The sequence below is a fragment of the Crassostrea angulata genome, chromosome 1 (genome assembly GCF_025612915.1).
Source record: "Crassostrea angulata isolate pt1a10 chromosome 1, ASM2561291v2, whole genome shotgun sequence".
In the NCBI taxonomy this organism is placed as follows: Eukaryota; Metazoa; Mollusca; class Bivalvia; order Ostreida; family Ostreidae; genus Magallana; species Magallana angulata.
Window position 1 is genome coordinate 56,599,483 of NC_069111.1, and position 119,539 is coordinate 56,719,021.

General features: G+C 34.8%; 8 protein-coding genes across 10 annotated transcripts; 4 read left to right on the forward strand and 4 right to left on the reverse strand.

Moving 5' to 3' along the window:
* Positions 1 to 8,164: 8,164 nt before the first annotated feature.
* LOC128189881 (uncharacterized) lies at positions 8,165 to 9,827 on the reverse strand. The gene is made up of 2 exons (XM_052861707.1): positions 9,799 to 9,827; positions 8,165 to 9,645 (listed from the first exon to the last, which is right to left on the reverse strand). The coding sequence occupies exons 1-2, from the start codon at positions 9,825 to 9,827 to the stop codon at positions 9,366 to 9,368; spliced, it is 309 nt and encodes a 102-aa protein (XP_052717667.1). The 3' UTR covers positions 8,165 to 9,365.
* Positions 9,828 to 43,705: 33,878 nt separating this feature from the next.
* Positions 43,706 to 45,086, forward strand: LOC128189793 (wnt inhibitory factor 1-like). The gene is made up of 4 exons (XM_052861591.1): positions 43,706 to 43,951; positions 44,430 to 44,552; positions 44,632 to 44,727; positions 44,914 to 45,086. The coding sequence occupies exons 1-4, from the start codon at positions 43,750 to 43,752 to the stop codon at positions 45,024 to 45,026; spliced, it is 534 nt and encodes a 177-aa protein (XP_052717551.1). The 5' UTR covers positions 43,706 to 43,749; the 3' UTR covers positions 45,027 to 45,086.
* A 12,195-nt stretch (positions 45,087 to 57,281) lies between these two features.
* Positions 57,282 to 64,621, reverse strand: LOC128163470 (zinc finger protein 99-like). Its single transcript, XM_052827079.1, has 6 exons — positions 64,527 to 64,621; positions 63,930 to 64,162; positions 62,079 to 63,724; positions 61,439 to 61,572; positions 61,169 to 61,353; positions 57,282 to 60,597 (listed from the first exon to the last, which is right to left on the reverse strand). The coding sequence occupies exons 2-6, from the start codon at positions 64,138 to 64,140 to the stop codon at positions 59,732 to 59,734; spliced, it is 3,042 nt and encodes a 1,013-aa protein (XP_052683039.1). The 5' UTR covers positions 64,141 to 64,162; positions 64,527 to 64,621; the 3' UTR covers positions 57,282 to 59,731.
* A 4-nt stretch (positions 64,622 to 64,625) lies between these two features.
* LOC128163498 (60S ribosomal export protein NMD3-like) lies at positions 64,626 to 71,104 on the forward strand. The gene is made up of 15 exons (XM_052827115.1): positions 64,626 to 64,761; positions 64,909 to 65,043; positions 66,251 to 66,344; positions 66,436 to 66,516; positions 67,160 to 67,288; positions 67,676 to 67,766; positions 67,849 to 67,927; positions 68,141 to 68,237; positions 68,647 to 68,764; positions 68,890 to 69,032; positions 69,163 to 69,278; positions 69,449 to 69,521; positions 69,993 to 70,102; positions 70,294 to 70,364; positions 70,742 to 71,104. Exons 1-15 carry the CDS (start codon positions 64,718 to 64,720, stop codon positions 70,861 to 70,863), a joined length of 1,503 nt encoding a protein of 500 aa, XP_052683075.1. The 5' UTR covers positions 64,626 to 64,717; the 3' UTR covers positions 70,864 to 71,104.
* Positions 71,105 to 72,950: 1,846 nt separating this feature from the next.
* On the reverse strand, positions 72,951 to 74,954 carry LOC128163508 (60S ribosomal protein L19-like). Its single transcript, XM_052827126.1, has 5 exons — positions 74,905 to 74,954; positions 74,242 to 74,348; positions 73,894 to 74,137; positions 73,464 to 73,574; positions 72,951 to 73,141 (listed from the first exon to the last, which is right to left on the reverse strand). The coding sequence occupies exons 1-5, from the start codon at positions 74,907 to 74,909 to the stop codon at positions 73,012 to 73,014; spliced, it is 597 nt and encodes a 198-aa protein (XP_052683086.1). The 5' UTR covers positions 74,910 to 74,954; the 3' UTR covers positions 72,951 to 73,011.
* A 407-nt stretch (positions 74,955 to 75,361) lies between these two features.
* On the forward strand, positions 75,362 to 100,805 carry LOC128163475 (ATP-dependent 6-phosphofructokinase-like). Of its 3 annotated transcripts, XM_052827092.1 has the most exons (22): positions 75,362 to 75,627; positions 76,384 to 76,457; positions 77,126 to 77,203; positions 78,789 to 78,978; positions 80,798 to 80,963; positions 81,438 to 81,482; positions 83,279 to 83,387; positions 86,404 to 86,499; positions 86,855 to 86,947; positions 87,431 to 87,556; positions 88,988 to 89,052; positions 89,535 to 89,625; positions 91,208 to 91,354; positions 92,163 to 92,183; positions 95,617 to 95,687; positions 95,949 to 96,039; positions 96,622 to 96,774; positions 97,164 to 97,328; positions 98,256 to 98,320; positions 98,410 to 98,621; positions 99,172 to 99,280; positions 100,076 to 100,805. In XM_052827092.1, exons 1-22 carry the CDS (start codon positions 75,435 to 75,437, stop codon positions 100,212 to 100,214), a joined length of 2,499 nt encoding a protein of 832 aa, XP_052683052.1. In that variant the 5' UTR covers positions 75,362 to 75,434; the 3' UTR covers positions 100,215 to 100,805. The 3 variants fall into 3 exon arrangements, with proteins under 3 accessions (XP_052683052.1, XP_052683059.1, XP_052683067.1); XM_052827099.1 differs by lacking the exon at positions 92,163 to 92,183; XM_052827107.1 differs by lacking the exons at positions 75,362 to 75,627; positions 76,384 to 76,457; positions 77,126 to 77,203; positions 78,789 to 78,978 and adding an exon at positions 79,032 to 79,164.
* A 4,661-nt stretch (positions 100,806 to 105,466) lies between these two features.
* On the reverse strand, positions 105,467 to 107,511 carry LOC128164573 (BAG family molecular chaperone regulator 3-like). The gene is made up of 2 exons (XM_052828494.1): positions 107,276 to 107,511; positions 105,467 to 106,871 (listed from the first exon to the last, which is right to left on the reverse strand). The coding sequence occupies exons 1-2, from the start codon at positions 107,432 to 107,434 to the stop codon at positions 105,681 to 105,683; spliced, it is 1,350 nt and encodes a 449-aa protein (XP_052684454.1). The 5' UTR covers positions 107,435 to 107,511; the 3' UTR covers positions 105,467 to 105,680.
* A 2,930-nt stretch (positions 107,512 to 110,441) lies between these two features.
* LOC128159736 (methionine-R-sulfoxide reductase B2, mitochondrial-like) lies at positions 110,442 to 116,100 on the forward strand. The gene is made up of 5 exons (XM_052822924.1): positions 110,442 to 110,943; positions 111,181 to 111,293; positions 111,709 to 111,785; positions 112,423 to 112,570; positions 112,753 to 116,100. The coding sequence occupies exons 1-5, from the start codon at positions 110,802 to 110,804 to the stop codon at positions 112,855 to 112,857; spliced, it is 585 nt and encodes a 194-aa protein (XP_052678884.1). The 5' UTR covers positions 110,442 to 110,801; the 3' UTR covers positions 112,858 to 116,100.
* The last annotated feature ends 3,439 nt before the right edge of the window (positions 116,101 to 119,539 follow it).

Genomic DNA, 119,539 nt, shown 5'->3' on the forward strand with positions numbered 1-119,539 from the left:
GTCTCTGGCACTATATTTTTAGCTGCGGAAGCGTACTAAATAACGCGAATATATGGCTGTTCCATGTATGCTTCATATCCCTGACTGAGATGGCTTTACAGCAACGATACACATATATTTCTTACAAAAAACATGAATATTAATATATTAGCACTGGATGACCAGGCTGAAGCTAGCAGCCACTAACAACAGCCACTAAGCCCATAGAAGCTAGCAGCCACTAACAGCAGCCACTAAGCCCATAGAAGCTAGCAGCCACTAACAGCAGCCACTAAGCCCATAGAAGCTAGCAGCCAACAAGGAAATTCATCAAAGTACTGCGAGTACTCAAACAGAAAATTATATTTACTTAATTATCGACATATTTTAATTAATATCAAAATGATTAATGCTCAATAATTTGTACGAGCATTGACGACTTCTGAAGCAGTTAAGCTCGCCTGGATAAAAGTTATAAATGCGTCTTTATTGGATAGAAATCAAATACGTCTATACGGGTTATAAGTTATGAAAATAATGCTATCCTAAGTGAATTCTTATTGATACAAAAAGAAAAACTATATGCATTGTATAAAGTGATATGCAAACGTATTATGATATAAAAGACATGATAAATTAAAGAAAATTAAAAGGCATAAAACGATACAAATACAATAAAAACCCCAAGCCAATCCAGTGTGGCAAGATAATTTGTTTACATCGAAGCTGAACATGTGCGTATTTAAAGATTCATTCTCTGGCCTTTTCACTCCCCCAGAAACAACATCGATCGAAAATTAAAAAGACATCGTACCTTCGAAGAATACAACAATGACAATGAAAAAGGTTGGGTTAGCTCACCCGAACTTTGTCATATTTTAGCATTTCACAATGATATAGGGGTGAAAGGCGGGCCATTATCTCTCTTATCTTTGAAGTGTGCATCAAACGGATACCAGGGCTGCGTAGGGGACCTATGGGGCTATTGTTTCTCGGTCTCAAATTTGGGCTGTAGGGATACCACCAAGTGGCTCCCAGGGGTTCTGGCTCAATTTCAGGGGTTTATATCTCACTTGAGATTGGCCACAAGAACTTGGTAAGACTAGGATTAGGTCGAGGACCTCAAGAGGTATTCATAACAAGTCCCCTACACTGCCCTGTTTGATGCACACTTTGAAGATAAGGTAGATAATGAACCACTTTTCACCCCTATATCATTGTGAAATGCTAAAAACTGCAAAGTCCGGGTGAGCTAGACCGACCCTTTTCATTGTCATTGTTGTATTCTTCGAAGGTTCACGTCAAAACATGGCTTAGACAAAATAATCACTATTTCACCCGATGATTTTCGCCGTTTTTGACTGCTACATATGAAAAAAATATCGATGATTAAGTAAAATATAATTTTTTGTTCCAGTACTCTCAGTACTTTGATGAATTTCCTTATTGGCTGCTAGCTTCTACGGTTCTTAGTGGCTGCTGTTAGTGGTTGCTAGCACTGGATGCCGTCGGTCCTATGACACACAAATGCAGTGCAGACAAATTATCATAACGCGCGTTACGTACATATATAAATAACCCACAAGGCAATGATGCGGGTACACAGCAGAAAGCGCTGATCATGAAAGGTCTAAGCCGTCACTTGGTTTTCTTTTCAATATGTTTCAGTTTAATTGGAGAAACGAGATCAGGCAATGGCGATGAATGTGACATAGATTCCGACTGTGGCCCTAATGCCTTTTGTAATAATGACGACCATTGTGAGTGCGAGACCGGGTTCTACAACTTTTCTGACAACTGGAGAAAGATAAAGTTTTACTGAAGTCTTCTCTTGATAAATATGCATCCCTTGCAGATTTTGTTAAAGTTAAAAGAATCATAAAAACATTCAATACTACCCTATCAAATGACCTCAAAACTACTTAGAAAAGGAAGTCCCTCGGTATGGTATTCCAGTAGAAACAGAACTAGCCCTAATGTGTTGTTACCAAAACCTCGTCCCCTAAAACTCGGCACTCTAGACGCTTCAAGCGCAAAAAGTCAAAAGATGAAGACGAGTCCTAGACGAATCCTACAACTTTCCCAGAATGCATCTGAGGTTTCTATCACAGACGTTGAGACGTCACTATCATCTTCAGGTGGCAGGTGAGAGTTTCGAAGGAAAGACCCGTCAAAATTTTGAAATAAAGGGAGAACCTGGGGTTTTGCTGGTTATTTGAGGGGTATAAATTGCTAGAATATTTATTGCATTCATTTTGTGGATAGAGGAGCTCATGTCAATTCCATTGATCTATGACACTTTAATACTGGTAGCACTTTTCATCAGATATGGAATGAAAATGCGAAACTGTGGCCAAAATTTTCACTTTCGGTTTTGTGCTTGAAAAGTAGGTTGGGTTCAGAACACGAAATGTCACTCGAAAAGAAGGTCATTGACCCCCCATCAATTGGTGATTATTTGCATGGGTATACATTAAGCTACCAATCCTATGGTAGTTTATGGCAGTTGCTCGGGACTGGAGCGTGGCTCTGGACCCCTGAAAATGTGAAAAAAGGGCAAATTTTCAGAAAATTTTGAGACCGTCCCTGGCTATTCTTTATAGTGCTATATGTAAGTTGTACTTGTTTTATTCTGAAATGTTTCAAAATTCTCGAGAGTCGGGACCATGTGTCCCCTGCATGCAAACCAATTTTAGCAAATTTAAAAAATCCACTGAAAAATTAAATCTCAAATATGAGCACTATCTGCCTCACATTCCCTCGACCAAAAAAGTATCCCCTGCCACCTCAGGTCTTAAGACCACGGAACATTAACTGGCAAGATTGGAAATATACAGCGTACGCCAATTTCACTATTTGAAATGGGCGGAACAAATTGACACGGACGTCTGAGAAAACATTGGATTGAAATTGTACATTTAGTTATAGGAAATGTATTTTCAATCCACCTCGGCATTTCTAACTTGCTATATACATGTTAATTAAAGCGATCGAAAAACATTATATTTAGTATCAGCAAAGTGAATGAAAAAAAATATTTTACCAATAAGTATATAATCAGCAAATATGAGAAGATCTCAATTCGGGAGAGATAATACGCAAGGCAAGGCATTGTCCGATGACTTCAGAGAATCAGTCGTCACAAGTCTGATATCAAGTGGGGTTTATTCACAGAGAAGAACAATCAAAGTTCCCATTAATAAGATTAAAATTATATCCAATAATATAATATATAAAATGTTTCATATAAGAAGTCATCGGACAATGCTTTGCCCTGCGTATGATATCTCCGAATTGGTATTTTTCACATTTGCTGATTATATACTTATTTATGAAATAAAATGTTTTTCAACCGCTTTTCTGATACTAATTAAAATGTTTTCGATCGCTTAACAGTAGTATGCAAGTTAGAAATGCTGAGGTGGATTCAAAATACATTTCCCATAACTACAGGTTCAATCCAATGTTTTCTCAGACGTCCGTGTCAATTTCTTCCCGCCCATTTCAAATGTTTTCACTGTAACAAGTGAAACTGACGTAAGCTGTATATTTCCAATCTTGCCAGTTAATGTTCTGCGGTCTTTATTTCTGCCCAACACTGCATGAAGTCGATGACGAAAAGGTTAGCGAGACTAACAGAGCGTTTTCCGAAGGCTGTGATGATAGAAACACTTTCTGCAAAAAGACTTCAGCTAACAACATGCAGATGAACCTCCTCCGCATGTGCACAACTTAGAGGACATAAGTTGTACTGACACAAAATTACTTGGGGACAGGTGTAACGACGAAAAGTGACCCCCGTAGAATATTGACCGAGGGTCATTATTCTACGTAGAAAAATAACCGACTCAGTTGTAGAATATTTGGATTACATCGTACAGATTATGGCCTTAGGGTCATTTTTCTCCATGTAGGTTGTAGAAAAATAACCCCGTAGAATATTGACTAAATTGTATTACATATTATTCTATGTTTACTTGTGCAGTTCCATTCTTTTATCTTAGGGTGGATACAGGGATGGTGGTGAGAGAGGGGGATTAAATTGCCTGCTTGGTACTTAGATTTTTTTATCGTATAACCTTGTACGAATAACCAGCTTGAATTAGCTTTCTAATCATTTATCATTGCCTATTATCATTATTTCAGTCAGTTTTTTTAATTCTTCAAATTAAAAAAGATAAGATATATATTTCTTTTATTAAAGTACATTGTTCAACCATGACTGAATAGGAACGATATCAATCTAAATAAACAAAAAAACTCGTACAAATTGTAAACAGAAATTGATACCAGTAAATTTAAATGAGGAATAAAAAATTATTTATCATGGTCTCTACCACAATGAGAAATGAATTATTACATGTAACCATTGGTCTGAAATAGGCATATCTCATCACATGCGCGAATTTAAAATATTTTATCCGGGATTTAGGGGGAGTGGATATTTTTGGGATGGGAGTCGATGCCTATTATAGATAAATTTAATAAGTGACCTTAATAAGTTTGATTTTCCCACCCCTTAGATACGCCATCGATTGCATGCGTTATCTCATTTGGATATTTTTCACAATCAATTCTTTATTGTTACAACAGGCTTAAAAAGAATGCATTTTTTTTTTAATACAATGCTTGATTTTAAAACCATCAAAGCACCACAAATCCCTAAACTTAGAATTTAGAATTAAACATTAAAAAAAGAATACATTACAAATGATTTTGCATGAATTTAAAATCAATATTTGTTGTTAACAGATTGACATTAAGAATGTACTTGCAAACTTCGGTATATAACAGTGAAAACAAATTGCAAAGACACAATGACACTCAAAAAGGGCTTGGGCGTTGACTTTGACTCAATTTTAATGTAACTCCGGCATTTAATAATTAAAAACGACATTTGAATCTCGTAAATAATACGGGCATATTCTTAGACTAACATATTTTTAAACATTACTTTTATTTCCCATATAAGTGTCCAAGGCAATCATACTCATTTTTAACAGTTTCTACAAGTAGAAAAAGGCTGCTTTTTGTCACCGTTCTCGAAAAAGTGATCTCTGTTTCACTACAATTATCACGATAAAACACTAAAAGCCATTTAGTGTGATGATTTATGTGTATTGCACTAAAATCAGTAAAACTTAATAAATAATGTAGAGGCCAAATTTGAGGCCAGGCCAAAATTTGGGACCAAGTCAAATTAAGACCATAAAGAATTTGGTTTTTATATTTGTTTCCAAGCTATTAACTAGATGCTGTCATTAGACAGTAATACCCGCACCATGTGTTTGCCCCTAAATAACACTGTTTTAAAAATGAAGGCCACATGCAAGCACCGGTAATACAATTAAAATTTATAATTTTCATAACTGAAGGATGAGATCCCTTCCCATATGATAATACACATCGTGACATGAGCAGCACTTTATGTGCAATTTGGGGTAGAACTGTTTGCAGTGAATTTTCAGTTAATCAATAATCTTAACATTTTATGTCATAAAAAGTATAATGGTCTATATAATTATTACAAACAAAATTAAAAATTAAATTATACCCCCCTCCCCGTGGCGGTTGCCGGTGTAACGAAGAATATTGACCCGGGTTGAAAATTGACCCGGGGGTCATTTTTTAACGTTGAATATTGACCCGGGGGGTCATTTTTCAACATTGAAAATTGAGACAAAAATCGTGAAATTTATACCCGGGGTCATTTTTCAACGTTATAAGAAAGATTTTTCTAAACTCTGATGACCACGACACGTTGAAAATTGATCCTGTTGAGAATTGACCCCAACCTCAGAGTTTTGATCTGAACTGTAACTTACTCTACACGGTTTAAATGTACAATCTTGCACATATTTGAAAGTTTCAGTTTTAAAATTTTCATACACTCCGATACGTATGCGGACATGGCTGATTTCTGTTTAGGTTGATATGTCCGATTAATCATTCAATTTTGAGACTGAAAATACGATATCCATTTATTATTACAATAGTATACTATGTAACTAAAGTGAAGAAGATGACCGTTTGCTTCGGAATGAAACAGGCGAGTCGGGGAAGAATACTTTTTAACATTCTCTGCAAGTGTAGTGATTTTTTGTAACGTATTATTGTAGAATCATTAAATATGACTTCAAAAATATTTACATTTATTACACTACCTTAAGTTTATCAAATTATTGTTTTAATATACTTTTAGACATTTTATAAACCAAATTTTGATGAAAAAAAATGAATCAATACTTTCAATTAGATACATGTACATCATGATCATTAAAATGATATTTGAATATATGTTTACATGTACATCAACATTCAAATGATAATAAATGTATTCATGATGTAGTCATTGAATCAAACATGTTTGAATATAAGATGAACAATATCAAATTGTGAGGTTGACATTAAATTTGTTTTACATTCCATCAGTAAAAGTATAACAATTTGTTTTATAACTGGTCATATATTTTTTTGTTTTGTAATCAATTAAAAAAAACTGATTTATTATTTTTATTTTTAGATAATAATGTATTTTATATTGTGCCCTTGCAGAAAAAAAATATTTACCTACCTACCTACCCAACTCCAAAATTTAGGGTCGGGTTAGGGGAAACACAGATATTTTTAATGATGGCCTTATCGCTACTTTTCAGGCAATTCAACAGAGCTCTATTCTACAGGCACCTGACGTGGTAAATTTTTCTAATAATTGAAAATCGTTAACCTCTATACTGTTTTATTGGGTAAAGGGTATATAGTATTTATATTAAGATATAACTTCAGGTTCATGTGTTTATATATATATATATATATATATATATATATATATATATATATATATATATATATATATATATATATATATACATTTGGATTCCAATTTTACAAATGAAAATATTTAATTATTTACAAAAAATGAAATGTTATGATATATGGTTTTTAAATTACTTATATGCAACATACTGTAAACCAACTTTTATTCCCGTGCTAGAAATTTTTGCGAGGTTTGAAAGAGCCTCGTCGTCGCGAATATTTCTCGCCGCGAACCAGTCTTTAATGTATGGTTGTAATAACAAAATACGGGTTTGGATAAGGCTTGGTCGCGAACATTAGTCGTCGCCAACCAATTTATTGGAAGTAAATCGCACCGCAAATAAATTTTTACAGTATTGCCGACTCCTTCAAATTTTTTATACTTTGGCCCCTGGACGATTCTTGGGCCTTACATGGTTTTCAGAGTTTGATGTAGGTTATATCCTTTATATAAACAATTGTATAGGATCTCTTTGAGAACTTCAATGTCAACAGGTGAGACATGTATGACTATAAAATCATCCTTTTAGAAAAGGGACTTGATTATAAACATAAGAATATCCAGGGGGAAAATGGAATCGTACTTATACAGGATCTACATGTCATATTCTACATTGCCAAGATAGTTTGAATTATGACTCTTTTAAGCTGATTTTATCATGCCTATTGTTACTCAGGTGAGCGATGTGGCCCGTGGGCCTCTTGTTTACTATCTACCAATATATCGGACTACTTATTACAATAGCTTTGTTTCGTCTACATGTAAATTATTGAATAATCTTCATGCAGAAAAGAAAATTTCATCAACTTTATCTATCTTTAAGTCAAAACTTAAAAAAAAAAATATACCCAGAGCTTACAAACACTTCAGTTAAGGAAATAGGAAATATTATTCTACGTCAATTACGGAATAAAGCTAGTAAAGCCTACTTATCTAGGTTTTTTTTTAATTAATTAATTAATTAACAAATAATTGCCCTTGGTTAAAATATAAAGAAATTGTAAGTAGTGGTTGTTTGAAATTTCATTTTTTTTATCACTAAGCTTAGCTGATTAGAAACAATGAACATGTTTAATTCCATATATTCCCTCATATCATCATATTTCCTACCGGTATATCATAACCAAATTATTATATGTACCAAATGATTTAAAGTTCAGAAACGACAAAAAATAAATGTTATATAACTACAAGTAAGTTGTATTATAGCATACATTTCATTAAAAACAGCCAATGAATTTTCACCCTAGCACTGTTTCTTCATTTCGTCGAGCGGAATAGAAAGTATGCCAGACAATAAGAACTACTACATTTCATAAAAGAGCATATGAATTTTCACCCTAGCATTGGTTTTTTGTTAGGTAATGAGTTGTCTTTGCATTCCTGACTCTTTTTACTTGGCCCAGGTTTTTTTGGCAATTCTTGATGTTGAGGGAATAGTGAGGAAACCATCTGTCGAAGCAAGGTACTTTGTGGATGGAATTTGAAAAATTTGAGAGTCCATTTTTTCCCTTGTTCTTCATTCATTCCTACCCATGCCTCATGTGGGACAAATAAATGCTTTGCCTGAATCGCCAATTCATAATTTCCTCGTCCATGGAGTGCCCTTCTGGTGTCCAACAACTGACTTTCTTTAATTTCTTGGAGGCGTCCAATTAGTTGTGGTAATTTAGATACTTTCCAATTGCCTATCCATTTGATTTTGCTATTCACAGCCTCACAAAAGTTAATTTTCCACAGAAGGGGGATTTTCTGATTTCGAAGTCTGGGGGTGAAAACTTTTTCTTTTATTGTTGGAAAGAGTTTCTCTGTCAAACACTTGAAAGCAGGACTGTCTTCAAATGATTCTAAAATATCTTATTCTCTTTCCAGGAACATCACAAGGTTGTTAGAAGAAAGGAGACCAGAGGGGGAGAAAATTGAATTTATCAATTTGATTTTTGCTGCTTAAGGGATGTTGTGTTTGTTTAGGTTTCTGACAGCATTTTCCTGAAGATGACGAGTGCAAAGGATATGACCTGCCTTAGGAAATGTGGTTTTAATTGCATTTACCAATGCCATTTCCTCATCTGTGCCATATGTGAATTTTTCATCCGGCAGATCATATAATAAACTTGACCGGATTTTGGCTAAGAAATCACAATATGTGGAATATGCCCCATCCCAATGCAGGAAAACAGGACCCAACATTACAGGTGAGGTTGTTTTTCCTCTCCTCAGCAAATTTGGATTGGTGTATACCAGTGTTGTCACATATCAAGCTTCCAAATTAAACGTTCTATCAATGCCTATCACAGATCCATGTGTATCACATTCTCTCATTTCTAAAAGTTTTTGATCGTTGTTTGCATGAATTGCCTTGATAAAATTTGAGATTGAAGTTGGTTTATGAGAATTTGAAAATCATCTGCAGTGTTGTTTTGACTGGCAAATTTTGGTTTCTGCTCTTTTTGATACCTGTACTTTTCGTCTTGAACGACTTTAATATTGATGGGATTTTCAGGATCTAACGAATTGACATTTTTCAGGATCTGTATTGGGAACTTGCCATGCTTCACGCCATCCCTTATCACTGATTGTTATTCAGGGTGGTTCTTTTGTAAGGTTGGGTTGTTCTTTTAGCATTCCCATGAGGTGCTGAACCTTGCCACTCACCGAGGCCTAATGTTTCTGATTTGGGGTCTAATGGAACTTGTGTCCTTTTAACACTTCGACAATAAATTCCTTTCTTTTTGTACAATGTTTCTAAAAATCCTTGATTTGCCAGGTATTCAATTGTCTTCATAGAGATTCCCCTCCATGATCCACAGTCATCTACAAACTTTCGCTTCCCTTCCTTTTCCAAAGACCTATTTAAAACAAAGAAAACATGTTCCTTTAAACCAGGTGGAACCTTCTCATGCTTTTCAATAATTTCATTCTTTATGACTTCCAAGACCTCTTCATTTGTCATAAATCTGCCATTCAAGGAATTAATCTCAGGGTTGCTAAATGGGGCTTACCATATCACCGTCACTTTCATCATTGGCATTATCCGTAGAAGGGGAGCTGGTGTTTGTCAAGGGGACAAGTCTTGCATTTGTGACCCAGTATCTTCGGGACTTTCAAGGGAAGCATCTTGGTTTTCATCATAGGGACAATTTATTTGTGTTGAACTTTTTTGTGGGGACTCGGAGTTGTTGATACTTGGCAGAGAGTTGTCTTCATAGATGGACAAGTTTTTGTCAGTAGCACTTTGTCTTGGGGACTCTGTATTATTCACACTTAGAAGAGAGTCATATGTGCTGCAGTACTCAATGTTTTGTGCATAGCAATGGTCCACCGCTGTGGAAAACTGTATGAGAGATAGAGGGGATGCTAGTGTTGATTCCATGCTCTGTCTTCTAGGAGATGTGATAGGTGACAGGGGTGAAAATTCTGTTTCATCACTTATGTCAATTAACGGTATGTCTTGTACTGGTTTCAGCAAAGGAACAAGTGGTTTGTTTCCCAATAACCTTTGCGGAATGTCATGCTTGACCACAAAATATGCACTGTGTGTTTTGTTTTTAGTTTTCTCGGTTCAAAAAAGCAATTAAGAATTTCTACAGATGGATCCAAGTAACCATTTACTGCTGGATACACCGACTTGATTGCTCCAGATATGACAGATGGTGCAGCATCCAGAAGAGAAATAATAATTTAGACAGCATTCCATCAGAGCTTCATCAAAATGGGGGCTGACCAAAGACAATCTATCTATTTCATGAATGTTTTGTTAGAAGTCCTTGTTATCTTGCATCTCAATGCAAGTCCGGACTCTAATTTCTGATGCTAAGGACTCATTTCCCTGGATAGCCATGGAAAGGGAGTTAAAAAGGCAGTTTCCATTTCCACTGACTCTTGTAGGGATGAGATAAGATTTTCCAAGAACTTTTGTGGCAACTTTATCTCTTTTCATGGTACTGACAAACTGGAATGGTTTGCCAGTTTTCATGCGTTTTGGAAGAAAGCGCATGAAAATGGCTTCAAGCTTTAGAGCTTTTTCTACGTCCCCTGATCTATAGGCGATTCCCAACCTTTCTAGTGACTTGTCAAAATCAAAGTCTCCACCTGCTGTTTTACAACATTTTGTACAAATGTAAGACAAAGGACACTTTTGAAGGTAGTTGAAATCCTTGTTTGACAGTCCCTCGCACGCACTTATGATGGAACCACTTGTCACAAGTGTCGCAAGCTGTATTATTGTTCCCATTGCAATTCTTATAACAAGTATCGCATGGATATTCAACTGTGTCCGGCATTGTTGTAAAGATTGGTTTTTACTGGTAGTTGTAATGTTAAAACTCAAAATGGTCAAATGATTACGTAACAAAATAAATGAACAAGAAGTCTAAATTTTCAAAAATAGATATGTGTAGTGATAATAAATAGAATTTGAAATAATTAAATGAACAGAGGAAAGAAAAACAAAAAATTAAAAGCGACAATTGGTTTAAATAATAATTTTGAGGTTAAACTAATAATTATCTATAGAATTAAATTGTTATACAAAAGAAAACAATGAATAAAACAAACTATGAAAATAATGATAGTTTTGAAGCAAGAATTGGTTTTACTGAATACTTTATTGTGTTTCAGCTTTATATTTTTGTTTAATTAACAAAAAGACAAAAAATAAAAAGAATATATTATAGAGAATATAATAATAAATGTATTTTGTTATAATTCAAACAGATGAAAGTAACAGCAAAAATAAAAAAAGAGGCTTTTTAAATAGTTTTAATGTTTTAAACAATAAATTATCAAAATAAGTTTATGAAAATATGCTTTGCAAAACAGAAAAAAACTAATGAAATAATTTATTTAGTAAGAAAATAATTATGTAAAACTTTAAAGCGACTATTGGTTTTACTGACTAATTTAATGTATTTCAGTAAGAATAAGAAAAACGCAAATATAAATGAAGAGAATATAAAAAAAAATTGCAGCGACTATTATAAATGGCTTCTACTGAACTTGACCAGCTACAAGTTAACAACTATTTAAACAAGCTACTGATTTTTAAAAAATGAAAAATCTCTAGAACTATTTAAAATCTCTAAGTATTGAAATATTATACAAAGCAGTTATTCAATGCAATTAAAAAATAATATATAAGGAAAAGGAGGAAAAAATGAAAAAAAAAGTGTTATGAAACTATAGGTTTACAAATTATTTATCGACTGCTTAAGCTTTTAGCAAATAAAATGAGGATTGCCTAGTAAATATGTCTACTTTATACAAGCTTTAAATTATATCTTTAATTTAGGAAATAAGGGGGGGAAACAAAAGTAGCAATAAGAGAGAAAGAAACGGTTTATTTCAAAATGCGTTTATACCAAGCTATACTATTTGAAGAAACATCTAACAAAAACCCTGTCTGTGTTGTACTAATGCCTGAAAAATTAAAAGAATAAAAATTATTAGTACACTTTCATTTTTGAAAAAATCCCTGTGAAGATTCTCCTGTCAGGCCACACCAACATAGTTTCTTGTTCGTCGGACAGTGAAAAAGGGTACGTTATTTTTGGTAGTAAAAATTTCTTCTTTCTGATTTATAAATCAAAACTATTAAAAATGCAAGAATAGAGCTGAAAAGGAACAGAAAACATGACAGAATTGCCGGGATGCGGGAAATTAATAGTAAATTATTCATATAGTTTTATTTAAATATGAGCGCACGGGGTCCGACGAACAAGTAATAAGTTGGCGTGGCCTGATTTCTTAATAAAAATGAATATATAGACCGGAGAAAATCTATATAATTCTCACATGAATTCCTACGCTAGCTATACATCATGTCATCTAAGAAATGTGATCTGTCTTGGGTTGTTCACATTTCTCTAGATGTCCTAACAGAGTCGTCTACCAGCCTGTGTGCAACACACAGACACCCGAGGTTTTGTCTTTCCAGGGTAGTACGATCTCTAGATATTATATTAGTTATAACAAACAGTTTCTAAGGGGGCTATTCTTACATTAAGTACATCGATGCATTGCGATCTGTCTTAGGTTGTACACAGTGCATCCGATGTCCTATTCTAAACCATCATATAAATGTACAAGCGATCTGTCTAAGGTTGTACGCTTTGAACACATGTGGTAACCAACACAGGCCGGGAAACTTACCTGACCTAAAAACCGAGTAAATTTCTGTCATTTATCTAGACTTACAGACTCTTGAAACAATTTACAAGCTCAAAAAAATAAAAATAATACAATGAAAAGTTAGCTCCCCGGGGCCCTAACATGTTAGTCTCCTTTCTTTGTATTACCTGGCTGGGAGTTAGGACGTGCAATGAGTGAATACTTCATATAACATATACAGTTGTATTGCAGTTTTCCCCGATGTCCAGCATTATCTCTTCCCAGGAGCCCCCGAAGGAACTCAGACACAGATATAAAAGAAGGTGAAAATAAACAAAGACATGTACTTGGTTGTCACCGTTAGGTATCCTTACATGTTATGCTATAACTGTGCAATTGATTGCAGAATTGGATTTTAAACTAGAGCCGAGCTCGTTGCAAAGCAACGAGTAGGTCTTCCGTCGCAACTTCGTGTCGCGAAAGGATTGTCCATCAGTCTCATTAAAATACCTCCTTCTCCTGACACTTGTCAGAGCCTGACAGACCCTGTCATGATTGATAAAAGGTCATCTTTACATGACAATTTCTTCTTACGAATTAGAGCTTTAGAAAATTGATTGGAACTCTTCAAATGGAGACAAAAAAAATTAATTCATACCTGTTTTCTATGTAACCTCTAGATTGAGTACTGCACTACTCATTAAACAGATAAAGGCATATCTTTGCTAAGTAGGTGTTTATTTAATTTGTATGCAAATGTGGAGGTCAAGTGGGTATAGTCTGTTATTGATACAGGTCTATCAGAACCTGGCGAGTGTAAGGAGAAGGGAAATGGTTTTTAATTATACTGGATTATCAATATGATAATAGTAAGTTCAAGAAATCGAAAACGAGACTCAATTTCAAAGTATTATTTTCATACCAGGCAAGTTCTTCGTTTAACTTACTTCAAGTTTAGGATAACTTTAAAAAGTACATCATTTATGTACATGTATATAATTAATTTAATTATAATAAAAGTGTGGATGTGGCGGTGGGGGAAATGACCCAAAAATCAATTTTCTAAGCGTTAACTTAATGGAAATTTTGGTTGAGAGAAAGGGGGCATTGCTCCCACTGGACCATCTAAAAGGTACTGTTAGCAAGCTCACAAATGATATCCCCGCTAAGAAAGAAGTCATTACTCACGTATTTCTCTATTAGAGAATAATGGATGGTTCGTTTTCTTTAATAAGTGAGTCAGACAAGGCAGGGTATATTTACAGGTCACAAGTAATCTTTATGACAAACTCTAGCTTTTACTCATTTCCATTAATACAAGATATGACGTATGTTTAATATGACTTTGAACTTGCGCAACTGACCCTGGGTCAAGTTCATGACACATCATCCGTCATCAGGAATCTTTACATGAAATAGAAACTCCCAATGTTTCTCCTTAAATGACTTAGGAACAAATCATTACACACCCTCAGGTCATAAGCAATCTTTGTGTGAAGTAAGAAATTCCAAAGTGGACCGGAAACAAATTTTGCACTTTTCCTGCCAGTGACCTTTACTTTGTCCAAATGACCTTGGGTTTAGGTCATGAAGCTTCGTCAGTTAATGAGTATTATTTGTATGAAGTAAGAACACTTCCAATGTTTCTCCATCAGAAAGATATAGACCGGACACGACGTACGGCCGGACAAGGTGATTTTCATTTAACCCCCCCCCCCCCCTCAATTTTTTTTCGTGGGGTTTAAAAATCTTTTTCGCCCGTTTTGTGCGGCACAAAAAAGACCTATATTTTTCAATTATTTCTATTATATCACATATAAATATACATGTAAATGTATGATTTGTATGCACATTTGAGTTCTTCTCATCATCGTCGGAAAGGATAAGAAACCCTTTGGGTCCAATAATGTCTTTTCATGGGCATTTGTCAATTTGCATCACTAAATGATTTCCAAGCGGTAATAAGCTATCAAAGCTATTGAGATGTTACATGTAGATATTGAATTTCTATAGATTTAAATTTAAGGTTAGGAAAAACAACACTTTTTTATACAGTAAAAAAAAAATCTAAAATAGCTTTATGTACGCGTACACATAAATAAGATGTAGCGAAAGCTATAAAGACTTTATTTCTTCTGTTCTAGACTTTTTCAGAGTTAACAAGCTACAAGTTAACAATCTCCCATTTTGACAAGCTAGATTAAAAATAAAATATTCAGCTGAGTTTTAATCTGCATTACAACCTCATATTACACAACTTCAATGATTTTTTTTATCAATGTGCATATAACAATAAGTAAAATCCCCAAGAACAAATATCTATCGCAATTAAATGCATACATTTTTGGGAGGCAGAAAAGTCGCTATATTATAGTCTGCAAGTCAATTGAACTACTACAATTATTTCAAAGAAATAAGAAACTGTCGACACTTGCAGTACTCTGATGATTTAATGACGATCGACAGACTTTATTGCTTAATGTAGTCGTATATCATTACTTCTAATCCTGAGAACAAATTTTATTTAATATTTGACTTAAAACTGTTAACTTATAAAACCATAGACATAAATAACTTATTAAGTTATTTAAGTCTCTGATAATATATATTTTATTCTGTTCATAACTATAGAAGTTTAGCGTGTTCAACAGGTTAATTTTTTAGCCACATTCTCAGATTACGATATCGCACCTTTAATGTGAGGTTGATTGACATCGAATATTTAAACACTTATTGTTTAACAATTGACCGCTGCATTGAAAGCATCCTTCCAAATGTTACTCAATTATTTATCAATTGCTGATCTGCAGCCCAGGGGCAATATTCTAGGCTGTGTGCGCTGACGCGACACGAGATTTTCGGTCGCACGTGGAGCGGATTCATTTGACTTAGCATTGACTGACCAAATAAACACACGGGTGGGAAGGTGACATACATTGAGGAGAAAAATGTACACATGTTAAGCAGTCGCCAAAAATGGGTCTTCGCCACATTTTGAAAAAAAAAAATCCCTTGCACTGTGATCATGAAACCGATAAAATCTTAACAAATCTTGTTTAAAAACTCATGTGATCATTCTAAAAATAACTAGAGCAAAGCTCGTTGCAAAGCAACGAGTGGGTTTTCCGCTAATGTCGAAAGCAACGCTAGAAGTACGTCTAAGAAGCAGAGTTCTTAATCTAGTAACAAAGAAACCTAAGTACAAAAAGATGAAAAAAAATCGAATGATTCTTGGTACAACTTAACATGATCCGAATGTTTTTAAGTACGACTTAACCAAAAACCCTTAACCATTTCAAGAACGACTTAACAAAAAAAAATGTGTTTAAGTACGACTTAACAAATTTGACTTCATTTTAGGTACAAGTTTACTTTACCTTAAACTAACATCTTTTTTCTTAACCCATAATGCAAAATTAAAATTTATGTAAAAAATCAATTTTGTTTAAAACATAATTTTGAGCAACTTTTCCTCTTCACTGCTTTTCAAAAGGTTGACCTTTCGTACTGTGTGCTCGTTGCGTCATTAATTGTCAGAAACTTATCGATGTAAAGTTTACTGTACTTCTGTGAATATTTTCTATGTAAAATTACTATGAACCAGACAACATTGAAATGGTGAACATTTCAAAGGGCCCCGCTTATGTTATTTCAGAGAATTCTGCTTTGACCTTGACCTATAACTTGAAATTTTTCCAGCTGGCATAGAACTTTTAATTCAATTTCATTCCCCCTAACATACATGCATTTTTGTTCAATCTGACCAAGATTAAGCATATTTGGAAAATAATCTACTATTTAAAACTAATCTTAAAAAGATCTGCTATGACCTTCACATTGACAGACTTGGTTCAAGATCACTGCATGCCATATTAACCAATAAACTCTGTAAAGGTAAAATATTAGCCAAATAGGGGCTAAAAGGAGAGTATATCTATGCTCTTAAAATATGGATTTTTGTGTGATCTGATATGACCTTGACTCTTCATCTACAAATATCATTCGAGGTCATTGCATATATTTTGAACAAAGGCATCATGTGGGTGAAGTATGAGGCTGAATGGAGCAAAGGGAGAGAAGATATACTCCGGACAAGGATTTTTAAAAATATAATTCTGGTATGACCTTCACAGTTTCTTTTCACTGAAAATAGGTTCAAGGTCACTACACACCCTTTCACCCTTTACTCAAAAGCTCTGCTTATGTGAAGTCTGAGCCAAATAGGGGTTAGTAGAAATTATATATGCTCTCAAAAAAGGATTTTTGCATGATCCGATATGATCTTCACCCGTTACCTAGAAATTTCATGCAAGGTCACTGCACATCGTTTAACCATAGAGACACTCTGTGGGTATTAGCCAGATTGGACCAAAGGGAAAAAAGATATGCCCCAGACAAGGATTTTATATATATAATTCTGCTATGACCTTAACCTTATACCTAAAAACATGGTTCAAGGTCACTGCACATCCTTCAACCAAAGCAACCCTGTGGTTGAGGTATGAGCCAGATTGGGCCAAGGGGAGAGAAGCTATGCTCCTGTCAAGCCATCTCGGATTTTACAGACGGACAAATTGATCACTAGAAGGCGCCCGCATAAACATGCCTTTTTATCTAATTTAAAATAGTATCCATGCTATCTGCCCATGGTGAATAGTCATCAAAACCATTCATCAGCAGAATTTGATTTCCCTCCTTTTTAAGGTGGTATGGGACATCTGTCGATATTAATGTGGATTAAAGTCTTATATAATTGAAAACTTTTCACCGGTTTAGAATTTTCAAATTTTACAATATTTAACCAAAAAATAGCTTTTAAAAATATTTGAAAAGGTAAATATTGTAAAAACCCCAGCGGGATTCGAACTCATGACTTACAGGTTCCTAGTAAACCCTCTAACCCACTGTGCTAAGGAGTTAGGTGACCATTTTTTAAAAGAAACTACATGTACTTATATAATTACACTTTATTTTATTGTTTATTTCGATAAACAATACGTCACAACATGGAAGTGTCCCATATCACCTTAAACTCGGAACACCTCTGACCTAATAAGATCGCCGCATTAAATACAAAGTTTGATTTAACTCTAATTTGTTTATCATCAAGAAATTCTGCATCGCTGACAAATAAAGTTTTCTTCTGTATAATGAAATACCAATCAACTGACTATTCGGACAATAGCAAGTTTATTGTCCCACTCCACAGCAACTATTTCCCTTGGCTTTGCCTCATTAAATAGTTGCTGTCTTGGGGGACAATAAACTTGCTATTGTCCTCATACCCAGTAAATACTAAATAGGCATATAATATCCCATCCACCTACATTTCATGTTATATAACCTCCCGTTTGTAACCTTCAATTTCACTGTAAAGTCAACATATCTGTCATAGCCGCAAGTTTCATAATTTATTTCTGCTTCTCATGTACTTAAAATTAGGGGCCTTAATATTGCTTACCAATTCCAACAAGAGACATCCCTCTAACTATTGATAATCATTAAAATTCATTTCATGAATCTACACAACAATGATAAACCTTCAAATACAGTCACTCTCAATTTTACAAAGATATTGACGGTACTTTATCCGAAACTGTTCCTTGTACCTTTAACTTAGTACACTAACATTTTTATGAAAAGACGGTTTGTCTTAGAATAAGAAAGCTAATGCAATTCTGAGAAAAAGAATACCACATATTGCCAATTCCATTGAGGTTTAATAAAAATATGGCCATTTAAGTGAACCCACCATTTCCAATTTCCTTTAGTAAACACAGATTTACAGGGTTCTCCATAGTAAAACATCTTTACCTGACCTTTTAGAGGTCAACTTTTGTTCAACCACCTTTAAAAAGAAACCTTATTCAATACAACATATTCCTACATGATATAATCATGATAAAAGCTTCACATCACTTAGAAATACCCTTACATGTATACCCCCCACCCCCCAATCTTTTGATTTTCATAAAAAGTCATGGTTTGAAATGTTTTACCTAATTTTATGAAATGTGTGGCAATTTCCTTGAGTCATTTCTCACACATATTTGAAAACAATCATCAATGATTCTAAAATTTGATCTTTATTTGTTTATTGTATGATTTGTACCATTTTAATTAACAAATAGACAGCTGTCCTGCTTGTGATTTCTTGTTTTCATGAAAAAAGTAAGCTAACAAGCATATTTAGTGAATATCTAATCTATTCTGATTTCTAGTCTTCTTCTAACCATGCTAAAACAGTAAGTTACAACCTACAAGTTAGACATCTGCCTTAAATTAAAATTAAATTCAAACACACCCAGGTAGCTGGAGACAGAGTTGATTTCAAAGAAAAATGTTCAAATTTGACATGTTTTTCTACTTTTTTATGCATATATACCTTAGAAAGGTAGAAATAGGTTGTTTCTTGTTCATTTCAAAAGTAATTATCATAGCAGATGTTATTTAAAAGTCAAATGTACATTTACATATCCTACATGTAATCTTAATGCAGACAATTAAATAGAGGGGGGGGGGGGGGTTAAATTATGTAAACACATCTAAATATCTTTATGAAATAAAACACACCCATGTAGCTGGAGACAGAGTTGATTTCAAAGAAAAATGTTCAAATTTGACATGTTTTTCTACTTTTTTATGCATATATACCTTAGAAAGGTAGAAATAGGTTGTTTCTTGTTCATTTCAAAAGTAATTATCATAGCAGATGTTATTTCAAAGTCAAATGTACATTTACATATCCTACATGTAATCTTAATGCAGACAATTAAATAGAGGGGGGGGGGGGGGTTCAATTATGTAAACACATCTAAATATCTTTATGAAATAAAAAATAAAGGAAACATAATTGTATACTTTTATTGAAAAACAAATTTTCACAGCAATTATGAATTTCTTTAAACAGCCTTAATTTTGCTTTCATAATTTCTTATCAAACACAAACCACAACATGGCATGATGCTTTCTTCAAGTTCCATTATTGTTCATGCATTATCGGATTTAATTTGAATTACCGGTAAATAGTCTGTAGAACACAAGGAATATGCATGTGGATAGAGGTGACATGTTAATCTCAGGAGCTGACCCACAAGAATCAACAGGTACCGGTAAAAGCCATGTGGTAACAAGAGTCTGTTTTGAGCTGAAATAAATAAAAAAAATAATTAGCTGTGTTTACATACATGTACTAGTAATAGCTGTGTTTACATTAACATATGCACAGTATTTCTGTAAAAAATACACTGACCATGCAGTGTAATAAGTATGACATATCCCAATACATGGCATAACATTTAGGCAGTACAAGATCAAAAATTTGCATATCAAGTCATAATATAATATTAAAAAATTTTCATAGGTATAAACACTTATCAAATTGAGAAAGAGAGAGTTTTTGAGAGAGAGAGAGAGTTTATTACCGTACTTGTAGTGCAACAGTCAATATTTCAAATCGTAAATTACAAACGAATATTACCCACCGAACAGCGTCAAAGTACATGTACTGGTATTAGCTTCTGGTATACCATTTTTTATCAATTCTACTGTGGTTTTTTTTTTTGCAAATAAATTTAGCGAGGGTTTTTGTTTATTTTCTTATAAATTACATGTTTTAAAAACAATACTACATGTAATAAGCATAAAACATGTATGAGTAAACTTAATGAAGAATTTTTAATGGATTATTTTTCAAAGAATGTGGTACATTACATGTATGTCAATCTTTATAAAACTAGCGTATATTTCGTGCGCCATAAATTGCAAGTTTTTTGTAAATATCATTTACTTGCATGATAGGTATATATGGTCTAACCAAAATTTTCTTCAGAAAGCTACAGCTGTATGTACCACATATATGTTTTGTCACAAGTATACATTTTAAAAAAAACTAGAGCCGAGCTCGTTGCAAAGCAACGAGTAGGTCTTCCGTCGCAACTTCGTGCCGCGAAAGGATTGTCCATCAGTCTCATTAAAATACCTCCTTCTCCTGACACTTGTCAGAGCCTGACAGACCCTGTATTGATAAAAGGTCATCTTTACATGACAATTTCTTCTTACGAATTAGAGCTTTAGAAAATTGATTGGAACTCTTCAAATGGAGACAAAAAAAATTAATTCATACCTGTTTTCTATGTAACCTCTAGATTGAGTATTGCACTACTCATTAAACAGATAAAGGCATATCTTTGCTAAGTAGGTGTTTATTTAATTTGTATGCAAATGTGGAGGTCAAGTGGGTATAGTCTGTTATTGATACAGGTCTATCAGAACCTGGCGAGTGTAAGGAGAAGGGAAATGGTTTTTAATTATACTGGATTATCAATATGATAATAGTAAGTTCAAGAAATCGAAAACGAGACTCAATTTCAAAGTATTATTTTCATACCAGGCAAGTTCTTCGTTTAACTTACTTCAAGTTTAGGATAACTTTAAAAAGTACATCATTTATGTACATGTATATAATCAATTTAATTATAATAAAAGTGTGGATTTGGCGGTGGGGGTAATGACCCAAAAATCAATTTTCTAAGCGTTAACTTAAGGGAAATTTTGGTTGAGAGAAAGGGGGCATTGCTCCCACTGGACCATCTAAAAGGTACTGTTAGCAAGCTCACAAATGATATCCCCGCTAGGAAAGAAGTCATTACTCACGTATTTCTCTCTTAGAGAATAATGGATGGTTCGTTTTCTTTAATAAGTGAGTCAGACAAGGCAGGGTATATTTACAGGTCACAAGTAATCTTTATGACAAACTCTAGCTTTTACTCATTTCCATTAATACAAGATATGACACATGTTTAATATGACTTTGAACTTGCGCAACTGACCCTGGGTCAAGTTCATGACACATCATCGGTCATCAGGAATCTTTACATGAAATAGAAAATCCCAATGTTTCTCCTTAAATGACTTAGGAACAAATCATTACACACCCTCAGGTCATAAGCAATCTTTGTGTGAAGTAAGAAATTCCAAAGTGGACCGGAAACAAATTTTGCACTTTTCCTGCCAGTGACCTTTACTTTGTCGAAATGACCTTGGGTTTAGGTCATGACGCTTTGTCAGTTAATGAGTATTATTTGTATGAAGTAAGAACACTTCCAATGTTTCTCCATCAGAAAGATATAGACCGGACACAACGTACGGACGGACAAGGTGATTTTTATTTAACCCCCCCCCCCTCAATTTATTTTCGTGGGGTTTAAAAATCTTTTTCGCCCGTTTTGTGCGGCACAAAAAAGACCTATATTTTTCAATTATTTCTATCATATCACATATAAATATACATGTAAATGTATGATTTGTATGCACATTTGAGTTCTTCTCATCATCGTCGGAAAGGATAAGAAACCCTTGGGGTCCAATAATGTCTTTTCATGGGCATTTGTCAATTTGCATCACTAAATGATTTCCAAGCGGTAATAAGCTATCAAAGCTATTGAGATGTTACATGTAGATATTGAATTTCTATAGATTTAAATTTAAGGTTAGGAAAAACAACACTTTTTTATACAGTTAAAAAAAAAAATCTAAAATAGCTTTATGTACGCGTACACATAAATAAGAAGATGTAGCGAAAGCTATAAAGACTTTATTTCTTCTGTTCTAGACTTTTTCAGAGTTAACAAGCTACAAGTTAACAATCTCCCATTTTGACAAGCTAGATTAAAAATAAAATATTCAGCTGAGTTTTAATCTGCATTACAACCTCATATTACACAACTTCAATGATTTTTTTTATCAATGTGCATATAACAATAAGTAAAATCCCCAAGAACAAATATCTATCGCAATTAAATGCATACATTTTTGGGAGGCAGAAAAGTCGCTATATTATAGTCTGCAAGTCAATTGAACTACTACAATTATTTCAAAGAAATAAGAAACTGTCGACACTTGCAGTACTCTGATGATTTAATGACGATCGACCGACTTTATTGCTTAATGTAGTCGTATATCATTACTTCTAATCCTGAGAACAAATTTTATTTAATATTTGACTTAAAACTGTTAACTTATAAAACCAGAGACATAAATAACTTATTAAGTTTTTTAAGTCTCTGATAATATATATTTTATTCTGTTCATAACTATAGAAGTTTAGCGTGTTCAACAGGTTAATTTTTTAGCCACATTCTCAGATTACGATATCGCACCTTTAATGTGAGGTTGATTGACATCGAATATTTAAACACTTATTGTTTAACAATTGACCGCTGCATTGAAAGCATCCTTCCAAATGTTACTCAATTGTTTATCAATTGCTGATCTGCAGCCCAGGGGCAATATTCTAGGCTATGTGCGCTGACGCGACACGAGATTTTCGGTCGCACGTGGAGCGGATTCATTTGACTTAGCATAGACTGACCGAATAAACACACGGGTGGGAAGGTGACATACATTGAGGAGAAAAATGTACACATGTTAAGCAGTCGCCAAAAATGGGTCTTCGCCACATTTTGAAAAAAAAAATCCCTTGCACTGTGATCATGAAACCGATAAAATCTTAACAAATCTTGTTTAAAAACTCATGTGAACATTCTAAAAATAATCACTAAATCCCTCAATTCTATCGTGTCAGCCTCTACCACCAATCGCAACTTCTCGGGCCTTTCTGGCAAGCTCGGAAAAACACTTCGAATGTATTACCTAGGCGTCCATGACGACCCCCCTTTTTTAAAACTTGATATAATTACAACACATTTTATGATCTGTTGAGATGTGAGCTATATTTCATTAAAGGTATCAATATACACTAAAATATAACACAGAAACGACATACAAAACTTCTTGCCGATACGTATTTTAATGGGAAGCGACTCCATTTTGTATAATATTCTAACATCCGGTGATGTTAATACATTCGAGGTGTTTTTCCAAACTTGCCAGAAAGGCCAGAGAAGTTGCAATTGCCTCTACCGCATGCGTTAATTTGATATTTGATTTTTGTTATCCTGCCTTGAACGCTTGGAGACTGTTTCATTTTCTTAATTCGGCTAAATAATGCTTCCAATTTTGAGCGCGCTCTCTCTCTCTCCCTCTCTCTCATTTTATGTGCAACCTTATGAAGACGTCAACTACTTTCTACGATATCTATAAAACCTCTCAGCAGTATTTAGCGGAAATATTCGTGGGTAAATAAAAAAAATCTAAAATTGAAACACAAGTCAATCTTACATGTACCGGTCAAAATCTCGAATAAACAAATAGTTGGAATCGTACAAAATATCAATAAACATGCACGTGTCATCAAGTACATGCAGAAGAACACGAGCTACCGCGGATCACTTGTCCACTCGCGCGGGATCTCCTTGGCTATGTTCTAGGGGTGATCATTTGAAGGTTTAATCTTTGTGGTTTTTCGTTGTTTATCTATAACATTATTAGTACATGTATAGTTTTTAGAACATTTTAGAATTACAAATTCACTATTGATTTATGTCTGATGATGTTTCTGATTTGGAACAATATCGCTTTTATCAATTTTTAGAGGGGCTTCTCAATTCACATTCTAATGTTTCATTCAATAAATTGAAGGTGAACAAAAAGAACATAAAATTGAAACAGTTCTTGTATATATATCTTGTTTTTAGATAACCGCTGACCTCTAGGTAGTGCAGCCGCGACCGATTTCCTCCGCCGCGGATGAGGGATCGGATAACTTACGTAAAGTTAAAACACACATAAAAAGCTCAGAACCCAGGAAGATTTACAATGTTTGCAGTATGATGAATAAACTCTAATTAATATAAGTTTTTTTCCCCTTTAATCCCACAGTTGATCTATCTGTCTGATACTGCTTCAGTTTGAGTTTATGATTAAACAGAACGATTTCTTATTCTATCGTTTAATTCAAATTAAGAGGAGTAAGCTTTAATGTCATTGTGTACGATTCTTGTGTTTGCTGCTAAGTAAAATCACATATGACAGACGCGATTCTTGTGTATTAGATAACCGCTGACCGCTAGGTAGTCCAGCCGCGACCTTGGCGATCGATTTTCTCGGCCGCGGGCGAGATGGGTTATGTAATGACGCACACAACTAAGAATTTAGGTCGATTTGAAATGCTTGCAGTAAAATGACTCAAATCTATTTCATGGAAGTTATTTTTTTTTTAAATCTAGTTTATGTATCTCACTAGATAAGAAAAAGAACGCTTATATTTTCTCGTTTTTGTTTTTCTTAACGGTTGTCCACTTTAGGACCTAAACAGAGGTTACTCCAAAAAAAAAAGGCTGTAAGAAAAACATGTACACGTATACTTTTTAGACACTTTTTCAAATGAATCAAAACATCCCGTATATGCTGGAACACTTTTAGCTGTTAATATATGTACGTTATTCGCACGAAGACGATTCGCTTACTTGCCAAATGAATACAGGTACATGTTAACAAGACAAGCTTTTTACACTCATAATACGCATTACCGGTACAAAATCGTTTTGTAACGACATTGATAACACAATAATGAACAACTTTTCTATCGACAGCTGTAGCGAAATATTAACCATTTTTGAGTTATAAAGCGAAGACTTTTAAGTGCTCTAGACCCCTAATTTAAGGGGCCAGCCCTTTTTCAATGGTGTCAAGTGAAAGCCCTTGACATTTTGCACATATTTTGTTCTATATGTGTTTAGAGAAAATTTTAAACTAAAGAGCTACATAACAAAAACACAACAAAAAATCAGCATTTTTTGAAACACAAATTCAAATTAATTTTTTGAAACTTTAAAGGAGGAAAATTGTAAAAACAAAACTCGGAGGACAGCGTTCAAACTCTCTATTTTGAAGATTTGTGACTTTGTAACACAGGCTGTGAGCGGTTTCAGAGCCTTTGCGTGCACAAGAATGCCTATATTTTGGGGAAAAAGGGAAATAACTCGGTACCGGAAGTGTCAATATCAACGATTTTCCATAGATATTGAGAAATAGTAACTATCAATAAGCTCTGCAAATTTGAACTTTATAGGACAACAAACAAGCAAGATATTTGAGTTTTAAAAAACGTCTAGAAGAAAAAAAAGAATAAAAAGAATTACCAACAGAATCAGTACAAGGTCTTCCGTTGAAAACGGAAGACCTTAAATACCCAAATTCCAACAGTTTAAATAAACTCAACTCATTCTCTGATAAGTTCATTGTGTTTTGTGCATGCATATCTTATTTGTCTGCTGCAACAGCAGCCAATCAGCGGTAAGCTGAATCCACAAAAAGAAAGTTTGTGTTTTAGGAGCGGGTAAATTGTTTATGCGACACTGTCAAGAAAACCACACCAAATAATAACAAGAAACATAAATATTCACTTAAATGTATTCTGTTGTAAAGTAAAGGTTTTTAACACTTATTGCATCTTGCAAAACATGTGATGACCTTAATCATCTGTCATATATCTGATATACATGTATATGTAAAAGATGGGAGAAATAACGACGGAACAAAGTGGGATTCGAACCTGGCCCTCTGAATCTCTAGTCAAGTGCTCTACCAACTGAGCTACATGTACCTGGCACCGGTATTCAAACCAGTCTGACCGTCACGTTCCTCCCCATTAAATGATCTTCACCCTCGAAGATCATCCCTGGCAGGATTGAGTTAACCTGTTAGTTCCAGGGGTTGGTCACAACACCAATATTGTTACAGGATGGGAGAAATAATGAAGGACCAAACCGGGATTTGAACCTGGGCCCCCTGAAGCTCAAGTCAGGTGCTCTACCAACTGAGCTATCTGGCACTCAAACCGGTCTGATCGTCACATATATAAAGAATTATTTTAAACAATGTTGTTCAATAAAAAATAACACTCGCAACCTTCAGTTTTTGTCTGTAATTAATCAATATTGGCGTGCGATCAGTTCTCGCCGAGTACCATTTCTCACCAGTGCATTGTTACGTCATTTTATCAACACATAAAATTATATACGAAAATATGATGTAACAGTGCACCAGCGAGAAATGGTCCTCGGCGAGAACTGCTCGCACGCCAGTACTGCCAGTAGTCAGATTAAAAAAAGAGAATAAAAAATTACATTTAAAACATTAACAAGGACAATTTAAGTATACACATCATAACTGCTAAACAAGAAAAATTATGTGAACTGGTAGAATGGTAGGCATAGTTCTAACTTGTAACCTACATGTACAAGTACATGTACCGGGTACCCGTTGGTCTGCTAAACCTCTTTAATGATACAATGATCGGAATCATAAAAATATTAAAGTCATGTTTTAACTCTGAAGTCTGAAGTATACAATTTTATTTACTTGAAGTTATGTCTACAGGGTATTCATGACTACATTTGGAGTCTTCTGCACAAGAATATATGATATGTTTCTAATTAGACCCTGCTTTGAATTTTGAGTTGAAAATTCACAATCTGTTATTTTTTTAAATAGATAAATTCAGTTATACCCTTTCCAGTCCCCCATGAACCTCGAGCGAGTCTAAACATCCATGAAACATGTAAAAATTACACGTTAGTAAACAAACACCCACACCATAACAAAAACATCTAACAGTGTGCACGTACTTACATGTACATCTATACTATATACTAAATTTTAACCAGTTAACAAGAAACTTTAAAAGAAGTAAAAGCCTCACCTTCTTCAGTAACATCCACATAAATCACACACTTTAATGTCCATCTTTTCTCCTTTATTACTCGTAGCTTATTAACGGCTGATCGTCGACAGAAATGTGGCTGTCAGAATTTCCTCGTAAACGATTCACACGAGAAAAATATCCTCCTTAAACAAATATGTAGTATTGTTCCCTGTGCATGTTCATATGTTTCACAGCAAATTGAAAATGCATGTGTACACCGAAAGAATACACAACTTCTCTTCTGCATTACGGCTCTCTCTTTTCTACAATGCCGTTCGTTACTGTTTACATTCGGCGCGCGCGCGGGGGTTACAAACAGGGGCGCCCCGACAAATAGTTGCACATAGAACGTTAAAATAATGTGTGTTCATTGAATTCATAAATGATATAGATGAAAAAAAAATGAAATTGAATCACAACAATATATCTAAGTCGCAACACAACGTAATGCAGTAAATGCCTGGGCCTTAATGTGGCATTTGTTCGCTTGTGTGTCTATGTAGACATATTAACTCGTTCATATACGATTCTCACATATTTGTTTTATGAAATTTGAAAAAAAAATATAGCACAGAACTTGTTTAATTTGATACCAAATGACATGATTTAATATATTAACAATAACTGAATTCATTTTTTTTCATAAAATGATAACGATTTTTGCTATCAGAAAAATACGTGTATGAGCTGCTGACCCCTAATTATAGGGGCCAGCCCTTTTTTCTTAATTTTAAATGAAAGCTCTCGTTATTCTAAACAACTTTTGTTCTATATGTATTAACAAAATATTTTTAGTTTAAAGGTTATAATACAAAAAGCAACAAAATTTCAGCCCCGAAAAAATCTTAAACTTTGGCGACAAATAGCTCAAAAACTAACAAAGAAATTACCAAATTTTTCATGCCAGCAAAACTATAAAATGTTACCGACAATTTCGCCAAATTTCATGCATCTATCATCTGTAGTTCCCGAGATCAACTCTGGACAAAAGACCCCCCAATTTCCAATTAAAGGGCAATAACTCATAACCGGAAGTGAATTTTAAAAATTTGAAAAAAACGTCTAGAGATATTAATATCATCTACATACCCTGAAAGTTTCATAGCAATCAGACAAAAAATCTTCGAGAAATCTCGTGCACAAAATTTGCGGGAAAAAAAAAAAAATAATAACTAGAGCAAAGCTCGTTGCAAAGCAACGAGTGGGTTTTCCGCTTATGTCGAAAGCAACGCTAGAAGAACGTCTAAGAAGCAGAGTTCTTAATCTAGAAACAAAAAAACCTAAGTACAAAATGATAAAAAAAATCGAATGATTCTTGGTACAACTTAACATGATCCGAATGTTTTTAAGTACGACTTAACCAAAAACCCTTAACCATTTCAAGAACGACTTAACAAAAAAAACAATGTGTTTTTAAGTACGACTTAACAAATTTGACTTCATTTTAGGTACAAGTTTACTTTACCTTGAACTAACATCTTTTTTCTTAACCCAGAATGCAAAATTAAAATCTATGTAAAAAATCAATTTTGTTTAAAACATAATTCTGAGCAACTTTTCCTCTTCACTGCTTTTCAAAAGGTTGACCTTTCGTACTGTGTGCTCGTTGCGTCATTAATTGTCAGAAACTTATCGATGTAAAGTTTACTTTACTGTACTTCTGTGAATATTTTCTATGTAAAATTACTATGAACCAGACAACATTGAAATGGTGAACATTTCAAAGGGCCCCGCTTATGTTATTTCAGAGAATTCTGCTTTGACCTTGACCTATAACTTGAAATTTTTCCAGCTGGCATAGAACTTTTAATTCAATTTCATTCCCCCTATTAACATACATGCATTTTTGTTCAATCTGACCAAGATTAAGCATATTTGGAAAACAATCTACTACTTAAAACTAATTTTAAAAAGATTTGCTATGACCTTCACATTGACAGACTTGGTTCAAGGTCACTGCACGCCATTGACCAATAAACTCTGTAAAGGTAAAATATTAGCCAAATAGAGGCTAAAAGGAGAGTATATCTATGCTCTTAAAATATGAATTTTTGTGTGATCTGATATGACCTTGACTCTTCATCTACAAATATCATTCGAGGTCATTGCATATATTTTGAACAAAGGCATCATGAGGGTGAAGTATGAGGCTGAATGGAGCAAAGGGAGAGAAGATATACTCCGGACAAGGATTTTTAAAAATATAATTCTGCTATGACCTTCACAGTTTCTTTTCACTGAAAATAGGTTCAAGGTCACTACACACCCTTTCACCCTTTACTCAAAAGCTCTGCTTATGTGAAGTCTGAGCCAAATAGGGGTTAGTAGAAATTATATATGCTCTCAAAAAAGGATTTTTGCATGATCCGATATGATCTTCACCCGTTACCTAGAAATTTCATGCAAGTTCACTGCACATCGTTTAACCATAGAGACACTCTGTGAGTATTAGCCAGATTGGACCAAAGGGAAAAAAGATATGCCCCAGACAAGGATTTTATATATATAATTCTGCTATGACCTTAACCTTATACCTAAAAACATGGTTCAAGGTCACTGCACATCCTTCAACCAAAGGAACCCTGTGGATGAGGTATGAGCCAGATTGGGCCAAGGGGAGAGAAGCTATGCTCCTGTCAAGCCATCTCGGATGGACAGACGGACAAATTGATCACTAGAAGGCGCCCGCATAAACATGCCTTTTTATCTAATTTAAAATAGTATCCATGCTATCTGCCCATGGTGAATAGTCATCAAAACCATTCATCAGCAGAATTTGATTTCCCTCCTTTTTAAGGTGGTATGGGACATCTGTCGATATTAATGTGGATTAAAGTACTATATAATTGAAAACTTTTCACCGGTTTAGAATTTTCAAATTTTACAATATTTAACCAAAAAATAGCTTTTAAAAATATTTGAAAAGGTAAAAATTGTAAAAACCCCAGCGGGATTCGAACTCATGACTTACAGGTTCCTAGTAAACCCTCTAACCCACTGTGCTAAGGAGTTAGGTGACCATTTTTGAAAAGAAACTACATGTACTTATATAATTACACTTTATTTTATTGTTTATTTCGATAAACAATACGTCACAACATGGAAGTGTCCCATATCACCTTAAACTCGGAACACCTCTGACCTAATAAGATCGCCGCATTAAATACAAAGTTTGATTTAACTCTACTTTGTTTATCATCAAGAAATTTTGCATCCCTGACAAATAAAGTTTTCTGTATAATGAAATACCAATTAACTGACTATTCGGACAAAAGCAAGTTTATTGTCCCATTCCACAGTAACTATTTCCCTTGGCTTTGCCTCATTAAATAGTTGCTGTCTTGGGGGGCAATAAACTTGCTATTGTCCTCATACCCAGTAAATACTAAATAGGCATATAATATCCCATCCACCTACATTTCATGTTATATAACCTCCCGTTTGTAACCTTCAATTTCACTGTAAAGTCAACATATCTGTCATAGCCGCAAGTTTCACAATTTATTTCTGCTTCTCATGTACTTAAAATTAGGGGCCTTAATATTGCTTACCAATTCCAACAAGAGACATCCCTCTAACTATTGATAATCATTAAAATTCATTTCATGAATCTACGCAACAATGATAAACCTTCAAGTACAGTCACTCTCAATTTTACAAAAATATTGACGGTACTTTATCCGAAACTGCTCCTTGTATCTTTAACTTAGTACACTAACATTTTTATGAAAAGACGGTTTGTCTTAGAATAAGAAAGCTAATGCAATTCTGAGAAAAAGAATACCACATATTGCCAATTCCATTGAGGTTTAATAAAAATATGGCCATTTAAGTGAACCCACCATTTCCAATTTCCTTTAATAAACACAGATTTACAGGGTTCTCCATAGTAAAACATCTTTACCTGACCTTATAGAGGTCAACTTTTGTTCAACCACCTTTAAAAAGAAACCTTATTCAATACAACATATGCCTACATGATATAATCATGATAAAAGCTTCACATCACTTAGAAATACCCTTACATGTATACCCCCCACCCCCCAATCTTTTGATTTTCATAAAAAGTCATGGTTTGAAATGTTTTACCTAATTTTTTGAAACGTGTGGCAATTTCCTTGAGTCATTTCTCTCACATATTTGAAAACAATCATCAATGATTCTAAAATTTGATCTTTATTTGTTTATTGTATGATTTGTACCATTTTAATTAACAAATAGACAGCTGTCCTGCTTGTGATTTCTTGTTTTCATGAAAAAAGTAAGCTACCAATCATATTTAGTGAATATCTAATCTATTCTGATTTCTAGTCTTCTTCTAACCATGCTAAAACAGTAAGTTACAACCTACAAGTTAGACATCTGCCTTAAATTAGAATTAAATTCAAACACACCCAGGTAGCTGGAGACAGAGTTGATTTCAATGAAAAATGTTCAAATTTGACTTGTTTTTCTACTTTTTTATGCATATATACCTTAGAGGTAGAAATAGGTTGTTTCTTGTTCATTTCAAAAGTAATTATCATAGCAGATGTTATTTCAAAGTCAAATGTACATTTACATATCCTACATGTAATCTTAATGCAGACAATTAAATAGGGGGGGGGGGGGGGTTTCAATTATGTAAACACATCTAAATATCTTTATGAAATAAAAAATAAAGGAAACATAATTGTATACTTTTATTGAAAAACAAATTTTCACAGCAATTATGAATTTCTTTAAACAGCCTTAATTTTGTTTTCATAATTTCTTATCAAACACAAACCACAACATGGCATGATGCTTTCTTCAAGTTCCATTATTGTTCATGCATTATCGGATTTAATTTGAATTACCGGTAAATAGTCTGTAGAACACAAGGAATATGCATGTGGATAGAGGTTACAGGTTAATCTCAGGAGCTGACCCACAAGAATCAATAGGTACCGGTAAAAGCCATGTGGTAACAAGAGTCTGTTTTGAGCTGAAATAAATAAAAAAAATAATTAGCTGTGTTTACATACATGTACTAGTAATAGCTGTGTTTACATTAACATATGCATAGTATTTCTGTAAAAAATACACTGACCATGCAGTGTAATAAGTATGACATATCCCAATACATGACATAACATTTAGGCAGTACAAGATCAAAAATTTGCATATCAAGTCATTATATAATATTAAAAAATTTTCATAGGTATAAACACTTATCAAATTGAGAGAGAAAGAGAGAGTTTGAGAGAGAGAGAGTTTATTACCGTACTTGTAGTGCAACAGTCAATATTTCAATTCATAAATTACAAACGAATATTACCCACCGAACAGCGTCAAAGTACATGTACTGGTATTAGCTTCTGGTATCCCATTTTTTATCAATTCTACTGTGTTTTTTTTTTTTGCAAATAAATTTAGCGAGGGTTTTTGTTTATTTTCTTATAAATTACATGTTTTAAAAACAATACTACGTGTAATAAGCATAAAACATGTAAGAGTAAACTTAATGAAGAATTTTTAATAGATTATTTTTCAAAGAATGTGGTACATTACATGTATGTCAATCTTTATAAAACTAGCATATATTTCGTGCGCCATAAATTGCAAGTTTTTTGTAAATATCATTTACTTGCACGATAGGTATATATGGTCTAACCAAAATTTTCTTCATAAAGCTACAGCTGTATGTACCACATATATGTTTTGTCACAAGTATACATTTTTAAAAAAAATACCCAAATTCCAACAGTTTAAATAAACTCAACTCATTCTCTGATAAGTTCATTGTGTTTTGTGCGTGCATATCTTATTTGTCTGCTGCAACAGCAGCCAATCAGCGGTAAGCTGAATCCACAAAAAGAAAGTTTGTGTTTTAGGAGCGGGTAAATTGTTTATGCGACACTGTCAAGAAAACCACACCAAATAATAACAAGAAACATAAATATTCACTTAAATGTATTCTGTTGTAAAGTAAAGGTTTTTAACACTTATTGCACCTTGCAAAACATGTGATGACCTTAATCATCTGTCATATATCTGATATACAGATGGGAGAAATAACGACGGAACAAAGTGGGATTCGAACCTGGCCCTCTGAATCTCTAGTCAAGTGCTCTACCAACTGAGCTACATGTATCTGGCACCGGTATTCAAACCAGTCTGACCGTCACATTCCTCCCCCTTAAATGATCTTCACCCTCGAAGACCATCCCTGGCAGGATCGAGTTAACCTGTTAGTTCCAGGGGTTGGTCACAACACCAATATTGTAACAGGATGGGAGAAATAATGAAGGACCAAACCGGGATTTGAACCTGGGCCCCCTGAATCTCTAGTCAGGTGCTCTACCAACTGAGCTATCTGGCACTGGTATTCAAACCGGTCTGATCGTCACATATATAAAGAATTATTTTAAACAATGTTGTTCAATTAAAAATAACACTCGCAACCTTCAGTTTTTGTCTGTAATTAATCAATATTGGCGTGCGATCAGTTCTCGCCGAGTACCATTTCTCACCAGTGCATTAATTGTTACGTCATTTTATCCACACATAAAATTATATACGAAAATATGATGTAACAGTGCACCAGCGAGAAATGGTCCTCGGCGAGAACTGCTCGCACGCCAGTACTGCCAGTAGTCAGATTAAAAAAAGAGAATAAAAAATTACATTTAAAACATTAACAAGGACAATTTAAGTACACATCATAACTGCTAAACAAGAAAAATTATGTGAACTGGTAGAATGGTAGGCATAGTTCTAACTTGTAATCTACATGTACAAGTACATGTACCGGGTACCCGTTGGTCTGCTATACCTCTTTAATGATACAATGATCGGCATCATAAAGATATTAAAGTCATGTTTTAACTCTGAAGTCTGAAGTATACAATTTTATTTACTTGAAGTTATGTCTACAGGGTATTCATGACTACATTTGGAGTCCTCTGCACAAGAATATATGATATGTTTCTAATTAGACCCTGCTTTGAATTTTGAGTTGAAAATTCACAATCTGTTATTTTTTTAAATAGATAAATTCAGTTACCCTTTCCAGTCCCCCATGAACCTCGAGCGAGTCTAAACACCCATGAAACATGTAAAAATTACACGTTAGTAAACAAACACCCACACCATAACAAAAACATCTAACAGTGTGCACGTACTTACCAGCTTACATGTACATCTATACTATATACTAAATTTTAACCAGTTAACAAGAAACTTTAAAAGGAGTAAAAGCCTCACCTTCTTCAGTAACATCCACATAAATCACACACTTTAATGTCCATCTTTTCTCCTTTATTACTCGTAGCTTATCAACGGCTGATCGTCGACAGAAATGTGGCTGTCAGAATTTCCTCGTAAACGATTCACACGAGAAAAATATCCTCCTTAAACAAATATGTAGTATTGTTCCCTGTGCATGTTCATATGTTTCACAGCAAATTGAAAATGCATGTGTAGCCTACACCGAAAGAATACACAACTTCTCTTCTGCATTACGGCTCTCTCTTTTCTACAATGCCGTTCGTTACTGTTTACATTCGGCGCGCGCGCGGGGGGGGGGGGGGGGGGGGGTCACAAACAGGGGCGCCCCGACAAATAGTTGCACATAGAACGTTTAAATAATGTGTGTTCATTGAATTCATAAATGATATAGATGAAAAAAATGAAATTGAATCACAACAATTTATCTAAGACGCAACACAACGTAATGCAGTAAATGCCTGGGCCTTAATGTGGCATTTGTTCGCTTGTGTGTCTATGTAGACATATTAACTCGTTCATGTACGATTCTCACATATTTGTTTTATGAAATTTGAAAAAAAATATAGCACAGAACTTGTTTAATTTGATACCAAATGACATTATTTAATATATTAACAATAACTAAATTAATTTTTTTTCATAAAATGATAACGATTTTTGCTATCAGAAAAATACGTGTATGAGCTGCTGACCCCTAATTATAGGGGCCAGCCCTTTTTTCTTAATTTTAAATGAAAGCTCTCGTTATTCTAAACAACTTTTGTTCTATATGTATTAACAAAATATTTTTATTTTCAAGGTTATAATACAAAAAGCAACAAAATTTCAGCCCCGGAAAAATCTTAAACTTTGGCGACAAATAGCTCAAAAACTAACAAAGAAATTACCAAAATTTTCATGCCAGCAAAATTATAAAATGTTACCGACAATTTCGCCAAATTTCATGCATCTATCATCTGTAGTTCCCGAGATCAACTCTGGACAAAAGACCCCCCAATTTTCAATTAAAGGGCAATAACTCATAACCGGAAGTAAATTTTAAAAATTTGAAAAAAACGTCTAGAGATATTAATATCATCTACGTACCCTGAAAGTTTCATAGCAATCAGACAAAAAATGTTCGAGAAATCTCGTGCACAAAATTTGCGGGAAAAAAAAAAAATAATAATAAGAAACAGTAGAATAACAGAAGGGTTTTCCGTTGAAAAACGGAAAACCCTAATAAGAAACAGTAGAATAACAGAAGGGTTTTCCGTTGAAAAACGGAAAACCCTAAATCACTAAATCCCTCAATTCTATCGTGTCAGCCTCTACCGCCAATCGCAACTTCTCGGGCCTTTCTGGCAAGCTCGGAAAACACTTCGAATGTATTACCTAGGCGTCCATGACGACCCCCCTTTTTTTAAAACTTGATATAATTACAACACATTTTATGATCTGTTGAGATGTGAGCTATATTTCATTAAAGGTATCAATATACACTAAAATATAACACAGAAACGACATACAAAACTTCTTGCCGATACTTATTTTAATGGGAAGCGACTCCATTTTGTATAATATTCTAACATCCGGTGATGTTAATACATTCGAGGTGTTTTTCCAAACTTGCCAGAAAGGCCAGAGAAGTTGCAATTGCCTCTACCGCATGTGTTAATTTGATATTTGATTTTTTTATCCTGCCTTGAACGCTTGGAGACTGTTTCATTTTCTTAATTCGGCTAAATAATGCTTCCAATTTTGAGCGCGCTCTCTCTCTCTCCTTCTCTCTCATTTTATGTGCAACCTTATGAAGACGTCAACTACTTTCTACGATATCTATAAAACCTCTCAGCAGTATCTAGCGGAAATTTTCGTGGGTAAATAAAAAAAATCTTAAATTGAAACACAAGTCAATCTTACATGTATCGGTCAAAATCTCGAATAAACAAATAGTTGGAATCGTACAAAATATCAATAAACATGCACGTGTGATCAAGTACATGCAGAAGAACACGAGCTACCGCGGATCACTTGTCCACTCGCGCGGGATCTCCTTGGCTATGTTCTAGGGGTGATCATTTGAAGGTTTAATCTTTGTGGTTTTTCGTTGTTTATAACATTATTAGTACATGTATAGTTTTTAGAACATTTTAGAATTACAAATTCACTATTGATTTATGTCTGATGATGTTTTCTGATTTGGAACAATATCGCTTTTATCAATTTTTAGAGGGGCTTCTCAATTCACATTCTAATGTTTCATTCAATAAATTGAAGGTGAACAAAAAGAACATAAAATTGAAACAGTTCTTGTATATATATCTTGTTATTAGATAACCGCTGACCTCTAGGTAGTGCAGCCGCGACCGATTTCCTCGGCCGCGGATGAGGGATCGGATAACTTACGTAAAGTTAAAACACACATAAAAAGCTCAGAACCCAGGAAGATTTACAATGTTTGCAGTATGATGAATAAACTCTAATTAATATAAGTTTTTTCCCCCTTTAATCCCACAGTTGATCTATCTGTCTGATACTGCTTCAGTTCGAGTTTATGATTAAACAGAACGATTTCTTATTCTATCGTTTAATTCAAATTAAGAAGAGTAAGCTTTAATGTCATTGTGTACGATTCTTGTGTTTGCTGCTAAGTAAAATCACATATGACAGACGCGATTCTTGTGTATTAGATAACCGCTGACCGCTAGGTAGTCCAGCCGCGACCTTGGCGATCGAATTTCTCGGCCGCGGGCGAGATGGGTTATCTAATGACGCACACAACTAAGAATTTAGGTCGATTTGAAATGCTTGCAGTAAAATGACTCAAATCCATTTCATGGAAGTTATTTTTTTTTTAAATCTAGTTTATGTATCTCACTAGATAAGAAAAAGAACGTTTACATTTTCTCGTTTTTGTTTTTCTTAACGGTTGTCCACTATAGGACCTAAACAGAGGTTACTCCAAAAAAAAAGGCTGTAAGAAAAACATGTACACGTATACTTTTTAGACACTTTTTCAAATGAATCAAAGCATCCCGTATATGCTGGAACACTTTCAGCTGTTAATATATGTACGTTATTCGCACGAAGACGATTCGCTTACTTGCCAAATGAATACAGGTACATGTTAACAAGACAAGCTTTTTACACTCATAATACGCATTACCGGTACAAAATAGTTTTGTAACGACATTGATAACACAATAATGAACAACTTTTCTATCGACAGCTATAGCGAAATATTAACCATTTTTGAGTTATAAAGCGAAGACTTTTAAGTGCTCTAGACCCCTAATTTAAGGGGCCAGCCCTTTTTCAATGGTGTCAAGTGAAAGCCCTTGACATTTTGCACATATTTTGTTCTATATGTGTTTAGAGAAAATTTTAAACTAAAGAGCTACAAAACAAAAACACAACAAAAAATCAGCATTTTTTGAAACACAAATTCAAATTAATTTTTTGAAACTTTAAAGGAGGAAAATTGTAAAAACAAAACTCGGAGGACAACGTTCAAACTCTCTATTTTGAAGATTTGTGACTTTGTAACACAGGCTGTGAGCGGTTTCAGAGCCTTTGCGTGCACAAGAATGCCTATATTTTGGGGAAAAAGGGGAATAACTCGGTACCGGAAGTGTCGATATCAACGATTTTCCATAGATATTGAGAAATAGTAACTACCAATAAGCTCTGCAAATTTGAACTTTATAGGACAACAAACAAGCAAGATATTTGAGTTTTAAAAAACGTCTAGAAGAAAAAAAAGAATAACTAGAGCAAAGCTCGTTGCAAAGCAACGAGTGGGTCTTCCGTTAATGTCGAAAGTAAAGCTTGAAGTTCCTGTAAGAAGCAGAGCTCTAAAACCAATAACAAGAGTAACAAAAATAAAAAGATGAAAAAAATCGAATATTCCTGGTACGACTTGACAAAATACGAATGATTTTAAGTACGACTTAACTAAAACCTTTCCGATTTCAAGAACGACTTAACAAAAAAATCCGAATATGTTGAAGTACGACTTAGCAATTATTTTTGGTACGAGTTAATTTTACTTTGAACATTACGCTATTTTTCAAACCAAGGACGCGGAATCAAAATTTCCGGAAAAATCAATTTTTAAACCCCGATATCTCTGTAATGCATCGTCCGATTCAAAAACGGATTTCAGTTTTGAACTCAGCATGAAAGTTACTGTAAGATACGTACGTAAAATTTTTAAAATTGAAAAATATGAAAATTCAAAAAAATTGGTTTTGCTTCCGGTTTCGACCGGAAGTGTCCGAATTGAATTTTCAGCCTTATGTCATAAGTAAAACGATAGTTCTACCTTCTCTGTAAATCTCATAGCTTTACCTTAAATCAAAAATGAGAAAAGCTCCGGACAAAATCACTTTTTAAAACGTGAAAAACGTAAATATCTGACGAAATTGATGACGTCATCAAATAATTTTTTCATATCATAGAGATCTTTTAGATACACATTACACCTGTAAATTTCAAAACAATCGATGCAAGCGTTTTTGAAATATTTGAGTTGGAAAAAAAATAAAAAGAATAATAATAATAAGAACTAGAGCAAAGCTCGTTGCAAAGCAACGAGTGGGTCTTCCGTTAATGTCTGAAGTAAAGCTGGAAGTTCCTGTAAGAAGCAGAGCTCTTAAAGCAACAACAAGAGTTACTAAAATAAAAAGATAAAAAAAATCGAATTATTCCTGGTACGACTTAACAAAATACGAATGATTTTAAGTACGAATTAACAAACACCTTTTTGATTTTAAGAACGACTTAACAAAAAAAATCCGAATGTGTTTAAGTACGACTTAACAATTTTTTTGGTACGAGTTAACTTTACGATAAACATTATGCTATTTTTTAAACCAAGGACGCGGAATCAAAATTTCCGGAAAAATCAATTTTTAAACCCCGATATTTCTGTAATGCATCGTCCGATTTTAAAACGGCTTTCAGTTTTAGATTCAGCTTAATAAGCTCTACAAAACACATATTCATTTTTGATTCGATCAGAAAATTCATTTTTTCGAAAAATTTGTTTCACTTCCGGTTTCGACTGGAAGTGACAAAATACATTTTTTTGGTCAAATGCCATAAGTAAATCCGCATATTTACAATCACAGAAAATTTCAAGTCTTTATAAACAACCGTTTACGAGAAAAGTCATGGACAAAATCACTTCTTGAAAATTTTTAATATGACGTAACTAAAAAACGGAAGTGATTTAATGACTGAAACTTTAAAAGCTTCAAGGGACAAAAATTTAACATTATCCCTGAAAATTTCTTGCAAATCGGTTGAATAGTTTTCGAGATATAAAGCAAAAAAGAAGTCAGAAGGAAAAACAAGAATAATAATAATAATAAAAAAAAACAATAGAATAACAAGAGGGTCTTCCGTTGAAAACGGAAGACCCTAATAAGAAAAAAAAGAAACCGTAGAAAAACAAAAGGGTCTTCCGTTGAAAACGGAAGACCCTAAAAAGAATTACCAACAGAATCAGTACAAGGTCTTCCGTTGAAAACGGAAGACCTTAAAAATTAAAATCAAATGATTACAAAAGTTAAATTATTTCACTTTTACCAAAATGTCAAATCTGACACCAAACAGCAATGCAATTGCGTTTCTCGAACAACATACACTGGAAATCTAAAAATTAAAATGAAAAATAAAAATAAGTTTATTACCTATTACACAACGTTAAACACAGGAGCGTGTGTATTAAAGACGCGAAAACCAGTAGTACTAAATGGTAAAAATGGTATCTTTTTATATCTGGTCACCTAATAATATGCCCATCCCCAAATTTTACAACTGACCAATGACATAGGGGGTCTTATTCAAAAACTAAAAACGACCTGTCAAAATTCTTATAACAACACAAAACTGCTAATTATTTAATTGTCAACTCGCGCATCCTAATTATGTCATCCAATCAGAATTTGTTTATTTAACGCCACGTAAAAACTAATATGATTATGGCTTCTTTACATGTAAAACCAACATTTAAAATTTAAAAAAAATAATACAGATTTGTTAATTTTTACAAAAAATTAAATTCAAGATCAAAGGAATCGTAGTCTGTTAAATTGATGGATGAGATATAGTTATAAAATACTAGTTCCATATCTTGCAGAAACGGGGAAATGTATTTTTTATTTGAATCATTTAATTTAATACAAATCATTCTATTGTTGCTATATTATTTTTAAGCATATGAGTTAAATTATATGAATTCCTTGTTTTAATGAAAAGGAGAAACGAAATGAAAGATCATATATATATATATATAGCGATTGATTTTAGATACACGTGTAGTTTGTTTGGTAGAATGCTGATTACTTTGTAATCTATATTGGTATAACATGTACATGTATTTTTTCTGTAATGGGTGCCTATTTTAAAGGGGCATGGTCACGATTTTTGTCAAATTTTTGTTTTCCTGTTTTTATTATTTGCAATGCTTTAGGAATGCATTTCTAATGATCAAATGAAATTTGGGTGCCAGTCGTTGAGTTTGGGGCAAGATACAGGGCTTACAATTCTTCGTCATGTAAACAAGGCTCGAGCCCTCTTTTTGTTTACATAGGTTCAATATACCAGTAAAAAATCTTTTTAAAGCTGGTTTGTAAATCTTATTATTCATTTTAAGCATTTATAAACAGTTCCTAACGATTAACACATTCATTTTAGGTCTAAAACTGGAATTGTCACTTCAACATTCAAAATGTAAACAAAAGCTTTGTTTACATAGCGAAGAATTGTAAGCTCTGTAACTAGATAATAACTCCCCGAATGACTCAAATTTTGGTTGCCTATTAAAAATGCCTTGCTGAAGCATTGTAAACATTAAAATCGAACAAATGATTTTTGACCAAAATCGTGACCATGCCCCTTTAATATGCCGAAAACACAAAACAGGTTTATTACAGGCATACCCATAATCTCTTTCAAAAATTTGGTACCATACTGTTAAAAAAAATATTATTCATTAGACAAGACTGTGTTATACTGAAATGGTATACTATTAGACAAGTAGAGATATGAAATTAAATTGTTCGTTTTAGACGTTTTATAACGAGTATATATGTTTCTAAAATATATGGACAACGTATCCAAGTTACATGTATATTAATATGAATGTGAATTGAAATGAATTGAACATATTTTATTGATTAAATCCAATGGATTAGACACAAGTTCTAAATAACTTGTATAGTCAGGGACGACATAGTTAATAAAAAGCGGACAAAGGATCCCCAGTGGTTATCCTAGACAAACAAGCGTATATAGCAGAAGCCAACAGACAACTGACGAAAATCGTGTCTACAAGGAACTGGACTCTGGTCTAACCGAAGAGTTTTCAGCTGACATCCTAAAGAAAATGTATCAAAATGATGAAATTGGTGTTAATGTTTACAAAACGTGCCCAACCAACTGTAGACCGGGTCAATTTTATCTGCTTCCAAAAATTCACAAGGAAGAAATGCACGAACACCCAGTACTTAGTGTCATTGGTCATCCCACGGAGAAAATATCTAAATTTATAGTACTGTATAGACTAGTTGTCCCGGTATTTGACAATATCAATTGTTCGTGTCGTTAGCCATTTTAGTGATTTATGTATTCAGTTTACTGGCTTGGTATATATATATATATATATATATATATATATATATATATATATATATATATATATATATATATATATATATATATATATATGAAAAATATGAAAAATTCCCAAGATTTCTCAGTTGAAACGCCCTTGTTAGTTTATCAGGTTTCAATACAATGCTAAAAAATATGATGTCTACAGAAATTTTGTATTGCATCAAGCCCGGATGATAGCGTTGAAATCATTGCGCGATGTATTCCGAGTGTATTCCAAATGGAGAAAAGATGTAAACATTCCCCATTATCAATCTCCGTAAGAAATCTGTTTTCGTTCCTGTGAATTTTCCGAGTAAAAGATGATAATGTGTCAATGAAATTATCTTGGAAATTATCCCTTTCATCTATTTCAATTGCACTTCTTTCACAGGTTTGTGTATTTTTATTAGAAAATTGTCCAAATGTGTTGCATAAATATCTTGGGACACTATATAATAAGTAATGAGAGAGAGAGAGAGAGAGAGAGAGAGAGAGAGAGAGAGAGAGAGAGTATTAGATTTTTAGATTTTAGATGACAATATGTAATATGACTACAGGATCTATTCTACTTCAATGTCCACATATATTGTAGGACTCCATAAAGGTGATTTTATTCTGGTGATTGTTGCTTAGGTAAACGATGTGGCCCATGGGTCTCTTGTTAAATACATTTGGGTGGTATGACATTTATTATAATGCACTTGTGTCTCTGGGCAGTACACCATTCTACCCATCCTTGTTGTAAATGTGCAGGGCTGTTTCTGCAATGATGATGGTTTTAATAAAGAACAAGACGCCCGTGGATCACAAAGATCACAAGAGTTTCAATGGTCATAACTCTCATCAAAGCAGTTTCATGAATTTAATAGAGCTATCTGGACAGTTTCAAAGAGAATATCTTTTTAAAATTCTTTTTCTTTTTAGAAATTCGTTTACATACCGTATTTATCTTTAACTTTTTTGGGTTTTTTTAGTTGCTGTATTGTTTCAAAAGTATAGTATCCAAACTATTTCAAAATGCTTTAATACAAATTACAGTTTAAAATTTTGTCATCTAAACACTTGTCATAAACACTTAAATCTATAGTTCAAGGTTACTACTTCCAAAAGATTATAGTTAGAGAAAAGAAAATCTGAAGCATCTGAAGAGAAACTTTGAGAAAAAGGACACATAAAAAAGAAATACTAATAACAAGGTGTGTAGGCCCAATTTATCTAGATGAATAATTATTGATCATGAATAATAAAGCCCAAGTTGTCTTATCCATTATCACATGCATTACGCCGTCGTGTATAATTAACCTTCAATGTAACGATACGGTACACAGCTAATAGCGCTGTCATGAAAGGCCTAAGTCGTTACCTGGTTTTCTTTTTAATATGTTTTAGTTTATTTAGAGAAACAGGATCAAGTGGCGATTCCTGTCGAAGAAATTCCGACTGTGGTGCGAACGCCTTTTGTAATGACCGTAGTGATTGTGATTGTGAGACCGGGTTTTACGACTTCTCCCCTCTTACTACAGCCCTGAGCGACGGGTGTCTCGGTGAGTTTTATCAGGAAAAAGGACTAACAGACAGACTGACGGATCAATGTACAGAAGGACAAACAAAACATAGATAGATAGATAGATAGATAGATAGATGGATGGATGGATGGATGGATGGATAGATAGATAGATAGATAGATAGATAGATAGATAGATAGATAGATAGATAGATAGATAGATAGATAGATAGATAGATAGATAGATATTGACAAGAGTGTAGAATAATGTCATTATAATGATTAACATGCTCGTAATCTGTTTATTGGTTTTTTTAAAAAGGTGTTGGTATCAATTAACATCGCATGATAAATAACTAATCATTAATTAGCGTTCTTTTTTGAAAAATACAAACATGACGCACGGGAAAAATGGGACCTCGATTGTCTTAGATAAGAAGCGGCGAAACAAGTTTAATTCCCCATAAGAGCTCGGGGCTTGACAAACGATTTATAACAGATAATCATTAATCTTACAGGCAACTGTGGTGAATTGGGAAGGACCAATCAGTGTGAGGGAAACACCCAGTGTATCCTCACACCACAGGGGTACGGAGAATGTACATGCCCAGAGAATACATTTGGACCACCAGAATGTCGTGGTAACGTAAAACAGAATATGTATTTGCAACGTATAATGTATAGCGTGTTGTCGAATCATTTGTGTCTTAATTTTAACAGGTGATTGCAAATCCAGCTTACAATGTAGTTTTAATGGCAACTGCGAAGGTGGCAAATGTGTGTGTTTTCCGGAATTTGAAGGAAAATATTGTGATGGTAATTTTTTTACGTTATAATTTACTTAATTCCTTTCCATTAACATTTTCTGTATTAATATTGGAAAGATCATTGAACTACCACTGATATATTTTGTTATATCCGCCTAATTATAAAAGTTGGAATGCTTAAAAATAATACGAAAGATGTCTCTCTCGCTTGACGTCACTTTGCCTAACTTTGCAGTTAAAACCTCAATGAAGCCTACAAGGAACTTGTACTTGTTGCTGGGAGCCGCCGCGCTTCCCCTGATACTCCTTGTTCCCGCAGCTTTTGTCAGCTCTGTGTCCTCGGGCTAATACGAAAGCGTGTATAGTGTGCTAGTATCATGCATGTAACTGTGAAATAAAATATTTAAAACGCTGTGTTTTGTTATATATGAATCTACAGTGTGAACTTTTCTATATTGAATTACAACATTGGTCGGGTTATTTATTTGTTTATTTATTTGTTTTCATTTTTTTCTACTGGGATCAGGGATGGATTACAATAAGGTCAGAGCATTATATAAAATAGAATCATTTTAAAATGTGTGAAACTGATAGAAAAGCAAACAAATGTATTTCAGTCAATGGAACCTAGACATTATTTGAGCTAAAATCATAAAACAGTCTTTAGAATATACTTGTAGTTGTTTTCAATGAATGCATACTTCATCAAAACTAAATGTTCTAATATCGAGTTACAATCGAGATCTGGTTATCTACAAGCTTTGTTTAAAAAATGAAAAACCTTGTTATTTGTTACATATATTTGTGGTTTCATTTTTAATCAAACCTTGGTTTCTTGTTTTCAATCGACTGTTAACTTCACGCCTGATTGAGTTAATTAGCTAATTAAAATTGACGTCTGAGTTTACAAATGTAAAATTTAACCCCCCAATTCCCTTACCCCACCCCCCCCCCCCCCACACACACACACACGTTGTTAAGCTGTAAGGCCCTTTGGTTTCGAATTATTTAAACAATTTAATGAATTTAGTTTACAATGAATCGGAGTTGAATGTAAAAGAAACAAATACAAAAATTAAGGAAAGGCTAATTAAAAGAAATTAAACTACCTTTCACTTTTAATTTTTTTTTTTTGGTATTTAGTAAAAAAATTTCCCTTACACTTCTTTTTTGGTTTTAATTGTTGAATCCCCCTTTGACCGATACTAAACTTTCCAAGTTCTGAATGCATCTAAGGTTCCTATCACAGTCGTTAAAGCGTCACTGTCATCATCTTCAGGTTTCAATCTCTGCCCAACACCGCATGAGGTTGATGACAAAAATGTTCGAGAGACCACAAGAGCGTTTTTCCGAAGGCTGGGATTAAGGTGCCTTACTACACCTTGAAATATTTTTTTCAAATCAGCAGAAAATTGCTTGATTATAATAGAAAACATGATGGATAAGAAGTATACATGTCAAATGTGCGAAAAAAAATGTGCACTTTTAGATAAAAAATGATATTTTGAAAAATTTCATTCAGTAAACATGAACAAAAGCCCCAGGTGGATTCGAACTCATGACCTGCGACTCACAAACCTGATACTTTAACCACTGAACTATGACGATATACATCTAAATCGATTAATACAAACAGTTTAATAGCACATTTAAATCGCCATCTTGTGACGTAGTGTCTTAAAAAGTATAAGTCTTGGTGTAGGGAAGTACCTTAAAGGAACACTTCCTGCGAAAAGAATCCAGCAAACATCATGCAGATGAACCTCCGTCGGCCGTGCACAACTTAGAGGACATAAGTTGTACAGACACAAAATTACTTGGGACCGGCACCAGGCAAATGTGGAGCATTTGAGTCTTACATTGATGCTGTTGAGGCAAACATTGAAAAGTTCCTTACCAAACAACATCACTGGCAATCTTACAAACGAGGAAATATTTGCTTTACAAAGGTTGAAAAACAGGGACGACATAGTTAATAAAAAGCGGACAAAGGATCCACAGTAGTTCTCCTAGACAAACAAGCGTATATAGCAGAGCCAACAGACAACTGACAGACGATCATTTTACAAGAAACTGGACTCTGGTCCAACCGAAGAGTTTTTAGCTCTCGTCACTGACGCCCAACCAACTGTAGACCGGGTCAATTTTATCTGCTTCCAAAAATCCACAAGGAAGATATGCATGGACACCCAATACTTAGTTAAATTGGTCATCCGTCGGAGAAAACATCTGGATTTATTAGCCATTTCAGTGCTTTATATATTCGGTTTACTGGCTTAGTATCTATATATATTAGATCCGACACCTTATAAAGATGCTAAGTGTTGTTTATTCTATTCAGTGGTATATATATATATATATAGAGAGAGAGAGAGAGAGAGAGAGAGAGAGAGAGAGAGAGATTGTTTTTAGATTTTAGATGACAATATGTGATATGACTATAACGTCATCCTGTTACAATGAGGGGCTCAAGAATATCTGAAGAATACTTTGAAGATCTTTTTTATACAGGATCTATTCTACTTTATTGTCCAGATATATTGTATGAATCCATAAAGCTGATTTTTTATGGCCATTGTTGCTTAGGTAAACGATGTGGCCCATGGGTGTCTTGCTTAATACATTTGGATGGTATGAAATTCATTATAATTCATTTGTATCTCTGGGCAGTACACCATTTTACCCATCCTTGTAAATGCTGTAAATGCACAGGACTGTTTCTGCAATGATGATGGCTTTAATAAAGATCAATACACCCATATATCGCAAAGATCACCTGAGTTACAATGGTCATAACTCTGATCAAAGCAGTTTCATGAAGTTTAATACAGAGTTATCTGGACAGTTTCGTAGAGGATGTCCTCTTTAAATTCTATTTAGTTTAGAAATTCGTCCACATACTGTATTCAATGTAACTTGTTTTGCTTCTTTTGAGTCGCTGTATTGTTTCAGCAGTTTAGTATCAAAACACTTAAATCATCAGTTAATAAGGTAACTACATGTACTTACAAAAGATCATGGTTGGAATATCTAAAGAAAATATGTGCATCTGAAGAGAAACTTTGAGAAAAAGGACACATAAAAAAGATTTTCTAATAAGAAGGTGTGCATGTCCAGTATATATATGGATGTATAGATACTGATTATGAATAATAAACCCAAGGATTTTTCCATCCTTTCATATTTACATTCAGTGTATATTTCCCCTTATGTTTGTATTAGAAATCTGCGACGTTCATTTTCGTATGAATGCACTTTACTAAAAAAAAAAAAGAAAGTTCGGGTATATTGTTGTTACCCTGTTCCGTCCGTCCGTCTGTCCCGTTTTACTTTCTCAAACTGCTCTTACATCTTATTAACCAGCAAACTGAACTCTTGGAGTTTGATTTGGGGTGTCATGTTGTTTTGTAAAAAGGTTTCAAAAATTCTCTGGTAATCCTGGCCGGGGGGGTCAAATAATTGGTAAAAAAAAATGACATTAAATCACAAAAAAATTCCTCTTCGAACTCCTCCTGCATTTTCAACAGTAGACAAATAATCTCTTAGAATATGTTTTAGGGTATCCTTTAGATGCGCAATAAGGTTTTAGAATTTTCATTTTTGTCCTGGGGGTCATTTAATGACTGAAAAAAGACGTGGTTTTTTTTTTTTTTTTTTTTTTTTTTTTTTTACAAAAAAACTGGTTTCAAAACGTCATTAATTTTTGACAGTAACCAATTGATCTTCTAGAATATGATTGGGGTGTCATATTGAAGTGTGATCAGGTTCCAGAATTTCTTTTTTATTAAGGGGATCAGTGGGCAACAAAAAAATGACGTTTTTTGCAAACAAGTATGGTTCCCAGAACTCCTCTTACAACTTTTGGTGTAGCTACGTCATCTCTTAAGATATAATTGGGGCTGTCCTATAGATATGCAATAAGATTTTAAAAATTTAAATTTCATCGAGGGAGTCAAAACGTTGCAGAAAATTGACGTTTATCACTAACAAAAAAACCCAGGGATCCAGGAACTCCTCTTATGATTTAATAGATAGACACATCATATCTTGGCACATGATAAGGACTGTTCTATAGATGTGTAGTAAGGTTTTAGAAATTTAAATTTCATCGAGGGGGGTCAAATAGTACCAGAAAATTGACGTTTATCACTACAAAAAAACATAGATCCTAGAACTCCTCTTATGACTTAATTGATAGACACATCATATCTTCGGATATGATAGGTACTGCTCTATAGATGTGCATTACGGTTTTGAAAAATTAAATTTAACCCTAAGGTCCATTACCTACATACCGCTTGATGCCCTTAAAGGATCAAGAATATATATGATTAAAGGTTGGGGATCTCAACCGTTTTCGAGATATTCGTGCACTTCCTGTTCAAGGGGTGTCATAACCACCCCCGGGGCCCATGACCTACATACCGTTCGATGCTCCTTGACACAAGGAACATGAATATATATGGTTTAAGGGTGGGATCTCAACTGCTTTGAAGATATTAAGGGATTTACTGTTCAAGGGGGGGGGGGGGGGTCAGGACCACCCACAGGGCCCATGACCTACATAACATTTGATGTCCTTGACATCAGAAACAAGAATAGATATGGTTTAAGGGTCATGATTATAACAGTTTTTGAGATATATGGTAATTTCCAATACCTGGGTGGTGGGGATGACCCCAAAGGTCAGATCTAATAAACCCCATATCTAGCCACTGCCCAGTAACAGTCAATATATGATTATGAAAACCCTATATTATTATCTTTGTCCGTGTTTAAGTTACCATTTACAACAGAGTTTACGATTCTTCCTACAAGGTTAAATGGTAGACCCCACACCTTTTTGACCCCCCCCCCCTCCTCTCCGAAAAGTGGTTGTCTAACCCCAAATGAGAAAAATCAAACTAGTGGGCACAACTAGATATGCAGGCCTATTGTATCCTAGAGTTCTGTACAATTCTGTTCAGCGATCTCTGAGAAACAAGTTCAGAGCGAGAAAGAAGAAAAAGAAGAAGATCTAGCTAGATCGTTCTCGTTGCGAGCAACGAGTGGGTCTTCTGTCCGATTTTTGAATAGATAAGATTAAATTCATCAATTCAAAGATAAAATCGTAAATCTAAGCGGAAAATGAATGAAACATTTTTGCGGCACTCGAGGCTTCAACCTGGGTAGTCTGAGCCATGTTCACGACTCTATCGACTGAGCTAATCGGACTTTGACCCTCAATATCTCGATAATGCGATGATCGATTTTAAAACAAATCACATACTGTGGTTTCATCAATATTCGTTGAATACCAATTTTCGTGGATTTCGTTGTTAAGTTGATCCACGAAATTAAATATTCATTGAATTGCAATTTCTATAACCATTTTGTATTGATTGGGTCATTGGCCACGAATTTACGTATCCTTGAAACTGTGATTTTCACTCTATTCACGAAAATTGATACCTTTGAATATTAATGAAATTACAGTATTCTGAATCAGTGAAAGGGTCACTATCAACTGTAAATATTTCAATGAAAAATAATAAAGGTACTTGGACACGATTTGACTTAAAATTTTCAAATTTTATTTTTCCATTTTCAATGTTTATATTGATTAATTTAGATGTTTAATGCTATGTCAAAATTTGAAAGCAAGACACAGAGTTCACGATTCTTTGTGTTGTGAACAAAGCTCAAATATTGTCATTTTTTAACAAATGTGTTGTATTGGTGTAAGTTTTAATCAAATGTATCTTTCTTTTGTTGATACTAGTACCGGTATTTAGTTAATTTAAATTGTTTTTACATGCCATTTTGTCTAAGAAATGGTAATTCTTTACATTACATATTTTGTAAACAACTATAAGACTCGAGCTTTGTTTACATAATAACCAATTCTTACCTTTGTATCTCGCTTGTAACTTGATTTTAACATTCAATATTTTAGTCAATCATTTAAAATGCACCAATAAACCATTTTATACATAAAAAATGAAAATAAAATTTTTGATCTCAAATCGTGTCAAAGTCCCTTTTAGAAATAAAAAAGTTGAAAAATTCAATTTTTCAAATTTCTTTTCGATGACGACTTGAAGTGACGGTGGACATTCTCTTGACCGAGGTGCACCAGAAAAACGGTAGATCTATCATCTCTGAAGATTTCAGTCCTATATCTTTACTCGTTGAGTAACGTCGCAGACAAAATTGACTTTAAAAATCGTTTAACGACGATAACTTCCGACCGCAAATGAATTTTAAAAAACTGTCACAGGGTAACAAACTTCAAATGACTAGGCATAAGCCCTGAAAATTTGAAGGAAATCAAACAAGTCATCTCCGAGAAATAGCCTGCACAAAATGTGTAAGGAAAAAAAGAATAATAATAGAATTGAAAAAGAAACAAAAGAATAATAGAAGGGTCTTCCGCTGAAGGCGGAAGACCCTAATAATAATACATGTAATAAGACCCGTACAAAACAATAAGTCTCCAAATTTCATTTGGGGGTCATGTATTTTATACCATTTGATGCATCATAATGACATTAGAAGATATTTTGTATTTTCCTGTTTCATGGGGTCAGAACAATCCCATAAGGTCATGGCCTACATTATATTTGATGCATTATAATACACTAAGAAAGAAAGACCCCTTCCTTCCTATTATAACTCATATAAAAATGATAAGTCTCTACACATACTTATACATGTGTATGTAATACACAAATTTAATACGAATTGTGTCAATATTGGGTCAACTCAATAGTGTAAGTCTGACAAATGAAAAAATAACTTTTGCAATTAAAATGACAGAAACTTTTCAAATGCGATAGGATAGGTAATGATGATAAGCTTATTTAAATATTAAAAAATGATGATACGGTTTGTAGCAAAGGCAGATCACTTAAGAAAGTGAAAGTAATACTTAATATGTGCATACCGGTGTCTCATAATATTGTGCTACTATACGCTGGCGATGGCTTGGTCATGTCCTGCGCATGCCCCCCAACTCATTGCCCAGGGTCGCCCTAAGATGGACACCCCAGGGAAAAAGAAATAGAGGCCGGCCAAAGGAGACCTGGAGAAGAACTGCCCTTAAAGATCTTAAAAGCAGAGGCCTGTCCATGGAGACAGCACCTAGAGTTGCTGCAGACCGAGCCAGGTGGAAATACCTTGTAGACGCCTCAAGCACCTGATGGCGCAGAGAGGATTGAGTGAGTGAGTGAGTGATACGTGTATTATGCTTACCTATATTGGTCAACATCATAATGATAATCCAATTAGAGCACAATATAAATCCCTTTAGCTGATCATTACAAACGAAACGTTTATGCATGTTAACTAATCCTTTTCTGCATATGAAAAACACATTTAAGTATGTATACACCACGTGAAATGAAACCCATCAAATCGAAGAGCTTGGTAAAAATAGTACCCTGTATATAATAGACATATAGAATATAAATAGACCTGTTGACCTGTGTTGCGTACGTACCTTCAGGCGGCAAAGATCAGTTATTTATAACATGCATGTATTTTTATATATGACCTATTCTTCAAAACCCACTGCACTATTTTATTATGTAAATAACAGCTTTAAGGTGGTGCAGGGTACCTGCTCATTGTTATGTATACTTCCTATTGAAATAAACAATAAAGTATAAATATAATATTTCCCCCAAAAATAATGTTACCTTACATTGAAGCGCAATGGGTTAGAGCAATTACTAGTACATGTCTGTAAGGAAATTGGAGTCCGAGGTGTATATTTGGTAATTTTACTATTACTATTAATATAAATGAGTTTTCATTGAGGGGGGGGGGGGGGGTCTGGACCCCTGACTCCCACCCCTGTGTTAAATCCGTGTACACGATTATGAACATGTAGGCAGACAGAAGCAAATCTAAAGCCGGTGTAACGTAGAATAATGACCCCCGTAGAATAACGACCGGGGGTAATTTTTCTACGTAAAATAATGACCCCCCCCCCGGTCATTATTCTACGAAGAAAATTGAACCTTTTGTCTGAAGAATAAGTGTCATTTTCATAAAAATGAGCACACTCTACATGAAGAAAAGTGACCCCTGTAGAATATTGACCCCCTTAGAGATTAAAGTTTTTCAGTATAATTTTTTGTTATTTGTGAAATAGTATTTACAATATTGTAATTTTTACTGCAGTTTACAGAAAGTAACAAAAATTATAAATCATGTTCAAATAAACTTAAAGTGAAAGAAGGGGTATATCTTTTGAAAAAATCCTTCCGTTATAACAAGATACTGACGTTGATAGGGGTATGGTTGTCATCTTAACGAGTTACATTTAAATGTATACATCTCATTATAACGAGTGACAATACATTAAAATTATTTTGAAATAAGACACGATAAAAAAAATCTGTTTATTGGCGATTAAAGAGTAGACTTGATATTGTTTATGAACTATACTTTTATTGACGATTTTCCCATACTACAAACTACTGGGTATACCAGTGCATCACCAAGAATTAATGATGAAACCAAAATTATGAAAAGTTTACTCCATTGTGAGGCATTATAACCATGGTGAAGTTAGCAGCCACTTACAGCAGCCATTCCGAGAGTACTCAAACAGAAAATATATTTAACTTTATCATCGGCATACTTTAATTAACATCAAGATGATTAATACATCAATAGGTTGTGGGAGCATTGACCACTTAGGAGGCAGTAAAGATCGTGTGATCAATATCAAGGGAGATATAAATCCCTCAGAATTACCCGGTGGTACCCGTACAGCCCAAATTTGGGACCAGGAAATAATAGCTCTATATGTCTCCTGCACTGTCCTGTAATTTGTTTGATGTACACTATAAATAAAAGATAAAGATAACGGCCCACCATTAACCACAATATCATTGTGAAGAGTTAAAAAAAGACAAAGTTCTAGTGAGCTAAATGGACACTTTTAGATATGATAGAAGCCCTCCGACCCTAATGTTATAAATATTTAAAAAAAAACTTCCTCTACTTAACGCATGTGTTTCTTAGTTCGTGTGATAAAAATCAAGGGGGATATAAACCTTCAAATGAGCCCTTTATCCCTTATCAACACTTTTAGAAATAATCACTTATTATACTCGATCAGTGTTTATTATCATCAATACAAAAATGAAGATCAATTCTGAATACTAATTTACGTGAAATATTGTTGGAATTAACATTGTCATTTGCTATAATTGTTATATTTTAATAATTTTACACTAGACTTTGGTATGTCTTTTTCTTGTAATTATAATAATGTCATGTACTTGTCTGTTCTGGACTCTGAATTAGAAATAAATGATCTGTATCTATGATTTAAAACAATATTGATATAATAATGTGGTATTGTGCATGTACTATGTCTAAATACATAAAAAAGTAATATATTGTCAGTGTTCGATACAACGATCGACCTGCCCAACCAACTCTCCGTGCAGTCCACGACGAGTGCTCTAACCATTGAAAGCATTGTTTTTGATTTGCCTGATGAGCATCGGCTTGTGCACATCGAAAGCAAGCGTTTGGCTTGCTTGATGGCAGAGTCGGTAGTGCGCAGGCCGTGAACTACAAGAAGGTTGCGTAGGTCAAGAGTTCAAACCCATGCCGGGATGGAACATTTCCAGGCACGTAGCATCAGCATCCCCCCCCCCCCCCCCTCACTTTTTCTCGCAGCAACAAATTTTTAAACCACTATTTTGGGAGTGTGTAAAAAATTGTTATAATAATAAGGATATGAGGAGTGAAATTGAAGTTATATACAACGCCAGCCCCCCCCCCCCCCCCCCCCGGATTAGGATTTTGAAGATTTGGGAAACTTTAAATTTTCCTTTTTTTTTTTTTTTTTTGCTTTTCTGGATAAGTCTCCCCCCCCTTCCCCCCACTTTCAAAAACGATGCTACATGCCTGATTTCTCTGTGCCTGATTCATATCTAATTTCTTCAGCAATGGAAGTTGTATGCTCATATGAGAGTCATTGCATGCAGTGGTTTTAAATATTTCGTACAAAAATGAAATGTATACTTACGCTCGAAAATGAGTAGACCAGTTGAAAGAGGAGAAAGCCATTCTTTAGTGATTGGCAAATAAACGTTCAGATGACTGTGATAAAACTATTGTCTTTCTTTGTAGATGCTTCAACAGTCCCAGTTGACACAAGTAACCGGTAATTAATGCTGTTTTATATAATAAAAAATTAATCTAATCCTATTTCATAGAGTGAAGGATTACCTTTATCCTCTTGAATGCTTTTTTAAAAATAAAATAAAATAAAGAATTACTCTGTCTGCTTATATTTTATATTATAAAATAAAGTACTATGTATCCTCTTGGATGCTGTTTAATAAAATAAAGGATTAATTTTATTCTTCCGTGAATGATCCCGTGGGAAGCAGTGTCGACTGTCACTAAGTCAATTTACAAGGAAATAAAGAGAGCTAAGGAGCTTAATTAGAATTATCAATAATCTCCAGGGCACACTGACATATATTGTTTTACCATCTGTTTTCCTAGAACAATTCATTTTTCACATCCAACCGCGCTATATGTAGAGAATTCCCATCCATACTAAACTCTACATAGTATAGCCAGTATCACTCGGTAGCCATTACGATAATCATATTATATTTACCATAGATTAATAGTTATTACAACCCAATTGATTTTCCATAACACGAGGAAACAACAGCACGTTCTGACAAAACTGTTGTTCATATTTAATTCAAAGAAACGAACTTTCCAATTTCAAATTTTTTTTATCGAATGTCTTTTGGTTTCTAAATGTTTTCGGTATGCGGTTTGAGCATTTAACAGTAGATTTTTTTCTATTGTAAAACATTGGGGGGGGGGGGGGGGGGTATACCTTTAACTTCAGTTTCAGTGTTTATTTCCTTATTTTCAATTCAGTTTTTTACATGGTCCCAAAAGGGGGGGGGGGGGGGGCAACTCCAACCTAATTCAACTTTTTGTATGTAAATTGAAGAAAAATCTTTGCTGCGCAAAAAAGTGGAGGAGGGAAGAAGCCCCCTCCCCCCTCCCCCGGCTCCCCTGATACTACGTGCCTGCATACTCTATGCATGGTACCATACCTATCTCTGATTTTTGTAGAGGTCTGCATTTGCTCTGCTTCTGATTTGTATTTTTCCTTTGAACTTTTGGTTTTGAACACTGTTCGCTATCACCATATTTCATGTATCACCTTTTGAACTTATACATACTTTCAATTTTACAATGATATTCGATAAAATGTTTAATTCGAATTAAAATTGTGAGTATGCAACTTGGCGGGATGTACGGTGAGCGCTCAAAAGAAGCTAGATAAATGCAGTATTTAGCATTTATTTGGGTCACGCTTGTACTTTTATATTTTTGTGAGATTTTTTAAAGCTTCCTTGTATTCCTTTAGTTTTTGTTTTAATACACAAAGTCTGAACTCACTTCTTGCAAATTTCGATGCCTTTTTAATGTGAATGGCCTAACAGTACAATATCAAAGTTTTGCATATAATTGTGTACATTAAGATATTGACAAAAATGCGTCCTAGTGATGATTTATGCTGTAGTAAAAAAATGAAGACGAATTTTTATTTGACAAAATTAAAATACGTTTTATTGAACAAATAAAAATTAATTTCTGGAATTTCTGACATCCATGTTTTTATTATTAACTTGATAACGCTTTCTGCTTCCTTGTCACCCCCCCCTCCCCCCCCCCCCCCCCCCCCCGGCAAAAAAAACCCCGACTTACCCCATCCAATTTTATATTGCACCAATCGCATGGAATCCAGGGCTACAATTTACAAAATAACTAAAAACTTACAACTAAATTAATACATGCATATAAATCATTAGCTTGATATGAACTGGTTTAACTTAATTCAGCAGAGACACGACTAAAGAGATTGGCAACTCCGCCATTAGCGTGTTTTGTTGTTGAAAATGTAACGGGACCAACCTTGCTTTGAGAACTACATATATTAGTAAAATTGAGATAATGATCTTAAACCGAAAGTATATTCAATTTGTTTTTATGAAAAATGTGCATAGATTTTAGACGTTTTGGAAACAAAAAATAAGATTAATATATAGAAAATATATTGGCCTGCTATAAAACATCGGCGAAATCGCGGACGACGGGTAGCCAACTGCCTCCGAAAACTCCTCTTTTAATATTGTTTATAAGACAAACTCATGAAAATATAATATTTTGAATGTTTTGGTAATCCGGTTTGGCTGTTTATGTTTCGATATAACTGTTTATTAGAAAGATATACTGATTTTAACTGGGAATACTTTACAATGAGGAACGCGAGAATTCTATCAGTTGCCAATCTCTGTTATTTATATCTCTGCTTACACGGATTAAAATTGTTTGATATGATTGGTCATTTATAACTTTTCCATGTTTAGAATCATTCCATGTGGCTGAAAAGATTTATAACTTTAAAAGTAAGTTATTTTGTAAAACACAGCCCTGATTAATGTCTGATCTGCAATCTTTCACCTTTAATTATGCTGTATTGTAGATGTATTATACTCAGGTGACCAATCAGACCCATAGGCCTCTTGTTCTTTGAACAAACAACTCAATGACATGGAAGAGGGATTTCATAACATTTTAATACATTGTAATGTTTTCTCTAACAGCATTTGATATTGTCAAATGATTCATCAATCATGCGGGTCTAGATTTCATAAAAAAAAAGAGGCCCATGGGCCACATCGCTCACCCGAGGAACAATAGGTATGATAAAATCAGCTTAATGGAGTCATAATACAAACTATCTGGACAATGTACAATAATACATGTAGATCCTGTATAAATAAAATCCATTTTCCCCCTGGGTATTCTTATGTTTATAATCATTAGTCCCTTTACTAACAGGATGATTTTATAGTCATAGCATATGTTGAGTATTGCAGTTCTCAAAAAGATCCTTAACAATAGTTAATATATGGGAAATAAACCTACATCAAACTCTGAACCTTCTTGTGAGGCTAAAGAATTGTCCTGGGGCCAAAGTTTTAACAATTATAAAGAATCATCTGGCTGATTAGTTTCTGAGAAGTAGATTTTTAAAAGATTTACTCTATATATTCATCTGTTAACTTTGACCCCCTATTGTGGCCCCACCCTACCCCTGGGGGTCATGATTTTCACAACTTTGAATCTACACTACCTGAGGATGCTTTCACACATGTTTTAGCTTTCCTGGTCTTATGGTTCATGAGAAGAAGATTTTTAAAAATTTCTCAAAATTTTTTATAAATTCCTAATTATCTCCCTTTGCAAAATGGCGTGGTCCTCAATTTTCACAACTTTGAATCACCTTAGGCTAAGAATGCTTTGTGCCAAGTTTGGTTGAAATTGGCCCAGTGGTTCTTGAGAAGATGTTGAAAATGTGAAAAGTTTACAGACAGATGGACAGACAGACGATGACAGACAAAATGTGATCAGAATAGCTCACTCAGCTGAGCAAAAAAACCTTTAACTGACAACAATATCATCCAAAATAATAAAGTGATAAAATAGTCACTAATTTTATGTTATACTTACAGCAGTTCATTAGTACCATAGTATTTTTATATTATCAAATCAAATACAGCATATAATTCTGAACAGATATATAACATTTCATGAGGCAGGTCCTAGAGTGGTATAAATACATGTACAATTAGTACATGCGTACTGAGAGATGGATAAAAGCTGAGCTACTGAAGCATCGCAACTTCTCCGGCCTTTGCAGCAGAGCTCGGAAAAACACCGTGGATGTATTTACATTACCGGATGTTAGAATCTTATACAAAATGGAGTCGCTTGCCATGAAAATAAATATTGGCTACACAGCTTTGTATGTGGTTTCTGTGGTATATTCGAGTGTATATCATTGACTTTAATTAAGGCTGGCCCAAATCTTCATCGACCGTAAAGTGTGTAGTATTTATGTTTTGTAAAAAGGGGGGGGGGGGGGGGTTTAATTTAATCTAATTTAAGTAATACATTCGAAGTGTTTTTCCCGAGCCTGCTGGAAAGGCCTAAGAAGTTGCAATTGCTATTGAAGTTTAACAAACAACTCTAAAAAAAATGGCACAAAAAATTATTAGCACAAAATAACATCCTTAACATCATCTCAATAAATTTATAAATCTACTGTCAACAAATATAATAAAATTGTTATAATGAACATAAAAATGATGAGAACATTTTGTTACCATTTTAAATAGATATCAAAGCATACTAATAATAAATCAGTACATGTATCTACCTTTATGATGTACCGGTACATGTACAGTGTACTAATAATATACAGGTACGTATGTCATGCATTCATGAAATGGGACATCAATATTACATGTATATCAGTAAAGGAGAGAGTCAAAAAACTACCATAAAACGAATCACAAAACAAATTCAATTAACAGAACTAAATAATTCCCCCAAAGGACTATATATGGTTTGAGCCTAAAATGACCCCCTTAAATGAACATTCTCATTTTACTGTAATTCTTTGTTTTATTTGTACAAATATACATTTGAAGTGTTTTCGTAAGTTTCATTTTGATTTTACTGCTTACAATTTAAAAATAGGACATCATAAAGTTTACCTTTTCCCACCATTTTCTCATTTTTAGCATAAAACGCTTTGTTTTGAGGCAGTTTTTTTTAAGGAAACATTGAGCGACTGCTTGAACAAACGAAATATTTTCACCAAAGATGTATCTCTCCAATACTTAAAGGTGACAAAAAAGTTTGTTCTTGTTCAAAGAGTCGCTCTATTTTTCCTATTCGAAAAACGATAAGAAAAATGTTAATTTTTGACTGATTTTGATTGAATTATAAAAATAGCGTCACCTCTGACAATATACTGCCAGTGAGTGAATATGAATCAAATAAATAGGTGAAAAACATATTTTATGTCAACTCTTTTATAAAATAACACAACAAATTAATGTACCTGAACCACTTAAAAAATAGCGAATTATGGGGGCCAAATTTGACTCATATCATATATAGTTCTTTAAGCAGAATCATTTCACAGAGCCAAACGTCTACAAGTGTTGGATTGACTGGTTGATGGCGTTTACAATGGCTGCTGAATACCCAACTGTGTCAGCCTCAGTCAGCTGATGAACGTTGCCCAAGGTGATGATGTTGCCATGGTTATGAACCACAATGCTCTCGTTACCGACCATGACCTCCTGAGACACAAGGTTCCCCTGGTGGGTGTGTGGATTGGGGTCGGTAATTGGGTCGGAGTGCACCGCTACATTAGTCAGGGTGTGGAGATTACTGACCTCCACCACAGAGGGCGCCGACCCTAGCTCCATTTGGTGGTTACCCTGGTGACCAGACTCTTGTTGCTGGGCAGCTAACTGGAATTCCTGAAGCTCGAACCCTGGCGGTGCGTCTGGAACCATGTCCTTCTGGACAGAAATATAATTAAGGGACATGGTGTTTCCGGATCTGCGGGCGAGGCGAGCCGCCTCCAGCAGACTATCGTCTCTGATATATCGCACCTCCATGTCCTTGTGCTTCTGCTTGATGTGTTTCCGGGTGTTGCCGCCTGTGGCACACGTAAAGGTACAATAGGGACACCTGTAGGGCTTGAAGCCCTTGAGCTGGTGCTGTATCCTGATGTGTTCGTTTAGTTTCTGGGACGTCTTCGTTTGATAACCACAGTGAGGACAGTCATATTTCTTTTCTGAATGCGTCCACTGTTTGTGGGCCCGCAAGGTGGAGCTGGAGATAAACTTCTTATCACACATGTTACAGGAATATTGCCGGATGTTTTTGTGTCCATTAAGATGGGTTTTGAACCTGTGTCCGAGCAAAGTGGTGAACTCACAGTGAGGGCAGCGAAACTCTTTACGTGTGTCTTCTTTTGCTTTCACTTTGTGGACCATGAATAAATGAGCTGTATAAAAAAAAAGTTCCATTCAGAGACTATACAGCTTTGTCTTAGAGGATTTCTTCAACTTATTCAAATTTCATATACATCATTCTGAACAAATTAGAATCTTTAAAGGGTTTACTTTGTTGGCAGAGTTGTTTGTGCAAAGTTTAACTGTATTTAACATTTACTGAGTAGAGTAGTTATGTTAAAATCATCTCAACTTGGGAAGGACTTTAATGTATTTAGAATTCACTGTAGGATGTAGCTTGTTGGCGGTACTTAATGGATGTGTGTGAGAGATTTAACTTCAGACTTGCTGTCAATTGTAACTTTTCAGGCATTTCCCGCAGAACATTAAAATACACCTTGAATGCATTTAGATCTGACACCAGAAGTTAAATTTTATACAAAATAAGTACTCCTCAGACAGCCTTGAATATATCTCCTGTAGTATATCTTTGCTTAGATTATTAAATTCTATGATGCTTAGCTCAAATCTCAACAGATTATTTATGAAAAAGGGGGGTTGTCAAAGATGCCAACGTTGGTTTTCTGCTTGTTGGAAAGTCCTGAGGAGTTATGATTGACTTACTGTAGAACGTAGCTTTGTTGGCAGTGGCGTAGGGACAGTGGTCACACTGAAACTCTTTGTCTGCAGAGTGACGGTTCTTGATATGGGATTGAAGCTCAGAATCCTCCCCAAACCGCTGACCGCACACCTGACACAGGTGAGGCCGGATCCAAAGGTGCATCTTGTTGATATGTTTTTTCAGTGTCCTGATATATAAAAAGAAAATGTCAATTGTAAGATACAAAGGTACTCCTACAGAATGGTAGGTTAGTGAGAATAGGTTTCACTTACACATCAGTCTTAAGTTTGAGGGAACAGTATGGACATTCGTAATTTTTGTCATTTGAGTGACGCCTCGTATGGGACTTGAGACTGGAGCTTGACATGCAGACTTTGTTACAGCCGCCATGTTCACAGCGGAACAACTAAAAGAAAAAACAGGAGACATCTTTATCATGATAATATAGAATAACAAAAACAACAGGCACACCTTGTTACAGCAGAACAACTGAGGGAGAAAACAGTGAAACAGCTGAAGGAGGGGGAAATGGGGACGGGGGAAACAAACCCAAACATTGAAGTAACTGTTATACAGAGCAAATTAACAGTTTAATGTATATTAAATTCCAAAAAAAACATTTACCAGACAAAGAACCTTTTAAATAACAATTAGTGTATACAGGGAAATATTCACCCCCGTTTTATTTTCCCCTCATTGTCAGGAGGCAAATTTAAATTATCTCTCTTTATACACAACTTTGGGTGAATTCAAGACAGGGCAAAAAAGTTTCCAAGAGAAGAATGGCAAATATAACATAGGCCGAAAATAACCTTGTACACAGTATTACAATGAATAAACCAGAGACTGATTTCAACTAAACATACGAAATACATAAAAACAATCATTTTTTATTCTATGAGGGTTCTGTACCTTCATGTCCTTGTGATAAATGCCATGTTTGATAAACTGGTGCACGTGAAGCTGGGAGTTCTTGCTGAATCTCCGTCCACACTGCTCACATTGCTTCTTCAGGTGCTCGGAGCGTCGGAGATGTTTGACGATCATGTGACGATTGAGCGTCTTCTTCACGTGGAAGGTGAAGTTACACTCAGTGCACCTGTACTTGATTTCTGGATGTTCCTTCACCACGTGTAGCTTCATTGTCATCATGTTCCCTGTGGCGTAGTCACACCCAGCGACTTCACACACCACAGAATTCTTCAACGCTTCGTGAACCTCGGCTATGGTTTTCTTATGGACCCATCGTAAGTGAGATTTTATTGTACCTAGAGAAGAGTAAGAACTGTCACAGTCAGGACAAGGGTACTTGATGTCGTCAAGTTGATGCACACCTTCAAAGTGACTCTTCAGAGCCTTATTGCCAACAAATGTCAAGTTACAGTCTGGGCACTCCCACTTCTGCTGCAGACGGTACTTAGGATAGCCTGTAAATTCTTTGGCTTTCTCAAAACTCAGATAATGCTTCTTGATAAGATGATTGGCATAGATTCTTCCCTTGGAGAGAACAGCGTGACAGAAACAGCACTTCTCATACACCTTATTAGCCACTATTCTCCTGCCCCTCTTTGCTTCTGGCTTCTGTTTGCTTTTTTTCCTTTCTTTCAGTGTGGATTTCATATTCTGGATGTGTTTGACAACCTTCAGAAAGTCCCCCTGCCTGTCTCCTTGGAAAAGCTGCATATGAGTTTCCTGAACGTGTCTGTAGAATAGGCTGTAGAAGCGGAAGCTGCAAGAACACAGAGTGCACATGAATTTTTTAGGTCGGTCAATTAATGTACAATAACGCATTGTTCCTGACCCCTTTATAATATTGCTGATTATGGCACGGCTTTGGGAAAACCCAAGAGCAAAATGTTGGTGTTTGATGACCAAATGTTTCTTCAGTGCAGAGAAAGAGTGCAGAAATTTTCCACAGATCTCACATTTAACATTGGCGTTCTTTGGAACCCAGATCTTCATGACCTTTTGAACTTTGGGGATGCTTTCTCTTCTCTTTACTCTGACCTCTCTCTTCTTTCTTTCCGTGGAATCCTTCTTTCCTGTCTTTTTGCTTTGTTTGGCCTTGTTGCTGACTACAGGTCTTCTCCTTCCACGATTTCTAGTCATCATCCTGTTATCCCCTGCCTCGACCACCTCCCCAATCAATGCCTCACCCCCAAATTCTTGTTGTCCTTCCAATGGTTCTACAACATCATTTTCAATTTTCTTCTTCTTTCTTCCTCTTTTCTTTTTTGTAGTAGTTAATTCTGATATATTGCTCGTTGTAGCGCCATCCAATGTTTTTTCTTCTTGAATGTCAGATATGGTGACCCTAACATCTGTTTCCTCTGTAACCTTGACATCGAGGTCGTTATCTTCTGAACTTTTGGTGACCTTATTAGTCATCATTCCATGCCAATCACTGGAGATGTAGGCTTGTTGTAAGAGTTCCTGTGCAGTGTCCATTTCTAGAATCACTGAAGCGTGATAGAGTGCAATCCTCTCGGCAGTGGTGACTGATAGTTGGCCTGTGTACATGAACTCCATCAATACTTTGAACACAGCTGAGTCCACATCTGCAACAAAAATGTTGTCTTTGAATAAAAAGTTCAATATATTGAACACTAACATATAAGTTCCATGGTGACTGATGCGCATTGACGCAAAAGGCAGAGGAGTGTGCAGGGCCCCCTAATGCCATTTGAACATGTTAAAATTACACAGTATAGTTACAAAACGGCCCAGGACCCATCCCTCCCTTCCCAGCAAACAAAACCTCACCAATGGGAATCACCATGTTGTGGGATTCTTGCTGTCCACTGATTTTCCGCTGGAAGAACTCCGAGAAAGCAGACAGGACAAGTCGATGTGTGTAAAACGTGGACTGGTCTCCTGTCACAACCTTGACATCACACAAATGTTTGGCCGCATAGGCCTTGTTCACATAGTCACTAAGCTTCCCGTCATGCTTCAAGCTAACCAGTACATCCATTTTACAGAATTGGGCTTGCTACCTATGTGAACAAAAATGAATTTTATCACAGATCAGTCAAATCAGACACATTTATTTTTATGTCTCTGGTCAAAAGCATGATGTTATAAATGGTGTCCTAGTGTGAACGTTCAATTTATCGGTAAATTTTAATATGTCTAGAAATTTTATTAGCATCAAATAAAAATATAATAAGTCTATCGGAAAACTTCCTTCCATTCAAGAGGTAAACATTACCGACGCCATTTTCATAACCTTCTTTGACCTGTACTGTACTACATTTGAGATAAACCAATTTCATATCTTCATCTCTACATTGATAGTCATTAGGTATTCAAACTCATATTTTACTAATATGCTGTTAAAATTGATATTCTGACCCAGACCTTCACCAATTTTGATAACTTCCCACCATCTTCATCTCTGTGCAAATCCAGTACAATAGTTTTAGCGCCCCCTGTACGAGTATCGTAAACGGCTTGGTTTTGATGTTTAGAATGCAGTAAACGATTTCCGGTTAAACGTCACTGACATATTTTACAAGCACGTGTTGACAATTTTGTGAAATATATATGTGATGGATTTCTCCCTCGGAGAAACGACAAAGACAACAAATCTAATGTAAGTTGGATATCTCATGTCATATTCAAATATATTTAATTTAGATTAAACCTTCTAAATACAGTAAATCTAGAAATACTCTTCTGTACCATTGATGATTGAGCTGTGTAGTGTGTATGTACACACCTTTGCACATTTTTGACACAGATTATGCTGTCAATGTGGCACAGAAATAGAGCCCAATGCCTCCAACATGTGTGTATCCTGCATCAGAACACAGGTGGATATCACAGAGGGAATCCCCAAACAGGCTGTACTGTACTTCTGCAGAAACTGTAACAGGTGAATTTAAGTCTTAATAATAGTACTGTAACAGGTGAAGTCTTAAAAATAGTACTGTAACAGGTGAAGTCTTAATAATAGTACTGTAACAGGTGAAGTCTTAATAATAGTGCAGAATTTTAATTGTATCGGGTTCATTCACCCTATATACCTGTTTACTTGAGTCCATTCGCCCTAGGTCCGTTCGCTCTAATTGTCTTTCGCCCTAATTATCGTTCACCCTAAACATTGTTTGCTCCTTGTTGTTGATAAACCATATCATCTTAAGTTAGTTAACTTTATTTCAGTTAATTTTAACTTTCTGAATAGTGAAATATTTTTACTTTTATAAATTTTTCATACATTTTATGATTTTATTTCTTTAGAAAGACGTAATTGGTCTATTTGTTAGATTTAAATGCCGTAAATTATAGATAAATGTCATGATATTTTTTTTAATGGTTCGCATGGTGTGTTCAACAATTAAAGAAAGTGAGACATTTGGTATCATTAAGTAAAGGTGTTATAATAGTGTTGTTTTCTGATCATTTAAAAAATTATGAAGAGATCTATAATTGCACAAATATGAAAATACGCAACTACATTAATCGTATATTAAAATAAGGCGAACAAAACTAGGGCGAACGGTGTCAAGGGTGAACACATTTTAAGGCAAACAAGCATACATTTGTTTTTAATCGCTAACTAGGTTTGACATGTATGCCTTTTAGTGGTTTGACTCTCATTTGGTGGTCAAATGCCTATCTGGTTTACCTAGTTTCCCCTGGCTGAAATGAAAGTCATATTTTGTTTATTTCTTATCATTATTTTGACAAGTTTTTTAAAGGAAAAAGCAAATCATATCTATCATCTGGGCAAGTATTCTGACTATATACAATATAGAGAGATGTTTATTTAAAAAGTTAAATGCATCGGTGATTGCAATCTGTTGTTTTAAGAGAAAGTTTATTCAAATGCATCATGAAAGTCACATATCTATAATCAACATATACATCAACCATTTATTTTTGATATTATTGCCTTTTCAAAGTTTAATTTCTTAAAATAATTTCCACATTGGTGATCTTGTTAAACTTTGATATGGTGATAGCATAACAGTTCGGTATTACTGTCTCAAGGGAAGATTTTCATTTCATCTTTTGTTGCCATATGTTCCTGAAATCTGCTGTATCTCATGTTTCATTATAAACATTTTATACAATTGCAGATACTTGCAGCCTCCCAGCACATGGGTGTCTGCACAGCTAGAATCAAGAGAACTTCTTTCCATCTGTCTGAAGAAACTCAAAGGAATAAACAAAGTAAGTGTGATGGTAAATTATTGAGACATGTTTAGGCTGCTAAAATTATTCACATTTCCAATGTTTTTCATGTTTTCCTCTTTTATTGAAGGTTCGATTGGTTGATGCCGGATTTGTGTGGACAGAACCTCATTCTATGAGAATCAAAGTCAAACTCACTGTACAGAAAGAGGTACATTATCATCATCATCATCATCATCATCATCATTTTCTTATACACAATGATGATAATTATCTTCTATTCCTCTTTAATTTGAGACATAAAAAACAACAAATATGGTGAAGTTTGTGATGGCACCCATTTTGTAGATGATGAATGATATGAATTATATGGCACAGTGCTTCATTATTATCTATTCATTCTCTCACCAGAGGTTGTGCTACACAAGCTTCGCTTACACCTCTGTCAGTGCGATAAAAACAGTCTGTCAGTCTGTCACATGATCAAAACAACTTTAACAAGAATGGCAAGCACATGGTATTGCTATTTTGTTTCTTCTGCACAATCAGCTTATATTTATCAAGAAGTGACATTGCTAGTCGTCGTCTATTAGTCGTCGCTTATATTTATCAAGAAGTGACATTGCTAGTCGTCGTCTATTTTCCCTCACTTTAGACACATTAAATGTGGTGAATTTGTGGTGTTTATCATTTTGTATATGGTGTAGTGCTTCATCAACACCCATAACAATAATCTTTTTCATCTTCATTTGATACACAATAAATATTGTATTCTGTGGTGTTACTGGTTTGTAAGTGATATGAATTTTAGAAGTGACACTGTGGTGAATTTTGTGGCATTACCTGTTTTGTAGGTGATGAATGGGGCGGTGCTTCAGCAGGTGTTTGTGGTGGAGTTCACGGTCAACAACAACATGTGTGACGACTGCCACCGCGTGGAAGCCAAGGACTTCTGGAGAGCCGTGGTTCAGATCAGACAGAAGGTAGCAGACTAGACCTGTTAACTATGAATGGTTTTACTGAAGGTGCCACTGTATTAAATCAATGAAGAACGTCTATTCAGAAATCAAGGGCCCAAATGAGACATATATTTTTGAAGCAAAATATTCTCTAGCTTCAGTATATCTAATGACATGTTTGGAGATTAAAATGTACAAATTCTTTATCATTGTATGAATATACAACTACAGCAAAAAAAATGAAAGCTCATAGAATGTGTGAAAAATATTTATTATAATGATGACTGAAAACTTTCTGCAAACATGTAGTTGTAGCCTGACCACAAGAAAGTGGGATCGGTGTTTTATGACAGTAAACATGTTCCATGTATTTACTTAATATTTACCATATATTTACCTTTTGTATTGTAGACTGACCACAAGAAGACCTTCTTCTTCCTGGAGCAGCTGATTCTGAAACACAAGGCCCACGCCAACACAGTCAACATCAAGGCTGTACACGGTACTATCATTGACGACCTTAGTCTGTGTTTACTCACCGTAGGGAAACTTATGTGTTACTCTGTACATATTTGATTTTTCAGATGGATTGGATTTCTTCTACTCCCAAAAACAAGATGCTCGAAAATTGGTCGACTTTTTAGTGAATGTAGTACCATGCAGGTAAAGTCTGTTATTAAGAGAGCTTATGTTTGAGAGAAAGAGAAAAAGAAATCTTTGCTGGCTTGCTTGCTAAATTACTATCAAAACGAGACCATGGCCACTAGTACAAAAATCCACCTTCCCTTGTATACTGTTACTTATTGCGATTGCCCACATTATTGGGGCTTCCCAGTACAGACAGGAAGAAATTAACTTATGTACATGATTGTACAGGTATCAGTGTGCTCAGGAGCTGGTTTCCCATGACATCAGAAACAACACCTTTACCTACAAGTACACCTTCTCTGTGGAGATCGTCCCCATTTGTAAGGTAAGACAAATCTGTTTACAAGGTAACTAGGTAAGGTAAATCTATAAGGTATCTGTAAGGTAAGGTAAATCTGTAAGGTAAGGTAAGTCTAAAAGGTAAGGTAAGGTCTATTAGGTATATGTAGGTAAGATAAATCTGTTATTGTGCTATTTATATATACCTCAACTGATATATTTTATTCTGAAAGGAAAAAACAGTAATATTAAAATGTTTCAAAATTGTAATAATGTACAGTTCTGTTCAAGAAATATTAAGAACCTATAAAGCACATTCATGTGCTGGGACCAGAACATCTCGGAGCAAAACTAAATAGGAATGATCAATCTCGGTGTGAAAAATACAGAGGATCCAAGACATCCCGTTAAGTTACGTTCTGATGAATGATCCTTTTGATTTATGTTTTTTACAGGACAACATTGTGTGCCTGCCTCCTAAGCTGGCCCAAATCCTGGGAAACATCAGCCCGATCTGTATCTGTAGTCATGTGACCCAGACAGTGCACCTGATTGACCCCAACACGCTGCAAGGTCAGCTATTTATAGCCTGCTATAATGACAGTAATATCTCCAACTGTACTTCAGTATTTGTAAAATTAGTTGATCAAATTGTGATATACACAGTCTCTTAAAATTCATTATTATTTTTTCCTCAGTGGCAGATGTGAGTGGAACACAGTTTTGGAGGTACCCCTTTGTGAACCTCTGCTCCCCTAAAAGATTTGTGGAGTTTATGGTGATGCAGGTGGACATTATTCCAGAAAAGGACAGGCCCCACAGAGTGCCAGTATCCAATAAGGTACTGTACCCCAGGGACGGGAGCTGTCCCCCCTCCCACCCAGCCATCTCCCTCACACTGGGCCCTAAGCATGACAAATAAATCACTGCACTGAAGTTGTTTCATAATGGATCACTGTTGGTATTTGCAGCATGTGTTGGCTGACCTCTGGGTATCCAAGGTGACAGAGAATGGCCTGAGTGACCACCAATTCTTCTGTAGGACACACCTGGGGCACCTGCTGAGTCCGGGGGACACAGTTTATGGGTTTGTTAGAACAGTCTCTCTATCTTACTGAGTTATAGATATCATTTATACTAGAATAACAAATTTCATTAAACATGGAGAGGCAATACAGTACTTTACATTTGGATTTATAAACTTTATAGTACATCTGTTTTACATGTACAATTTTGTAACACTTTATACTTTTACAGATTTGATTTTACTAATGCCAACTTGAACAACCCTGACCTGGAGAAGGTCAAGGCTGAAAAGCTGCCGGATGTGGTGAGTATCCGACCTTGATGTATGATCATTAGCATGCAAAATAAGTATTTAGACATAAATTCCCACTAGTACCAGTCAATAAAAGATTTCTTCCATTAAAAGTGGTATATTTACAAAACTTTACCTTCATGACAATTGTATAAAATCTTGACAATCCAGTTTGGCAAAGTGTGTGTGTAGGTGATTGTTGAAAATGTGTTTATTTACTAAGTGATTGTTGACAATGTGTTTGTTTAGGTGATTGTTGACAATGTGTTTGTTTACTAGGTGATTGTTGACAATGTGTTTGTTTACTAGGTGATTGTTGAAAATGTGTTTGTTTACTAGGTGATTGTTGAAAATGTGTTTGTTTACTAGGTGATTGTTGAAAATGTGTTTGTTTACTAGGTGATTGTTGACAATGTGTTTGTTTACTAGGTGATTGTTGACAATGTGTTTGTTTAGGTGATTGTTGACAATGTGTTTGTTTAGGTGATTGTGAAGAAAGTGTTTGGAGATAAAACAACCAGGAACAGGAAGCGAAGGTGGAAGCTGAAGCATCTCCATGACGACCTGCACATGGAGACGGCCAGCAATGAAAGGTAGTTCGAATTACAAAAAAGAGTGTTCAAAAGATTAAAATACAGGATTTGACTGGCCAATGTACAATGCAGAAATCAGATTTGCATGAAAATTGACAATTATGGAATTTCTTAGCTACAGGAACTTGATTTTCTCATACTAGGTATTTTTAGCCCTGAGAATAAATTCTGGGTTATATCCATATTTTCAGAGACTACACAGATTTCCTTGAGGATCTGGAGGAGGACCAGATAACCAGGCAACACGTCAACATTTACAAAGGTAAGAACCAGTTTATCACTATAGTCCACCGTTTGTCATCATTGTCCATCCATTTATCTTGTCATTTCCCAGTGTATCCTATTGTCCACCAATTGTTTAGTATTGATTACCATTTAATATCAATGTCGTCCAAGAGTTTAAATCAGGTCTGTTTTCCACCAGGTTAACATTAAATATGAGCTTATTTCAGATTTATAATTTAAAAATAGGACTTAGTATCAGTTATTCATATCTATGTAGGAATCATTTAAAAAGAAATTTAGAAATGTATTTGAAGTCTCTTATCTCTGCATGCCACAGGTTTAGATGTTGGACCTTATAGACATACTTACCTGGTAGATGTTGGACCTTATAGACATACAATATTGATTTTACAGATGAGAGCAAGATAGCCGTGGATACGGATGACACGGAGGATGAGGATCTGCCACAGATCAGTCTACAGGAAATGCTGGATGATCTCCACATTGCGGATGATCCTATGGGAGACGAGGACTAGCCTCTATATGGGAGAAAAGGGAGACTATTCATGTTTTCTGCATGAATACCTTAAGAAAACAACGTATGGACACACTAGAAAAAACATTTGCTATTATTGTACTCAATATATCCCTATACCTATCCCATGTTTGTCATCCACAAACTCTGTTATGAAGATTAATTTTTTGGATAATTTATTTGAAAATGCTGTGCGAAATGTTTGTTGGTTTTTTTGGAATAAAATGACTGCTGACTACATGTATACTCTCATCTCTTTTAATTGATATATTTAAGATATTTATGAAATGAGAAATAAATCATACTGCTGAAGAAAGAGTTCAAAGTATTGAAAAAAAAGTTTGAAAAGTTGTACTGTGAATCATTTAGATTTGTGGAGGCCAATTTTTGTGGATTATGGTGATTCTGCTTATTTTTGGGGATGTATTTTCTTTGATGCATCGGTTTTCAGTTTTAGATTGAAATTTTTTTTCTAAATTTGTGTTTGTCGCAGTTGTAAATTCATGGGTGAGGACAACCCACCAATACCATGAAAATGAAGACACCGATTTCCCAGCACTTTGCCAAATGACATAAAATTTGATTGCTGTGATTGTTCTTAATATATCCCTTTACCTGTCGCGTGTATGTCATCCACAAACTTTGTTACGAAGACTACTTTCTTGGATAATTTAATTGAATATGCAATATGTATATCTTTTACAATTAACACGCTCATGGTAATTTACTGCACACTGCTCTTTTGCAAATTGATGTAGGTTGATAAGGTTTTAGTAGGCCATTCTTGAATGACATAAATAAAACAGTTGCTGTTATGTCAAACGATGTCAATTGCACAGTGTATATCATGAAGGAGTCTACAACAGCTAGTAATATAGAGAAAGGCTGCAAATTGATAACACAATGCAAGGTTCATTTAACATCAAGATCTTTGCATGACGAAAGGAATATAATATTTAAAGCTGATTTACAGTACTGTTGTAACAGGATGAAAGAAATAATGACAAATCAGACTGATTTGAACCTGGATCCCCAGTATTTTTAATCAGGTGCTTTACTAACTTGGCTATCTAGCAATAAAAATGGTCTAACCGTCATGTTCCTCCCTCCTTAATAGATATTCGCCCTTGAAAATCAACAATCCGAGGTTCTTTCACCTTGCAGGAGTTACCAATAAGCTGTCAGATCTAGGGGTTGGCACAGCATCAATTACACTGGGATGTGAGAAATAATGACAGACCATACCTAACCACGATTCTTATCCATGCCCCCTATTGCCCTGTCAGGTGCTCTACCAACTGAGCTATCTGGTGCCCAAATTTGAACCGATCTGACCCTCACAGTTATGATCTTAAGGCTTTGAACTCCCTCTGAATGGGACCCAAGTCAATCACATTTTAACCTCAAGCACAACCCTGTTTAACTAACATCAAATGTCCACAGCAGGATTTTAACCAGGGTTACTTTGTCAGACCCCTAAGATCACTGCATCATGTGCTCCATTCCAGAAAACAGTGGTATAGTCTACTATTGTGACCTACATAAAACAGCAGCAAATCATTCACATTTTTAAAGAACAGAGTGGCATAAAATTGCAGTCAATATTCTGTTGGTTTAATATTATCATCATTTGAAAGGATAGGTAGACTTAAAATTAGGACTTCCACCAAGCCGATGCCCCTTTGAACTATCAACTAAAAACTTTAGTTTTAATCAACTAAGCCGGCCAATTCAGGATGATTACATTTACCAATACAGTGGTTTTACCATTGTATACATAGTATTTGAATGGGTTAGATTTGGGAACACCATTTTCAAATTCACCTCATTAAGATTACCATCATTCCCTATATAAGTGCTAATTTCATGGTGTGTAACTTTTACACTTTATATAATATTACAATGAAGACTTGATAAACAGGAATATTACAAGGAATTATCAATGTTTTTATCTATGAATTCAGTGAAAAGAAGACATACACTTTTGGTCCACCAGAGAATCTGATGCACACAACATTACTGATGTTGGACCTTTCAGTTATTCTATCAACATAGAACACAAATGAGAACAAGACATGAACAAGCCAGCTTTTTGTCACACAGGTTTATTGTGCTGATAACAATAGTATCTATGTGTTCACAGAAGTCTTTAGGAACTTGACGCGGGGGGTTCCTTCTCCGAGAATGACTTAAGCATCTCCTCCTTCTTTTGCTTGATGCGCTCCTCCCTGCGCTTACGTGCCTCGCGAACTCTCTGTCTCCTGGACTCGGCCTGGTCACTGAAACAGACAGGTGTTAATTCGTACAGGTGTTGAAATAAAACTGGTGCAAATACACACAGGTGTCAAATGCCCAGTAAAGGGCACTAAGAGAAGTTGGATAACATATATTTTCTCCAATTCATTGTTGAAATGTTTTGAAAGGCACAGTATCATCTTAAAAGGCATGGTATCATCTCAATAAAGTACACTTTAGTTTTAGATAAAAAAAATTATAAGTACTTTACAATTAGAAAAAATTTATAATATAGGGGTGAAAATCCTTAATGTTATGTAATAAAAGTGTAGTTGGGAGTGAAGTATGTTGGCTGTTTCCACGTACCTGAGTTGTTTAGATCTGGCTTTCTCTGCCTTCCTCTTGTGGATGTGCTCCATCAAGACTCTCTTGTTCTTGAATCCGTTACCTTTGCTCTTCATGTACAGTTCATGGTATCTACAAAATGAAATTAACATCAAAATTTTTAAGTAAAATATGTTTCAATAATAAAAAATTCTAAAAACAGTACATTGATTATTGTAAACTCATTCGATGAATGTGGTCTTATCGGATGCCAAGTCATATATAGCATATTTTTTTTTTATCAAATATCTCCTGAAAACTGAATACATAAAAAGTGCAAAATGGTCCTCTAAACTGCCTTTTAAAAATCTATATAATCTTTCTATCTCCAATAATGGTAATTAACTACAAGTCATTCAACATTTATGCAAAAATAAAGGTTATTATAAGTTGCATTGAGGGTGATGCTTACAAGTGCTTGTCGATTTTCTTGGCTTCTCTGTAGCGCTTAAGAAGACGACGCAACACTCTCATTCTGCGCATCCATAAGACCTTGACTGGCATACGTGCGTTGGCTGTACCCTTCCTCTTTCCATGACCCATGTGGCGACCCTTTCTCCTGGCAATAGCGTTCTTGCGAACTCTGGCCCTTGAGTGCACAGCAACAGGTTTGCGGATGATCAAACCATCCTTAATTAATTTACGAATATTTTGTCCTACAAAGGGAAAATTTTCATCATTTTCAAATGAACAGACTGGAAACAGTTGTAAATTAAGATCTCCGAATAGTATATAATTATTATTATGTCTGTCAACTTACTTGAGTTGGCATTGGCTATTTCATTTGTTTCATTGGGATCAAGCCAAACTTTGTTTTTGCCACACTTCAACACGGCGGAGGCCAGCCGTTTTTGCAACCTGAGGGTACTGTGAAAATAAAAACATTAGAATAAGTGATTATCCAAACTAGTAAAAATATTAGAATATGGACTTAATATCTAATTTACAACAGTCAGTATAAGAATTTTCCACTTAAAAAATTTTGACAGTGATTTCATCTAAACTGACCGTTTTAGCTTTCCAAATTCATAATTAAAGATTTTGTATAAACACAAATTAAATTCAAACATTCACACTTTAAAAAAGTTCAATGTTACTTTTGTAAATGACTGTAAGCTGTATGTTATTACAGGGGCAATCGTACATCAAAGAACATTTTAGAGACAGGGCTCTTTAACACAGATCTCAGTAACAAAATATGCAAATGAAACTTGTACCAAATATGTATACATTGTATGTACTGAAATTCATCCCCCCTTTTCCTAATAGCAGGAGCTTACAGTCTAAATAATGAAAAGTCCGATCAAAATATGAGTTTGAAAGATAGTCTATGACATTTTTTTCGACAAAATATTAACGTTTTATTGAAAATTAAGAGGTTTAAATGCAAATTTCAGAAAGAAAGTGAGGACAAATTTAACACCTCATGGTTGCAATTTCACGTTGTTGAGAAAAAGGAAGTGCGTTGTAATCGCATGAAAAAGTAGTCCATCGTGAGAGACAAACCGTGAATATCTATGGACAAAAACATTTTTAATGTGGTATAATATGTATCTATGATTGTGATTTTCACAAATCTATACAATTTTTACCTTCGAATGATAAGCGGATATCAAATGTCTGTAAATTAGGAACTAGATTTTGCATTTCTATTTGTTCGCCGGAAACCATTGCTAATTCTTGCTAATAGCAGGAAAAGACTTGATGGTGTCTCATTCGATAGCCAAAAATAAACTTTAAAATCAAAACTAGATTTAAAGTAATGATGTTTTGTATGTTTTTTCTTATAATTAAGGAAATTTAATTTTTTAGACCAGAAAAAAAAACACATATGTTTTTCCAATAAAATATAAATTTCCAGTGGGAAATTCAAAAGGACTTCCGAATGTAAGTCAAGGTCATCATCACAGAGAGTTCTCTATCGTGTCGTCTGGAGGACACATTCCACCAAACATGGCAATGCAAACGGGGACTAGTAATGATGTGCAACTGCGGACTAACAGTCAGCTCATTCGTAGCAACCGAGACTCTTTGGACAGAAAAGACAGCATCATGACTGACCCAGGGAGAGAGGGACAAGAGCTGGAAGGGGGGAGTGGGATCGGGAGGGCCATCGGCGTTTTTACGAGTGGAGGGGATTCCCAGGGTATGTCAATTCATAACAAAATTCATTGTCACTCATATTTTAACTAAAGCAACATTTAGCTATCTTTAAGTGTGTTAACAAACCAAACCGATTGATATATGACCCTCTAAATCTATTTCGGGTGTTTTTATTCAATTGTTATGATAAAGCCCAAAAAGTTACGAATGTGTACCAGCTAAACCCCCCCCCCCCCCGGGCCCTTTAAAAAAAAAAACTAGCGCAATTTTTTGTGCGCAGCTCAGTAAACTGTAGGTTTTTACAACGGGATGCAATCAAGCTCCCAGATTGTCCATACAATTTATTTTTCAGACTGGGAGCTACAGACCTGCAGAGCTCTAAAATAAATTTTGTGTTACTGTAATCTAATAGCAAATTTTGGTGCAATATTTTGAGATGGTCCCCATTAAATCCAGGTGGTAGAATTAAGTTGTTTTTTTTTACATAGATCTATGGTTCAAAATTATTATCCTAATCACTTATTACAATTTGAGGAAAATCACAAAAGTATTTTTCTAATGTGCTTCGAAGGGTAGAAAATGACTTTTTTTTATTCATAAATTCCTATAGTAAACGTAGTATAGAACCAGATGGTAGATTTCCTTCAAATTTTGCAAAACTATAGAGTTTATGTATATTACATATTCTTTACATTGATACCTACCATGATAATTTGAAACATATTTCCAATCTGCACAGAATGAACTACCGGTATTCAATTTTGATCTAGCTGTAGTTTATTTGGTCTTTGGTTTTTAGGAATGAATTCCAGTGTAAGAGCCGTGGTCAGAATGGGCAGCTACCTCGGCTGTAAGGTCTTCTACATCAAGGAGGTGAGACACTATTTCATGTATGCATGTCTGATCTGTACGAATTTTTAAAGATTTGTTTGCTGCAGTCAAAATTATGTAGCAGTACACATGTGTTCTTACTTCTACATGTACTTTTATGAATCTGAAAATCGTGTAAATATTAAGAAGGAAATCTCATAAATAGAATCACACAATAGTAATTTGTCATTGACAATGTTGGTTTGTTCTGGGAAGGATGAAATATGTTTGATTTATATATTATGCATGTCCTGGAGCAGAAAATTTCAATATGAAATAAAACATTCAGCGTAAATATTGTGTATTTATAGAAATGAACTAGCTACCTGGTCTTGAATTTTAAAGCTTAATGATTAATCTTGTTAGTGCACAAGAACTACTATTTATTTATTTGCAACAACACTATATCACAATTAACTATCAATGTATGGTAAGCAGCAACATGAACAATTGCTTTTGATATTAAGTTATAATTAAAAATTGTCAACAAATATAAGCATTTATAGACTTGTTCCAGCAAGAACCAATAAAATTATTGTAATTTTGTCACATGTTGGGCTAATCTCTGTATCTTGAGATGTACATGATCTTGAACTTTCATATTTATAGTTATTGATCAATCTCTTCATTACACAAGAACTGATTTTCCTAACTTGTCTGTGTGTCTGTAGGGATACCAGGGAATGGTCGACGGAGGGGACAACATCGAGGAGGCCACCTGGGCCAGCAGCTCGGGGATCATGCAGCGGGTAACACAGATTATTGTAGTCACAAGGACTACTGTAGATTAATTATTAAATGCGAGGAATATATATCTTGTGAATTTTAAAATCTCGGTTTTATTTTTTGGACATATGTAAACTACGTTAAAGAATGATAAAATTCGACATTGAAGATTTTATATTATTGCGGTTTGAAAACTGTTGAGTCATGGAATTAAATAATCGCGTAAAATAAGGAATCTACAGTACTGTAAACCTGGTTATTTTCACCCTTCAACACTTGTAAATGTTTTTGCCCCATCTTAGATTCACCCAGACACAGTCGTTGTAAAATAGATAACTCTGTCTGGTTACAAATCATCCAGTCTTAAAATCACCCACAGGAAACTAGGGCGAAAGTAGTGAAAAGAAAACAGGGGCAAATATTTCCCTGAAAACAGTATACACTGTACACATAAAGACTAAGGCTGCATTTTCCAAGGAAACTTAAGACTTGCTACCATATAATTCAACGCTAATTATTTATCAACTGCAAAAAGATTCAACTTAAGGAGACTGGGTGGTCGACAAGTTAACCATCAGATCTATCTTAAATTTTCAAATATGATTTGCTAAGCTATCAACTATTTAATATTTATTAAAGTATTAAAAAAATTCTAAAAATTTTAGTTTTTAAATTTTATTATTTTCTTCTATGTTTATACAGAGCTCTTCTTATAAAGGAGGTTTGTTCAGTCTAAAAAATGGCCCTGACCACCCAGCCCTTTTAATAGAAGAGTAGAAAATTTTTGATGCTATTGAAGTAGTTTGAAGTTAATGGATTTGTTAGAAGTTTTGCTCATTTAGGAACATAAATAACACTAAGGAGAGTTATAAATTTGTCCAATAAATATATTTGTAAAACACAGCCCAGGAATTGTTAAATGATAATACAATGCTAGAAAACTAAATGCTTCCTGTCAATTAGGATGTGTGTTAATTTGATTTCCTTATCTTAATTGGTTTGATTTATCTTTCTAATATCTGTTATTTTGCAGTAGATCTGGCAAATGTGATAAGAGTTTGATAAGTATACCGCTAGTACATGTATTTGGCTAAGTTTTATTTTACTTTGTGCCAAAACATTGTCTTCTTTGTATCAAAGGAGTCTAGTACATGTACTGAGGAATCATTAAAATTTGTGGTCACTCAATTTTCCCTTGATGTTTAGGGTCTCACCTACTGGCATAGATTATGATATCTGTTGAATTTTCAAACACAGTATTGTTGTCTTTATACATACAAGCAAATCTACACCCTTCCATCCCAAGGTACTATAAAATGATTCACAATATCTAAAATTTAGACCCGATTTTTATTGTATAGAATGTACATAGAACTAAAGAAAACAGTATATGAAATAAAATAAAAGTTTAGAAACTTACAGCCATTTAAAACATTTCCCTGTTTTAACTGAATGTTGGTTGTGACAAATTTAAAATATGATTTTACAGAATAAAGTTAGAGCAAATAGTAGAGGAATCAGAATGGTAGCGATGATATTGCTAGCTTTCTATATACATGCTGTTTTGGTGAGAGTAAACAGTAATGAAACTCTTGTTCCCTTTGACAGGGGGGCACTGTGATCGGTAGTGCTCGCTGTAAAGAGTTCCGTGAGAGGGAGGGGCGTCTGAGGGCCGCGGAGAATCTGGTCATCAAGAACATCACAAACCTAGTGGTGATTGGTGGAGACGGCAGTCTTACTGGAGCAAACCTGTTCAGACAGGAGTGGGCCGGGCTTCTGGATGAACTTCTGGAGAAAGGTCAGTGGGTTATTGAGGATGAATTCTCCAGAAAGGTCATTCGGTTATTGAGGATGAACTTCTGAAGAATGGTCAGTCAGTTATTGAGGGCAAACTTCTGGAGAAAGGTCAGTGAGACATTGAGGACGAAGGAAGAGTTTCTGGAGAAAGGTCAGTCAGTTATTGAGGGCGAACTTCTGGAGAAAGGTCAGTGAGTTATTGAGGATGAACTTCTAGGAAAGGTCAGTCAGTTATTGAGGACAAACTTCTGGAGAAAGGAATGTGAGACATTGAGGATTAGATATTGTGACTAGGCCATCTTGTCCCATTATGGTCAGAAATGATTAACTTTTAGGTAAGAAAATTGACTCTTTAGTTAGTCGAAATAAATGTAGAGGTCACACATAGCCCAAATTACAGGATTATAGTGAGTGCAGCGAGGCGGCGCGAAGCGCCGCTCGCATAGCAAGCTCCATAGACAACGTGTACGAACGGAGGAAATTCGAGTTGAAATCTGCACATTGTTCAAAGAAAATTTTGTGGACCCGCGTGAAAACGTTTTACTATCCCAGTGATCCTTTGCGGTGCTTAGCAACATGGTGGAATAGGAAGTGTTTCTACGGAAAATTCTTACCTCTACATCACATACATCATTTTCATTTAACAATAAAAAAATCCTTCTAAAAACATTACAGTAAACAACACATAAGCTTACGTAAAAAAAACCTGAACTTTTGCTGACATAAGACGTCATTTCCTTCTCCGAATTTGTCCGACAATTTACAAAAACTGTCGAGCGCAAAAGAATGTTAACTATGACGTCACAAAGATCTCGCGTTACATTTAGAGGTGGATCAAACAAATGGATCAAACCTACTGGATCATGTATAGGAAGTACTTAGTATCAGTGTTAACGGTGACTCTTTGGCTGATTAGTTTTGTTTTGATGATTTTTTTTTTTGCTTAGTAAATACACATGTAAGTTCCATGCTAAATTTATTGTCATATTGATCCAATCATATATGCATAGGTGACAAAAAAATTATTAAGAAAGAAAAGTCTAATCATTATTAGATCTACGTGCAGCCACGTCATTTTGTAATGAATAGATAAAAGAAAAGAATTAAACTGTTAAAATATCTACATGTATTTGTTATATAGTTGCATATGTGGTCAAATAATATTGGATATCACACACTAAGAAAGGGGTGAGGGCACATGTCTACAACGCTTATATAGCGTACAAAAATTAAAAAGATTTAAAACAAAATTAATGTCACAGAGGAAAATAATTAAAACACAGGTTACAACAAGGAACAAAATGAGAAATAACAGACAAAATTTATTTTTTACTGTTTTAATGATCATTATTAAAAGGTAAAGAAAAGATAAATCATGATTGTATCTACATAAAAAAAACGGCGTTGTGTTTATCAAAATATTTTAATACAATGTAAGTCTGTTTAAAATTTTATTAATGCTCAGTGGTAGTTTGTTTAAGTGTATAAGACTAGGAAGGGGCCATTGGAATAAAAGTTTGATAACTTCGGGTTCCTTGCGGTGGAAAAAGTTTTCGAGACAAAGCCAAAGTTTTTTGGTTAGGGCAAGTCCACGGGTTGCATTTAACAATGATGACAGATGTGTGGTTCCTTCTGCACTCGCCCCAACAATCACACCGTAAAACATATTAATTCAATAATGTCGGTAATTATGATACATGTAGATGTTATTAGATTGGACATTCAATGTTTCAGAGTTTATGTTGATGCAGACTAGATGGTGTTACAGTGTGCTTGTTGCTCTGATTGAACATATTTTATTGTAAACTTGTTGTTTATAGGTCGTATCAGCCAGCAGCAGAGGAAGGAGTGCTCTCACCTTAACATCGTGGGATTGGTCGGTTCTATTGACAACGACTTCTGTGGGACAGACATGACCATCGGGGCCGACTCCGCCCTCCATCGTATTGTGGAGGCAGTCGACTGCATTGTCACTACAGCTTCAAGGTCAGTCACACAAAGCTTACAAATCAGTTCAACATAAACTTTAGGTCAGTTACTCACAGCCACATGGTCAGTCACACAAAGCTTACAAATCAATTTAACATAACTTCAAGGTCAGTTACCCACAGCTTCAAGGTCAGATACCCACAGCTTCAAGGTCAGATATCTAGATGCCGACACAGGCCCAACCGGGGCCCACTGCTGTACTTTGAACTTTCGGTTTCATACTTGATATGTTGATGCATCTCAGATAGTACCGGTATATGACCGCTATTGATTTTAAGTTCAAAAGGTCAATTTCATTTCCATAAAAGCAGCCCATAATGTGTACTGCCTATAATAAAGGCTTGTGCATCCTATAGTGTATGTCCAAGGCAGGTGGGCATAAGTGTTTCACAAACATTTCATCATATAAGTCTTGATAGTTATGAATATAATGATGGTGAATTTTTATGGTTCTATATGTTTTATTTTCAGCCATCAGAGATGCTTTGTCATGGAGGTGATGGGGAGACATTGTGGGTAAGGCAGTTGAATTCATATTTACATTGGTGTATATAGTTGAACTTTGATATCTTGAACACTGATACCTCGAATACAATGGATATGTCAAAGTGATTTGTAAGTCCCATCCACTTATTTTTACCCTCGATATCTCGAATACTTGGATATCTCGAAGTTTTTAAACAGTCCCATATAATTTGAGATAACGAAGTTTGACTGTACATCTACATGTATATTGTAAAGTGTCTGGCCTGAACGGGTGATTAAAAATCATGGGTTACTTCTGATAACTTGCTGAGGTATTTGATTATGATGATGATTGTTAAGGTATATAAATTTCTTTGTCACTTTCTTGGGGTTTATTGATATAAACTTAATTAATCATTTAGACACATATGTGGGCCCCAACAGAATTTTATATTGGTTGCTTCAAAGTGCTCTCTCGCTTATCTACATGTGATATGAAACACCAGGCCCATCTATCTGTTTCTTCAAAGCGACCCAACGAAGCACCCCAGTAAACAACAGCAAAGGTCTATTTGCCAAATTTACCAAGAAAGCGGTGAGGAACATTGATGAGTGAACAGCATTCTTACTTCTTTAGCGTCTAAAATGCAACTCTCCACAGAATCATGATAGCTGAGTATTGATACCCTTTGAGCATCACCTGATAGTAGATACTCAGAATCATCAGACATTTGACTGATGTTTGCGACTTTAGAGAGTCCCTTGGAATTCATAAAAATTTTCATTAACCTTCAATGTTACATATTAAAGGGGCATGGTAACTATATGGGTCAAAAATTATTTTCCCGATTTTAATGTGTACAGTACCGATCAGACCCAACCCAACACCAGAGTAAACCCCAACTAAACCCCAGGTTTACTTTTTGGGTTTACTTGGGGTTTACTCTGGGTTTACTTTTTGAAAATTTGGGTCCACTCGGGGTTTACTTTGGGTTTACTCGGGGTTTACTTTGGGTTTACTTTGAAATTGCTTATGAGGTCAACTGTATGCACTGAAGTGTGAAGCAGACCCGTCTTTTATCTTACCATCCTACTGCCTGTAATTCCTACCCTTTGTTTATTCCGAATACACAGTTAGCCTCTGCTTTCAGGGGTATACTTCTGACTGGGTTTACTCTCTGTGTCCACTCTGGGTTTACTTATGGTTTACTCTGGGTTTACTCTGGGTCCACTCTAGTAAACCCAAAGTAAACCCAGAAAGTAAACCCAGGGTTTAGTTAGTGTTTACTTTCTGTTAGGTTGGGTCTGATCGGTTCTGTACAATGCTACACAAAGGCATTTTTAAAAGTCAACCAAAATTTGAGTGCCATTCATTGAGTTATAAGGGAGTTAGAGAGCTTGCATTTCTTTGAATGTTAAGTAAACATGTCAGTTTTAGACCTTAAATTGTGTTAAAGATTAGGAACTGTTTATTTATGCTTAAAATGAATAAGTAGACAGACAAATCAACTTAAAAAAGATATTTTACTGGTATATTGAACCTACGTGTATGTAAATAAAAACAGGGACCAAGCCATGTTTACCGGTACATAACAGGGAATTGTGAGTCTTGTGTTTTGCTTATAACTCTAAATTTGGCTCTCAAATTTCACTTGATCTCTAGAAATGCATTCCTAATGCATTGTAAGTAATAAAAACAGAAAAATAGAATTTGACCAAAATCATGACCATGCCCCTTAAATAAGTTTTTGTTGTGGTATATGTAGATATTTAAATTTGTTTATGACAGGTACCTGGAATTAGTTTGACGTATACCAGTATTAATAGTTGTTTACTGTTTATAATAGGTACCTTGCATTAGTGGGAGCTCTGGCAACGGAGGCAGACTGGGTGTTTATCCCTGAGTGGCCCCCCGAGGATGGGTGGGAGGACACGCTTTGTAGGAAACTGGCCAATGTAAGTCACTCTGTAGGAATGTGGCTAATGTAAGTCACTCTGTAGGAAACTGGCCAATGTAAGTCACTCTGTAAGCAACTGGCCAATGTAAGTCACTCTGTATGAAACTAGCCAATGAAAGTCACTCCGTAGGAAACTTGCCAACGTAAGTCACTCTGTAGGAAAGTGGCCAATGTTAGTCACTCTGTAGGAAAGTGGCCAATGTAAGTCACTCTGTTAGAAAATGACCAATGTAAGTCACTCTGTATGAAACTGGCCAATGAAATTCATTCTGTATGAAACTGGCCAACGAAAGTCACTCTGTAGGAAACTGACCAATGTAAGTCACTCTGTATGAAACTGGCCAATGAAAGTCACTCTGTATGAAACTGGCCAATGTAAGTCACTCTGTAGGAAACTGGCCAATGTAAGTCACTCTGTAGGCAACTGGCAAATGTAAGTCACTCTGCATGAAACTAGCCAATGTAAGTCACTCTGTAGGAAACTTGCCAATGTAAGTCACTTTGAAGGAAACTGGCCAACCTAAGTCACTCTGTAAGAAAGTGGCCAATGTAAGTCACTCTGTATGAAACTGGCCAATGTTAGTCACTCTGTAGGCAACTGGCCAATGTAAGTCACTCTGTATGAAACTAGCCAATGTAAGTCACTCTGTATGAAACTGGCCAACGTAAGTCACTTTGTAGGGAACTGACCAATGTAAGTCACTCTGTATGAAAGTGGCCAATATACAGTGGCCAATGTAAGTCACTCTGTATGAAACTGACCAATGTATGTCACTCTGTAGGAAACTGGCCAATGTAAGTCACTCTGTATGAAACTGGCCAACGAAAGTCACTTTGTAGGGAACTGATCAATGAAAGTCACTCTGTAGGAAACTGGCCAATGTAAGTCACTCTGTATGAAAGTGGCCAATGTAAGTCACTCTGTATGAAAGTGGCCAACGTAAGTCACTTTGTAGGGAACTGACCAATGTAAGTCACTCTGTGAGAAACTGGCCAATGAAAGTAATTCAGTAGGAAACTGGCCAACGTAAGTCACTTTGTAGGAAACTGACCAATGTAAGTCACTCTGTAGGAAACTGACCAATGTAAGTCACTCTGTAGGAAACTGGCCAATGTAAGTCACTCTGTAGGAAACTGACCAATGTAAGTCACTCTGTAGGAAAGTGGCCAATGTAAGTCACTCTGTAGGAAACTGGCCAATGTTAGTCACTTTGTAGGGAACTGACCAATGTAAGTCCCTCTGTAGGAAACTGACCAATGTTAGTCACTCTGTAGGAAAGTGGCCAATGTAAGTCACTCTGTAGGAAACTGGCCAATGTAAGTCACTCTGTAGGTAAGTGGCAAATGTTAGTCACTCTGTAGGAAACTGGCCAATGAAAGTCACTCTGTATGAAACTGGCCAATGTAAGTCACTCTGTAGGGAAGTGGCCAATGTAAGTCACTCTGTAGGCAACTGGCCAATGTAAGTCACTCTGTAGGAAACTGGCCAATGTAAGTCACTCTGTAGGAAACTGACCAATGTAAGTCACTCTATAGGGAACTGACCAATGTATGTCACTCTGTAGGGAAGTGGCCAATGTAAGTCACTCTGTAGGTAAGTGGCAAATGTAAGTCACTCTGTAGGAAACTGGCCAATGTAAGTCACTCTGTAGGAAACTGGCCAATGTTAGTCACTCTGTAGGAAAGTGGCCAATGTAAGTCACTCTGTAGGCAACTGGCTAATGTAAGTCACTCTGTATGAAACTAGCCAATGTAAGTCACTCTGTAGGAAACTGGCCAATGTAAGTCACTCTGTAGGAAACTGACCAATGTAAGTCACTCTGTAGGAAAGTGGCCAATGTAAGTCACTCTGTAGGAAACTGGCCAATGTTAGTCACTTTGTAGGGAACTGACCAATGTAAGTCCCTCTGTAGGAAACTGACCAATGTAAGTCACTCTATAGGGAACTGACCAATGTATGTCACTCTGTAGGGAAGTGGCCAATGTAAGTCACTCTGTAGGAAAGTGGCCAATATAAGTCACTCTGTAGGAAAGTGGCCAATGTAAGTCACTCTGTAGGAAAGTGGCCAATGTAAGTCACTCTGTAGGAAACTGGCCAATGTAAGTCACTCTGTAGGAAAGTGGCCAATGTAAGTCACTCTGTAGGAAAGTGGCCAATGTAAGTCACTCTGTAGGAAACTGGCCAATGTAAGTCACTCTGTAGGAAACTGGCCAATGTAAGTCACTCTGTAGGAAACTGGCCACCAGAAGTCCTCCACTCAACACTGACCATGTAATTCTTACACCACAGCATTTTGATTAGGATTTGATGCAAGTCGTCTCATGTTAAATGTATGTAAGGAATGAATTCAATATCTACCTACGATTATACGATATAACATAAGTTGGGGCAGTTAAAGCTTTATAATCCTCAAAGTAGTTTATAAAAAACCGCAAACTGTCCCAAGTTATGTTATACTCATATAACATAGGTAGAAATGAAATTTATTCGATCTTATAATTTAATTTTCAACAACTAAATTCAAAAGATAAGGCCCATAATTTATAAAATGACATCAATTTGTACAAAATTTAAATTTAACATCAAGCAGATTAATACATTTTGGATACGCGCTGAATTAAACCCATCGTAATTATTAACATAAGTTTTTTTAAAAATGTGTTAATGCTTATACTTTGATCAACTGGTTTTTCTTGGAGCGTGAGAATAAAACCATCGCGATTGGTACTTTTTGAGAAATCGTGAAATTTTAACACCGTGGAATTAAAACGACCTACAGTATTTCACAGCAATTTACCATCCTAGTAGTACATTATGTAAACGAACGGTACATCCAGTATAATTTATCACCAATTTACATCTCCAGTAGATCATCCATTTCAACTATTAAATAAATAATTTTCTGAGACATACTGGGATTGTTTACTAATTTCATTGTGATTTACGAGGTGTGGTCACGCTTGGCTTTTATCATTAATGCAATGACTGACAGTTGATAGATTTGATTCAATAGGAGAGATCGATGGGACAGCGGCTGAACATCATCCTGGTGGCTGAGGGTGCTGTGGACAGGAAAGGGAACCCCATCACCGCCGACATGGTCAAAAAGGTCACCACTTTTATATACTTTTATGTTAAATACTAAAATCTAATTGGTTTTGATGCAGTTTATAATAAACTGTTCTATTACCCTCAGTGTTAGCAACACTCTTGGCAATGGGGAACTACGAATTGTCGGTTGACAATGGTTTTCGAGGGGGTGTCAATTTCAAATGTTACCCTCCCAAACAAGCATTAATTATATAATATTAATATTACTATTAACACACATAAAAGCATGTCAGCTCATTTTAGCAAAAAAAAAAATTTTTTCTAGTAATAGAGTGAAGACAAGATTGTTGAAAGCTTATCAAGAGAGTTATCAGATAATTTTAACAAATTTTTCTCTCGATCCTCATTGGCAGGTTGTGACTGATAAGTTGAAGTATGACACCAGAGTTACTGTCCTTGGTCACGTACAGCGAGGAGGGAAGCCAACAGCCTTTGACAGGATTCTAGTAAGTAGGACTATTTGACAGGATTCTAGTAAGTAGCCTTAGGACTTTTTGACAGGATTCTAGTAAGTAGGACTATTTGACAGGATTCTATTAAGTAGGACTATTTGACAGGATTCCAGTAAGTAGGACTGTTTTGCAGAATTCTGGTAAGTAGGACTATTTGACGGGATTCTAGTAAGTAGGAATATTTGACAGGATTCTAGTAAGTAGGACTATTGTTATCTATTGGACAAGCTTACAGTCACGAAAGAGGTCTTTTCTAAATATTTACATGTTACAGGGCCTTTGTTTGGATTTAATATTCCCGACCATACCCGATATTTGATCACCTCATAATACTAATTGAATGATTCCTTATTCCTTAAATAAATTCAACGCAACCCTATCTGCTTTCTGAAATAGTTGTTTTTTGTAGTCTGTTATTAGATTAATATCATTATAATAGATGTAATATTACTGATTACTTCTTCTGTCAATTTCCAGGGTTCCAGAATGGGGGCGGAGGCAGTGCTGGCCCTGATGGATGCCACCCCTAACACCCCCGCCTGTGTGTGCTCACTGGACGGGAACCAGACTGTGAGGGTGCCACTGATGGAGTGTGTGGAGAGGGTAGGTGGTGGTTATTTAGATGTGGCTAACTAACTACAAGTGTTGTGCTATTTAGGTGTGGTTAACTACTGTAAACCAACTTTTTTCGCAGCAACTTTATTTCGCAATTTAACTTATGATAAACTGGTTTGCGGTGACTAATGTTCACGGCCAAGCCTTATCCAAACTAAGGTTGTTATAACAGTTATACAACAAGGACCAGTTTGTGGTGAGAAATATTTGCGATGAGGAGGCTCTCACAAAATTTACGATAATTTCTCGCATGCGAATAAAAGTTTGTTTACAGTATGTGCTTAGATTATTTCCACAGTCTAAGTCAGTCAGTGCGTAGATCATCAATTTACTAATCCTGTTTCCACAATGTGCTTACCGGGGTCTTAACAAGATTTTACACAGTAACATAGAGATGACAATGAGCAGTCACTGATTCTCACCAATTTAACTTCAGCCTGATGTTTGTCTCGAGATCTCTAATTGGATTGAATTAACATGATCCTATCTTACCAGCCTGAGTAATATTGGTGTCTTTTGTCTTGTTTATCATTGGATACTTATCATTGGTACCAATGCTGGTCTTGCTGGAAACCCTGTGTATTCCACTTCACAATGTTGGGTTTCCAAGACCAAGCTTGCTATTCACTCTCTCTAGGTCTAGATCGTCTTATTCTACCCCCTTTGTTTATTAGCCTCTGTACTGTCTCACTTATAGTCTACTGGTATCAGTGGAGCTTTGTACGCTTGCTAGAGAAGAGACCACCACTGATGATTGGAGTATGCCTAGTTACTGACTGCTATTGTGAGTGACCAAAGTACAACTCCCCATTACGTTCATCTTATCCGAGCCCCATGACATCACCACCCCCTTACTCCCACTGCCTTGGCTATGGGTCTCTATCTGAACTGGTATCCACCTCTGCTGCTTAACTGACTCTTTTCACAGCAATTTCCTATTCCTATAGTCTGCTTATGTAATCTGTTGATTTGATTTGAACATAGCTTTGTTGAACAAATAGTCAGATACATGTACAACTGGGATTAGGCACATGTTCAGAAGTTTAGATCTCCCTCTCCCTGTTATCTGCTTCTTCCTGTAGCAACAGCTTCTTTATGTGTCGGTATTTAGTATTTTGGCAAAAGTGTTTCATCTGTGTGGAAGTTGTGAATAACATACTGACCAAAATTGATACACCATGGTCCAATAGCTACAGTTTCCTCAAGTGAACATGTAAATAGCATTTAGCCTCTTTTGACTTTTGTCTTTTGTTTGATTTGTACCTGATTAGGGTTTATAATGATATGACTTTGATCATATGTAAAGAAAATTAATATTCTTATTGCTCACAAAACTGTGATATAAAAAAAATGTTGTGTGTAATTTAGTGTCTTGATGGAACAATTAAAATGATGAAATGAAATCCTTGTTCATTTCAGACGCAGGCTGTACAGAAGGCGATGAATGAGAATAACTTTGAAGAAGCCGTGCGACTCAGAGGAAAGTAAGATCTTAAGAATCTCTGTTCAGTGAAGTGGAGTCAATATCTTTGTTCTGTGTATGAATTACACTGTAAATTACAGGAAAGATTATTCATTGAACACCAAACTTTTGTCTTTTCATGGTTGTGTTGGTCCATGAAATCAGATGTTGCATGGAGAGAACATATATAGGCATAGGGCCTGCTGTTCAGTCCAATTCATGTATTCGTGTTAATGTACTTGAATAAGATATTTCATAAATTTAATTGAAGTGCATGGATGAAATATGACAAAATATTCATTGACAGCTTTCATGTACACACTCTATAAACTGTGATTTACTAAGTCCATGGAAGTTGATGCCCATGAATATAAATGAAACCACAATAGCTTTACAGTGTAAAATAACACTAACTAAAGGCTTAATTTTTCTGCCACTCAATAAAAATTAAAATATTGATGCTTGCTGTGATTGTACTGTACATTAGTAATTTGTTTTCATCAGGAGCTTCCAGAACAACCTGTTGACCTACAGAATGCTGACCAAGCTCCGTCCCCCAAAGGACAAGTGTGACCCCTCAGGAACTTCCTGCTCTGTAAGTGCTTCTTATATTTCCATCAAGCCTAAAATGTTTATCCTTTATTAATAAATCAAAAAGGTAGTGGTTAACCACTGAAACCTGCCTAAAGACCTGTTAAAGACATTATAATTGAGACTGGGCTCAAACTGAAATTTCTTTTTAGAATTATTATTAAAGGAAGTGAACATGAAAAAATTATCAAGGGCTCAAATTTGTCTGTTTGATGTGTATAATGATATCTGAAAACCGTTTAGACAGAGCTTTCCTCAGTAAAAAGATATACCACTTAGAATAACTAATTCTTGCAATCCATGAGCGCTGCCATATTGTTGAAATCATTACCTCCCTGCTGGGTTATCTCTAAGCATCTAAGAGAGGGCAGCACTGATGCTGCCGTCAGTGAGACACATTGCATTTTTACACACGTGTAGTAACAGGGATAAAATGCCATCATCAAAATGTGAATGGAAACTTGAAAGGAATGTAAAGAGTTGTCATTTTAAACAGTGTTTATGGAGGAAGATTTTGGATCTCAGAATGATGCATTCCCACCAGCAGTTAATGTGACATGTAACTAGAATGGAATGTCCGTGGATCAGTGTTATTGTGACCTATTTTTTCTTGCACTCGGGAATTTCTTGTTTATGAGTTTGAACATTATGTGTGCTACATAAATGAGCACACAAGGTGCATTGCACAGCATCCTGACTTTTAAAAAAGTGTCTTAGTCCTGTTATTCTTCTGACAGCATAAACAGAACCGGCGTACATATCATCAAGATCTTATGTATAAAAAAAAAAAAATCAGAAAAATTTCCAGGGCATTTAAATAAAAAGTAACGGTAAGAAACCCCACATGGAAAATGGAATTACAATTTTATATTAATTTAATTTGAAATCTAAAAACAGCATTTTATTTATGTAAACACTGACTGCCACATGCATCTCCGTACAAACATCTGGAATGTGATGGTCTTATATTTCACAAATTAATTTATCTATATTCATTTTTTGTACAAATCATAAATACATGTAGTTATCTGAGGTTCATTTATAGAAATGTACTAAATCCTTGTCTTCTCGTGACAGTACACAACATTTTTCTTCACATCAAGGCATAATTTTTCTCCTCAACTTTTATCAACTCTGTACATAAACACTGGCCTAGTTCCAACATTGACCCAGTCACCAGCAGCAATGTGGCTTATCTACGTCAGAGAACAGATGCATGCTGGGGAATAATGGATTACCTCCATAAACCTTTCACTGAGAGTGTTAAATTGATAAAATCTCTTGATAGAAATAAACAAATAGGTAACAGACCTCATTTTTAAGTTTCAAAAGGCTTTTATAATTTAATAAGCAACAATTATTTTTTTCATGTTCACTTCCTTTAAAACAAATTTTAGGGGGGGGGGGGGTACTTCAGTCCCATTCCAACCAAAATAACCTAATTATTTGTGTATAAGACTGACGTTATAATTTAGATTGGGTTCAAGATAAAAAAAAATTTAATTTTTTTTGTGTGTGTGGGGGGGGGGGGTGATTTCAGTCTCATTCCAACCAAGATTACTAATTATTTGTCTGTGTGTTTACAGACCGGTATAAAGCTGGGAGTAATGTCTATCGGGGCACCTGCTTGCGGCTCCAATGCAGCGGTCAGATCCTTCGTCAGAGTGGCCCTCACCAAAGGCTATGAGGTTCTGGGACTCCACGACTCGTTTGATGGACTCATCTTTGGAAATGTAAGGCTTCAGTCAGCAGGGTGGTATAAGGGGCTAGTTCAAGGGCAGGGTATTGTGTAGCTATCACTTTGTTACTAACTCCAGTGTTATTCATTTTGATTTGTTTGAAATTTAGTACTGGAGAAGTACTATTTCCAATCCTTATTTGAATGAATGGACTCTGTAAACCTTGTTGTTTTCTGTATATTAGGATAAATAAAATCACGACTTGTATTGTCACAGAAAGTAATTGTCACTACTGATAATCATTTCTCAACCAATCCAGAATGAAAAAAGATGTGTATAACACTTTGTTTACAGTGCCTTTTGTGTTGGTCTGCTCCTATTCCAAAGTAACATATAATTATTTACATGCTCAAAATTTGATGAAATAACAAATCATTTGATCAGTCAATAGTAGAAATGTAGAAAAAAGTAAATCTTTTAATTGACAAGTGAAAAAAAAAGTCAAGTCAAAGAACACCTGGCAGTTTGCCCATTTTTAAATCATTCATTATTTCAAGGTTGGAAACAACATGGGAGACAGATTTCTGGTGGAATTTCCCAGATTTTACTATGTTTATCCTAAATTGTTACTTTCTCACATAATTTCAGGTCAAGGTTGATAAATACATGTACTGATAATTTAAAAAGATAAAAAATTCACTGAATGTTCTGGATTTGTATAAATATTCAACTCTGATTTCAAAAGAGTGTGAAATTAGAATATGATTGCCACAGATGATGATAAAACGGGACAGAGATTATGTGAGATGTGCTTGCTCTCTGATTTTGCCTCCATTATCTGATCCCCTGTTTTTGGTTGCAGACCACTGGTCTTATTGACCCGGTAAGTTTGACCTCTGCTGACCTCTCCTGACCCTTGCTGTAAGGGTCAGCTATCTTTCCAGCTTAAACCGGTACTAGCTTTCCTAGCGATGCCTTGTGCAGGGGCATTGGTCGCCAGTAAACTGTTAATGCACTATTGTTTATTATTGGTTGTTGATAACATGCTTTTTATTTTAAAACAGCATGAGCAAGAGGCTGAATAATTTTTTTTCAGCTGTTTTATCAGTTTAATTCCAGCTACTTCACAAAGTATTGATTGCCTGAGGCAGCAAAATACTGTCTTATTTTCATTTACCAGTAGCTTTTACCAATAAACACACAGAAGCTAAATAGTTTTATACATGTGTTCCATTATGTTTGTAGCACATTCTTATTTTGCGGACAGCTTCAGGGGAGACAACTCACTTAAAGTTTACAGCTCTTTTACACAGTACCCTAAAGACTGATTACCTAGAACTCAAACTGCACATTCATGCATCTCTCCTTCCTTAAAAAGAAAAAATAAACCACACACACACACACTCATGGAATATATAATATCTAAATGACAATTAAGAGATCGTAAGGTGATTGAGATGGGCATTAATCAATCATGCACATTTATGAATGTATTCCATGACAGGAAACATAAAGACAATTCATAGGTTATTTTACTGAAAATGCTCTTTCTGATAGCATATAGCTCATATTGACCATTAATATTAACATACTATGAAGATCTATAGTCTAAGAATGCCTCCCACTAGTCACCTCAGAGAGTCAGCTGTTACCAACAGAGAAACCCTCAAATGTTGTAACTTTCAGGATTATATTCTAGAACAGCGACTGCTACACTATGGAAGCTTTTGATGCTTTGTAAAACATAAAAATCTGATGGGGTCCAAGATAAAAAATAACTCTCTCTTATTATCTGTACTTAAATAACATTTAACAAGTTTCACATCATCTGTAACATTGATGTTTTTGTAGACTCTTCCTGACAAGAAAAAGGTGTGTTTTATACAGGAACCACTACCTATATTTATTATGTATATTTATTATATATATTTTTTATGTATATTTTTTATGTATAATCAGTATACAGGAGATCATTGGTGTCCTATCTCTCCACACTACAAACTGTCATCTGGATGTACAGTAAAACACCTTTATAGTGAAGTCCTAGGGACCAATGGATTTACCTCGTTATATCCGTAATTCGTTATATCCGTATAACAAATTCATAATAATAACTATACCGAATTCAATATATACATGTTTTCTTTCCCTAGACTACAATTTTTCCTAATTGAGGCTTGAAATAAAAATACATTACTTTGATACCTTAAAAAATAATCGGATTGTGAATTGAAAAAAATTATATAAAAATAAATTCACTCAAACTTATATGTTAAATGGTAGTGCGAACCTTATAATTTGTAAAGGAATTCATTATAAAAGTGTGAAATTTCATTATTATTTATCTCTACAGGACTCAAAATCAGTTTACTTTATCCGTAAATTTGTTATATTCGAATTTGCATAACCGAAAAAATTTTGCGCAGATTTGATAAAAATTTTACTGGGGACTTAAAAAACTTCGCTATACCCGACAATTCGCAATATCCATGTTCGTACTAAACGAGATTTACTGTACATGTAGAGCCTCCACCTACTGTAGATTACCACTACCTGTACTGTACAGCTCTAAAGCAAACAGTTATTATGGGCAGTGGGCAGGTTTACTGTTTTATGAATAATGAAAATCATTCATCTTATATCTTATTGTGTACTTCTAAGTGTTACTAAAATCAAATGTCTGTTTTTAGTTCCACCATGTCACTTGAAATGATTATGATGAAAATCTCTCTCTCTCTCTCTCTCTCTCTCTCTCTCTCTCTCTCTCTCTCTCTCTCTCTCTCTCCTGATTTAGAATGATATTTATTGCTCTAAATATTGACAGAATTTACAATTTCTTTAACTTAAACAAGTCTAGTCTCAATGTTTGCACTGTTATTCTGTAATACTTTATACACAAAACCTGAAGAACACTGCTTGATTGTACAGCTGTTTCTCTAGTAGAAGGGGAATTTGATATAGATGACCTCTGTCAATTCAAAGAATCATTTTCTAACTTTGTAGTAAAATAAATCCTAGATCAAGATGAAAACCAATGATATATTCGAAAAATCAGTCACATCATTTACCAGTATCGGTCAGTGGATGCCTAATTGTTTAATCGGGAGGTTTGAAGACTACTGCACATTTTTCATTAAAAATACACATAACTTAAAAAGAAGTGCGATTGAAATTGATGGAAAAAAATGTCCAAGATATCTTCATTGACATTATCATTGTCACTTGGAAAAATTCAAAGGACAAAAACAAATTTCTTAAGGAGATTTATAATGGGAAATGTTTACATTTTTCCATCGGAAGTCACCCGCAATACCTTGCACATTTTTTCAACGCTATCATCCCAGTACTTTCATTTTTTTCCCCATTACAAAATCCCATAGACATTTGTTTTTAGCCGTGTATTGAAACCTTACAAGCTAGTAGGGTGTTTTAAAGGGGATATGTTTGATTTTTTCTCATATTATTGAATGAACATCATTTGCACCATGGGGTATTTATAGATACGTAATAGTTTAAAAAAATTGTGCTGCATAAATATCTTGAAACTGGGACAGACTGTAGTATTAATACAGTGCCTGTTTGGGTTTTCAGAATTTGTGTTAGGTCGGGGTCATATAATCACAAGCGTCATTTACCCCCTCTTCCCATGGAATTGGATTCTTCTTGAAGTTTGAGTTCTTTTAATAATGATATGTTTATTTTTGGCCACATGATTTGTTTACAGGGGTTGGGAACCAGATTCAAAAGTAAACACTGATTTTGAACATTTTCTATCTATAGTGCTGATATAGCTCCTGTATATATGCATGTAACTTAATGAGTCTTGTGTGAGTATACATAAATATTGTGAATAGATATATATGTACTAAATTACCAGAAGATTCTAGGCTGTTTGTGATACATGTACATTGAAAAACTCAAGAAAAATTGTGAGAGAAATTCTAAACAATAGTGTTTTAATTTGTAGGTTGTAACAATTAGATGACATAGTTACATGTAAATTGATGATGTAATATGTAAATATTTATATAAATATATGTAGGGACAACTTTTAAAATATTTATTAGGCAAAAGTTATAAAAGTCCAACAAATTAATTTTAAGTTCAGATGAAATCTAATGGCTGAAGAGAAAATATTAACTCAATTTGTCATCATACTATATTTTCATTTTTTGTAAGAAATGTATGTGCATCACTTAATGAAAGACATTGCTTGTATATCTTGAAGCATCAGACAACTTTGGTGTCTGTTGTTGTAACTGTTGGTGTGTTGGTTTGTCTGTATGACTAATACTAATCTGTCTGTCTGTTGACAGGTCAAGCCAATGAGTTGGACCGATGTCCAGGGGTGGTCGGGCCACGGCGGCTCTCTCCTCGGAACAAAAAAGTGAGTATCCGTGGTAACTAGTGCACCCTGTAGGCTGGATGTGTTCCATACATATTGTACAGTTACTGACTTTAATATATGATTGGTTTGACCTGACGACAGAGTTGTTGCCCAAGACCAAACCAAGGGCTATTATTCTGTGTGAAGGATGCTTGGTCGTAGAGGGGTTGTTTGACAAGATCAGTTTTCATTAAAGATTGTAGAATTTAATTCATAGATACGGTATTTGATGTTAAAAAATCCTCTTGTTTATTTTCCTAGATGTGTTGGATCCAGATACGGCATGCAAAAGATTGCAGAAAAATTAAAGGAACACAATATCAGTGGATTGCTGATCATAGGGGGCTTTGAGGTCAGTTTTATTCCATACACTTTACAATTCAAGTGTACGGTAATTGAATATCAAAGATAACGAGAGAAATTTGAGATTGGTATCTATCTAATACACACTGTGTGAAGATAAACGGTTGATACTTATGTATTATGTTTTAGATGTGCTAGGGAACTGTATTTTTGCATTGTTTTCTATAAACTTAATAGAGTCTAGTATCTTTTAAATTCCCAGTGATGTCTGGAGTTTGCATGGTCACCTGGCATCATTGTTTTCAGATGTATTCTTTTGATTTTGACATCTTCATGTATCTCTGTTATAAGATGTCAAATGTCTCTTTCATTATCTTGGTTTTTGACACATTCACAAAACCTGAGTAATTATTTCATTGACTGTCATTTTGTATTTATACAATAATTTGTGTCATTGTGTCATGTATTGTATCAGAGACTGGAGAATGTTTTCGGGCATCTCTAGTTACTGTCGTTGCAATCATTGTTTAAGGTACATCTCTTGGTTATTGAGATGAACCTGCAACAATCCATAGATGCATCCTTTGGTTTGCCTCATACAAATCTACATATACCTGTGAAAATGTTTCAGGCATACCACAGCGCCCTGGAGATGGCAGAAGCCAGAAAGGAGTTTGATGCGTTCTGTATCCCCATGGTGGTGATCCCATGTACCATCAGTAACAACGTCCCTGGGACAGACTTCAGCCTGGGGGCTGACACCGCCCTCAACGAAATCACTGACGTAAGTCTGTCGTAATGTTATAATTAGTAACATAGCCAACACCCCCCCTCAGTGAAATCAGTGATGTAAGTCTGTTGTAATGTTATAATTAGTAACATAGGCAACACCCCCCTTAACGAAATTATTGATGTAGAGATAATAATTGTAAAAATTGTGAATTAGTGAATAAAGGTATTCAAACAAGAGCAAGTTTATCGTCTCATGAGACAGTAGCTATTTCCTGAAGTGGAACTGTGGGAATTGGTTTCTGTCTTGAGGAAAAACAATTTGTTCTCTTAAGCAGCAATTTCTGCTAATAGGTACATGTACTGTATAAAATATAGAGAACAACAATTAGAACAGTTATTTTACAGCTATTATAGATTATATTATATGACTTGTATTATCAGATCTGTGATAGAATCAAACAGTCAGCCACAGGAACAAAGCGGCGAGTCTTCGTGGTGGAGACTATGGGAGGTTACTGTGGTTACCTGGCCACAATGAGTGGACTTGCGGGTGGGGCTGACGCCGCCTATATATTTGAGGAGGATGTCAACATCACCATGCTCAGGGTTTGTATTCATTGCTGACTATCACAGTCACTAATCCTCGGTAGTTTGTTATTATAAGACAAACACAAAGTATCATGATTATCAGATTGATTTATACAGGTAGTTTGTTTCTACAGATACTTTTTGTTGTACAGCAGTTACTGTTATTAGCCCCTGCAATCAAAGTTTGGAATCACCTAGTCCATCTGTCTGTGCAATCATGTCCGGTCCATATCTTTCTTATGGAGAAACATTGGAAAATTTTACTTCACACAAAGATTGTTTCTGACCTGAGGGTGTCATGATTTTGACCCAAGGTCATTTGTACAAAATCAAGGTCACTGGAAGGAAAAGTGCAAACTTTGTGTCCAGTTGACATCTGTTTTATGGAAGTTTTTACTTCACACAAAGATTTCTTTTGACCTGAAGGTGTATCATGATTTTTACCTAAAGTCAGTAGAGCAAGGTCAAGGTCTTTGTTTAAAAAAAAAAAATGCATAATTCCTGTCTATGCCATATCGTGTAATTAAAAATGATTAGAAGCTAAAATTTGACACAAAGATTGCTCCTGACCTATAAATATGTCCTACCTTAAGCTTTGGTCATTTGTGCAGGTTCAAGGTCAAAAAATGTGCATCCATTACTTTCTAATAGAGAAATACTTGAATTTTATATTTCATTTCTTAGTGGGGGGGGGGGGGTATCATTTGTGAGCTTGCTCACAGTACCTCTATTTTTACATATTCACACTATAAGCAAGTCCGCTCATAAACAATAACTAAACTGATTACATACAATGAAGCTATTTTCTTTTGACTAGTGTAAAACTTAACCCATTGCTGTTATATTGTGAACAGGAAACCTTAGTCATAGAATAAGATGAACTATTGGTGCTAAACTAAAGATAATAAACTAACCATGTGTTATGTGCTTGTTACTATTTTGTAGGACGATGTCTTCCATTTAAAAGACAAAATTGTTAACATGGGAGTTCAAAGAGGACTAATCTTGAGGTAAAATATACTCTGTATTTGTTAGATCAAATTTCAAGTGTATGTTTAAAAAAAAACATTCCTTAAGATTCTATCTTCCAAATGTTTAGGAACGAAAATGCCAATTCCAACTACACAACTGATTTCATAGAGCACCTGTTCTCCGAGGAGGGGAAAGGTGTGTTTACCTGTCGTAAGAACGTCCTGGGTCACATGCAACAAGGGGGCATGCCGTCCCCGTTCGACAGGAATTTCGGAACAAAGATGGCGGCTAAGGCCCTTCACTACATGTCTGATCAAATCCAGCAAAGTGTGGAGTCCTGTAAGTTCTCCAGCAATATTGTTTGAAATGAATTTGATAGATACCTAGAAAACAAGTCATTAACATATTTACTCTCTCTCTCCATTATTCCAGGATCATTCTGTAACAACCATTTACATGTACCATATTTTACAGCTAGTAACATTTACAGCATTACACGCCATTACAGGAACAATAATTATGCCGTGATTTGTTGTTAACCCATCATTATTTACTGTATACACGGTTATTTTTGCCCTGTATAATTTTCACTCTCCAATACTTGCAAACAATTTCACCCTGTCTTGAATGTGCAAAGACAAAGTTTTGTTTTTAAGAGATAATATGAAACATTGGTATTTGCCCAGTCTTAAATTCATCCACTGAAAATGAGGGCGAAAGTGGTGAAAATTAAACAAGGGCAAAGTTTAGAGGAATGTTATTATAATTGTTAAATCTTTACAGCTGGCAAGGTTTACAGGAATGATTCTGTTATTATATTTGTTAAATTTTTACAGCTGGCAAGGTTTACAGGAATGATTCTGTTATTATATTTGTTAAATTTTTACAGCTGGCAAGGTTTACAGGAATGACCCTGCCTCGGCTGTCCTCCTTGGAATGCAGAGACGCCATCTGTCCTTCACCCCTGTCGAGGAACTCAAGAAAACAACAGATTTTACGTATGTTTACTTCATCCATTTAACAGACAAACAAACCTATATATTTGCATTTCCATTGTTCTTTCCCACTGTAAGCCCATACGGAGGAGCTGCAAATATTTCTCTATAATCGCAATTGCTCTGTCTGTATACTATGACGTCATAAAGGTGTAACGTTATATACTTTCCATGACGTTATAGATTAAACCACTATATGATACATCATGTGTTTTTCTCCAACTCTATTAAAATTGACGTATTTAATATTAAAACATGTTTTTTGATAACATTTTAAAGGAATTACTGTTATAACATATCATTTATTCTGTTAACAAATCTATGTGAATTAAAAAGATACATTACCAAGGTCTGAATGTTTACTTTTGATGTCACAGCTAAATGTCAAGGTCTAGGCTAATACAGGGTATTTGCGAGTGGTAAAATGCAAATATAAGTAATAAACAACGATTATTTAGTGAATATGGCGTTATGAATAGCAACTGCTCTGCTGGCATATTTTCCATGATGCGCTAGCACGCATCATGGAAAATGCCAACAGAGCAATTGCTATTCATAACGCCATATTCACTAAATAACGTTGTTTATTTCTTAAATAAACTGCTGGAGTTACCGCGGTATTGTAAATAAAAAAAACTGGCATTGCACTGCCTTTGAAAGATTTGTTAATATTCTCTGAGCCTGAAATCAGTTAAATACATATACAAGATATATTTTACTGAGTATTTGCTTAGTATTATCATCAAATAGCGCTACAGAAGATCAAAGAAAAAATGAATTCCCCTGTTCTATTTTTAGACACAGAATTCCCAAGGACCAGTGGTGGCTGAAGCTCCGCCCCCTGCTCAGAATTCTGACGAAGCACAAGGAGAAGGCCTACACCCCCGAAGGGATCTTCGCCGGCGTGGATGATTTTGAGGACGAGGACAACATATAGATCCATGCCTGATATATCCTTGATCCTCCACTATCTCTGTCCCAAAGACCCATCCCGCTTTCAGTGTTTCCATGATGCACTGAGTTTTTTGAGTTTTAAAGGATTTAAACTGACAAAGTGAATCATATTCAAAGACTCCATGTCACAAGTTTTGATCATGCACTAATGATTCAGAGAGAGATTGATATAGTTTTGTATGTGCTGGACTTCAAGTGAAGTGACTGGGCGTATAAGATGAGAAAATATGAACATGATCAGCTAATAGTGATAGCTTGCCCAACACCCATTAAAGTCTCCATATTATCACTGTGATGTGTAAAGTTTGGAGAGTTGATACACTTCTATCTCAATCACTGTTTTCTTTTATAGTAAGATAGACTTGTATTTCAATCTCTGTTTTCTGGTAAATGAGCAAGTCCTGAATGTTGTTCGTATTTTACTGATGATTGTAATATTTTTTTAGATTTCATCAAATGCTTTGTATTGCAAGCGTTGTGTTCTAATTAATATGGTACAATGAATGTATATAATATAAGGTATTTATGGATATATATATGCCTTTACATGTGAATACAACTCCGTGATGTTTTCTGTTGTTTTGTTTATTTCAGGTGCTAGCTGATTCAAGTTTTACTGACTTTATTTTCTAAACTTCACAGCAAGTAGGGTAATTCTCTTAGTCGGAAACCCATGAATAATTCATGTGTCAGAGTGATTGGGTTCTACTCACTTTTGTGATGGAATCTCACCATGATTATAGTCGGTTACAAACAGTAGCATTGTTTTAAACATGACATTATAACAGATTGAAAACACTAAATGTTTTTGAAGCCAAAATTTCAGCAAGTTTGCCCATAGTCAATAATTGTATAGGAGATGAGTCGTAAGTTTAGATGATATGGGCAGTTTCAAGATGGGATTCTTAACTTGTTGTGAATTGATCAAACCTTAGATTATGTTGCTATTCTACAAGAACTCGAAATATGATAGTCTCAGTAATAATTGCATAGTACAAAGATATGTGAATCCATTCTTCGAGTTCCAGTTTTTGCTGTTTTTGATTTTTGTTATGAGTAAGTCCTTTGCTATGGTATACTGATTAGGGTTTTGTTTTGCTGTCTATATTAATGGCTGGGTACAGAATTCAGCAACAACCAGCATTTTTGCATGCACACAGTCCTGACTATAGCAAGTCTGGGTTTTAATTTGATTTATTGCATGCCAAGAGGAGTGCTTTTATTTTTGTTTAATTTTTTTGTTTTTGTTTTGCATTGCATGGTTCTGTGAACATGTCACAGCGCTGTGGTTGATTTAGCTTTATGTGCTGCCATATTTTTTGCCTGTTAACACATCCTGCTTTGTGATATTATAATGATGTTTTTATTGAGTTAATATTGTCAATTATTTTATTTGAATGTTTTTTTAAGTAATAATTTGTTGTTGTTGATCCACTTGTCCTGAAGGCTTTGTCAGTATTGGACTTTGTTTATTACAGTAAAACACGTTTATAACGAAGTCCCAGGGACGGCCAATTTAACTTCGTTATAAGCATAATTCGTTATATCCGTCAAGTTTACAACATGAAAAAGAGACTTGGGGAATGAAATTCACTTCGCTGTAAGTGTCAATTCATTTTAAGCGTGTTCGCTATAACTGTGTTTTACTGTATAGTGAGGCAGGGTTACCATTGTTCTGAAAAAGGTCTTTATATGACTACAGCCAAATACCTCTATCAACTGTTTAGTGCATAATACTACAGTACTACAAATATACAACACGGTTGTTTCACGATCTTGGATGTTCAGTGTTCTACAAATAGTGCTTATATAGAAGAATTACATGTACATTGAATATGGTTATTGCATTAAAGACTGGCTTATACAGAAATTAACAATTTTATATAATTATTCATTTGTACCAGTTTTATCCATTCCCCAAGTCCCAGAGAAAGGTATTCTGTAATGGATTTTTGTGATTGTTAAATAGTGATGTCACTTTTGCTCTAAGGTTTGATAAAAAGAGAGGAAATGATTTTTTATTTTTCAACATAGGAAAAAAAAATGAAGTTTTGCATCATTAAGTTACCTATTTAGGCAGGTTCTACTTGAGCTACTGAAACTATACTGATGGTATGTACTTTTTATGAGATGTTTTACCTGCATTTGGTTTAAGCTGCTGTCATCAATTAATGATAATTGTACATTAATAATAAAAAAAAACAACAATGACTGTGTTTTGATTTTAAAATAAAATATATAAGCTAAATTTGTCTTCATGCCAAATTGTCAGCAAATGCAGTTTAGAAACTAATTTATTTGAGACTGCAGTACTTTTTGAAGATTGATGCAAGGATAATTTCAACATTATTAGATTACTTGAGTTAACCAGGTGACCTAATGCAATTGGTCTTTGATGCTGTATGTGTTAACAATTTTAACTTCTTCTTGAAAACTACTATGCCAATTGCTATCTTTTTTGGTGTGAAGCATTTCTATGGCAAGAGGAATCTAAATTGTGGAATTCATGGCTTTACCTCTCCTGGAGCTTCATAGGTAGGGCCAAATATGTGGGGAAAAAGCCACCATTTTCAAAACTGTTCTCTTCTCCTGCACATGTGGGGACAAAACAGAATGCATGGTTATGATATCCATGAAGCCTTCTACCAAAATTGTGAAATTTATGACCCCTGGGTCAGGGGTTCAGACCCTCGGGGGCGGGGGGGGGGGGGGTCAATATGGCCATATTATATATGTATTTACTATAATAGTAAAATGTTAAAAATCTGAGAAATTTTTTTCTATTCCAATAAATATTTGTGAAAAACTGAATGCATGGTTATGATGTCCACAAAGTTCTCTACCTAAACTGTGAAATTCATTATCCCTTTGACAGGTGTTCAGGCCAATATGGCCACATAGTAAAAATGTTTTGATTTATTTCTATTTTCTGATGTACTATCACAGTTGTTGGAAATAGAGTCATGCATTGTTAGTATGATTATAAAGTCCTGATGTTAAATTGTGAAAATAAAATCACAGTCCAGGCCTTCGGGGCAGAAGTTGAGGCTTTTTATGGGGGGGGGGGGGGGGGGGGGGGATGAATATGGCCATTTATTGTATATGTATTTTTACTTATGGTAATTGCTGTGTTTTATCCATTAACAGTTTCAACTTCATCTAAAAAAATACAAGGTAAATCGACACTTGGCAATTTTACAATAGGAAATTATATAAATATGTGTTTTATTTTAGGGAATCTACTTTAATATCCTGTGCATTGTACATACTTGAAGAAATAACCTGAATGCTATTTTGTGTGCATTATAAATGAAACTATGAATATTATAAAAGATTACCATTAAAAACCTGCATGTCTCTTATTACCGCCCCTGGAGCTAGGGTATTGAAAATCTGAAATTCCTCAACCTCTTGACCCCCCCCCCCCCATTTTCATGAATGAATGTTTTTCAAACATCAAATAATAAAGAGGAGTCTCAGAGAGTTTAGACTTCAAAATGAGGCTTAAAATGCAAACATGAGACTCTCTGACATGTCAATCTAAGGACTATGGTACTCGGGTGACCATCAAGGCCTGTGGACCACTTGTTAGTTTTAAGACACTGTTGATCAATACAGCTCTTGACTATGTGCATCTCTGTAGTTGTCAAATCTCTGAAGTTACAAAATATCTGGAAGTTATTGAATTATTTCTGCAGTACAATCAATAAATATTAATGTGCCAATTTTCTTATTAAGGTTATTGGCTGATTTCAAACAAATGAAACCATAAATCCACAGTCACCTGATGTTATATATTTTTCTCATAATTAAAATAAGTGCCCTATACTTTGTACATGATGTTATATATTCTTCTCATCTTAAAAATAAATACCCTATATCTAATGATACATGCACATTATTAAATATATGGTATTTATTTAAATTACGAGAAAAATATATAACATCAGGAGCCTGGTATAGGCATTTGTTTTTAATATTATCATGAGAAAAATATATAATGTCAGGTGCTCATGGATTAATCCTTAAAGATTGTTTAAATATATAATTCAATATTCCTATATTACTTACTCTAAAAAAGAGTTATACTTCATGGCAAAACAATATTTTTAATCTCCAACAAAAACTAAATTTAACATCTTTAGATATTTCCCATAAGGATTTGAGGTTTAAGTTAATCAATTGAACAAAATCTCATCCTCTAACTCAGGAAAACTTCATTTTTACAGTAAAATATTAAATACTAACGAGTAAGATTACTTGAAGTTTTCCTTGAAAAAGCATGAAAGATCCCAGCTAACAAGATTAAGAATAAGTGCACATTCACTTCATAGGTGTCGGAACCAGGGGGGCTTAGCCCCCCCCCCCCCCCCCCACTTTTTTTGCAAACTTATACCTAACCATTAGGTACATAGCATCATAGAGGGGTCAGCCCATCCACTTTTTCTCGTAGCAAAGATTTTTTTTAATGATTTTGGGACTGGCAATATTACTGAGGATCAGTCTAGCCCCCCCACTTTCAATTTCCTTCTGACGCCAATGCACTATTCATTGAAACAGGTAGATATTGTAAACCAATTATCCCAAGAAAAAACATTTATGCTATGCTTGTAAATTATTATTCGAAAATGAAAGACATTTTGTACTTTACTGTCCTGTGTTTGACAATCTTCGATTTCATTATTGTGATATTTTCAATGATAAATTGTGCTGTGGCATTGATCCCATAAAAGTAATTGATAATCCATGTGATTATAATACTACAAAACGTCTATGTATCTACTTGGATAAATGTTTTATGCAGAGAATACGGTTCCAGGGACTATGAAGTATTGTATAAAACTGTCTTGCATGCTGTAACCTTTATGTTACAATGTTCTTTTGTCTGTCATTTGATTTCATTTTGACTGTATGCTGACATGGTGATGTCAATAAACCATTGAATTGAATTGTCTAGTAGTTGATAAAATGGCACGAGTTAACAAACTCTAAAATTTTGAACAGTTTATTTCTACTTTGAGTGATATTTCATACAATTTCCATTTAAAGGTGATGATATTAGAAAAGTTCACACAGTTCTTTAGTGTCACAGCAAATACAGTCCTGTTTTAAATTTAAAAAGAACTCCACGTAACTCTTACAGTTCCAATATTTGAGAAATAAATTTGTGTATTGTTTCACAATCTTGACTCCTCTTTCCACCATTTACATAAAAAAAAAATAAACAAACCTACATAAATTGCGTCACCACTTTATTGTTTCAGCAGCTCTCGAAGATATGCAAAAAATATAAAATAAATAATCATTCAACACCCATCTTTGAACATATTCAACAATAAACAACAAAAGTTTGAAAGCACTTTCACAAGTATAGATCTATCCATACAAACAGCTAATTAATGTCACTACTAGATATAAATAAGCATGCACTCTGTTAATTAGATCTCCGTTAAGATGTCTCAGTGCCCTGTTCCTGAGAGCCTCTTTCTGATTCAGCATCCATGGGTTCCTGACCCGATTCTTGGTTCGATTCACTGGAGTCCATTTTGGAGGGTTCTTGCTCTTTTGGTTGGTCCTCAACAAAAGCTTTAAGGTCCAACTGATCGAGAAACGACTGAATGTCCTTGACCCCTGATCGCCGCGCCTGTCTCACGGCCTCATTATCACCCGCTTCAATGCCGTCTAATTTCAGAATACTTCTGTTCAACATTTCTTCCAAATATTTGTACTCTTTGTCAGACTTTTTCCCTGTAAATGAATTCACTCGGCCTTTGATATGGTCTGCCTCATCCACTATTCTCCCAATTTTTTTCAAGTTTTCTTCATGAATTTTCGATTCTGATGGGGCTCTGTCCATTTGATCCCCACTTTCTCTGGATGCAGCAGGGTGTACCTCCGACTCTACACTCTCACTCCTCTGTTCTTTAGGGACCTCCGAGGCATCTTGTGGTTTCTGTGATTCTGTTGGCTTAAATTGGCGCCTCACCTGAGGAGGAGTTTTCGCCTGATACTGCTGTTGTTGAGGTGGGGGCACCTGATTTGTCGGAGGTTGGGGTGGAGATTGATACTGCTGGGGTGGCTGATATTGCTGTGGAGGGACAGGATACTGTTGATTCTGCTGGTGGGGGCCATCATATGGTGGCTGTGGCATCTGAGGCCCACTCTGTTGGTGGTAGATTGGAACCTGATGTGACTGTTTAGGTTTCTGTTGGAACTGTTGCTGTGGATAGCCCCCCTGAGAGGTCGCTGGGTGTGTCCCCTGACTCTGGGAGGACGGGGGATATCCTTGCTGGGGGTAGGGAGTTTGACTGGCCGAAGGATTCCCTTTGTAGAATGTATAGCCCTGGAGATCAGGGTGCTGACTGTGAGATTTTGAAGACACGTGTTGTACAGGGATTTCTCTTACTCCTTGGAAAGGCTGTGGCATTTGCATTGGGGGTGTGGCAGGTGGGGGGCTAACTCTCTTTGGTGACCCCACAGTCACAGGGGAGTGCATTCGCTTTGGGGACACCCGTCCAGGGGACCCCACTCGGTGACCAGCCTGGTGTGTCCATTTCTGAGGTCTAGAACTTTCATGAAATACTGGTATTTCTCTGGTGAAGAAAGAATTCTGCTCTGGAAATCCAAAGCCGCACTGTCTCTGTTAAAATAAAAGTTGAAACAGGGTTAGCTATTATCACATGTATAAGGTCATATTTTCCTGCAAAATTAAGATGATTAAAAATATTAATTTTAATTAAACTGATATTTAAATGAGAATTTCAATTATTCTAATATAAACTCAGAAAGCCTTAACGCTGAATGGATCAAATAATTATTTTAGGCCCAGTGATGGGCACCCAACCCTACCCCGAGGTGACAGCACAAAGCTGATCTTTGACACCTTTAGTTTCTCAAGAGAGTCTCTCTATTAAAAGATCCCTTGTTACAATTTCACTAGCTTTTCTTTAATAAGTTAATGCATTTTGAAACATGAATTATTGTAAACAAGGTAATTAATTACCGACATGAGCAGGTGATGAAGAAACACTTAATCATCCTTACCATTTTGTTTCGTGGATCTTCCCAGCTCGTGGTTTTAGTGTTATGGTCAATAAAGTATGGCCAACCTGTATTTCTATCGTGTAATACTTCCCAACCGGGCGGCAGATCGTCGAAGTTTGTGTTCGAATAAGGGTTTCCGTAGAACTGTCGACCAGCCATGTTTGGGCCTCTATATAACTGTTTTTCTCGATGCTTCTCAAAACCTCCAGAGGCAACTACAGCGCCACCTCATTCGGGAAAGCTCCGGAAGTTTCGATGGGCTATAAATAGAACATGTAAACAGCATGGCGAACAGACCGCTTACCTTTGATGTCATTAAAAGTTTCAATGGCATCTATATATGGGCACCTGATGATATATACCGGTATACATGTATATTTCTAGAGATATTCTAATATCAAGCTCTGTATCAAATAAGGGTTATGTTTTTTTTGTTTCAAGAAAAATATACGCCAGGTGCCTGTACATGTGCAATATAATTGTACCTATAGCTGTCGTATTATTATTAAGATAGGTATATTTGAAAAGCAGTACTGTATACATGGCTCAAATATAGAATATACATGTACATGACATCGTTGACAGATTAGAATGTATACTATAAAAAGCCTAAAAGGGGCATTATACAAAATTTAAAGACCACGATTTTAGCTCACCTAGCTATAGATATAGATGAGCTAAAAGTACAAATGCACAGAGATGTATGTATATACTTATTGCCTTTCTGTCAGCTGTCAGCTAACTTACCTTCGCTGCACAGCCCAATTTCACCCCAATGTCGCAAAGCACGGTCAATATGTACATGTACGATCTCCTTCCGTCTTGCTGTGGTTCAAAATATGTTTAGAGCTCGAAGAGACTGACCTTGGATGTGACGTAGGATGTATAGTGAAGGAGCTGCGGACCCCTTCTGTTTAAAAATACCAAGGAGAGAGAGAGAGATAGAGAGAGAGAGAGAGAGAGAGAGAGAGAGAGATTTTATCATACAATATTAATTGTAAATGTCCATGTACAGTTAATATATTTACAATAACTTCCAGTAATGAGTTTCTCTGCCGTCAATTTTCATCATCATCTGACTTTAACAATATGTACAGTGAACGATGTTTTGTACAATACGTACAATGAACAATGTTTTGTACAATATGTACAATGAGTGATGTTTTGTACAATATGTACAGTGAGTGATGTTTTGTACAATATGTACAGTAAACGATATTTTGTACAAAACGTACAATGAACGATGTTTTGTACAATATGTACAATGAATGATGTTTTGTACAATATGTACAGTAAACGAAATTTTGTACAAAACGTACAATGAATGATGTTTTGTACAATATGTACAATGAATGATGTTTTGTACAATGTGTACAGTGAACGATGTTTTATACAATGTGTACAGGAAATGATGTTTTGTACAATATGTACAATGAATGATGTTTTATACAATGTGTACAGTGAACGATGTTTTGTACAATGTGTACAGTGTACGATGTTTTATACAATATGTACATTGAACGATGTTTTGTACAATATGTACAGTGAATGATGTTTTGTACAATATGTACAGTGTACGATGTTTTGTACAATGTGTACAGTGTACGATGTTTTATACAATATGTACAGTGTACGATGTTTTGTACAATGTGTACAGTGTACGATATTTTGTACAATGTGTGCAGTGAATGATGTTTTGTATAATATGTACAGTGAGTGATGTTTTGTACAATGTGTACAGTGTACGATGTTTTATACAATATGTACAGTGTACGATGATTTATACAATATGTACAGTGTATGATGATTTATACAATATGTACAGTGTACGATGTTTTGTACAATGTACGATGTTTTGTACAATGTGTACAGTGTACGATGTTTTATACACTATGTACAGTATACGATGTTTTATACAATATGTACAGTGCAGGTTGTTTTGTACAATGTGTACAGTTTACGATGTTGTGTACAATGTGTACAGTGCACGATGTTTTGTACAATGTGTACAGTGAATGATGTTTTGTACAATGTGTACAGTGTACGATGTTTTGTATAATATGTACAGTGAGTGATGTTTTGTACAATGTGTACAGTGTGCGATGTTTTGTACAATGTGTACAGTGAACGATGTTTTGTACAATATGTACAGTGTACGATGTTTTGTATAATATGTACAGTGAACGATGTTTTGTACAATGTGTACAGTGTACGATGTTTTGTACAATATGTAAAGTGTACGATGTTTTGTACAATGTGTACAGTGAACGATGTTTTGTACAATGTGTACAGTAATTGATGTTTTTTTTGCAATATGTACAGTGAGTAATGTTTCGTACAATATGTACAGTTAATGATGTTTTGTACAATATGTTATTACCGACCTCCAGGTGCATTTTAAACTTGATCCCTCTGAAATATCAGAATTTATTAAATTGATTGTTAGTTTATTAGTTCGCTTGTTGTTGTTTTTAATTGTGAGTACACTTTTTGCCGATCGTTTAATGGTCAGCCTATGTTGCGAGAGAAACATTGGACAGCATATGAAATAATGAAAATATACATGTAGTTCCTTATATTAATGCAATCATTTATTTCAATCTCAACACCACTTTACAATGGTACACAGAGATTATAATCACACGGTATATGATTAGTACATACTAATAAACATCGCATGCATGCGTGAGAAAATGAACAATATGTTATTTGTACGTATAAAAGATCATGCAACTCTGATCGACTCGTTCGTAATTATTAATACAAATTTGAGGTATGTAGACTGATTAAGCGGGGAGCATTTCGTATTTATTTCACTACTAAAGGGCATAATTTTTGGTTTTAAAAAAAAAACAATAAAAAAAAAGCAACAACAAATACAACAAAAAACAACATATTAATTCTTTTAATAATGTCTCGGAACTATATACAGATGACAGCTAGGTTCGAAATCTACAAAAGCGATCCCATCTTTTTTCTGATAATGTATTTTTTAAACATATTCTCAAATTTTGATTCTTTCTTGTATATTCTATATATACAGTATACTTATTAATACTTTTAAGGTGATCGATTGAAGAATAGATTGCCAATTAATTTTGCTTAAATTGATCTATCAAAGAAAATTTTAGTTTTATTTTCAGCCATTTGTAAGTACATATTGAACATAATCTGATAATTGAACAATTCAATGTACAACAATTTTTTTAATTTATAACAGGGTTTTCAGTGAATGTTCTTATTGTATTACACAGGAATACACATAACTATATATTGGGGAACAAATAATAAAGAACTCCACTATCTGACAACCGAGCCCCTGTGGCACAGATACAATAAATTCCAGTGTCCGTGGTTTCATACGCCAAATTTTTACAGTTCAAAGCCCCGACTTTTATCCAGTTCTAAGACGAATTTTTCGTTAACCAGTCCAATGGTTTGCTCTGACCTACTTTAAGGGGTTAATAGGCCTATTCCATGACGTAGAGGAAAATAAACACTGCAGACGCATTTTAGCCAGATAACAATGTCGCTCTCGGCTGTGTCCCGTGTGTTTTGTCGATCAGCTTTTCGATTTCAACAGATCAACAAACTCAGGAATGTCCATGCGGTCAACAAAGTCTCGATCTGCAATACACAACCATTTCGTAGGACGTCCACTTGTCGCTGTAAGTTTTGCTCGAATTTCCTCAGTCGTGTATTGTGTGACTCGTCATATCACTAAAATCACTGGTTTACAGGAATCAAATTCACATAACTTTACTAGAAAGAACAGTGTGACACTTAGCTGAATAATTACCAGTTTTGAATTTTCAAAAAATACAGAGGAAACTTGAGTATTTAAAACAGGTGACTATCGGAAACGAGACAGCACGATTTGTAACGTTTTGTTGTTTGATTTTCAGTTTACTCAACTGAAGTGGAGTCGGATGACCCACGGACATTCACTGATACCGAGTGGGAGAAGCGCCTCACCCCTGAGCAGTACAGTGTGACCCGAGAGAGAAAGACCGAGGAGGTACTATAGCTTTCTTGTCACTATCCATAATGGCTACTCTGAAATCAAATTTTTATGATAATTTTCTCTGATAGGGTGGTAGTATGACACCTTACTGTCCTTAGGCTAGCAAATATTTTTACAGGACATGTTGAAGGAATTTTGATTAAATATTTACTGCTGGGGTAGCAGAGTACAGTTGAGCCTTTATATTGACAATTTCTTTATTATAAGATGCAGAATGAAATCTCTGAGAAAATGTTTGATGATGGATTAGAGAAATTCAATTTCCCCCTTATAAAGAAATGTTTATCATAATTTTTTTTGGTGCCCAAATAATGATTTATTTTTAAGGACACACATCTGCCAACATGAAAACTGTTTCTTAACAAATTAACCGATCTTGTCACTTCCATATTAATTACTGTATTTTCAGCCTTTCAGTGGAAATTATTTGAATCATTTTGAAAAAGGCACGTACCACTGTGTATGCTGTGACACGGAACTCTTCAGGTAAAGTGTTCTGAAAATTGGATTCCAAATTTTTGATATAAGGGACAGAGGGAGAGGACTTTTGTTTACTGTAGGTTCTCTTTTGAGCGAGTTTTATTGTAATATATATATATGTCTTTATTTATTCACCAATCAAGGGCCCTCAGGGGGCATATACATTAAAAAAAAAAAATATCATGATTATAGCAAATAATGAATAAAATAATAGCCCAGAATGTCCAGGTTCATATTACAGGCAACAATATGCAAAATGATTCATTAATACAATGAATGGGATTAACGCATTTAACTGTGTGAAATAATATGTGAACACAACAGCTATATATACAGAAACAAAGTGGCCTGAAAACAGAGAGTACCAAGGGACGGCGCCTGCACAGTCGATTAGACTGGTCTACTTGTACTCAAAGTGTTCAAGCCAGTATGCTTATACATAACATACCCCCCCCCCCCAAAAAAGTAAATACATTGCATATTATATATGTATATATAACTATAACCAATATATTCCACCTTTAAGAATCATTTCACTGAGTTGTGCCTACAAGTACTTGTAAATCTTCATTTGTTAATTTATATACTATTTCACGTACTAGTGGATGAAGTGTTTATGTATTTTATGTCTTTTCATCCACAGTTCTGATGCCAAGTACGACTCACACTGTGGTTGGCCGTCATTCACCGAGGCTTACGGAACCAAAAATGGAGACGAATCAACGTCCCATATCTTACGTCGACCGGACAACAGCATTGGAATGATTCGCACAGAAGTTATTTGTAAAAACGTAAGTTTCAAAATACATAAATTGTCAAGATAAGAATGGAATTTTACTTTCGGAATGACAATGACTTGTATGTACATTGTACTGTTCACCATATCTGTCAATGTAAAATTTCTAAATAAAGTTTCTTTCAAGTATTAGTGAGAGAATTGTAAATTTGAATTATTTTTTATGTTTTCCATTAGTGTGATGCCCATCTAGGTCATGTGTTCGATGACGGTCCCGAGCCCACTAGACAGAGGTTTTGTATCAATAGTCTCTCTCTTAAGTTCAAGTCCTACAGACCGTAAAGTGAAATATCGCTGTGTGCCTAACCCAGATAACTCCGTATCTATCCAACGGTGGCCAAAACATGAAATACCTACTCTTTTAACAATCAGTGGGTTTTTTTTTGGGGGGGGGGGGGGGGAATTGTTTTTAGACACAGAAACTATCTTTAAAGTTGATTTCTTTGTATCTTACCAAAAAATTGTAATAATTTACACTACTTGTAAACTAAGTAATTTCTGGCTCTGGAAAAAGTGGGGTTTTTTTGTAATACAACCATATACAGTAAAATACATGCAGGTCTGTATTTTGTATGTTGATCATTAATTAATCTGTTTCACACGAATCTCTCTTTAAAACACAGTTATGTTCAAAGCTCAAATCTGTATTATTTTTGTTTTGTTCATTTTTTTTTAGGGTTTATCATTACAGATTTGTTTTCTCATATCTGAGGATTTGATTTTTTGCAAGAAAAATTTGTTATTTTTACATTTTGTTTTGAGATAATGTTGGTTTTACAAATTTTATATTAGACACATAACAGATATATACCGGTATTCCTGATGCAATCAAAAATGGTTAGATTAAAATTCTATACAGTTGTTTTCAGGAAGTCAAATTACTGTGGTTGTGTTTTTTTATGTGACTTATGTAGAGCAGTATATGTTACTGGTAATACTTTTAATTATTTCAAGTTTTCATTTCTTAAATTGAAATATTTTCATTTCAATCAAGGGGAAAGGGTTCCATATCTCTTTAATAGGCAAGTACGTGTGATAGTTTTCTGGATATAAAACCAAAATATATCCATTTTAAGTTGTGGAACTTGAAAAAGGAGAGACCTATGGAATTAAACATGTCATATTGACTACAGTTTATTGTGGAAGTTGTGTCAAAAGGCCACATACAGCATTATTTACAAATACATTTTGTTATAATAATAGAGGAGATGGAAGATATTTGATCTTTTATAGGAGGAATTGTCAAAGATGCTACTGAAAGAAATAAGTATTGTGCATCTTTTACAAACCACAAACAAGTAGTAAGAGGGATACCCATAGAATGGATGATGTAACAATTAAATACATCTGTGGGACGGTCAGGGAATTTCTCGAGTTTGACCTTGATATTTTTGCTACAAGCCCAAGTCAAAACTGTAAAAAAAAAATTTTGCAAAGTATATAGAACCATTTTAACTAGGCCTTGGACTTTCTGTAGGACGTAGCTATCATTTCTTGCGTCAAAACATGTTAAAAATGACGCTGGATTGAAGTTAAATATGCACCAATTGGGTAGTCTTAGTTCAGAAACCAGACAAATTGTCTTGATTTCAATTAGCTTTCACTGAGTGGGCAGCAATGAAATAGACAGGCATACGTCACATTGCTGTTTGACACAACTACCCAAAGTCCAAGCTCTTGTTATAATGGTTCTACATGTACTTATATGTACAGAATGTTCTGTTGTATATGTAAGTTACATGTAATACAAATGTTATGTGGTAAGGTTTTGAATTTTTTATTTTGGGAGGGGGAATAGGAGAAAAGAAGATTTATTTAATTTTGTGTGTGGGTTTTTTTTTATTATATTATAATTATTTTTTTTTTTTTATATAAAATTGCAATTTCTTGTGCCATTTTGTTTTTTTTCAAATGCCAGAATTGATGGTGCTGTGTTTGAATAAAGTGGTGTATTGAGTAGGATTAAATAATTAATTGAAATTTTTAATTACCAACTCTAAATTGATATACCTTGTGTGCTAGTCTTCTTTATGTTTTTTTTTTAAATGAGCCATTATCTTTACCTTTTTCATGTAAACCATGTTTAGTGCATGATAGAGGTGCCATTTAGTTTACGGGGTTTCCTAATGCTTAAGTTTCAATGTTTTACATGTCAAGTGCTCATTCTCTCCAACTTGTCAAAGTAAAAACATCTGTCTTGTATTGTGTGCCAGGATTATTTGTTTTACTGGATGTATACATTTTACTCCGAGTGCCCTAGTTTTCAGACAGTCTGATGAAGAATTATTAGTTAGTGATCTGAGCTCTCTATTCCTCCTTTTTTGTGTTGTGTATATTTTGTTTTGCATTTATAATGTCTAATGTCTATAAGTTTAAAATGCTGGAAAATTACACTAAAAAATCCATATTTGTTTATTTTGATTATCTGAAAATGACTCATACATGTACCACAATAACAAAAAGATATGTATAAAGAATGGGGAAAACCATAAAAAGGCTATGGTAATATAGGCAACATTTTTGAAGCAATAGAATTAACTATTTTTTTGTAGAAATTGAGCTTAATTCTAGTATGCATAGCCTGTGTTTGATTATTTTTAGACATAGAGAATATTTAACATGTTTTGGAAAGTTCATGAAATACTACCATGGTGTAAATTTTTTTTAGTTTATATAATTTGTGTGATTTTATGAATAAAATGTCAATCTACCAGTCCATATTATTTATGAATTTATGAATTGTGTTGTGATTTATTTCTCCATAGCTTTCCTTGTGGCAAAAAAGATAGTGTATCAAATACAGAGTGCATATTGTCAAGCTTTTTTGGGGTTAAACATGTTTTATTGTAAAGATGGTATATACAAAAGGATCGGGCACAAGTTCTGCAAACTTAAAACGCCGTCTCCTGTGAAATTTTGACACAAAATATACTCTATGACGAAAACATGACAATATCGTAGATCATAATAAAATTCCATCATTGAAGTTATACCAAAGTAAATAATCGACAAATAGGAAATAAAAATTATAATAAGGTTTTGTATCTAATTTATACATGTTAAAACCGTATATATCTCTTTAAAAATAGCTGAAACGTTAAAAAATAAATTTTCATTTTCTGCAATACTGATAGAGTTATCTCCCCATAACAAAACGTTAGTGGCGATAACATGTAAATTTTCTATTCTAAAGATAAGATTGTCAATTTGAATAAATCATTTAGTGGAATATTATATTTTGCACAAGAAAAAAATTTGATACGCATCTTTTACTTTTCCACATGAACATAAAGGACTATCGATGATTTTTCATCTATATAAAACAATTACTGTATGTTGAAGTCTAGTGTGAATTACATTTCCGTAACGTTCTCCATATGATGGAGGTTGTGATTATGGAAGACAGAAAACCTTTCTTAAAAGATTTTAATGTTGGCAAGTTTCTTATTTTTAAAGGTATATGTACCATTCCACAAATCTATGGCTGTTGGAACAACAGATGATTTAAATAAATGTAAAGTTTTAGTCTACATTTTGGAATACTGTAATTTTGCGATTGTCTTGTAGTATAAGTAGAGTTGTGCGAGCGAATGCTTGTAAAACTTTTAGTAAGATAGTCAGGCACTAAATTGTGATTTATTTTACGCATTGTTGTTTTAGCTTTTCTTTCCTTCTATCAAGAAGTGATTCCCACCCAGTTTCTTGCTATAAAGAGTCTCGACATGCTGTTGAAGTCAACCCTGTATCTATTCTACTATACAATTTGTGTGATTTTATAAATAAAATCACAATCTACCAGTCCATATTATTCATGAATTTAGGAAATGTGTTGTGATTTTATTCCTCATTAGGTTTTCCTTGTGGCAAAAGATAGTGTCTCAAATACAGAGTGCATATTGTCAAGTAATTTTTTCTGGTCAAGGGCAGGGGGTCAGTGGGTTATTTTTGTCAGACAGGGCGTCCAAAGGCCTGTCAATAGGAATCTAATGAGTTTGAATTTCTCTCCTTTACCAAATCAAAATATCAATCATCCCTTTTTTGTGACCACATTCAACAAAAATAAACAATACATAGAAATAACGTTTAGTAGTGCGTGCTCTAAAAGGACGTGGACACGATTTGACTTAAAATTTTCAAATTTCATTTTTCCATTTTCAATATTTATACTGATAAATATAGAAGTTTATAATGCTATGTCAAAATTTGAAAGTCAAATATTAAGTAATAAGCAAGTTACAGAGTTCATATTTGTTTGTTTTGTAAACAAAGCTCGAATATTGTCATTTTTATTAGACGGGGTCACGTGAATGAATTGCGTCTACGCGTAAGAAAATTGTGCAGAAACTTTTCATGCATATCAGTAAATATATATTATAAAAGCACGCCTTAAATCGTTTTAAATCATCTATGTAAAAACCAATTCTATAAAGAGAGTAAACAAATAGCTTTATTGATCAAAATATTCTTGCTCGGGTTCAGTAGTTGTAGTGAATTGTGGAATGAGTTACGTAACTGAATCTACAACGCCGTCGACGATTCATTTGGTAGACGAGCTCATTAATCAATAAAAGAGGTTGAAGGTTGAATCAAAAGTAAAGTTCCCAAACGCAATGTGCCATTTTTGAAAAGTTGTGAATTTTATTTTAAGCTGCTTGGTCCGATTTTATATCAAATTTTGTGCACGTTTTAAACGATGGTTATGCTAAGTATAAGTATAATAATAGACATTGCAGTGGTTTTCCTAGTCAATTAGGCCAAATTTCAATAAAAAAAAATTATGTACAAAATTTGTTAACAAAACAAACGACATAAATAGGGTATCGCGTTATTTCGCCTCATGTTAAAATTCACCCCTGACGCCAAGACGGGTATGGTTGTATTACGACTCTGACATCGCTATAAATAAAGGTCGTAATGTTCAGACAGATTACAAATAAACCTGTGTACGTTTTCTTCGCTAATATTTCTGAAGTCTGCGTTCTTTACAATCGATGTATAGCATGCGGGTTGAATAACCCTAATCACTCGGGAGACGAAACCAAACAGTTCCCTTTTCTAAACATCCCATGATGCATTTTGGTTTGTTTTTTCGTTTGCCCAAAGAGAAATTATTTTTATTTATTTTGAATATCTCTAACTTTGAAAGAAGACCTGCTGGTGTAAATAGCAGAAAGTCCATAACTTTATAAGATAAATGGTTTGTATAGAAAATTATTTGATACTATAATAACAAAGAAATCGGACCAAGCAGCTTTAAAAATCTATCACCTGAAAAATACCGAACTTCATGCGCGAGCCGAGGTTTAAATCTGGACGGGTTATACAAAGATGTCTTACATTTTAAATAGGTGTTTCATTGGCATCGATTCTACTTGCAGTATGATTGCTGTTCACCTCTTAAGTAATTTTGTACACAGAAAATAAAAACATGAATTTGCCTTCTCGTTCATTGACTCTTTAGTTAATTAAACTGAATTTATATTTTGAACAATGCATTTAAGCAAAATCTATATACTCACAGTAGATTATACATTTTGGGTGACCAAAAGATCAAATAATATATACATTCTTATCGATTAAAGAACAAAGTTAAATGTTAATGTTAATGTTGTCCGGCGTAGTTGGAATATATAATCATGTAATTGTTTTTTAATGTTATGAGACATAAGTTTACACTTTTTTCTACACTGTATAACGGACAAAACCAGTTATATTCATGATTTAAAAGAATTCTTTATCAATATCTTAATGCCTCTCATCAGAAACTCAGCTGACCTTTCTCCCATCGGTAAATATCTCGCACCAATATCAGATCTACGAATTCAGAGATAATGCATGTTTATTATGTTTTAAATTTTTAATTTACCGTGTGGTAGTACATGTAAATAAATATTACTTATCTCAATTTTAAGAAGATTAAACAGTTTTTATCGTAGTTTTAAAATCTGATTTACAAATCTTTATTGTAGCTCTTCGAAAAAATTGAAATTAAATCGCTTTCGAAATTAAGATCATTTTTTCTAAGACACGCATGAAAATGTGCGCTTAATAGACGAGAGTGTATTGAAAGGACACAGATCCCTGAAATGACAATGTCCTACAACATTTGTTAATTTTGCTGTTAAAAGCGTTAACTTTGCATATATTAGAAATTTTAAAATCAAATAATTTTGAATTCATTGCCAAAATTAACAATTTACAATTATCATACAATAATTATTGCTTTATAAGTTGTCAGTAAAACATATAACTGCCAAATGGATATTTTTCCTAGACATGAAACCAACTCTCCTTCATTAGCACTAAGTAACTGATCGGGACATTTTTCTTAATTTTTTTTCTAACCAGTCCTTTAACTGACTTATCTCTATACATTTATCAGTTAATGTCTTTATTATTCTTTTGCTTTATTTTTAACGAAAAATATAATAGCCAATCAGGAAAGGTCTACCCCAAAATATGACGTGATTCATTCACTTTTGGTCTCCATTTTCTAGTTTTATCGATTTGAAAAGCAGATGACTGAATTCGGAGCATGATTTTTAGCCGGGCTCTGCTGAAAGCAGAGTCCTGGCTATAGGCAGGCAAATCGCCAATGTTACTATAAATAGCACAAGTAAACAAAAAACCAAACAACGTCGAGGTAAAGCTTCCGCTATACCAAATAGTTACCCAAAGAGCCACGTTTTGTCAAAAGTACTGGCATTTTGTTTCTTTTTTTTAAATTTCGAATGAATTGTCTATCTTATTTAGTTTTCTTATTAATAACGTGTTTTTAAAACATTACTATGCATTTTGGACACATACAATGCGCATGAATTTCCATGAACTACTTTGCTGCGCGATGAAGAAATGGGAATTGAATATATAATGCTTGTGGTAAAATTCAAGGCAGCAACTGTTGAACTTTTTAACTTCTACTAGACAGACATATTTTTTGTTTATAGCCGCTTACAAAATTTGG

Bases quoted from the DNA above. Each gene is read 5' to 3' on its own strand.
- LOC128189881 (XM_052861707.1), bottom strand. From the start codon at position 9,827: ATGCCAATGATGAAAGTGACGGTGATATG. The intron at 9,646-9,798 runs GTAAGCCCCATT...TGTTTTAAATAG, and splicing joins ATGAAAGTGACGGTGATATG to GTCTTTGGAAAAGGAAGGGA.
- LOC128189793 (XM_052861591.1), top strand. From the start codon at position 43,750: ATGAAAGGCCTAAGTCGTTACCTGGTTTTCTTTTTAATATGTTTTAGT. The intron at 44,553-44,631 runs GTAACGTAAAAC...TAATTTTAACAG, and splicing joins TGGACCACCAGAATGTCGTG to GTGATTGCAAATCCAGCTTA. The intron at 44,728-44,913 runs GTAATTTTTTTA...CTAACTTTGCAG, and splicing joins TGAAGGAAAATATTGTGATG to TTAAAACCTCAATGAAGCCT.
- LOC128163470 (XM_052827079.1), bottom strand. From the start codon at position 64,140: ATGGATGTACTGGTTAGCTTGAAGCATGACGGGAAGCTTAGTGACTAT. The intron at 63,725-63,929 runs GTGAGGTTTTGT...TTTTTGTTGCAG, and splicing joins CAACATGGTGATTCCCATTG to ATGTGGACTCAGCTGTGTTC. The intron at 61,573-62,078 runs GTACAGAACCCT...TTTTTCTTTTAG, and splicing joins TTTATCACAAGGACATGAAG to TTGTTCCGCTGTGAACATGG.
- LOC128163498 (XM_052827115.1), top strand. From the start codon at position 64,718: ATGGATTTCTCCCTCGGAGAAACGACAAAGACAACAAATCTAAT. The intron at 67,928-68,140 runs GTAAAGTCTGTT...ATGATTGTACAG, and splicing joins GTGAATGTAGTACCATGCAG to GTATCAGTGTGCTCAGGAGC. The intron at 69,033-69,162 runs GTACTGTACCCC...TGGTATTTGCAG, and splicing joins GAGTGCCAGTATCCAATAAG to CATGTGTTGGCTGACCTCTG.
- LOC128163508 (XM_052827126.1), bottom strand. The intron at 73,575-73,893 runs GTAAGCATCACC...TTCATTTTGTAG, and splicing joins AAGAAAATCGACAAGCACTT to ATACCATGAACTGTACATGA. The intron at 73,142-73,463 runs GTACGTGGAAAC...TGTCTGTTTCAG, and splicing joins GCCAGATCTAAACAACTCAG to TGACCAGGCCGAGTCCAGGA.
- LOC128163475 (XM_052827092.1), top strand. From the start codon at position 75,435: ATGGCAATGCAAACGGGGACTAGTAATGATGTGCAACTGCGGACTAAC. The intron at 89,626-91,207 runs GTAAGTGCTTCT...GTGTGTTTACAG, and splicing joins CCTCAGGAACTTCCTGCTCT to ACCGGTATAAAGCTGGGAGT. The intron at 98,622-99,171 runs GTAAGTTCTCCA...AAATTTTTACAG, and splicing joins CCAGCAAAGTGTGGAGTCCT to CTGGCAAGGTTTACAGGAAT.
- LOC128164573 (XM_052828494.1), bottom strand. From the start codon at position 107,434: ATGGCTGGTCGACAGTTCTACGGAAACCCTTATTCGAACACAAACTTC. The intron at 106,872-107,275 runs GTAAGGATGATT...TTATTTTAACAG, and splicing joins AAGATCCACGAAACAAAATG to AGACAGTGCGGCTTTGGATT.
- LOC128159736 (XM_052822924.1), top strand. From the start codon at position 110,802: ATGTCGCTCTCGGCTGTGTCCCGTGTGTTTTGTCGATCAGCTTTTCGA. The intron at 110,944-111,180 runs GTAAGTTTTGCT...TTTGATTTTCAG, and splicing joins TAGGACGTCCACTTGTCGCT to TTTACTCAACTGAAGTGGAG. The intron at 111,786-112,422 runs GTAAAGTGTTCT...TTTCATCCACAG, and splicing joins TGTGACACGGAACTCTTCAG to TTCTGATGCCAAGTACGACT.